The sequence below is a fragment of the Toxotes jaculatrix genome, chromosome 4, assembly GCF_017976425.1.
Source record: "Toxotes jaculatrix isolate fToxJac2 chromosome 4, fToxJac2.pri, whole genome shotgun sequence".
Lineage (NCBI taxonomy): Eukaryota > Metazoa > Chordata > Actinopteri > Toxotidae > Toxotes > Toxotes jaculatrix.
In genome coordinates, this window is record NC_054397.1 from 22407142 (window position 1) to 22551320 (window position 144179).

General features: G+C 38.4%; 3 protein-coding genes across 8 annotated transcripts in view; 2 read left to right on the forward strand and 1 right to left on the reverse strand.

The window, feature by feature from the left end:
* rgs12b (regulator of G protein signaling 12b) overlaps positions 1-12661 on the forward strand; it is a 42749-nt gene extending 30088 nt beyond the window's left edge. For 2 of the 6 annotated variants that reach the window (XM_041035666.1, XM_041035667.1), the window contains exons 7-19: positions 3765-3934; positions 4598-4690; positions 4848-4991; positions 6236-6418; positions 6592-6742; positions 7032-7126; positions 7393-7605; positions 8110-8183; positions 8298-8424; positions 8534-8630; positions 8751-8821; positions 9866-10037; positions 10405-12661. In XM_041035666.1, the coding sequence (XP_040891600.1) occupies positions 3765-3934; positions 4598-4690; positions 4848-4991; positions 6236-6418; positions 6592-6742; positions 7032-7126; positions 7393-7605; positions 8110-8183; positions 8298-8424; positions 8534-8630; positions 8751-8821; positions 9866-10037; positions 10405-11012 (2198 nt within the window). In that variant the 3' untranslated portion in view covers positions 11013-12661. The remainder of the gene's footprint in view (positions 1-3764; positions 3935-4597; positions 4691-4847; positions 4992-6235; positions 6419-6591; positions 6743-7031; positions 7127-7392; positions 7606-8109; positions 8184-8297; positions 8425-8533; positions 8631-8750; positions 8822-9865; positions 10038-10404) is intronic. The other 4 variants (XM_041035669.1, XM_041035668.1, XM_041035670.1 and 1 more) reach the window with 4 other exon arrangements.
* Positions 12662-18727: 6066 nt separating this feature from the next.
* On the forward strand, positions 18728-77411 carry LOC121180648 (protein Dok-7-like). The gene is made up of 13 exons (XM_041036239.1): positions 18728-18798; positions 18917-18962; positions 19833-19921; positions 20613-20763; positions 23789-23989; positions 31999-32118; positions 36227-36337; positions 36924-37828; positions 73957-74028; positions 74303-74345; positions 75160-75312; positions 75488-75700; positions 76665-77411. The coding sequence occupies exons 1-13, from the start codon at positions 18745-18747 to the stop codon at positions 76799-76801; spliced, it is 2295 nt and encodes a 764-aa protein (XP_040892173.1). The 5' UTR covers positions 18728-18744; the 3' UTR covers positions 76802-77411.
* Positions 77412-78201: 790 nt separating this feature from the next.
* lrpap1 (low density lipoprotein receptor-related protein associated protein 1) lies at positions 78202-88296 on the reverse strand. The gene is made up of 8 exons (XM_041036240.1): positions 88001-88296; positions 86830-86974; positions 84235-84365; positions 83652-83772; positions 82157-82312; positions 81145-81227; positions 79937-80113; positions 78202-78929 (listed from the first exon to the last, which is right to left on the reverse strand). The coding sequence occupies exons 1-8, from the start codon at positions 88160-88162 to the stop codon at positions 78861-78863; spliced, it is 1044 nt and encodes a 347-aa protein (XP_040892174.1). The 5' UTR covers positions 88163-88296; the 3' UTR covers positions 78202-78860.
* Positions 88297-144179: the final 55883 nt, after the last annotated feature.

The following is a 144179-nucleotide window of genomic DNA, read 5'->3' on the forward strand; positions in this document are numbered from 1 at the left end:
CTGTGCTAAAAGCTGTCACTATGATTGTTGAATGCAGTAATTAGATTGTACGTGCAGGGTGATTTTTGAAGGCCCGTAGCTGTATGATATTAAATTTTGCATTGTATGTCATTGTGAACCCATCTCACAAATTATGATTTATTTTGATCAGTTGGAAAAGTTGAGACAAGAGTAGACTGACAGATATTCTTCCTTGTCCTTTACATCTGTCAATTTATATATATGTGTGTGTGTGTGTGTGTGTGTGTGTGTGTGTGTGTGTGTGTGTGTGTGTGTGTGTGTGTGTGTGTGTGTGTGTGTGTGTTGTAGCTGTATGGGGGCTGCAGGCCTCATTAGCCTCAGTAGTGGCCTTTCTTTAACAAGCTCCTCATCAATAAGGCAGTTTGTGTGTGTGTGTGTGTGCATGTATGTATGTGTGTGTGTGTGTGGTGTGTGCGTGTGCGTACACGTGTGTGCTGTGGCGTTTTTAGTTCCCTCCTCCCTCGACTCTGAATTATTCATCATCTCGAGGCTTGTGTGTGCTTGTATCACTTACCTACCTGGAAGCTCATAGAGGTGTGTGTGTGTGTGTGTGTGAGTGTAAATATCCGTGCGGGTGCGCGTGCATGTTGTGACCTGACTCTCTCTGTGGTCTCTCAGGTTGTCAGCCAGGTTGCTCACCACCATCTCTTTCCTTTAGTCGCCATCTTTTTATTCCTCTTTTCCCTCCTTCTTTCTCTTCCTTCCCGTGATGTTATCAGCTGTGTGTGCGTGCGTATGTGCCCTGCCTTGGACTATGTGTTTGACCTGGTGTGTTTGAGGTTGTGAGGGGCCCTGATAGGGTGAGTATGGATGGAGGGGCTTGGATACCCCTCAGGATTCGCTACCTGCCTCGCTGGCACCACACAGGCTCCTACCAGCTCTACCCAGGTGAGGTGATATCTGGAGCCTTAAACGCTTGTTTTTCAAGTAAAGAAATTACTTGGGCAGGTTTTAGGCACAGAGGAGCATTAAACTAACATATTGACAGTTAAAAGAGGAAAACCTCCGATCACAAGATATAGATGGTTTATTAAATTAAATAGTTTTCTAACTACCAAGTGCTCGTTGGTGATCAGATGAGCTTAGCCTGTCTGTATGGGGATGTAATGGGGTAGGGCAGCTGATATGTTGTAACAATGTTGTTTGTGTGAATGGTGTGAAGATTAAGTATTGTGGTTTCTCCAGCGTACTGTACCATCCCCATTATGAGATAAAAGTGAATTGAATTTTGCCTTTTAAAAGAATTCAGTTAAGATCGAGGCAGTGAAGTTGTCAGTGGACCAAATTCTAAAATTTCTAGAAAAGGAAAGTAATTATTTTCCTTCGTGTTATACTTTTAATTGTCTGTTGTTATCAAAGTCACTGAGCAAAATGTACCTTTTGCGAAATGTTTTTAAATGTATTTGTGAAATGTATTTAGTGACCTGTGCAATTTCCCCATTGTGGGACTATTAAAGGTTTATCTTATCTTATCTTATCTTATCTTACTTAAAGTCCCTGGAAACATGGTTCAAATCTAAATGATTTCATTTACATTATATATTCGTGGCTAAATAGTTAAAATTTGGAACGATTCTGCTTTCAACACAGAACAAGTCTGAATAGATGCAGTCATGTTGACAGACAGGCAAGCACAAGACTACGATGTAAAGTGTGCCTACCAATCACAACAGGTAGGGAGTCACATTTAAAGGACCAGTGTGTAGGATTTAGTGGCATCTAGCGGCGAGGTTGCAGATTGCAACCAGCAGAATATCCCTCCCTCATCCTTCCATCCTTTTGGTAGGAGAATGTGCGATGTACATGTCAAAAATCAAAAGGCCTTCTCTAGCGCCAGTGTTTGGTTTGTCCGTTCAGGGCTCCTATAGAATCATGGCGGTGGAACATGGCGGGCTCCGTGACTATAATTCTAGCGATGTGAACTCCGGCTTCAGTTTTTGAAAATTATGTTTCATTCACAGTTGACTGGAATTTTTATTTAGAAGTGAAAAATGTGGGAATTAGAGAAGCAAAAACGCAATGATGTGATGCAACTCAATAATATGGAATGATGATGCCTGAGGTTCCTCTCTCATTGTCTTTGTATAATTGGTCTTTCTGTTATAGAGTGGTGCTCTGTTAAGGGTGTATGTTGTGATAGACTTCAACTCCTGTATCACTGAATGGGATGCATCGGTGCATGTTTGCTGCTCATTCACAGTGATAGATCATTAATGACTGAAGAGGAAGTTTTTAGGGGTTGTTTACAATACTGTTAGAAACTGAATGAGGGTGAATGAGCTGAATGATTTGGAAAAACTTTTGAAAAATATCCTCAGTGACAAAACTGTCATTGATACAATAAAAGGAAGAAAAATGTGCAAAAGCGGAAATCACACTGGAACCATTTTTAGCCAAGTTTCCAAGTTCTAAATCTCACAGGATTTTTAGCTGTGGGCAGGATACTGGTCTTTCAGTTTCAGCAGGATTTGCGTCTTCTCAGGCACCTGACCGGCGATGCCTTCCCTCTGGCTGTTCTTGTATTTGTTTTATCTCAACTTAGCAGCCCACTTTCAGTTCATCAGGCCTGAAGCTCCTTTATTCTGGTTATTCTCAGCTTTTCTGAGTGCCTCTGTCTTTCTGCCTCCTGATCTCCTTGCTTTGCAAGTCTGTCTGCACATTAGGAACATAGACGTAGTAAGGTCTAGTGGTGGGAAAAATAATTTGCTTCTTACATGCACTGGGACTTCCCTTAGAGCGAATGAGCATCTGTGCACAAATCTCCTTAATGGGAATGTTAGAATATTGCTTTATGAATACAACTTATTTCACTGAGTAAACACAATACAAAACAGCAACTGCACTTTTAAAGATGTTTGCAAATAGTTTGTTCGCACACTTGCTACAGTTCTGAACTGAAGAGAATAGCATGGAGCTGCAGGGATACTTCTGTTGTAATACATTATCTTTTTCAATGTTCTTCTTCAGTCTTCTTTATTGACTTACTCTGATATTGTTTCATGATATTTTGATCATGCCGCATTATTGTTTTACACAACTCTCTTGTCCAATACTAAACTATGTTTTACATGTGAGTTTTGTCTGATATAATGAATAACAGTGGAGTACAGGCCCATTGATCATTGATTATTTTGTGTGTGATTTTGCATATATGTACTATATTATGATAAACAGACTATTACGTAATAATGCACTTAGATTGTGACAAGAACAGGAAACAGCCAGGTAGACTAAATTATAACACCAATTTGACTTGACGACTGACTTGAAAATAGTTCAAACAAATGGGTCAAATCTGTGATATCAGTATTGTGGGGACTGTATGCGTGAAAGTGTGCAGCGTGGACGTTGTGTTGCAAAGCATAAGATAAAGATAAAGCAACAGAAAACTACAGCAGGGACCTGTGTGGGTCGCTGGACTGGCTGCTGCTCTTGGCTTATCATCAGCATGCTGCTAATAGTGCTGCCTTCAAGCAGAGCCACTGCAGACAGAGAGAAACAGTGGGGCAAACAGCATGAAAGCAGGGAGGCCGTTACAACTGATGTTAAGTGAAGTTAATTCTCTTTATTTTAACTATAATATAAATCTGTTTGAATGTGCACATACAGTTAAACTCAGTAAGGAAATCAAACATTGGAATGCGTCAATAGTGAAAATCATATTGTGAGACATTTCCCACCCTTCTGCAGTCACCCTACCACTGTACAGCTCTTTGATGTTGTGTGCGTGTGTGTGTAAACAGAACTGAACAGCGTGGAGCTGCAGGGCTGCAGCAGTGACAACAGTCTGAATAGTAATGCCAGCCTGCCCAGCGTCCAGAGCCACCGGCGCCACACTGAGAGGAGAGTGGCCAGCTGGGCTGTCTGCTTCGAGAGACTGCTACAAGACCCCGTGGGAGTCCGCTACTTCTCGGTACTATGACAGCACATGACCGGCGTTGGCCAGCACATGCTCACAACAGGCTCTGTATCCCTCCGACTATCAAAAACACTTAAATCAAACTTTTCCCACGTTGCACAGTTAAAGGTTAAATCTATCAAATCCAAGTCATGGAAAGTTTGTTTGTTTTGTGCCAGCTAGTGTTGGCCACATCCCGTACTGTCAAATGACAGAAATGTACCTTGCAGCACTGTAACAACAAACGAAAGCCTGTATTAGAAGATCATCTAGTATCTAGTATTTTCTGTGGAGACAAATTACAGACTAGTTAAAAGCCACATTTGAACTGTAGGCTGTGGTGACAAAGTTTGGTTTTCAGGCTGACCATTTGATAATCGAAAAATGTGGTTCATTCTCTTTTATGGTGTTATATCTATAGTAGTCAAAGAAATCTGCCTCATGAAAATAATTTTTCACAATTTAAAACAAAATACAATCTCAAAAGATGCTTGTGTGGTAAGCACGCGCCAACAGACCTAACTACTGACTGTATAATTTAGACTGATAAGAGTAAGACACGAATTGACGAACCTCAGTGTATTATTGTGAAGACACTTCTATCTTCTGACTTCATGTTTATATGAGTTTGTCTGTTTTTTCCTCCATGTTGATCCACTTTAATTTCTTGTGTTTCAGGAGTTCCTAAAGAAAGAGTTCAGTGAGGAGAACATCCTGTTTTGGCAGGCTTGTGAGTTCTTCAGCCACGTCCCTGAGAATGACAAGAAGCAGGTAGGAGACATACAAGACATTGTTTGATCATAGCGTTCATCCATTTACACCGATCTAGCTATAATGACGAACATTTTTATGTTCTCTTCGTTCTTCATCCCTTTTTTTTATTCCTGTCTTAACACCTTTTTTTAAAATCTCTTCCCACCTTCTCCAGCTCTCTCAGCATGCCAGGGAGATCTACAACAGCTTCCTGTCCAGTAAAGCCACAACACCTGTCAACATAGACAGTCAAGCTCAGCTCGCTGATGACATCCTCAACGCCCCCCGACCCGACATGTTCAAGGAGCAGCAGCTGCAGGTAGCATATACACCGAATACACACACCAACCCCAAACTCAAGGTAACCACTCACCGCTTCTGTCAAACAGGAAGCTTCTGCCAAACAGGAAGCTTCTGCCAAACAGGAAGCTTCTGCTCCAGAGGCTGTACTTAGATGACTCTGACCTCTGACCTTCCTCGGGAGGGGGGAAGTGAAAAGAGGCTTTCCCTGAAGGACCAATTTATTATTACTCATAAAACTGAATCAGAACAGACCCTTATTGAAAATGTACTCGTATTACAGCGCTGGGTGCTCATACAACATAAGGTCAACTATTCATCTTGGCCTGCTGTCTAGCATCATGGATGTGAATGGCTTCTTAGATGTGCATGTTGTGGAGGGGGGAAACTTGCTGAAAAGCTCTATTGATTTGAACAGCTGAGCTCAGATGTTCAAACTCTGATAAGAGTCACAAGGAAAGATATCCTCACCATCACCCTCTATATTTTTACACATCAAACATCCACACATATCCTCTCAAAGACGCACACACACACATCAAAGCCTGAGATGAGCTTTTCCAAAACACCTCTGGACTTGATCTGGTCAAGGTCTCGTGGCACCATTGACTTAAGGTTTTGGTTCAGACATACACGTGGACTCAAACATACACATATACATACACTTATATACATACACTCCGTGTCAGGTTTACACAAGAAATATCAAAATCCAGCAGTCAGTAGCACATTCATGCTCCCCAGAGGACAGACACATTTGATATTTTATGACCTTGGCCTTGTCCCTCAGCACCATCCTGTGGGTAAATGTTGGATTTTGAGGCTCAAAGACAAAATCATCAGTAGGTCTGTAGTCATCTGAGAATATATACTATTTTAAGGAGCTGCTAGTAGCATATTAGACTTTAATTTAAAATTTTTCTCCCACATGCTTTCAACATATGTAGGCACCTTGTTGTCATCAATTTTTTTCAGTCTTTCCTTCTGTTACTTTTTACTTTGGTTTCTTCTTTTTTAATTCTCTCTAATCCTCCTCTTTATTCCTTTCTTTTTTCCAGTTACTTCCTTTTTTTGTTGTCTGACTTTCCTTTCTTTAATCCTTTTACCACTGCCTGTTTTTCTATCCTCTCTGCCTGCCTTCATCCCCCTTTCATTTCTTGTGCTGCCCCTTTCTTCCCTCCTTTTTGGTGTGCTTGCGTGCATTCCCTCCTGTGTTTTCTGTTGTCCACTGATTACTTCTTTCTTCCCTTTTCACCCCTTTAGATCTTCAACCTGATGAAGTTTGACAGCTACACAAGGTTCCTCAAGTCTCTGCTGTACCAGGAGTGTATGTTGGCGGAGGTGGAGGGCAGGCCCCTGCCCGATCCTTACCACATCCCCAGCAGCCCCACCTCCAAACACAGCACCACCGGTTCCGACCGCTCCAACCTCTCCACACCCAAGAAGGTAACACAACACATATGGCCAACTATGGTTCATATTGCACATAACTTACACATAAAAGAAATTTGGGGTTTTCTGTGTATATGTGTGTGTGTGTGTGCACTCTAATAGGCTTGTATATGTCATGTGTTCCTGTCTTTGCTTCTATCATTTCTTTCATTTTGTTTGTGTTGTAGGAGGACAAAAAGAGCAAATCTGGTCGATCTTTAAATGAGGACAGCAGGGATGACTCAGGAGACCGGAGGAAAGGCATGTTCTTCTCCTGGTCCCGCAACAGGAGCTTCGGCAAAGGCCCCAAGAAGCGAGAGCTGGCCGACTTCAACTACAGTCAGTATTTTTTTTCCAGTTTATTATTTCCCTTGTGTTGAAAAGTTTAATTTAAAACAAAAAAATCTCCTACGTGAAAAATGAAAGATTTACAAAACTGCTGCTGGTTCAGTAGCACAGATCACCAATAAGTGATTCCTCATATAGCTGTGTTTTGTCCACAGAGGTAATCAATTGCAGTTTGTTAATTTTAAACATCTATTATATATGTACACATTTTGTTACAGCTTTAGAATTATTCTCGTCTGTCTTTCTTTTAGACACAACTGATGAGAGTATTGTCTTTCAGATTTCTCGGGCAGTAATGGTCGTCGTGAATCCCAGGGTTCACTGTCATCAGGAGCCAGTCTGGAGCTGGGGATGTCAGGGTCCGGAAGGAATGAGGTCAGTCTGAGAAGAGATGTCACCAGATAATCAGTTTAGACATTACAGTGAGGGGCACATAGTCATTCACGTCAGCATGGAGCAGCTTTATCTTCACCCTCTTCAGTTGATTTCCTTTAAAAATAAAAGAAGTGAGAAAACAGAAATATTGTCAGACTTGACTGTTTTTCTTCTGCTCAAATTCCATTCCCATTATCTGTCTCACTGTTGTTAACTGTCTTCTCCCTGTCCTACCTCCTCTCCCCCTCCCTGCTTTCTTCATTCAGGGTGATGTTTCTCGTGGTGCAGTATCAGTGTCAACAGAGCGCGGAGGGGGCAGCGCCCCCTTGAGGCAATGTAACATAAGTTTGCCGGACGGCTCATGTTGCTCTGTGCCCCTGAGGGCCGGAGTGTCCATCAGGGACCTGCTGCTGGGCCTCTGTGAAAAGCTCTGCATCAACCTGGCAGCTATAGACCTCTTCCTGGTTGGAGGAGAGAAGGTAAACATACTTAACTCAGCAAATTAAGCAAGCTCAATTAATGCTGGGTCGTTTTGCTAACCTCAAAAAAATCTATTAATAATGATTTTAAAGCTGCACTAATCATTATCTTTATATGAGCAAAGTTTCAAAAGACAATGTGAAAGAGTTATCTCTTCATGGAGTTCCCTTCAGTTCTATAGAGTGCTTTAGTGTCTTTCAGGTCATTGTTTTGGTTTTACATCCCACATCTTTACTGGTTTGGTTTGTAGCAGTAATAGTTTGACATCATCCATTTCAACTTTATACTTAAAAAATGAATAATGTAGCTTTAATAATTGATGATCACAACTACCGAGAAAGACGCATTCCATATTAGCGTCAGAGAGAAGTACTTGGCGCTGTTTTGTTTGCTTCTGTTCCATTTAACTCAAAGCCACCATGATACTGAGGGTCAGACATTTCAAACTTTAGGGTTGTGTGACATCTTTATTGATTAATTTGTTCTGCTTCTCTTTCGCTCAGCCACTTGTTTTGGACCAAGACTGTATGACATTGTGCTCTCGGGATCTCCGACTAGAAAAACGCACTCTCTTCAGGTACAGTAACACATGGTGTCTGTTTTAAGGCATCAAAATAAGCTTTCAGTGGACACTAGTGCTACTGCCACAGAGAACTACAGAAAACGTTAACTCTGTTTTCTTCTTCTCCAGACTCGATTTAGTCCCTATTAACCGGTCTGTAGGACTAAAAGCTAAACCCACCAAGCCAGTGACAGAAGTCCTCAGGCCTGTGGTGGCCAAATACGGCCTGCACCTCTCTGACTTAGTGGCACGCATTGTAAGTCAGTCCTCATCCTGGCTGCCTTTAGAAACACAGAAAGAAACAGACAGACAGTGAATGTGACAACCTCAAACTTCTATCATATATGTGTGTCTGTGTGATGCAGAGCGGCGAGTCAGAGCCTTTAGATCTAGGTCTTCCTATTTCCAACCTGGACGGGCTGCGAGTGGTGTTAGATATAGCCGAACACACTCCTGGAAAAGGTAAGGAACACACACGCAGTTTGGTGTCTCTCATTCAGAACATATTGAACATAGTGACTGTATTTTTTGTGATCTTTTTTGCACCAGAGTCTCTGGATCTGCTCTCTGTCTCTCATTCAGCAGACAAACAGAAAGTAGCTCCCTCTAAGAGTCACGTCCCGGCCTCTACAAGCAGAAACCAATCAACAACAGTAAGACATCCTCCAGCTTATTTCCCATTTTCTTCTTGCTCTGGAATGTTCCATAACCCACCAAATATCTCCACTTCCTGGATGACGATGTCACGCTACTAAGTGTCTCTCTCGCTGTCTTCAATCACCCATGTCTGTTTGCAATGTGTTAAAAACATGCGCAGGTGTACAGTGTGTGTCTGTGGCAATGTTCGGGCTGTGTGTGACTGTATTTATGTGCACTGTTGCTGTGGGGCTGAGAGCCTCGTCACACTCTTAAGGTTCCTAATGTTCCATCATCGTGGTCTGCCTGCGGCCGAATGCATCATCAACTTTGCTCTCTGGTTTGCTGGTTCTCTTTCTTCCATAACAAACCCACTGGCCGGGTGAAACAAACCCGGCCCCGCAGAGCATTAGCTGGTTGTCACAAACTCTGAAGACTCCCTCAATGGGTGTAGCTGGTGGTGGCAGTAGCCCTTCAGATTGCTGTCTGGGTTTTCTATTTATAATTGGGGTTTTACCTGATTCATGACCATCTGAAATGGTCATTTATTGATTTCATGGTTGATTCTAGAAGAATCTTTTTTTTTTTTTTAAAGGGCTTTGTTTCCCGCCCCAGGGGCAGTAGTGTGGCTTTTAGTTGTAGGTAGTTGGTCCCTCTGGTGTTGTGGTGTGTGTTTTTAGCTTACATGTTGGTGATGCTTAGTACACACAGTGTCGGACATTGTGGTTGTCTGAATGAAACATCCCACCTGTCTTCCCACATTTTACTAGAATTATTTCCAATCAATGTCATTGATTCTTACTTGTCATTGATCACACCAAGTCAATAATTTCAGTTTTAAAATGATTTTGATCCCATTTTATTGTCCCTCTCAAAAACAACCATCATCATTGAAATTGTGACCCCTACCCCCATCGAATTGTTCTTATTTTACAATTTGTCACCGTCCTCACCATCAGTAGCACCAGTCCCCATGTGTTGTCATTACTTGTGCCCATACTTGCACCACCATGACTCATCAGGGCTCTAATGCCCCGCTCCGCTCTCCTTGTGGCCCCCAGGGGGAGGACAGGCCGTCAGGGAAAGCCGGTTCAGCCCACCCCCATGGGGAAAACGGCAAGGCTGGGCACAGCCCTGACACAAGAGGCCAGGCCTTACCCAACCACTCTGTCTCTCTCCATAAGGCACCGGAGAAAAGAAAGCAGAAAAAGATTAATATAGACGAAGCTGAAGGTAAAGACTGAACAACCTCCCTCTCTCTCTTTTTTGTTTCTGTAGCTGTTGCTGTGATCACACTAACCCCTTTTGCCTGTCTGCAGTATTGCAGGAGCAGCATCAAATGCTTTCAAAGCTAGCACAGCTCACACTGAATGTAGCTTTGACTTGTCTAACTGATTAATACACACCCTCTGCTGCATGTTTCCTGAAGTACAATGGATGAGTTTGACTGTTTTTTAAGATGTCATTTTGGGTTGTTATTCATTTGTGTGTGTGTGTGTGTGTGTGCGCGCGCATGCATGTACGTGTGCATGTGTTTGTGTGTCTGTACACATGTTTCTGCCTTGTGTGTGTGTGTGTGTGTGTGTGTGTGTGTCTGCAGAGTTCTTCGACCTCATATCCAAAGCTCAGAGCAACCGAGCAGACGACCAGCGAGGCCTGCTAAACAAAAGCGACCTGCAGCTCCCAGACTTTCTGCGCCTGTCGCCAGTGGCAACCAACCAGGCTGCACCTCCTCCCTATGACCCTGAGCCCAGTTGCTCCACCCCTAATTCCCGTAACCCCAACAACGGCAGCTTCCCTAGCAGCGGTCGCCGGGGCAATAAGGCGAACAGCAACGACAGAGGAGGAGGAGGTGGCACCCACCTGCTCAACGCGAGCCATCAGTCCCAGAGCTTGGACTCTGCACTGGGCACTGAGAGTGGAGGGGGGAGGAAAGCCAGACCACCTCCTCCATTTCCTGGCACCATCTCCCCAATCCACCCGTCCCAGGGTGCTCAGCGTGGTCTCCTCCAGGACTCTGGCAGGGGAGAATCGGTCCAGATGCTGGAGGAGGACACCCTGTCTGACCTGACTCTAGTGGGAGAGGGGGACATTAACAGCCCCAGTCTCAACTACGTCACTCCCTCAGCCCTACCATGCAAACCCCAACCCCGACCCCAACAACAAGCACAGGACGGTCGGCCTAGCTCAGGTACTTCCCCCGTGTGAACCCTTGAAACTTCTGAACTTTCACTTCTTCCTTCACCTGACTGCAAGCGGGACTCAAGACCCACTAAAGTCAGTTTGAAGTTCCTCGTTAGCCACTCGTGGTCTGTGGCTGAATGGCCCACAATGCATCCAGATCTCCTCCTTTCCCTCATCCAGCTCAGTGCTAGAACATCTTTCAGTTTAACTCATCACTTTCTACTGTCTAACGCTAAGTACAGAAACCTTTCATCCTACATTTAAGTGTAAATATAAAGTAACTAATGTAAAAAAAAAAATACAATGCATACAATAGAAATGAGTGTTCATCTAGTTAAACAATGGATGTAGTGAGTTAATATAGTGATGTATGCACTACTTTCAGGCTAGCATCTACTGTAAGTCAATGACAGCCTTAAGGTAAAATAGATGAGGCACATAAAGAGAGGAAGTATGGATGCATTAGGTTTGGACAGAACTCGGCCTTGTAATTCCCCTGTGTGGTGTGTATCTGTGTGAACTTTTGAGCGGACTCGACTTGCTGTGGATTTTTCTTTGGAGACGTCAGCTCGAGGACGAGCTCAGGATGAATTGGTGTTGACCAGTGCCAAACCCCCCCTCCCTCGCACTGCCCCCTCCCCACCCCATCCCACTCCACCTCCCTTTCCAGTGTACAGAATCTAACAATGCACTTTAGCCAATTACAAACAAGACTTTACACATCTTTACACATTCTTAAAATCATTTTCTCCCAGCTTTTTTTTTTTTTTTTAATTACTTTTAACCTTTCAAAATGTCTGTGTCATGCTACAGGTGGGTTGAGCCACAGGTTCAGAAAATAATTGATGATATCTGCTAACAATCACTAGCTGTTCCACATCCACAGTGGTGTGGAGGTTACAGTACTGCACTTTTTAGTGGACCATGTGTTATTTTCAACTTATTACATGCTTTTGAGCACACTGCACACTGACGTGGCCTGACCCCATAAACACAAATATATTCTTCAGTACCATGAACATTCTCATTTGCTCAGCTGTCCTTTATAGTGTCAAACACAGTACATTCTGTTTCCACCGCTGCTCCCTCACCTCAGGCATTTCTCGTGTCACTCATGAAAACTAAGACTAAAGCTCTCTCTTCCTGAGTGACCAAATGATTCAGAAACTTCTGCACCGACTGTGTAGGAGCAGTTTTCTCTTTTTCATCTCCATTTTTCTTCTTTGCATTATATCACACAGCAGCATGCGTTTTTTTTTTCCCCTCTAACCACAGTTCAACAATTCAGCGGTGTTTTTAGCTGCCTGTCCCTGCGGGGTCTAAGCTGGAAAAAATGGACTAACAAGTCAAACTGTTTCTCTTTTTAAAGGTTTTACTGTTACTTTAACCTGTATTATATTCTCAAGAAAACATTAATTTATCCCACGTCCTTTTCATTTTTACTATCAGTTAAAAGTATTAATTTGTATATAGTCTACTTTGTGAAACCATGGTATTGCTGTAGCCATTGTTAAACTGCAATGCAGCCATGCTGTTTCTTCAGTTGTGTCACAATAGAAATCGGTTCTCCTCTGTTCAGTTGACTGTACTGTCTGTAAATAGATCAAATAAATGTTTTAGAGGTTGAACTCACGCTGTAGAGCCTCCTGTGAGTGGCCTCCTTTCTCTTCTTAGACTTTCAGTATTATTTGATATTTTCTATTCTCCTTACTTTCCACATTTGTCAGGAGTGCGTTCCACTTCTCTGCATGGAGTCGCTGAACTGGGATCAGTGTTTGTCAGCAGAGGTTGAAGGATAAAATATTTATTTGCAACACCGTGTCCTGTAAAACAGAGCACCACCGTGAGAATTACCAGTGGAAGGATTTAACTAAGCACATTTACTCAAGCACTGTACTAGCCTCTCATGTGTTACCATTACATTCGATTTACAAAGTTAAGCATCTGATTTAAAACAACACTGTTCTAAAGAAATTTCCAGAACCCAAAACAACTCTCAAACTTCTGTTTCATGATAACAAAGATTTTTTCACGCGTTTCACAAATTTGACATCTTTTCCCTAATCCAAGCTAACATGGTTGCAAGAATCTCCTCGTTAATAAATACAATATGAACCAACATCACTTTCCTGGTATACGTGCTGTACAATTTTTCTTTACAATATTTTATATTTCCACGCAATGTATTAAAATTTTGCTTGTGTTTACAAAAAGAGCAAAACCATTATGTCCTCTCTGGATACTGGGATTAGGAAGTACAGCTGCAGCTGGGACAGGGGGTTATAATTCTTCATCAAGAAATAGAATATTTTTCCATCCAAGTGGTTGGAGTCTTTCAGGATTCTGCATCAGTAAAAATAAAAAAAATTGTATAGAACAAATAACACTGACAGACCTCTTTCTGCTGCATAATAAGTATTTTTACATTTTTGTATTTCCACTTTGACTAAATTATCTGACTGCTTCTTCCACCACTGAGAATAGCTATCCAGGCTATTATTGACATTAGACCCAGTTTTCTTATTCTCAAATTTACCAACAGCCACCCAAGTTGACATGTTTTCTCAGTACCAGCTAAGAACGTGTGCTGGATTCTTCAGTTTACTTTTTCTTCTGTTTTTGACCTTTGCCCACCTCGCTCCATCTGTACAACCTCCCTCCTGTTTATCTTACTTGATATTCCTGTCCTCTCTCTGTTGCCTCTTCTTTGTGTGTGTGTGTGTGTGTGTGTGTGTGTGTGTGTGTGTGTGTGTGTGTGTGTGTGTGTGTGTGTGTGTGTGTGTGTGTGTGTGTGTGTGTGCATTCGTCTGCAGGACAGGGCTTTTGTTTTGGGGTACAAAGGCTTTTGGGGGACTGGGCTATTAGCTATGCATGGGTTCTCCTCTGCTCAACGCCTTATTAGGCAAGCTTTGTCATGCTGGGCTCTTTGGTATCCCACAAACAAAACTAGGTTCTGTTTCATCCTCATCCACACACACACACACACACACACACACACACACACATACAGATACTCATTTCCACTTAACACATACATGCTGGAACCACGTATAAACAGAGTGACTACATCTGTGTGTGTGTGTGTGTGTGTCTTTTGCATCACATGAGGATCTTATTCTGTAGCGGTTTTCATTATAATAATTCTCCAGTGTTGTTTGTTGTGTTTATGTTTCCTCTAGGACTGACATGTGACAACATCAGCAACTGATTGTATTTAACTGGTCCATAAAATGAAACAAAACATATCTGTAGAAAAAAAGAAACAGGGAAGAGAGAGGGAGGGAGGGGGGGGGTCGTTGCTTCTTCCACTTTCTCACTTACACACACAGACACACCAAAAACTGAAGTTCCTGTTTGAGTGTGATATATGAGTCTGTGGGATTTTTTTAAAGTGCTGGCCAGTAGACTGGCAGGGACAATGCTGGGAAATTAGATAGAAGAGGACAAAAAACAAGGGTCTGTGTCTGTGGAGACAATGGACACTCAAGTTATCTCCACAGTATTATTAATGTATCAGCTGAGGATCATTAAAGAGCTTTACTCATTGGGTTCAACATAGTTTTGTAAAATCTTCCTGATATCTTTTCAAAGAAAACCAGTCTCTGGGTGTGATTCTTGTCTTCATGTTCTAGGACCCAGTGAGTTGTCTAATGGTTGCTGTGATTGCCTGGGAAAACCTTGCTCACAGAAGCTGTTATACGAATACAGTTTTGGCTCTGTGTTTCAGTTCACTGGCTCTTGTTGGGACCATTGCCCATTTCCACCAGCCAACAAAATAATTGCCTCCTAGGGCATCAACACAATGCTTGTCATCTCAAATGGCTCCATCTGCTGGTGAGAAGAGAAAGTAAAATGGTGGACAGAGGCAGAGAGGGAGTGTGTGGCAAAAGAGAGGAAAAACACATTTCACTTGACTGTACTGTATTATGTCCAGAGATCTACTGGATAAAACTAACTGAAAGTACTCTAATTACTGATTTGAGTATTGAACTTTTTCATGTACTTATGTTTGCTTCAGTACGTTTAAAAAATCAGGAAGTAAGTGAAACACCAGTGTTGGTGTAGGGTGTGTAAAGCCTTTAAAGGAGAACTTCTTCAGGTCTTGGGGAGTACTCCAGTGGGAGCTGTGTGAAGTCTGATGACTTACCTCAAGTGATGTTACTTGAAAACTTATCAGAATGAAAAAAATCTGGGGGTGTGGAGTTAGAAAGAAGCGAGCGTACCAGACCTTTTTTTTCTTTAGTCCGCTCCCTTTCTCTGCTTGAGGCCAGAGGCTCAGCGGACATCCCTGTACTATACTGTAGAGCCAGTAACAGTGTATTCTTGTTCATTTAGATGAGTCTACAGCCATACCAGCAGCTACACTAGAGGTTGTACTTAGGTACAATGGTGCTGTAAGCTAAATGCTAATATCGGCATGCTCCCAATTCCAAAGTTAACAGGTTCACTATGTTAGTTTAGGGTGTTAGCCTGTTAACATTTGCTAATTAACACTAAATGTTAAATACACAGGTGTTTAGTCATATCTTAGCCTGATGGTGGAGATTCACAAAGAAATAAAAAATAAATTCTGTGAGACAATAACAGATTCAGCAGCAGGTTTAAAGTCACATAAATATCACATATCTGTGTGAACAAGACAGTGATCACAGATGAACAGAACAGTCTTTTTTTCCCTCTAAGCCAGTAGATGGCAGCAGTCTGCATCAAGATGGAGTCACAGTCTCTTTTCACACACAGACACACACACACTGAGCACCATCTAGCCCTCTTTCCCATGATGTCATAGCCAAGAGCCATGGGAATATCTGTCACATCCACTTAGTCTCCTGCTGCCTCCCAGCTCTGTGTGTGTGTGTGTGTCTGTGGTGTTAGGAACAGTTGGCTACAGGCTGGCCATGGCTGTCAGAGTGTGATATTTTACTGAATTTGACAGAATGTGAATTTTCTTCTTAATTTCTCACCTCTTCTTCACACACACAAAAACATTTGAGGGGATGAAGATATGTTCTGGTTGTAGTTCACAGTCTGTGTGTTTCTGACTGTCTCTCACCGCACCACAGATTTTTTACTTTTTTTGCTAAGAAGTGCAGAACATTTTGCTTCTGTTTTGTGTTTTCTGTGAGTGCTCCTCGCATGTCAATTGCTTGCAGTGCCGGTGAGTGTTTTTCTATTTCTTTTGTCTCCTCAGTCTGTCTCTTTTGTCGTCTGTGTTTTAAAAGCAGCCTCTTCATCCACAGGTAAAGACAGAGACAGATGGAGAGGGAGGGAAAGAGGAGGAGGAGGTTTCAAAATGCCCAGCAGAAGAACAACATCTTCCAACCCTGTCCCTCCCTCTCTTTCTCCTCCTCCTCCTCCTCCTCCTCCACCACGGCCTCCTCTTCACTCACGTCGCAAATCTAAGTCACCTTCATCCCGCTCCAAACACGTAACCCCAAAACGAGCCTTGGATTTGGATAACATTGGGGCCAACTCTGACTCAGAAGACACCAGGGAAACCCACAGAGGATCCCGAGACCTCCGGGGCTCTCAGGGCTCAGAGCTGGACAGGAAGTGGGAGGGCGTGGCCTTGGAGCTGCGTTACCGTGGCAGCAGGATGAGGTCGGCGGTGTACCAGACTTCAGACTTGCCCTCCATGGTCAAAGCCAAGAGACAGTTGGAGCAGAGCGAGGGCAAAGGGCAGATAGACCGGAGTAAATTGAAAGCAACGTTTGTTTGAGGAGCCAGAACCTTTAGCTGACTCACAGACCGTCTGGGCTGCTGATGTGATCTCTGTGACTCTGACCACACTGATGGTCTCTGCAGCAGCTGAAACCTTGTCTAGGTTTAAAGCTGAGGCAAAGGGCCCAGTGTCAACAACTGTGCAGCTGCTCCCAGACCCCCGACTGAGGGCTGCTATGTGAAGATGGCAGGCTGAGATTAATCAAATGCTGTGTCCCGATTTCATATAAAAAAAAAAATTAAATTAGCTTGACCAACTGCAACGTTAAAATACTCAATACATTTCAATTTGCACATAATGTAACAGAGTCATTTGAGTCACAGGATCTGTCTCCTTCAGCCGCTCGGTGTGTGTTTGTATTGGTAATGTGATGCTCATCAAAGTATGCAAACTAAGAAGTCCTTGGTTTTTAAATTATGCACAAACCGCAGTACACAAAGGAGCTGGAGGAGCAAAAAAAAAAAGTAAGCAAATTATGTTTGGTGATAAAACAGCTGCAAATACACCTCAGAGAACAAAACAAACAAACAAACAAACATAAACGATGAAATCTTTGAGGTCTATTTTTGTCCAGTTCGATTGACAGTGGCTTTTTAAAGTCACAGTTTGACATCTATCAGCTCAGGTTTTTCATCCTAAAATATGTTTATTTCTTGTTTGCTAACTGCAAAAACATTATCTACAACAGTTAGTATATAGTACGTATACAACAAATATTGAGTGTGGAACTGTGACACAGCATCACACTTCTCTGGCAGGAACCTGTCAAATGTCTCCATCACTACCTGTTGTCCCCATGAAGGAGAAAATGTGTAACACCTCTGGTTCCATATTTCAAATCAGTAATTTACCCCAGAAATTTTATTGCACTTCCATAAATTTGGGCGACATTGAACTGGAAAACTCAAAGTAGCAGGAGCTGAAATATTCTGACTTTCAGTCCTGAGTATATCTCAAGCTCCAGCTCCAACAAAACTTCTCAGATCCACAGAAGACATTATCCAACTGTGAACTGATCTTTGTGTGTAAAATCTGTGGACTGCCCCTTTAAAAAGGTTGAAATTAAAACTAAATAATGAAGACTGTCACAGTATTAAAGGTTGTTAAAGTTCTGCTTTTTTCATAAGCTATTTAATATGTCTATAAGAATTACAATTTAATGTCAATATTTAGAAAAGAGAAGCCTAAGAAACTCTCAGCTGTCATTTTTAAGACAACAGTGAAGCAAAAACTCTCTTTGTTTTTCCACCATGCACTTAATCCTACCAGCTAGTTAATGAAATTCACCTGTAATTCCAGGAAAACAGTTTACAGCCCTGAACTTAGAGAGGATTTGAAGGTAATACCACCCCCCAAAAAACCTCCAATTCTGAGTCAAGCCCTGGCCAATAGAGGCAGCAGGAGAATTTATTGTATATTAACACTCAACCTTGTTGCTGTGAGACCACAATCACTCAGAACCCAGTCAAAAAACAGCAGGACCGCTTCATTCCTCTTTCACCCTCAGGATTGGCTCATTCAGTGGACACATGGACGTATGAATATTCATGTTTATATAATAAAGTATTTTCTTGAATAACAATCTTGTATAATCATTTATGTATTGCTGCGGATTTGGAGCTAATTTGTGGAAATTTGGATTTCCACAGACAGAGCTGAGGCTCCGCTGATCGGCATTAAGGCAACATGAATCCCTGTCTAACACCCGGCTGAGCGCCAGCCTCATGAGTTAAGTGAAAGGTACGCGAGGTATGCTCTTTTAATCGAATTAGCTCCATTGTAAACATTAACTTGACGCGGGGTGACAACTGTACTAACTTGGCAGGGCCCCGCGGGGGGGAGGCTGGTGTCTCTCCCCGCCTCGGTGGTCTGATTGTCGGGCAGAGAGAGTTCTGTCTGCCGGCGGGGCCCCGGCAGTAAAAGGCTATTTTGAATAGTGACCCCCTTACACTCTCTATGGACAGGGGGAGGCGGCTAGACACACACACTTGCATGCACTCATGCACACACAGCTGCTCGGAACCATGACAGAAGATGACGGATACAGTTGTCGCAGAGGGACAAATCAAGTTTAGAGATGGGAAAAAGGTTAATTCCAGCAGTTTCTCCCTCTCATTTTACGCTTTGAAACGTGTTTCCGTACTCCCAGGCCAACCAGAGGAATATACTTTGTCATTTATTGTTTCTTAACTTAACTTCTCCACAGTGGAAGACTCGGTGGGTCGTGCTTCGTAAGCCCTCTCCGGTCGCAGGTATGTGGCAAACTATTTTTATAAACAGCTCTTAATTATTTCTTGTCTTTTTTTTTTAAAACATATTTTCACAGCGGCTCCCGGATCCGTTCATTCATCTGTGCCGCTCAGCTCTAATCTCATCTCATTTTCCGCAATTAAACTAATCAGAAGTTGTCAATTAAAGTATTGGCTGCGCGCCACGTGGACGCATAACGCAACACATCCGCGTCAACACGAGCGGACGTTATGCAACACATCTGCTGAACTGATCAATTAAATTTACAGAAGAGGCCAAAAAAAAATCACTTTTAAAGAGGTCAGACAAAACAGGAGTGTTACCTGTGCCCTTCAAATTAAGAGTCTGGATATTTAATCCTGAGGGGTTTTTTACTGCCGTTTGGATTTAAGGTTAGTTATTTGAAAGCCTTCCAACCAAAAATGTAAACTGTGACATTGCCATAGTCTAACAGAGGCTCGTCTTTCAAAGTTTGGCAAAGTAAAAAACCTGAATGTCATAAAGTCTGAACAGAGTTTCACTTGAGATGCTGTGAGGCTGTGAGGACAGACTCAGCATACGTAAACACATGGCTCAAGCTGTGGGCTTCTGCTGTGTCCTTGAAAAAACTGGCGAGAGTGGTGGGAATAATGTAGGCTACTCTACTGTGTGTATTTGTGGCTTGACTTTCATCATCAGCTGTGCCAGCGGATCAGTTCATTGTTTTAGGGTTTGTTATGACAGCTGTGCCATAAACACTGACAGGCACACAGTGGGATTACACAAAAGTGACACTGTTGTGTCTTCGCATTCTGCTGTTAATCACAAAACTGACTTTTAAGCCTGTCAGTTTTTAAAGCTCATCACTCATGTCTGTCCTGTGTCTGTCGCAGACTGTCTGTCTCTGCTAGTGTATAAGGAGAAGAAGAAGGGGAAGGAGAAGGGCAGGGGCCACAAGGAGAGGCTCAATGTAACACTGGAGGTACGTTCAGCCGCACCAGACCAAAGGCTCACTGCTTCTGATCTCAAGAGCAGGTGAACTGCACCGGTGGCAGGTTTTTTTTTTTACAGCTCTGTGGTGGTGTTGCATCACATGGCAAACCTCAAGCTTTCTGCCGCTGTCATGAGACGGCTGTCAAGTGTACAGGGGGTAGACCAAATACTGTGAATGCCACATGGGTAAGGACTTAAGGTGGGTCATATTAGGCTGAATACCAAGTAGCAAAATTTGTCAGCTAAAGTATAAAAGTAGGACTTGCAACCAGCACTTTGTTGTGCAAAGTGAAACGACGAAGACAGGTCTGAATGCAAGAGCGTTATTTAAAAAAAAACTGCAAGGGAACAAAAGAAAAAAATGCCGAAATATCAAAGAAGAAAATCTCCATAAACTGCATCAGACCAAACGAAATGGGGAGTCACAAGATCTGCTGAAACGTTAATGAGTCCAGCTTTCTTTGGACAGAGAGCTCACTCTGTGACATTCGAAACACCTTTGTGCTATTGTCTGTCAGTTTCATTTTGTCACTTCTTGTGGCTGGAAAAGTATCCACACCTGACATCAGAATTGAATTTGGTCAGATCCACCTGACCTCAATCAGCAGAGATGGAACTCTTTTGATCCAGGGGGACGAGATGGGTGTTTTTCTAAAATACAATTTTGTCTTTGCCTTCAGGGGATCTGTGGTGTAGAGCCAGGGCCCGGGTATGACGGGGTATCCTACACTCTCTCCATCCTCTGCCTGGCTCACACGCTGGTCCTGGGCTTCAACAGCCGAGACGCTCTGCTGGCCTGGGATGCCCGCGTACGCTACAGCCTGGGAGAAGGTCAGTGGTTTGGTCTTGTGTGGATGTTACAGAGCTAAGTAGTTGTTCCAGGATGTGATGTATGAAATATTAATGTGCTGAAGGGGAAAGCTGGTTCAATAAGCTGCAGTTCGATGGCACACATCAAAAATGTAATCTTAAAATTTAATTAAATTTAATTTGAATTTGATTATAATTTTATCAGATTAGTCTGTGTCTTTTTCATTATGCACCAAAAGAAGCAGGAATGATTGAATCGGATTTAATATTTGAAATATCGGCAAATCAATTCTTGAAAGGTCTGTAGTTGGAGCTTTTGAGTTCTCACCTGGCTTTGTTTACAACACTGAGCAGTTAAAAATGTGAATAGGATGGAGATTGTGATCGGACGCCTGTGAAGATTCTCAGGTCTCTTCAGGTCGTGGTTATCCAAGAAGAGTTGACTCTAAGGCATCTCGTTTAAGAGGCCTCTTCAGACTGGTGGGGAGTCTCAGATATTTAAACTCACGGAGCTGGCTTTGGCCTCATGTGGCTCCTTCTTCAAGATCTACAATCAAGCCCAGGTGCCCTCGACTCACTTCCTTGGTTCTAAGTGCAAAACGCAGCGTATTTCACTCAGTCGTACTGATCAACAAATTACTGCTCCTTCACCTGTGATTAGTGTATATGATTTTGCTATAGTGGAGTAAAAATATGATTACTTTGCCTGCATGGAAAATATTCTAAATACATTGTAATTTGATTGGCTCAAGTTATGACAGAATGTGAAGCAGCATGCGGCTCAGTCCACTATCACTTGTAAAGGTTAAGGATAAGCTAGTGGTGCTCACTTATTAGTTGGGATCAGAGACATGACAGGTGGAATTACACACCCAGATACAATCTGTCGTTCATCTGTTCCTTCTATGTCTTCTCGTTCTTTTCGGTGGAAACTGGTTAGCTGAGGGGAAAATGAGAAGGGTCTATAAGGTCCACACATGAGACGTGCCAAAGGAAACTAAATCCCATTTTATATGGTTGAACTCAGTTGCCCTTACACATGTTATGGGGTTTACTGAATATTATTCTGAGTGTAGTGTGTTGATTTCCAAGACTCTGAAGCAAGATATTTAAGAAATAATACAATCCAAGGGCCTTTTTAGTATAACATTTGGTTTCTGTTGCCCCACCCTCTGTTCCTTAGAGACCCGTCCTGCACAGTTTGGAAGACCAGTTTATGAAGTCCACCTATTTTCAGGGGCCTGTTACTCCAGTAACTTGTGTAGGAGATGATACAATCTTTCATACAAACTCCTCCACCCTCTCTCTTGATACAGTTCCAACCAAATAGCTCAAAGAAATATTAAACACAAGCATTTTATCTGTTGTCAAAAATGCTGACTTTCAATCATGAGTGTGCGGTGGTTCACTTAAAAATTTAAACTCAGACCCATCACAAATAACTTTTTACTTTTTTTAAAAACTTTGTCCCAACTTTTTAACAAGTCTTACCGAGAAATGTTCTCTCAGCCATCATGAATTTTAATATCATATTTAAATAACTTCAGTCTGATTTCTAACAGCACTTCACAGCCAGGCTGTGAGCTGCTGTGGATATTTTTTGTGCAGCCCTAGACAGTAACTGTCAGTACAAACATTTTTCTGAGCAGGTGATTTTTCCTCCTAATCCCAAAATATCACCTGCGGGATATTTTCGAGGCTCCATTTGATCCCTTAATCATATCATCCACAAACACATTCTGTTCCTTCCTCGCTATGTGAAAGTCGCACAATTTTATCTCCACTCACAAACTGCGGTTTGCTTGATATTAAGATATCATGTTGTTCAGTGTTTCCCAGTTTAATAACAATAACTCTTTTTTTTTTTTTTTTTGCTGACTGTTTAAAAGCAATCCACAGCACACTGGATATTTTATATTCCAATGCAAAACCCTCTGTTAAGGATCCAATTTCCAAGTTCCAGCTGAACTATTGAAACAAGAGTTTTGTAGTTATGGTTTCTGCAGCAGAAAATAGTTTTAAATGTGTCCTCTACTGCTGTTAGCTGACTGAGGAAAAGTCAATCTGTTTTATTTATTTCCATTTCTTTTTGTAGATTACTGCTCTTTACCCAACAAAAGTCTATTTCACGCCTGTCGTTTGTCTACAGTGCTACTGTTTGGCTTCTTTGCCCAAATGTAGAAATCGTTTCAATTTTCCCTCCTCACAAATTGCATATACTTTACATAGCTGTTAACATTTTTCAAAGCATACTTATTTCCTCCCTCCAAGGCAGTCTTTGATATTGGTTTTTCATTATATTTGATGAGATCTAACACTTGCTAGAGATCAGGAAACCATAACAATGCATGATGTAGCCCTTAGCAGCATATTTGACTGTTGAGCTCCCTGCGAGCCAAACTGCACCTAGAGCCCTTCAGTCTGCTCCACAGGCTGAAGTGAATCAAAGTTAGTTGATCCCATAAAGTTACTTTATAAGACCCATTTTTATGGAATTACTGACTATATAAATTCTCATATTCTTTCACTAATAATTCCTAATTCATGTTAATCTTGTTACTTACTTTTAGTTAAAAAATAAAGATGGTGATGATTATTGTTAACTTGGCCCCTCTTATGTGTTATGGGCACATACTGTATATTCATGTACATACACTACATATGACACTGTACAGTATATATACATTTATATATATGTACATGTATGAGAGGGTGAGACAGACCTTGGCACTGAATAACAGCCATCTGCTCTAACTAAGCGGTGACAAATTGCAGCCGGCAGAGCTTATAGAACTGCTTAATCATCATTACCACAGCCATCACTTACACTGTGCATGCATGTTCATGTGCCTCTGTGTGTCTGATGGTTTATTTTCATGTTCCACCTCATTTGTTGTGTGACTGATGTGCTAATGTTTTTATGATGAATGATACTTCAATTGTCTTAAAGTCATTAAGACTAAGTATGTGAAACACACACACTTCACACCTTTTCATCCCTCTCTCGCTCTCTCTCTCTCTCTGTCTCTGTCTGTCTCTCCCTCAGTCCACAGGTTCAGTGTCAATGTCGAACCGGGTACTAAGCTGGAAAGTGGCCCCGCCTACCTCCATCTGTGCAACAACCTATTGGTCCTCACCAGAGGTCTCCCTCCTGTCGTCATTGGCCACTGGAAGTTGTCAGCGTTGCGTCGATATGGTGCTGTGCCACATGGCTTTGTGTTCGAGGGGGGGACTCGCTGTGGATACTGTAAGTAACTGATGGACTTAGATTTTGTTTTGGTTGGTGGTGGTATAGATGTCTTGTTCTTTGGTCGACTGCCTGAAGCTAAATTATGTAAGATCACTTCCACCACAGCTTCGGCGGTTAACGTCATATTTTAATGTCAGTCTGTCAGAATCAAAGAGCTTCTTCATATGTTCTCAGTATTCAGCAGACAGGAAGAAATCAGGGAGGAAACAAACATGTTGCATTTTGCATAAGCAGTGGTACTCAAATCTCTCCAGCTTCCACTGTTGTTCTCTATACATGTGTTTACATTTACTGCTGTACTTGTTACTCAGTAAACAATCAGATTTTAGCTGCTTGTTTCCAGTATAAATAGAATTTTATACCTTAAAGGAAATCCTCAACTACTGGGAAAATAATTTTAAGATGGGGAAAAAAAGTCAATTTATTAGATGTTCCACAGCTTTTGATCATGGTACATGATCTTCATAAGCAGATGATGTTTGCCCATTTATCATGAAATTGTAGATCTTCAAATGCTCATTTTTTTCTAAGCACTTTAAGGACTTCTAGTTCCCCTTGTTGGCTTAAAAGCTGCAGGTTCAAAACTCAACTTAGAAGCAGCAGTTGAAAAGTTAATCTCTCTGCTCCAGTTGCTATTCTGGTGCTTTCAGTCACATATTACATGATCTTCAAGAATCATGATGGAAGATGTGATACGATCAAAAGCTCCAGAATAGTAAATAAATGGACTTGTAGTGAGGACTGTCTGTTCTTGTATTAAGACACGCTCTGGACTTTCCAAATGCCCTTCTCACCTCCCTCAATGAAAATGCCAGAATCCACATTGAACAGATGTAGAACCCTGTCTCTGCAACCCAGAAGGCTCAGATGTTTGTCACAACAAAATTAACAAGAGACACAAACTCTCTTTACGACCTTTTTGGGGGCATCTTGGCTGTGATTCGCAAAGAAAGGAACAGATAAGATAAAGTGCTCGGGAAACATTGACCAATGTTTTACTCAATGGACTGAAATTTAATCCATGAAGGAGAATGGAAGGTGAGTGTGGTAGAGCCTGTACAATTACAGCCGCAACTGACCACAAAGCCAGCAGAGGCTGCATCATCAGCCAACTTCCGTCTGCTTTCAAGAACTACTCAGCCTTAAAATCTGCTCTATGTGCTGGAGTGAGGCCATCAGCTGATCAGCCCTGCTACCAGCCGCTTCCCTCATTGCTTGGCCACCACTGTGTCCCAGGGAGTGTCCCCTTGTTGGGGAGCTGCGAGTGAAGTCAGCACCAAACTACTTTGGAGGGAGGCCAGCTTCGAGACGACCCTGCAAAATTAGGCTAAACTTTACTTCTGCTGTCTGTGATAAGAGTGCTTTGAATCCTTAATTTTAAGACCTAGAGAAGTAAATTGTGCCCCGGTGTGCCCCACACTTCATTTCACTATTATGTTCATTTTAAATGCTTCATTTATTCAGTTGCTTATAGACATTTAGCCATAAGTAAATCCTCATTTATCACCAGGTCATGGTCCTGTGTATTCCTTCAGAGCAAAGATAGAGATGCCGGAATCGAGAGCTTAACTACTCCTCATTATAAGATTGATGTGTTTTATCTATTTTCCTTCAATAGGAGGTGGTGTCCCAGTTTTCAGTGAGAGCAAATTTAAACTCAGAGTGTAGTAGTTCAGCTGCATGATTGTTTCCTCAGCTGCTACTTCCAAATTGAACCTCTGTGTAAAGAAGATTTCACATCCTTTCATGTATTTCTGCCTCAGTTGTGTGTTGCTCAGATATTTATTCCTTTGTTTAAATCTTTTGTCTGTAGTTGAGTAAAATTCAGTTACAGCTGCATGGTTTGGACAGTGAGAGCTTGTGTGTGTCCACTGAGAAGTACTTTTCTCTTTGCAGACATGAATCTAAGTTGCTACATGTAGGATGTGTAATTCATTCAGATTTAGTTAGCCACGTTAGCTCTGCTTGTACTCTGTGTATATGCTGATGGATTGGCCAGCAGCCACTATATTCATGCCATGTGTAGCAATGCTGTCATTGGTGTTATGGAGTGAAATGGAGTTTGTTCTTACACACTTAGAGGGTGCTTGTAAGGAGGTGCTGCTTGAGTGTGCCATTCATTGCATACGAAGCAAGCAGGTTTGCACTGCCCAGTGGAGCCATGTGTTTTGTATATTCATATAAATACATAAGAGATTTTGAATGACATTCTTAGAAGTTATATTGTTGACCTTGTTGTTTGCTAGGACCATGTAAGAGAATTAAGGAATATAGTATATTCTGTATATACTAGTGATACTAGTTATATGTGGAAATTATATACACAATGCTAGTATATTATGTGGAATATGCTTACAGTGTTGTATATAATAGTTCACATGTAATTCATATTAATTTATGTCCTTTATTTTCTATGACTTTAAAAACACAAGAACAGACAACTATATTTCCTGTCTGAAAGTATTAACATGCACAGAGCATAAAGTTTGCAGTAAAGTTCAGTGAAGAAATCCGTCTCAAGAGCATCCTTACCAAGGTCCCACAGTGACTCCACTGACCAGCAACCAAGTTAGTGGTAGGTAAGCACAGATCACCCTGTCTGATTTAACTCTCTGATTGTATTTGTTCTTCCTCTTACAGAAAACACAAATACTGTATATTTATTAAGTTGTCTGGTTTGTACGTCATTGAAGATGGGACATTTAATAACCACACAGACAAAGAAAAAAGAAAAGAAAGAAAAGAAATTATTAGCTTAATTTGACTCATTTCATATGCGCATGTACATTAAAACTGAATCATGCCAGTTCTCTAGGAACTGTTCTAAGGAAACTGACTGACTGACTGATGTAGATCTGAAGATGCAGGTTAAAGGACTCAAAGGAATACATTCAATCATCAGAGACTGATGTTCAGTTTGAGAGTAACTGAGGGTGAACTGTAAAGTCTGACCAACTCAGACCTCATGGGTCCAGTAACTTCACCGCAGCAATCATCTAAATTCCACTTTTCCATGTGTCTCCCTTAGATCATTTTCATTTCTCTGTAACGCTCACAAGTTAATATATCTGCCATTTAACACTAACAGATAAAAATATGTGATTTATTGTAGGTGTTTGTAGAGTAACTTTAGCCAGGTAATAAATTATTTGATATGTATTAATCCATTCCCACTGCACGCCTGTATGTCTCTGTGTGTGTGTGTGTGTGTGTGTGTGTGTGTGTGTGTGTGTGTGTGTGTGTGTGTGTGTGTGTGTGTGTGTGTGTGTGTGTGTGTGTGTGTGTGTGTGTGGGGTTGCCAGGGTTTAGGTATCCTCTGAATGTGGACATGAATGTGAAGAATGAGAGGCAGTTTATGTTTTGGAGTGGGGAGGTGTGTGTGTGTGTGTGTGGCAGACATATGGACTGCAAGAAAAGTGTTTAACAGGACTGTAAAGCGAGAACAGTTCTTTGCATATTTTGTTTTAGAGATGTTCCAGTGTTAGTAGAATGTTTTGGAGCTCTGATATGCTCTGATGTGACATCTGTCTGAGTGTGTGTGTGTGTGTGCGTGCGTGCGTGCGTGCGTGCGCGTGTGTGTGTGTGTGTGTGTGTGTGTGTGTGTGTGTGTGTGTGTGTGTGTGTGTGTGTGTGCGCATGCGCACGCACACAAGCAGATTCATGGCTCTGACAGGAATAACCATGAGATCCAGAGGCTCTGATTTCAGTGTTCTGATGAGCAACATCTATAAATACCAGCCTCTCCCTGTAGTGGTCACTCAGCCAATCAAAAAGTGCCTGATGGCGACCCCTGCCAATCATGGTCTTCTCCCTCATCTCATGTACATATTACCCAGCAGCCACAGGGGCAGCAGAGAGAGGCCTTCTTGGCATGGCTGCTGAAACAGAGAGTGACAGAAAGAGAGAGATGTGAGAGTCAAATCGACAAGTGACATTCCTTGCATGAGTGGAGGGTGAAGCAGAGGGTTAGTTTACATTTTTACATGTTTATTTGTATTTGGTGAATACATGTGACACATGACAACACTCAGCAGTAATGTTTTGGAGTGTTGTCTGGTTTCACCCATGGCAGACTGGATTTTTGGGCATTTACAAACCAACTTCTGTGCTTATTTGTTTCAGACATTACCAAAAATCACTGCAAATACTTCATACTGTTTATCATTACACTTCCAATCACACACAGGCTCCTTATTCATTATTCACAGGCTCTGATTTTCTTTTTCTGTTTTTCATGAGGACAGCACCCTGTCGTCTCAATCACCAGCCCGTTGTGGTGCTGTTTGCTGGTAGCACTGCTGCTACAGAAACCAACAACAAAAACACTTCCACAGTGAAATTCAGTCAAGCATTTAAACTTTTCCTCAGTATTTTTGCTTCTAGTCCTGTCAGTCTTTTTGTAAAGGGCCATTTTTTCTCAGCTAACATTTTCATATAGCCTAGCAGAAATTTTCAGGACCCTGTATTGTGTGTGCTGGCTCTTTGTCTGGGACACGTGAACTCAGCAAATGATGCTCTTAGTTCCACCAGCGTTTTTCCTGCTATGACAAAAAATGCTTGTTGTGAGGGGAAGAAAAAGGTTTGTTTTGGCAAGAGACGCTGCTGATTAAATGCACTAATTCAAGGCTGTCGTGGCCTTCGGTGGTCAGCTGAGCGCCTGCATATGTCTGTAATGACGACTGGGTTTGTTCAAGCAGTTTCTAAAGTTCCAGCCTCAATACAATTTTATCGTTAGCCGCCTTCATTTAGCTCATCAAAAACAGCACAAAATGGACACTAATTCTCCAGTATAATACTTTAAATCCCCATTAGGACTTCAACAATGTTAATTTTTGTTATCAGTTAATAAAAGAAAATGTCATAAAAATGCTCATCACAATTTCCTAGAGCCCAAGTTGACAGATAACTTGCTTTCTTTGACCAACAGACATCAAAAACCCGGACGCTCATCAGTAAAAATCATAAAAAATTGTTGCTAATTGGTTTATCAGTAATCAATTCAGCTCAAATTATTTGTCTTTTATTCAGATGAACATGTGATTGTGAATCTCTGTCTGAGAAGGGTCAGATAAGATAAAGATCAGAATACATACACATACAGATCTGTTGGTTTTACAGAGTACAAGCAGTTTAATAACACTTGTGTGTTAACTTGAAAAGTAGAAAGTGACGGAGCGTGTGTACAGCAGACTATCAGGCCATGATCAGTGCAAAGATGTGCAAATGGTGCAGAATAATTATAACTGTAGTACTTTGAACCAATGTCTTATAAAATAAATCCTTCACTCTCTCAGCTCCCCTAATTTCCCTTGAGGACTTTTTGCTCGAGCAAATCAGTAAGCTGGCCCCTCGGTCATCTAATGCTGCTGTATAAAAATATTTTACCCTTGACTGCTGCAGTGCTCTCTGCTGCAGCTGCACTTTGAGAGTCAGCTGTGCCTCGGACAATACGCTTTCTGGCTGCAGAGTTGAAGATGTACACCACAGTGACATGGCAAGCCTTTTTACTGCCATGGATACACTCAAAAACACACACACACCGACACATACACCCTGACAGATAACCAACTGGTCCTTATGGGATAGTGGGCAGTAATCAGATGAGCTGGAGCCAACGTGGATGTCTGCTGGACGTGTGCCTTTGGTTGTGCAGTCACACACACACACACACACTCTACAGCAGTGTGAGTCAGTATAGAGCGATATTAGTACTTCAGCTTCCATTCGATGTGATAATGAGGCCACCGTGTTCTGTAATCGATGATGTTTGGAGCAGAGCCTGCGTCTTAGCTGGACGGATATTTTCTGGCTTATCAGGTCCACACGTGTTCTCGTTGACCCTGTAGCACACAAACACATGCACAAGCAAACACACACGTACACAGTGCACACATGCAGACAGTAATAAATGATCCTCTGCAGAGTTTGGATGGCTGTCAAGCCTTGTGATCTAGATAAAAGCAATTTAAAACTGGCATGCTATGTCAGCAATCTTTCCACGTCCCACCGTGGGCATAAAAACACACGCTTACACACCTCATATCATAGAACAGTACTGTGCTGATGCACATGTGAGGATGTTTTTATGGTATGCTTTTTATTTCATCACTACATGTTATGTTGTGCAGCATTTTATTCATCTAGATGGCAGTTTCCTGTGTTAACTAATAAGGTGAGCATTGGTCCCAAGCAGTCAGAAAGCAGAAAGAAAGCAGAAAGAAAAGCTGCTTCTTTGTATATTCAGTACATCGCTGCTTCAATGGTTATGATAAGAAAATAAGATCTGTCTCTTTCTTTTCAGCTGAACCCTTCATATTTGTGAGAAATAAATAAGGACCAGGTCCAACAAGGCCCCATTGATGTTCACAACAAAAATAAATAAATAAATAAAGCGAGTATGATTGCCAAAAGGTGCTGTGTGAGAAAATCGAGAAATACAGCCCATTTCATTCCAACAGAACCTAATATTTTAGGTTTTTTTTTTTAACGCTAAATATGTCTGTTTTGTTATGGTAATGATGCCATTGCTCCATAAAATCTTAAAAAATGTTCCGGCATTGTTTGTGAAGTGAAAAAGCCTCCCAGGGCCTCTGATCATGTTTGTTCACAGCAGATAAAAAGGAAAGTGGAAAGGGCATCGGCCCTGATTTCACTTCTCTGCATTCTAACAGAAATGTTGGCAAACTGAACGCGAGCATTTCTTAGCAAAGCGTAGGATTTATGAAGGAGTTATACCTGACAATGCGTGTAATGTAAACAAACAGCTTTGATCATTCATCTCAAAGTGATGCTCAAAGTCATATCCTGTAGACTTCAAACACGCTATAAATCAATGTTTTGTGTTAATAATAGATCGAGTGACTGTATAGTGTGGAAGGGGTGTGATGAACCCACAGAGAATTATCAACTCTACTGAACTGTTTTAGCATCTTTCAGCCTGTTGTTTTGGTTTTCTGGTTTTAGTTCACTTTCCCGGTTCTCATAGCCAGCTGGAGAACATTCCAGTACATTTAATGCTCAGTGATGATTCAAGCCAGAAACTCAATTATTAGGCAGAAAGAGCTAAATAATGATCTGAAAGTACATTTTTGGATGGATGGACATGTCATAAAAGTAAGAAAAGCAAGTAAAATGTTAAGTAAGTAGTAAAGTTTGGTAAATAAAATGTTAACAGTTCCAGTTTGATACCTGGAACAGATCTAAAATTCACTGACATTTACCAAAGCATCATGTGTTTTTGTGTTGACCTCTGGAAATTGTCCTTAAAATACAAACATATTGACTTTTAAATGCCTGGCACATTTTCAGTACTCAAGTATAACAATCAGCTCTTTTTTTTTTTTTTAAAAAAGCAACAACAAAACTTTGCTTACTGACATCACTCAAGATTGACCCATATGCTATTATTCCAAGAAATATTTTCAATATTTCAGTTTCCTGCTCCACCTCCTCAGCTGTTTTGCTCTTTTATTAGCAGCAAACTCTGTTCCATAAGAACAAAGACTTTTTTTTTCTTTTTTCTTTTTCAGCCAAACCCCTGAGTAAGGGCTTGCTTTGTGGCTGTCTTTTCAATATCTTCATGATGTGAGATTTTGATGTTTCATGATTTTTTCCTTTTCTTTTTTGCTTGTCTTGCGTTTTCACTGACTCCTACCTCCGTGTGGGCTCGACAGCAGAGAGGGAGATGAATTGATAGACATTTTATGTAACCTTTAGAAGAAAAGGTTGTTGCTGGCTGAAAGAGCAGCCTTGCCTTTATAGTGGCCTTCTGAACCTCACCAAATATTGTTTGGCCTTACTCAAAAAATTGCTTTTACTCTATAGTTCACCATTCACTACAGAGTTTTCATATCTCTACCATCTGACATTATTGTTTACTTAGTTTTAATTCTAATTCTAACTGATCCATGCTATTTTTTCATTTCTAAATTTATCTCAACTTTCATTTTCATCTCATCATCTTTTCTGAGTCATCCATCATTTGTCTCTCCTCATCTGTCTTCCAGGGGCTGGTGTTTTCTTCCTGTCCTGTTCAGAGGGAGAGCAGATCAGTTTCCTGTTTGACTGCATTGTCAGGGGCATCAACCCTAGCAGGGCCCCACATGGCCTGCAACCTTCCCTGCCAGGTGAACACACACATACTTGCATAAACACACACATACATTTAACTGATTCATCAACAACTTCAATTAAAAATGACCAAAAACTACATGGAGAAATGTACAGTGTTTGTTGGAAATTTTACCCTGGATGTAAGTACCATGTTTGGAAAAAGACACATGTTGTTCTGAGCTAAAATGATCAGTTCTGTTGGTATGTGACTCTGTGACTTCCATTATAAAGGTTTACTGCCTGTTTAGTGTGCATGTTTAGCATCTGTGTCAGGTGCCATGCTAACGGAAACAGCACATGCTTGAAGTCCCAGGGGTCACCGTTAGGGTTAAGGGATCGTGCCTTTGTGTGTGACTCGTGTACTATTGTAACGCACTGCTAATTTCACAGGCATTTCTGAGAGTGCAAATGTATAGACAGAGGGATTAGTGACAGTTGGAAAGTTGTACAGGACACATGCCAAGGATGTGACACCTCTATAATACCTTTGAACGGGCACAGAGACGAGCACACTCTACTATAGGAATGTCCTCATACTGCGTTATGCTATTTGGTTTTGGACATGTTGTGCGCTTAAATAAAATTGGTAAAGATAAAGATGGATGCCAACATGGAAAAAACATCTACAACTTCCTCCAGCTTTTACATTTTTAAAAATACTCCAACAGCTGACTGTATGAAGAGACATTCACTACACCATTTCAGCCATTAGTTACTGCCACTGCTGAACTGCACTTAGCTTTTTCAGAATCGGTTATCATTTAAAGGTACAATAGTGTCTGACTCTTTTTGACCTGGATCTAGTTTTTCCATCCATTTCCATCATACTGATAGATTTCGACTTCCCTGTCAACTCAAGTTTCTGTAACATTATTTATTTCTTGCTTGTCAGGGACTTCTGTGCTGCAGTAGGTCTCCAAATCATCTTAAAAGCTTGTTTTCTTCCACTGGCATGTGGTGACTTTTCAGATAGGCAAGCAGAGCCAAAGAACTAATTACCTCTAACCCCAAAAAACAGTCTGCTGTTCAGCTGTTTACTACACCAGCAAGAAAAATGGACCAGTCTGAAACCTAAAACCTTTTCATGTCAGTAGAAGTAGCAAATCTCTCTTAAATTCAGGGCCTGTCCTGTCTCATGATTTTATGCTGCCTGTCTTTCTTGTGTTGAAAGACTCTCTCCTGCCTCTTGCTGCTCTCTGCCTGGACATCCTCACCTTCCTGCACTCCTTTCTTGCTGAATAAGGATTAGGATTATTCCTCTGAACTGACAGTAAACATATCTTAACATATCTTATCTAAAACAATCACTTCTGTGGTGATGTTCAAAATTTTTACCATTGACTGACAATGACATACTCGAGTGACAAAGTCCTGTATTTATGAATAAATCCTGTATTTACCTGCCTCAATATGCTGTTTCAAACTTCTCAAACTCACTTCAGATTTTGCACAGAGAACCCGACACTGTGATTAACAGAGAGGAAAAGACATTAATATGATAAATAAAAAGCAGTCAGACAGTTTATACTGACTTGAGTTGATGAATTACAGTGTAATTTTCTTGTTTACTAGCCTGTGTTGCCTCTTAAATCTTAGCAAGAAAAGACGGTTGAAGTAATTTTCTAATGCACAAGTACAGTTTCCATGTGCATCTGGGCAGGAATTTGAGTCAAGGGCTGCTTGACTATCTGTAGCTAGCCAAAGATCGTAGGATTATCCACAATGAGCGATCATCCAAAAAATGTCACCCCCGCCCCCCCTTCTTGACAAGCTCCAGCCTCTGTCAATCGAACACAGCTACAAAAATGACAGAAATTATAAATGCAACGATCAACCTAGTTTCCAGAGACAAGACCCTACTGTGGCCACAAGAGGCAGTAAAATACAAGATGAATGCAAACAGGCAATATCACATTCTTTATGGGACAGTACACTCTCCTGAGATGTAAGGAGAGATGTCACTTCCACTTAAGCGATATCTCCTAAGTTTTTTAGCTTTAACCATTTTTTGCTTTAACTGATTAACCACCGCTTGCCTTGCTTAGCCTGACAGCACGCCACTGTTTTCTTCAACACATTTGATGGTTTGCTCGTTACCTCTAACTCTCTGTGTGTGTAGGTGTGGAACAGAACTAGATTTAGCCCTGAACTTAACAGTGTCCTGTTGAATTTAAATCCATTTGTGCCTTTGTTGGCACATTGCTGTTTCTTAGTGCATTAAAGCCTTGATCAGAGAAATAGTAATAGAGGAACCATTGGCAGGAATGTGTATTGCGTCACTCGTGTGCCTTCTTGTGCATCAAGGACGCAAATGAGTGATGTGATGTGATAAATAAATATCTCCATAACAGCTCCATAGCGCTAATAGAGGTCAAAAACTCCACGCCTTAATTAGAAATTTGCCCTGTGGGGTTTTTGTATAAACAAATGAAGTTTCTGTTTACAGTCAGTATTTCTCACCAAAACACATTATGTGTATTCTTGACATACAACAAACACACTGAAAACATTTTCTTCCACATAAAACATCTATAAAGCAAATTTCTTTTTTAACCTGTATTGTTCACATCCATGTTTACATGTAGTGCTCTTCTTGTCCCCCACCTTTTGCTGATGCATGTCAAACCAAAGACAGGAACGTGCATGTGCCTTTCCGTCTTTGTGTTAATGCACAAGACAGACAAAACAGGTGCCAACTCATAGAAATGTTGCTCTGTAGCACCACAAATTGTCAAAAACTCCATGAGTACCATTACGCACTCCATCTCAACCATCTTATATTACAATGCTGTGTATGTATTTATATAGTAGTAACAATAGTCTAACAATATATATATAACAAAAACACATATACATGGTATATGTCTTGTACATGTTGCAGTCAGCATTATATAAAAGTTAAACTTCAACCTCCCTGCCACATTTATTCTACTGACAGCCAACTTGCGTCAGTCTGCTCTGGGGCCCACTGTAACCCTACGACATTCAGCGCTGTGAAGCAGCTATAATTAGTGTAGACCAGCAACGTTAGCAAATGTTAGCTGACACCTCACATAGCGTAGTGAAGAAACTTGGCTTCTGCACATTAGCATTAGCTGCTGCAATCCCGAGGCAGAGATCCAAGGGTTAGGTTGTTGACACCTATACACACAAACACCCTGACCTAGTGCATCATGTGCACACTGGCAAATACCCATGCCTCCCCTCTTACACTCACCCGCCTCCAAAGTATGTATATATAGCAGGCATTAAGTGTGTAATTGGCAGGATTTTACACTAAATTGATGTTCCAACAAACAGTCAAGGCGCCTATAACCCCCTGTGGGAGATGTTAGATTTACAAGCTGGAGTAACAGTTGGAGGCACACGCTCACACGCGGCAGACATCTTAAAGAGAAGGTTGATGCATACACTAGCATTCTTACAACTCATGGTTTGTTATTTACATTTGTACTAAGATGTTTATTTCTAAAAGACATTTTGAAATATGTTAAATAAATATTTTCCTTCAGTAAAAATGTAAAATGTGAATGACCTTGAAATTTCTATTCAGGTTTTCATCTATATAGATGCCATCAGAACTGCAGTGGATTTATTTATAGTTCAAGAATCATTTCATCTACAGTCAAACTTACATTTTTATTTACAAAGATTATTGTTGTGCTATATGTTTTTATGCTACATGTGTCATCATGGATATTTAATTAATTGTTTAGTTTGTATATATATATATATATATATATATATATATAGACACACACACATATACATACTAAACAATTATATTATATATATATTTGGTCAAGTTGTTCTTTTCTCACAGCTGATCTGCAGCATTACATAGCCTCTAAGATAAACAATGTTTTATCTCTTATGGGGATGTTAGAATTTGCTATTGTCGTGGTAAAAGTTACTGTATTGTGTTCAGTAGGGAAATACAGGTCATTGTAATCATCTTCACCATAGATACAAAATACAAACATTTATTAAACCCATCCCGAGGGGAAAGCATCATGTGGGATGATGATACAAAATGGTGAAACTGTGTTGTAATTTCTCTGATAGTGTAATTGTCTTACTGTACTGTGCTCTGTGTGTGTTTGTGCATGTGTCTTTGTACAGCAGATCCCAACGCTGACCCAGCTTCAGCAGAGGAGCGAATCAGTCAGGAGGCATCAGAGCTGGAGAAAAGACTCAGCATGTTGTCTCACTGCAGCTTAGCGAGCAGCACAGGTACGTACCTGTACTTCACCTCAGGGTACGAATGAGTAACCATGTAACTCACCCTGTAATGTATCAGAGCAACAGTATGCCTCATCAACACCTAAGGGACTGAGGGCCCTCAGGTGTTGATACACTTTACAATAAATCATGAATTTCTTACTCATCACAAAACCCTGTGTCTGTTCACACAAAGGCTTATTCACAGGTCTATATTTGTGAAGACGTTCTTGTCTCATTCTCATAATTGTGTGAGTATGTTAGTCAGAATTGTGAAGCTCCGTGTAATCAGAGATCCCATGACTCATTTTTGTGGACAACCTCTAAAGCTCAGAAAGTGCTTGGGAACAAAAAACTTAATAATTTCTCTCCACACTGCATCCAAACGCCTGTAGAGGATCTGAACTGTAGTAAATGGGAACACTTAATTGAAAACTGATTTCACAGGGTCATAAAATTAGTAATTAAATGTTCTGTGTACAGCAGCTTAACTTTCAGTTTGGTGTATAAGGATGAATGCATTTCAATGTGTGGGTGTGTGTCTCATAAAATGATAAATCACCTCATCAGGATCTCATAACTTTCTTTCCCTCTTCAGCCTCCACTTACAACTGCAGCACATCTGTTGCCGTGGACGACCACAGCAGCATCTCCAGCTCCTCCTCCAGCCAATCAGACACAAGCTATGGAAGCAGACTTCCATTCTGGGTGGAGCCGTTAGCTAGACCGCATCTCTCCAACGAGACAACGTCAAGCACCTCCACGCTGAAGGCTTTGACCAGTTCAGATGATCGACTTTACGCTGCTGTGATGGGAGGCTCCGGGACTCGTCCGTCCTCGACCCACCTCCATCCTCGTGGTCTCCATGACAGTGGGCGCCAGAGCTCCTTAGACAGTGGCATTGGGATAGCGACGGGCAGTCAGTCGTCTTACTCAGGGAGCTGCTCCTCATGTACGGGGAGTCTGGACACAGCCAGCCAGGGAGGAGGGGAGGAGTTTGGCTCTGTGGCTAGCCTACCTGCTCCTCCTCCTTCTTCACCTCCTTCTGCTCCTCCCCCCTCTTCTCCCCTTCCTCTTCCTCCTCCTCCTCCTCCTCTTTCTTTTCAGTCCACACTCACCTCAGAGTACAGTTCTGCTACCTCCTCCTGCTCTACGAGATGTAGCTCATGTGCATCTCGTAGGCACAGTGAGGAGTACCAGATCCCCAGCCTGCTCAGACTGCGCTATGATACCCCCAGGAGTCTCCTCCAGACCCTGTCCCTGAGGGACACCTCAGCCCAGGGAGCCCCACCTGAGCTGTGCAGGGACAGCAGGAGCAGTGGGGATGAAAGGGGTAGTCAGGGGTTGAGTAGCAGTCCCAGTGGACCAAGGGCTCAGCGCCAGTCTGTGATGCAACGCTCGCACTCCTGGGGCAGTGAGAGGGTGCCCTCTGTGGACACTGAGGGGAAGTCCACACCCAGACCCCTTCAGACACCCTCAGGCCTGATTTGTAAAGAAACACAGGTACCAACAGTCTCACATTATTAGCTAAGCAGAATGTAGCACATCAGAGAATTGCTAGATGCATCTTGTGAGTCGTCTGTGAACCTGTAGCCTCTGTTCAGAAATTGGATCACATCAGTTACAGACATATTACACAGCCTTTATTAATACAAGATAAAATAAGCTTCTTGAATCATTTTAATAATTCCAGAGTCAGTTCACCCTGAGGAGATTTGGTTAATTACATTTTAATATATTAGAATCCAGGAAAATGTAAACAGAGTTTCCTCTTTGATTATGATTTATGAATAAGATTATGTAATTGAAACTCAGAACTATAGAGAAATTTTCCGAGTTCAAGTTCTCTTTAGGGATTTTGTTTCCATGCTAACGTTTGCATTAAGTAATGAAATGAAACGTCTGAAATGTTTGCAAATCATCATGTTAATCACTTTCTCCAGCTCTTGGGTTTGCTCCCGCAGATACTAATTTCTCTTTAATGTGTCTGCTTGCATTTATTAAGCCCACTGTGGCATTTCTTTTATTCTTGCGCTAATAAATGGTATCTTATGTAACTATCCCTGGTGCTGATGAGCTAGGAAGAGCTCCTCGGTAGAATTGCGGTTTGGATCTTGAGGAATGAGGAAGGAGGCAGTGTTTGTCACTGAAGTTACTGAGTTGGCATCTGCTGTCACAGATAGTTTGCTATATTAGGATCGAGGGAGCTCAGTGAGACCTTCTGTAAATTCTAGTATCATGGAGCGAGACCTCTGTGTCTCTGTGCTTTGACTAATCAGTAAGAATCAAGATACGTCTCATATATTTTTGCAGTAAAGGATTTGGGAGTTACTCATAGGTACCTGTGGTACTAAAATACTTCATTACATATACAAGACCTATGTTCAAAATCCTACTATAAGTACTGTCAGCAAAATGTACATAAAGTACATTTTAGAAGTAAAAAGTAGAAAAATGGTCCCTGTGTCGGACATTTTTAGGGCCACAGCCCTATTGTAACTGAAGGGATTATCATTATTCTCCTCTTTTATTTTTCTTCTGCTGCTTTGTCGGCTTATTTGACCCCATGAATGTGCTCAAAAAGTCACCAAACTTTGCCCAAAATTGTCCCCCGACGAAAATTCTTGTTTGACACTAGCCCCCGTGAGGCCTACAGACATGAAATTTGGTGCACAGATAGATCTCTTCAATACAAGAAAAAAAGTCTCTTGGAGGAAAATTCTACGATGTACAGGAAGTTCGCCATTTTGGAATGCCGCCATTTGGCGTTTTGGACTGGCCGTACTTTAACAAACTTGTCCAACGGGATTGGTCTGATCGGGCTGAAATTTTGTCTGTTGAATCTTAAGGCATTAAGCACAAAAAGTTATCAAAAGTTTTGGTGTGGGTAACATGGTCTACCCGTGGTGCCGCCACAAACTTGACCCTTTGCCAACACAGAGGAAATGGATGTATTTGTGCCTGTATCTCCCACATTCTTCATCCAATGTTGAACAAACTTTACAGCCAGGATGGCCTTCAAACTCTCAACTGATTTATATGCTTATTTAATGATACACTCATAGCACCCCCTGCTGGGAGGGGCCCATGTTTTTTCTGTTGCTGTATACTGCTGTGCTTCCCTGGGAGAAGAGCAGGAGAGAGGAGAGGACATAATCTGATACATCTGAAATGTTTTGTAATGGTTCAGAAAACATTGATGAGTAAAAGATATAAAAAGTTTTCATCAAAATTACACGGTGTGGGTAGGGCAGCACCACAAAGTTGACCCTTCACCAAAACACAGGAAATTGATGTATTAGCAGGTATTTCTTCTGCATACTTAATCTACTTAAATACTTAACATTTTGTGGCCATACTAAAGTATGACTTTTTTTGGCCGATTTTGACGACTTACTATACTATGACCATTTTTATGACATTTTGAGGCCAAAAAATTTTTTGACTTTTTTTGGCCGATTTTGACGCCTTACTATACTATGACCATTTTTATGACATTTTGAGGCCCCAAAAAATGTGACTTTTTTTGTCCGATTTTGACGCCTTACTATACTATGACCATTTTTATGACATTTTGAGGCCAAAAAAAAATGTGACTTTTTTTGTCCGATTTTGACGCCTTACTATACTATGACCATTTTTATGACATTTTGAGGCCAAAAAAAATGTGACTTTTTTTGTCCGATTTTGACGTCTTACTATACTATGACCATTTTTATGACATTTTGAGGCCGTTTTGAAAAATGACTTTTTTTGTCCGATTTTGACGTCTTACTATACTATGACCATTTTTATGACATTTTGAGGCCGTTTTGAAAAATGACTTTTTTTGGCCGATTTTGACGCCTTACTATACTATGACCATTTTTATGACATTTTGAGGCCAAAAAAAATTTTGACTTTTTTTGTCCGATTTTGACGCCTTACTATACTATGACCATTTTTATGACATTTTGAGGCCAAAAAAAAATTGACTTTTTTTGTCCGATTTTGACGCCTTACTATACTATGACCATTTTTATGACATTTTGAGGCCGTTCTGAAAAATGATTTTTTTTGTCCGATTTTGACGCCTTACTGTACTATGACCATTTTTTCATGACATTTTGAGGCCAAAAAAAAATGTGACTTTTTTTAGCCGATTTTGACGCCTTACTATACTATGACCATTTTTATGACATTTTGAGGCCAAAAAAAAATTGACTTTTTTTGTCCGATTTTGACGCCTTACTATACTATGACCATTTTTATGACATTTTGAAGCCGTTCTGAAAAATGATTTTTTTTGGCCGATTTTGACGCCTTACTGTACTATGACCATTTTTTCATGACATTTTGAGGCCAAAAAAAAATGTGACTTTTTTTAGCCGATTTTGACGCCTTACTATACTATGACCATTTTTATGACATTTTGAGGCCGTTCTGAAAAATGATTTTTCTTGGTCGATTTTGACGCCTTACTATACTATGACCATTTTTATGACATTTTGAGGCCGTTCTGAAAAATGATTTTTTTTGTCCGATTTTGACGCCTTACTATACTATGACCATTTTTATGACATTTTGAGGCCGTTCTGAAAAATGATTTTTTTTGGCCGATTTTGACGCCTTACTATACTATGACCATTTTTATGACATTTTGAGGCCAAAAAAAAAGGACTTTTTTTGTCCGATTTTGACGCCTTACTATACTATGACCATTTTAATGACATTTTGAGGCCGTTCTGAAAAATGATTTTTTTTTGTCCGATTTTGACGCCTTACTATACTATGACCATTTTTATGACATTTTGAGGCCGTTCTGAAAAATGATTTTTTTTGGCCGATTTTGACGCCTTACTATACTATGACCATTTTTATGACATTTTGAGGCCGTTCTGAAATGTGATTTTTTTTGTCCGATTTTGACGCCTTACTATACTATGACCATTTTTATGACATTTTGAGGTCAAAAAAAATTTTGACTTTTTTTGGCCGAAAAAAACGCCTTACTATACTATGACCATTTTTATGACATTTTTAGTCCAAAAAAAAATTTGACTTTTTTTTTCCGATTTTGACGCCTTACTATACTATGACCATTTTTATGACATTTTGAGTCCAAAAAAAATTTGACTTTTTTTGTCCGATTTTGACGCCTTACTATACTATGACCATTTTTATGACATTTTGAGGCCGTTTTGAAAAATGACTTTTTTTGGCCGATTTTGACGCCTTACTATACTATGACCATTTTTATGACATTTTGAGGCCAAAAAAAAATGTGACTTTTTTTGGCCGATTTTGACGCCTTACTATACTATGACGTTTTTTATGACATTTTGAGGTCAAAAAAATTTTTGACTTTTTTTGGCCGAAAAAAACGCCTTACTATACTATGACGTTTTTTATGACATTTTGAGGTCAAAAAAATTTTTGACTTTTTTTGGCCGATTTTGACGCCTTACTATACTATGACCATTTTTATGACATTTTGAGGCCAAAAAAAATGTGACTTTTTTTGTCCGATTTTGACGCCTTACTATACTATGACCATTTTTATGACATTTTGAGGCCAAAAAAAAATTTGACTTTTTTTGTCCGATTTTGAGGCCTTACTATACTATGACCATTTTTATGACATTTTGAGGCCAAAAAAAAATTGACTTTTTTTGTCCGATTTTGACGCCTTACTATACTATGACCATTTTTATGACATTTTGAGGGCGTTCTGAAAAATGATTTTTTTTTGTCCGATTTTGACGCCTTACTATACTATGACCATTTTTATGACATTTTGAGGCCAAAAAAAATTTTGACTTTTTTTGGTAGATTTTGACGCCTTACTATACTATGACGTTTTTTATGACATTTTGAGGTCAAAAAAAAATTTGACTTTTTTTGTCTGATTTTGAGGCCTTACTATACTATGACCATTTTTATGACATTTTGAGGCCAAAAAAAAATGGACTTTTTTTGTCCGATTTTGACGCCTTACTATACTATGACCATTTTTATGACATTTTGAGGCTGTTCTGAAAAATGATTTTTTTTGGCCGATTTTGACGCCTTACTATACTATGACCATTTTTATGACATTTTGAGGTCAAAAAAATTTTTGACTTTTTTTGGCCGAAAAAAACGCCTTACTATACTATGACGTTTTTTATGACATTTTGAGGTCAAAAAAATTTTTGACTTTTTTTGGCCGATTTTGACGCCTTACTATACTATGACCATTTTTATGACATTTTGAGGGCGTTCTGAAAAATGATTTTTTTTGTCCGATTTTGACGCCTTACTATACTATGACCATTTTTATGACATTTTGAGGCCAAAAAAAATTTTGACTTTTTTTGGTCGATTTTGACGCCTTACTATACTATGACGTTTTTTATGACATTTTGAGGTCAAAAAAAAATTTGACTTTTTTTGTCTGATTTTGAGGCCTTACTATACTATGACCATTTTTATGACATTTTGAGGCCAAAAAAAAATGGACTTTTTTTGTCCGATTTTGACGCCTTACTATACTATGACCATTTTTATGACATTTTGAGGCTGTTCTGAAAAATGATTTTTTTTGGCCGATTTTGACGCCTTACTATACTATGACCATTTTTATGACATTTTGAGGTCAAAAAAAATTTTGACTTTTTTTGGCCGAAAAAAACGCCTTACTATACTATGACCATTTTTATGACATTTTTAGTCCAAAAAAAAATGTGACTTTTTTTGTCCGATTTTGACGCCTTACTATACTATGACCATTTTTATGACATTTTGAGGCCAAAAAAAAATGTGACTTTTTTTGGCCAATTTTGACGCCTTACTATACTATGACGTTTTTTATGACATTTTGAGGTCAAAAAAATTTTTGACTTTTTTTGGCCGAAAAAAACGCCTTACTATACTATGACGTTTTTTATGACATTTTGAGGTCAAAAAAAATTTTGACTTTTTTTGTCCGATTTTGACGCCTTACTATACTATGACGTTTTTTATGACATTTTGAGGTCAAAAATTTTTTTGACTTTTTTTGGCCGATTTTGACGCCTTACTATACTATGACCATTTTTATGACATTTTGAGGCCAAAAAAAAATGTGACTTTTTTTGGCCGATTTTGACGCCTTACTATACTATGACCATTTTTATGACATTTTGAGGCCCAAAAAAAATGTGACTTTTTTTGTCCGATTTTGACGCCTTACTATACTATGACCATTTTTATGACATTTTGAGGCCGTTCTGAAAAATGATTTTTTTTGTCCGATTTTGACGCCTTACTATACTATGACCATTTTTTTGACATTTTGAGGCCGTTCTGAAAAATGACTTTTTTTTTCCGATTTTGACGCCTTACTATACTATGACCATTTTTATGACATTTTGAGGCCATTCTGAAAAATGATTTTTTTTTTTCCGATTTTGACGCCTTACTATACTATGACCATTTTTATGACATTTTGAGGCCAAAAAAAATGTGACTTTTTTTGTTCCATTTTGACGCCTTACTATACTATGACCATTTTTATGACATTTTGAGGTCAAAAAAATTTTTGACTTTTTTTGTCCGATTTTGACGCCTTACTATACTATGACCATTTTTATGACATTTTTAGTCCAAAAAAATGTGACTTTTTTTGTCCGATTTTGACGCCTTACTATACTATGACCATTTTTATGACATTTTGAGGCCGTTCTGAAAAATGATTTTTTTTGTCCGATTTTGACGCCTTACTATACTATGACCATTTTTATGACATTTTGAGGCCAAAAAAAAATGTGACTTTTTTTGGCCGATTTTGACGCCTTACTATACTATGACCATTTTTATGACATTTTGAGGCCCAAAAAAAATGTGACTTTTTTTGTCCGATTTTGACGCCTTACTATACTATGACCATTTTTATGACATTTTGAGGCCGTTCTGAAAAATGATTTTTTTTGTCCGATTTTGACGCCTTACTATACTATGACCATTTTTTTGACATTTTGAGGCCGTTCTGAAAAATGACTTTTTTTGTCCGATTTTGACGCCTTACTATACTATGACCATTTTTATGACATTTTGAGGCCATTCTGAAAAATGATTTTTTTTTTTCCGATTTTGACGCCTTACTATACTATGACCATTTTTATGACATTTTGAGGCCAAAAAAAATGTGACTTTTTTTGTTCCATTTTGACGCCTTACTATACTATGACCATTTTTATGACATTTTGAGGTCAAAAAAATTTTTGACTTTTTTTGGCCGATTTTGACGCCTTACTATACTATGACCATTTTTATGACATTTTGAGGTCAAAAAATTTTTTGACTTTTTTTGGCCGATTTTGACGCCTTACTATACTATGACCATTTTTATGACATTTTGAGGCCAAAAAAAAACGTGACTTTTTTTGGCCGATTTTGACGCCTTACTATACTATGACCATTTTTATGACATTTTGAGGCCAAAAAAAAATGTGACTTTTTTTGTCCGATTTTGACGCCTTACTATACTATGACCATTTTTATGACATTTTGAGGCCAAAAAAAAATTTGACTTTTTTTGGCCGATTTTGACGCCTTACTATACTATGACCATTTTTATGACATTTTGAGGCCAAAAAAAAACGTGACTTTTTTTGTCCGATTTTGACGCCTTACTATACTATGACCATTTTTATGACATTTTGAGGCCCAAAAAAAATGTGACTGTTTTTGTCCGATTTTGACGCCTTACTATACTATGACCATTTTTATGACATTTTGAGGCCGTTCTGAAAAATGATTTTTTTTGTCCGATTTTGACGCCATACTATACTATGACCATTTTTTTGACATTTTGAGGCCGTTCTGAAAAATGATTTTTTTTGGCCGATTTTGACGCCTTACTATACTATGACCATTTTTATGACATTTTGAGGCCAAAAAAAAATGTGACTTTTTTTGTCCGATTTTGACGCCTTACTATACTATGACGTTTTTTATGACATTTTGAGGTCAAAAAAATTTTTGACTTTTTTTGGCCGACAAAAACGCCTTACTATACTATGACGTTTTGTATGACATTTTGAGGTCAAAAAATTTTTTGACTTTTTTTGGCCGAAAAAAAAATTTGACTTTTTTTGTCAGATTTTGACGCCTTACTATACTATGACCATTTTTATGACATTTTGAGACCAAAAAAAAATGTGACTTTTTTTGGCCGATTTTGACGCCTTACTATACTATGACCATTTTTATGACATTTTGAGGCCAAAAAAAAATGTGACTTTTTTTGTCCGATTTTGACGCCTTACTATACTATGACCATTTTTATGACATTTTGAGGCCCAAAAAAAATGTGATTTTTTTTGGCCGATTTTGACGCCTTACTATACTATGACCATTTTTATGACATTTTGAGGCCAAAAAAAAATGGACTTTTTTTGTCCGATTTTGACGCCTTACTATACTATGACCATTTTTATGACATTTTGAGGCCGTTCTGAAAAATGATTTTTTTTGGCCGATTTTGACGCCTTACTATACTATGACCATTTTTATGACATTTTGAGGCCGTTCTGAAAAATGATTTTTTTTGTCCGATTTTGACGCCTTACTATACTATGACCATTTTTTTGACATTTTGAGGCCTAAAAAAACGTGACTTTTTTTGGCCGATTTTGACGCCTTACTATACTATGACCATTTTTATGACATTTTGAGGCCGTTCTAAAAAATGATTTTCTTTGGCCGATTTTGACGCCTTACTATACTATGACCATTTCTATGACATTTTGAGGCCAAAAAAAAATGTGACTTTTTTTGGCCGATTTTGACGCCTTACTATACTATGACCATTTTTATGACATTTTGAGGCCAAAAAAAATGTGACTTTTTTTGTCCGATTTTGACGCCTTACTATACTATGACCATTTTTATGACATTTTGAGGCCGTTCTAAAAAATGATTTTTTTTGTCCGATTTTGACGCCTTACTATACTATGACCATTTTTATGACATTTTGAGGCCGTTCTAAAAAATGATTTTCTTTGGCCGATTTTGACGCCTTACTATACCATGACCATTTTTATGACATTTTGAGGCCAAAAAAAATGTGACTTTTTTTGTTCCATTTTGACGCCTTACTATACTATGACCATTTTTATGACATTTTGAGGTCAAAAAAATTTTTGACTTTTTTTGTCCGATTTTGACGCCTTACTATACTATGACCATTTTTATGACATTTTTAGTCCAAAAAAAATGTGACTTTTTTTGTCCGATTTTGACGCCTTACTATACTATGACCATTTTTATGACATTTTGAGGCCGTTCTGAAAAATGATTTTTTTTGTCCGATTTTGACGCCTTACTATACTATGACCATTTTTATGACATTTTGAGGCCAAAAAAAAATGTGACTTTTTTTGGCCGATTTTGACGCCTTACTATACTATGACCATTTTTATGACATTTTGAGGCCCAAAAAAAATGTGACTTTTTTTGTCCGATTTTGACGCCTTACTATACTATGACCATTTTTATGACATTTTGAGGCCGTTCTGAAAAATGATTTTTTTTGTCCGATTTTGACGCCTTACTATACTATGACCATTTTTTTGACATTTTGAGGCCGTTCTGAAAAATGATTTTTTTTGGCCGATTTTGACGCCTTACTATACTATGACCATTTTTATGACATTTTGAGGCCAAAAAAAAATGTGACTTTTTTTGTCCGATTTTGACGCCTTACTATACTATGAGGTTTTTTATGACATTTTGAGGTCAAAAAAATTTTTGACTTTTTTTGTCCGATTTTGACGCCTTACTATACTATGACCATTTTTATGACATTTTGAGGCCAAAAAAAAATGTGACTTTTTTTGGCCGATTTTGACGCCTTACTATACTATGACCATTTTTATGACATTTTGAGGCCCAAAAAAAATGTGACTTTTTTTGTCCGATTTTGACGCCTTACTATACTATGACCATTTTTATGACATTTTGAGGCCGTTCTGAAAAATGATTTTTTTTGTCCGATTTTGACGCCTTACTATACTATGACCATTTTTTTGACATTTTGAGGCCGTTCTGAAAAATGACTTTTTTTGTCCGATTTTGACGCCTTACTATACTATGACCATTTTTATGACATTTTGAGGCCATTCTGAAAAATGATTTTTTTTTTTCCGATTTTGACGCCTTACTATACTATGACCATTTTTATGACATTTTGAGGCCAAAAAAAATGTGACTTTTTTTGTTCCATTTTGACGCCTTACTATACTATGACCATTTTTATGACATTTTGAGGTCAAAAAAATTTTTGACTTTTTTTGTCCGATTTTGACGCCTTACTATACTATGACCATTTTTATGACATTTTTAGTCCAAAAAAATTTGACTTTTTTTGTCAGATTTTGACGCCTTACTATACTATGACCATTTTTATGACATTTTGAGACCAAAAAAAAATGTGACTTTTTTTGTCCGATTTTGACGCCTTACTATACTATGACCATTTTTATGACATTTTGAGGCCGTTCTGAAAAATGATTTTTTTTGGCCGATTTTGACGCCTTACTATACTATGACCATTTTTATGACATTTTGAGGTCAAAAAAATTTTTGACTTTTTTTGGCCGAAAAAAACGCCTTACTATACTATGACCATTTTTATGACATTTTTAGTCCAAAAAAAAATTTGACTTTTTTTGTCCGATTTTGACGCCTTACTATACTATGACCATTTTTATGACATTTTGAGTCCAAAAAAAATTTGACTTTTTTTGTCCGATTTTGACGCCTTACTATACTATGACCATTTTTATGACATTTTGAGGCCGTTTTGAAAAATGACTTTTTTTGGCCGATTTTGACGCCTTACTATACTATGACCATTTTTATGACATTTTGAGGCCAAAAAAAAATGTGACTTTTTTTGGCCGATTTTGACGCCTTACTATACTATGACGTTTTTTATGACATTTTGAGGTCAAAAAAATTTTTGACTTTTTTTGGCCGAAAAAAACGCCTTACTATACTATGACGTTTTTTATGACATTTTGAGGTCAAAAAAATTTTTGACTTTTTTTGGCCGATTTTGACGCCTTACTATACTATGACCATTTTTATGACATTTTGAGGCCAAAAAAAATGTGACTTTTTTTGTCCGATTTTGACGCCTTACTATACTATGACCATTTTTATGACATTTTGAGGCCAAAAAAAAATTTGACTTTTTTTGTCCGATTTTGAGGCCTTACTATACTATGACCATTTTTATGACATTTTGAGGCCAAAAAAAAATTGACTTTTTTTGTCCGATTTTGACGCCTTACTATACTATGACCATTTTTATGACATTTTGAGGGCGTTCTGAAAAATGATTTTTTTTGTCCGATTTTGACGCCTTACTATACTATGACCATTTTTATGACATTTTGAGGCCAAAAAAAATTTTGACTTTTTTTGGTCGATTTTGACGCCTTACTATACTATGACGTTTTTTATGACATTTTGAGGTCAAAAAAAAATTTGACTTTTTTTGTCTGATTTTGAGGCCTTACTATACTATGACCATTTTTATGACATTTTGAGGCCAAAAAAAAATGGACTTTTTTTGTCCGATTTTGACGCCTTACTATACTATGACCATTTTTATGACATTTTGAGGCTGTTCTGAAAAATGATTTTTTTTGGCCGATTTTGACGCCTTACTATACTATGACCATTTTTATGACATTTTGAGGTCAAAAAAAATTTTGACTTTTTTTGGCCGAAAAAAAACGCCTTACTATACTATGACCATTTTTATGACATTTTTAGTCCAAAAAAAAAAGTGACTTTTTTTGTCCGATTTTGACGCCTTACTATACTATGACCATTTTTATGACATTTTGAGGCCGTTTTGAAAAATGACTTTTTTTGTCCGATTTTGACGCCTTACTATACTATGACCATTTTTATGACATTTTGAGGCCAAAAAAAAATGTGACTTTTTTTGGCCGATTTTGACGCCTTACTATACTATGACGTTTTTTATGACATTTTGAGGTCAAAAAAATTTTTGACTTTTTTTGGCCGAAAAAAACGCCTTACTATACTATGACGTTTTTTATGACATTTTGAGGTCAAAAAAAATTTTGACTTTTTTTGGCCGACAAAAACGCCTTACTATACTATGACGTTTTTTATGACATTTTGAGGTCAAAAAATTTTTTGACTTTTTTTGGCCGATTTTGACGCCTTACTATACTATGACCATTTTTATGACATTTTGAGGTCAAAAAATTTTTTGACTTTTTTTGGCCGATTTTGACGCCTTACTATACTATGACCATTTTTATGACATTTTGAGGCCAAAAAAAAAACGTGACTTTTTTTGGCCGATTTTGACGCCTTACTATACTATGACCATTTTTATGACATTTTGAGGCCAAAAAAAAATGTGACTTTTTTTGTCCGATTTTGACGCCTTACTATACTATGACCATTTTTATGACATTTTGAGGCCAAAAAAAAACGTGACTTTTTTTGTCCGATTTTGACGCCTTACTATACTATGACCATTTTTATGACATTTTGAGGCCCAAAAAAAATGTGACTTTTTTTGTCCGATTTTGACGCCTTACTATACTATGACCATTTTTATGACATTTTGAGGCCGTTCTGAAAAATGATTTTTTTTGTCCGATTTTGACGCCTTACTATACTATGACCATTTTTTTGACATTTTGAGGCCGTTCTGAAAAATGATTTTTTTTGGCCGATTTTGACGCCTTACTATACTATGACCATTTTTATGACATTTTGAGGCCAAAAAAAAATGTGACTTTTTTTGTCCGATTTTGACGCCTTACTATACTATGACGTTTTTTATGACATTTTGAGGTCAAAAAAATTTTTGACTTTTTTTGGCCGACAAAAACGCCTTACTATACTATGACGTTTTGTATGACATTTTGAGGTCAAAAAATTTTTTGACTTTTTTTGGCCGAAAAAAAAATTTGACTTTTTTTGTCAGATTTTGACGCCTTACTATACTATGACCATTTTTATGACATTTTGAGACCAAAAAAAAATGTGACTTTTTTTGGCCGATTTTGACGCCTTACTATACTATGACCATTTTTATGACATTTTGAGGCCAAAAAAAAATGTGACTTTTTTTGTCCGATTTTGACGCCTTACTATACTATGACCATTTTTATGACATTTTGAGGCCCAAAAAAAATGTGATTTTTTTTGGCCGATTTTGACGCCTTACTATACTATGACCATTTTTATGACATTTTGAGGCCAAAAAAAAATGGACTTTTTTTGTCCGATTTTGACGCCTTACTATACTATGACCATTTTTATGACATTTTGAGGCCGTTCTGAAAAATGATTTTTTTTGGCCGATTTTGACGCCTTACTATACTATGACCATTTTTATGACATTTTGAGGCCGTTCTGAAAAATGATTTTTTTTGTCCGATTTTGACGCCTTACTATACTATGACCATTTTTTTGACATTTTGAGGCCTAAAAAAACGTGACTTTTTTTGGCCGATTTTGACGCCTTACTATACTATGACCATTTTTATGACATTTTGAGGCCGTTCTAAAAAATGATTTTCTTTGGCCGATTTTGACGCCTTACTATACTATGACCATTTCTATGACATTTTGAGGCCAAAAAAAAATGTGACTTTTTTTGGCCGATTTTGACGCCTTACTATACTATGACCATTTTTATGACATTTTGAGGCCAAAAAAAATGTGACTTTTTTTGTCCGATTTTGACGCCTTACTATACTATGACCATTTTTATGACATTTTGAGGCCGTTCTAAAAAATGATTTTTTTTGTCCGATTTTGACGCCTTACTATACTATGACCATTTTTATGACATTTTGAGGCCGTTCTAAAAAATGATTTTCTTTGGCCGATTTTGACGCCTTACTATACCATGACCATTTTTATGACATTTTTAGGCCAAAAAAAATTTTGACTTTTTTTGTCAGATTTTGACGCCTTACTATACTATGACCATTTTTATGACATTTTGAGACCAAAAAAAAATGTGACTTTTTTTGGCCGATTTTGACGCCTTACTATACTATGACCATTTTTATGACATTTTGAGGCCGTTCTGAAAAATGATTTTTTTTGTCCGATTTTGACGCCTTACTATACTATGATCATTTTTATGACATTTTGAGGCCGTTCTGAAAAATGATTTTTTTTGTCCGATTTTGACGCCTTACTATACTATGACCATTTTTATGACATTTTGAGGCCGTTCTGAAAAATGATTTTTTTTGGCCGATTTTGACGCCTTACTATACTATGACCATTTTTATGACATTTTGAGGCCAAAAAAAAATGTGACTTTTTTTGGCCGATTTTGACGCCTTACTATACTATGACGTTTTTTATGACATTTTGAGGTCAAAAAAATTTTTGACTTTTTTTGGCCGACAAAAACGCCTTACTATACTATGACGTTTTTTATGACATTTTGAGGTCAAAAAAAAATGTGACTTTTTTTGTCCGATTTTGACGCCTTACTATACTATGACCATTTTTATGACATTTTGAGGCCAAAAAAAAAATGTGACTTTTTTTGTCCGATTTTGACGCCTTACTATACTATGACCATTTTTATGACATTTTGAGGCCGTTCTGAAAAATGATTTTTTTTGGCCGATTTTGACGCCTTACTGTACTATGACCATTTTTTCATGACATTTTGAGGCCAAAAAAAAATGTGACTTTTTTTAGCCGATTTTGACGCCTTACTATACTATGACCATTTTTATGACATTTTGAAGCCGTTCTGAAAAATGATTTTTCTTGGCCGATTTTGACGCCTTACTATACTATGACCATTTTTATGACATTTTGAGGCCGTTCTGAAAAATGATTTTTTTTGTCCGATTTTGACGCCTTACTATACTATGACCATTTTTATGACATTTTGAGGCCGTTCTGAAAAATGATTTTTTTTGGCCGATTTTGACGCCTTACTATACTATGACCATTTTTATGACATTTTGAGGCCAAAAAAAAATGTGACTTTTTTTGTCCGATTTTGACGCCTTACTATACTCTGACGTTTTTTATTACATTTTGAGGTCAAAAAAAATTTTGACTTTTTTTGGCCGAAAAAAACGCCTTACTATACTATGACCATTTTTATGACATTTTTAGGCCAAAAAAAAATTTGACTTTTTTTGGCCGAAAAAAACGCCTTACTATACTATGACCATTTTTATGACATTTTGAGACCAAAAAAAAATGTGACTTTTTTTGGCCGATTTTGACGCCTTACTATACTATGACCATTTTTATGACATTTTGAGGCCGTTCTGAAAAATGATTTTTTTTGTCCGATTTTGACGCCTTACTATACTATGACCATTTTTATGACATTTTGAGGCCGTTCTGAAAAATGATTTTTTTTGGCCGATTTTGACGCCTTACTGTACTATGACCATTTTTTCATGACATTTTGAGGCCAAAAAAAAATGTGACTTTTTTTAGCCGATTTTGACGCCTTACTATACTATGACCATTTTTATGACATTTTGAGGCCGTTCTGAAAAATGATTTTTCTTGGCCGATTTTGACGCCTTACTATACTATGATCATTTTTATGACATTTTGAGGCCGTTCTGAAAAATGATTTTTTTTGGCCAATTTTGACGCCTTACTATACTATGACCATTTTTATGACATTTTGAGGCTGTTCTAAAAAATGATTTTCTTTGGCCGATTTTGACGCCTTACTATACTATGACCATTTTTATGACATTTTGAGGCCAAAAAAAAATGTGACTTTTTTTGGCCGATTTTGACGCCTTACTATACTATGACCACTTTTATGACATTTTGAGGCCGTTCTGAAAAATGATTTTTTTTGGCCGATTTTGACGCCTTACTATACTATGACCATTTTTATGACATTTTGAGGCCTAAAAAAACGTGACTTTTTTTGGCCGATTTTGACACCTTACTATACTATGACCATTTTTATGACATTTTGAGGCCAAAAAAAAATTTGACTTTTTTTGGCCGAAAAAAACGCCTTACTATACTATGACCATTTTTATGACATTTTGAGACCAAAAAAAAATGTGACTTTTTTTGGCCGATTTTGACGCCTTACTATACTCTGACGTTTTTTATGACATTTTGAGGTCAAAAAAAATTTTGACTTTTTTTGGCCGAAAAAAACGCCTTACTATACTATGACCATTTTTATGACATTTTTAGGCCAAAAAAAAATTTGACTTTTTTTGTCAGATTTTGACACCTTACTATACTATGACCATTTTTATGACATTTTGAGACCAAAAAGAAATGTGACTTTTTTTGGCCGATTTTGACGCCTTACTATACTATGACCATTTTTATGACATTTTGAGGCCGTTCTGAAAAATGATTTTTTTTGTCAGATTTTGACGCCTTACTATACTATGACCATTTTTATGACATTTTGAGGCCGTTCTGAAAAATGATTTTTTTTGGCCGATTTTGACGCCTTACTGTACTATGACCATTTTTTCATGACATTTTGAGGCCAAAAAAAAATGTGACTTTTTTTAGCCGATTTTGACGCCTTACTATACTATGACCATTTTTATGACATTTTGAGGCCGTTCTGAAAAATGATTTTTCTTGGCCGATTTTGACGCCTTACTATACTATGACCATTTTTATGACATTTTGAGGCCGTTCTGAAAAATGATTTTATTTGGCCGATTTTGACGCCTTACTATACTATGACCATTTTTATGACATTTTGAGGCCAAAAAAAAATGTGACTTTTTTTGGCCGATTTTGACGCCTTACTATACTATGACCACTTTTATGACATTTTGAGGCCGTTCTGAAAAATGATTTTTTTTGTCCGATTTTGACGCCTTACTATACTATGACCATTTTTATGACATTTTGAGGCCTAAAAAAACGTGACTTTTTTTGGCCGATTTTGACACCTTACTATACTATGACCATTTTTATGACATTTTGAGGCCAAAAAAAAATTTGACTTTTTTTGGCCGATTTTGACACCTTACTATACTATGACCATTTTTATGACATTTTGAGGCCAAAAAAAATGTGACTTTTTTTGTCCGATTTTGACGCCTTACTATACTATGACCATTTTTATGACATTTTGAGGCCGTTCTAAAAAATGATTTTTTTTGTCCGATTTTGACGCCTTACTATACTATGACCATTTTTATGACATTTTGAGGCCAAAAAAAAATGTGACTTTTTTTGGCCGATTTTGACGCCTTACTATACTATGACCATTTTTATGACATTTTGAGGCCAAAAAAAAATGTGACTTTTTTTGTTCCATTTTGACGCCTTACTATACTATGACGTTTTTTATGACATTTTGAGGTCAAAAAAATTTTTGACTTTTTTTGTCCGATTTTGACGCCTTACTATACTATGACCATTTTTATGACATTTTTAGTCCAAAAAAAAATTTGACTTTTTTTGTCCGATTTTGACGCCTTACTATACTATGACCATTTTTATGACATTTTGAGGCCGTTCTGAAAAATGATTTTTTTTGGCCGATTTTGACGCCTTACTATACTATGACCATTTTTATGACATTTTGAGGCCGTTCTGAAAAATGATTTTTTTTGGCCGATTTTGACGCCTTACTATACTATGACCATTTTTATGACATTTTGAGGCCGTTCTGAAAAATGATTTTTTTTGGCCGATTTTGACGCCTTACTATACTATGACCATTTTTATGACATTTTGAGGCCAAAAAAAAATGTGACTTTTTTTGGCCGATTTTGACGCCTTACTATACTATGACCACTTTTATGACATTTTGAGGCCGTTCTGAAAAATGATTTTTTTTGGCCGATTTTGACGCCTTACTATACTATGACCATTTTTATGACATTTTGAGGCCTAAAAAAACGTGACTTTTTTTGGCCGATTTTGACACCTTACTATACTATGACCATTTTTATGACATTTTGAGGCCAAAAAAAAATTTGACTTTTTTTGGCCGATTTTGACACCTTACTATACTATGACCATTTTTATGACATTTTGAGGCCAAAAAAAATGTGACTTTTTTTGTCCGATTTTGACGCCTTACTATACTATGACCATTTTTATGACATTTTGAGGCCGTTCTAAAAAATGATTTTTTTTGTCCGATTTTGACGCCTTACTATACTATGACCATTTTTATGACATTTTGAGGCCAAAAAGAAATGTGACTTTTTTTGGCCGATTTTGACGCCTTACTATACTATGACCATTTTTATGACATTTTGAGGCCAAAAAAAAATGTGACTTTTTTTGTTCCATTTTGACGCCTTACTATACTATGACGTTTTTTATGACATTTTGAGGTCAAAAAAATTTTTGACTTTTTTTGTCCGATTTTGACGCCTTACTATACTATGACCATTTTTATGACATTTTTAGTCCAAAAAAAAATTTGACTTTTTTTGTCAGATTTTGACGCCTTACTATACTATGACCATTTTTATGACATTTTGAGACCAAAAAAAAATGTGACTTTTTTTGTCCGATTTTGACGCCTTACTATACTATGACCATTTTTATGACATTTTGAGGCCGTTCTGAAAAATGATTTTTTTTGTCCGATTTTGACGCCTTACTATACTATGACCATTTTTATGACATTTTGAGGCCGTTCTGAAAAATGATTTTTTTTGGCCGATTTTGACGCCTTACTATACTATGACCATTTTTATGACATTTTGAGGCCAAAAAAAAATGTGACTTTTTTTGGCCGATTTTGACGCCTTACTATACTATGACCATTTTTATGACATTTTGAGGCCAAAAAAAAATTTGACTTTTTTTGTCCGATTTTGACGCCTTACTATACTATGACGTTTTTTATGACATTTTGAGGTCAAAAAAAATTTTGACTTTTTTTGGCCGAAAAAAACGCCTTACTATACTATGATGTTTTTTATGACATTTTGATGTCAAAAAAAATTTTGACTTTTTTTGGCCGACAAAAACGCCTTACTATACTATGACGTTTTTTATGACATTTTTAGTCCAAAAAAAAATTTGACTTTTTTTGTCCGATTTTGACGCCTTACTATACTATGACCATTTTTATGACATTTTGAGGCCAAAAAAAAAATGGACTTTTTTTGTCCGATTTTGACGCCTTACTATACTATGACCATTTTTATGACATTTTGAGGCTGTTCTGAAAAATGATTTTTTTTGGCCGATTTTGACGCCTTACTATACTATGACCATTTTTATGACATTTTGAGGTCAAAAAAAATTTTGACTTTTTTTGGCCGAAAAAAACGCCTTACTATACTATGACCATTTTTATGACATTTTTAGTCCAAAAAAAAATGTGACTTTTTTTGTCCGATTTTGACGCCTTACTATACTATGACCATTTTTATGACATTTTGAGGCCGTTCTGAAAAATGATTTTTTTTGTCCGATTTTGACGCCTTACTATACTATGACCATTTTTATGACATTTTTAGTCCAAAAAAAAATTTGACTTTTTTTGTCAGATTTTGACGCCTTACTATACTATGACCATTTTTATGACATTTTGAGACCAAAAAAAAATGTGACTTTTTTTGTCCGATTTTGACGCCTTACTATACTATGACCATTTTTATGACATTTTGAGGCCGTTCTGAAAAATGATTTTTTTTGTCCGATTTTGACGCCTTACTATACTATGACCATTTTTATGACATTTTGAGGCCGTTCTGAAAAATGATTTTTTTTGGCCGATTTTGACGCCTTACTATACTATGACCATTTTTATGACATTTTGAGGCCAAAAAAAAATGTGACTTTTTTTGGCCGATTTTGACGCCTTACTATACTATGACCATTTTTATGACATTTTGAGGCCAAAAAAAAATTTGACTTTTTTTGTCCGATTTTGACGCCTTACTATACTATGACGTTTTTTATGACATTTTGAGGTCAAAAAAAATTTTGACTTTTTTTGGCCGAAAAAAACGCCTTACTATACTATGATGTTTTTTATGACATTTTGATGTCAAAAAAAATTTTGACTTTTTTTGGCCGACAAAAACGCCTTACTATACTATGACGTTTTTTATGACATTTTTAGTCCAAAAAAAAATTTGACTTTTTTTGTCCGATTTTGACGCCTTACTATACTATGACCATTTTTATGACATTTTGAGGCCAAAAAAAAAATGGACTTTTTTTGTCCGATTTTGACGCCTTACTATACTATGACCATTTTTATGACATTTTGAGGCTGTTCTGAAAAATGATTTTTTTTGGCCGATTTTGACGCCTTACTATACTATGACCATTTTTATGACATTTTGAGGTCAAAAAAAATTTTGACTTTTTTTGGCCGAAAAAAACGCCTTACTATACTATGACCATTTTTATGACATTTTTAGTCCAAAAAAAAATGTGACTTTTTTTGTCCGATTTTGACGCCTTACTATACTATGACATTTTTTATGACATTTTGAGGTCAAAAAAATTTTTGACTTTTTTTGGCCGAAAAAAACGCCTTACTATACTATGACGTTTTTTATGACATTTTGAGGTCAAAAAAAATTTTGACTTTTTTTGGCCGACAAAAACGCCTTACTATACTATGACGTTTTTTATGACATTTTGAGGTCAAAAAAAAATGTGACTTTTTTTGTCCGATTTTGACGCCTTACTATACTATGACCATTTTTATGACATTTTGAGGCCAAAAAAAAAATGTGACTTTTTTTGTCCGATTTTGACGCCTTACTATACTATGACCATTTTTATGACATTTTGAGGCCGTTCTGAAAAATGATTTTTTTTGTCCGATTTTGATGCCTTACTATACTATGACCATTTTTATGACATTTTGAGGCCGTTCTGAAAAATGATTTTTTTTGGCCGATTTTGACGCCTTACTGTACTATGACCATTTTTTCATGACATTTTGAGGCCAAAAAAAAATGTGACTTTTTTTAGCCGATTTTGACGCCTTACTATACTATGACCATTTTTATGACATTTTGAAGCCGTTCTGAAAAATGATTTTTCTTGGCCGATTTTGACGCCTTACTATACTATGACCATTTTTATGACATTTTGAGGCCGTTCTGAAAAATGATTTTTTTTGTCCGATTTTGACGCCTTACTATACTATGACCATTTTTATGACATTTTGAGGCCGTTCTGAAAAATGATTTTTTTTGGCCGATTTTGACGCCTTACTATACTATGACCATTTTTATGACATTTTGAGGCCAAAAAAAAATGTGACTTTTTTTGTCCGATTTTGACGCCTTACTATACTCTGACGTTTTTTATTACATTTTGAGGTCAAAAAAAATTTTGACTTTTTTTGGCCGAAAAAAACGCCTTACTATACTATGACCATTTTTATGACATTTTTAGGCCAAAAAAAAATTTGACTTTTTTTGTCAGATTTTGACGCCTTACTATACTATGACCATTTTTATGACATTTTGAGACCAAAAAAAAATGTGACTTTTTTTGGCCGATTTTGACGCCTTACTATACTATGACCATTTTTATGACATTTTGAGGCCGTTCTGAAAAATGATTTTTTTTGTCCGATTTTGACGCCTTACTATACTATGACCATTTTTATGACATTTTGAGGCCGTTCTGAAAAATGATTTTTTTTGGCCGATTTTGACGCCTTACTATACTATGACCATTTTTATGACATTTTGAGGCCAAAAAAAATGTGACTTTTTTTGGCCGATTTTGACGCCTTACTATACTATGACCATTTTTATGACATTTTGAGGCCGTTCTAGAAAATGATTTTTTTTGGCCGATTTTGACGCCTTACTATACTATGACCATTTTTATGACATTTTGAGGCCAAAAAAAAATGTGACTTTTTTTGTCCGATTTTGACGCCTTACTATACTATGACCATTTTTATGACATTTTGAGGCCAAAAAAAAATGTGACCTTTTTTGTCCGATTTTGACGCCTTACTATACTATGACGTTTTTTATTACATTTTGAGGTCAAAAAAAATTTTGACTTTTTTTGGCCGAAAAAAACGCCTTACTATACTATGACCATTTTTATGACATTTTGAGACCCAAAAAAAATGTGACTTTTTTTGGCCGATTTTGACGCCTTACTATACTATGACCATTTTTATGACATTTTGAGGCCAAAAAAAAAATGGACTTTTTTTGTCCGATTTTGACGCCTTACTATACTATGACCATTTTTATGACATTTTGAGACCCAAAAAAAATGTGACTTTTTTTGGCCGATTTTGACGCCTTACTATACTATGACCATTTTTACGACATTTTGAGGCCAAAAAAAAAATGGACTTTTTTTGTCCGATTTTGACGCCTTACTATACTATGACCATTTTTATGACATTTTGAGGGCGTTCTGAAAAATGATTTTTTTTGTCCGATTTTGACGCCTTACTATACTATGACCATTTTTATGACATTTTGAGGCCGTTCTGAAAAATGATTTTCTTTGGCCGATTTTGACGCCTTACTATACTATGACCATTTTTATGACATTTTGAGGCCAAAAAAAAATGTGACTTTTTTTGGCCGATTTTGACGCCTTACTATACTATGACCACTTTTATGACATTTTGAGGCCGTTCTGAAAAATGATTTTTTTTGTCCGATTTTGACGCCTTACTATACTATGACCATTTTTTTGACATTTTGAGGCCTAAAAAAACGTGACTTTTTTTGGCCGATTTTGACGCCTTACTATACTATGACCATTTTTATGACATTTTGAGGCCAAAAAAAAATTTGACTTTTTTTGGCCGATTTTGACACCTTACTATACTATGACCATTTTTATGACATTTTGAGGCCAAAAAAAAATGTGACTTTTTTTGGCCGATTTTGACGCCTTACTATACTATGACCATTTTTATGACATTTTGAGGCCAAAAAAAAATGTGACTTTTTTTGTTCCATTTTGACGCCTTACTATACTATGACGTTTTTTATGACATTTTGAGGTCAAAAAAATTTTTGACTTTTTTTGTCCGATTTTGACGCCTTACTATACTATGACCATTTTTATGACATTTTTAGTCCAAAAAAAAATTTGACTTTTTTTGTCAGATTTTGACGCCTTACTATACTATGACCATTTTTATGACATTTTGAGACCAAAAAAAAATGTGACTTTTTTTGTCCGATTTTGACGCCTTACTATACTATGACCATTTTTATGACATTTTGAGGCCGTTCTGAAAAATGATTTTTTTTGGCCGATTTTGACGCCTTACTATACTATGACCATTTTTATGACATTTTGAGGCCGTTCTGAAAAATGATTTTTTTTGGCCGATTTTGACGCCTTACTATACTATGACCATTTTTATGACATTTTGAGGCCGTTCTGAAAAATGATTTTTTTTGGCCGATTTTGACGCCTTACTATACTATGACCATTTTTATGACATTTTGAGGCCAAAAAAAAATGTGACTTTTTTTGGCCGATTTTGACGCCTTACTATACTATGACCATTTTTATGACATTTTGAGGCCGTTCTGAAAAATGATTTTTTTTTTCCGATTTTGACGCCTTACTATACTATGACCATTTTTATGACATTTTGAGGCCAAAAAAAAATGTGACTTTTTTTGTTCCATTTTGATGCCTTACTATACTATGACCATTTTTATGACATTTTTAGTCCTAAAAAAAATTTGACTTTTTTTGTCAGATTTTGACGCCTTACTATACTATGACCATTTTTATGACATTTTGAGGCCGTTCTAAAAAAAGATTTTCTTTGGCCGATTTTGACGCCTTACTATACTATGACCATTTTTATGACATTTTGAGGCCAAAAAAAAATGTGACTTTTTTTGTCCGATTTTGACGCCTTACTATACTATGACGTTTTTTATGACATTTTGAGGTCAAAAAAATTTTTGACTTTTTTTGGCCGAAAAAAACGCCTTACTATACTATGACCATTTTTATGACATTTTTAGGCCAAAAAAAAATTTGACTTTTTTTTTCAGATTTTGACGCCTTACTATACTATGACCATTTTTATGACATTTTGACACCAAAAAAAATGTGACTTTTTTTGGCCGATTTTGACGCCTTACTATACTATGACCATTTTTATGACATTTTGAGGCCCAAAAAAAATGTGACTTTTTTTGGCCGATTTTGACGCCTTACTATACTATGACCATTTTTATGACATTTTGAGGCCAAAAAAAAATGTGACTTTTTTTGTTCCATTTTGACGCCTTACTATACTATGACGTTTTTTATGACATTTTGAGGTCAAAAAATTTTTTGACTTTTTTTGTCCGATTTTGACGCCTTACTATACTATGACCATTTTTATGACATTTTTAGTCCAAAAAAAATTTGACTTTTTTTGTCAGATTTTGACGCCTTACTATACTATGACCATTTTTATGACATTTTGAGACCAAAAAAAAATGTGACTTTTTTTGTCCGATTTTGACGCCTTACTATACTATGACCATTTTTATGACCTTTTGAGGCCGTTCTGAAAAATGATTTTTTTTGGCCGATTTTGACGCCTTACTATACTATGACCATTTTTATGACATTTTGAGGCCGTTCTGAAAAATGATTTTTTTTGGCCGATTTTGACGCCTTACTATACTATGACCATTTTTATGACATTTTGAGGCCGTTCTGAAAAATGATTTTTTTTGGCCGATTTTGACGCCTTACTATACTATGACCATTTTTATGACATTTTGAGGCCAAAAAAAAATGTGACTTTTTTTGGCCGATTTTGACGCCTTACTATACTATGACGTTTTTTATGACATTTTGAGGTCAAAAAAATTTTTGACTTTTTTTGGCCGAAAAAAACGCCTTACTATACTATGATGTTTTTTATGACATTTTGATGTCAAAAAAAATTTTGACTTTTTTTGGCCGACAAAAACGCCTTACTATACTATGACGTTTTTTATGACATTTTTAGTCCAAAAAAAAATTTGACTTTTTTTGTCCGATTTTGACGCCTTACTATACTATGACCATTTTTATGACATTTTGAGGCCAAAAAAAAATTTGACTTTTTTTGTCCGATTTTGACGCCTTACTATACTATGACCATTTTTATGACATTTTGAGGCCGTTCTAAAAAATGATTTTCTTTGGCCGATTTTGACGCCTTACTATACTATGACCATTTTTATGACATTTTGAGGCCAAAAAAAAATGTGACTTTTTTTGGCCGATTTTGACGCCTTACTATACTATGACCATTTTTATGACATTTTGAGGCCAAAAAAAAATTTGTCTTTTTTTGGCCGATTTTGACGCTTTACTATACTATGACCATTTTTATGACATTTTGAGGCCAAAAAAAAATTTGACTTTTTTTGTCCGATTTTGACGCCTTACTATACTATGACCATTTTTATGACATTTTGAGGCCAAAAAAAAATGTGACTTTTTTTGGCCGATTTTGACGCCTTACTATACTATGACGTTTTTTATGACATTTTGAGGTCAAAAAAATTTTTTACTTTTTTTGGCCGAAAAAAACGCCTTACTATACTATGACGTTTTTTATGACATTTTGAGGTCAAAAAAAATTTTGACTTTTTTTGGCCGACAAAAACGCCTTACTATACTATGACGTTTTTTATGACATTTTGAGGTCAAAAAATTTTTTGACTTTTTTTGTCCGATTTTGACGCCTTACTATACTATGACCATTTTTATGACATTTTGAGGCCAAAAAAAAATGTGACTTTTTTTGTCCGATTTTGACGCCTTACTATACTATGACCATTTTTATGACATTTTGAGGCCAAAAAAAAATGTGACTTTTTTTGTCCGATTTTGACGCCTTACTATACTATGACCATTTTTATGACATTTTGAGGCCGTTCTAAAAAATGATTTTCTTTGGCCGATTTTGACGCCTTACTATACTATGACCATTTTTATGACATTTTGAGGCCAAAAAAAAATGTGACTTTTTTTGGCCGATTTTGACGCCTTACTATACTATGACCATTTTTATGACATTTTGAGGCCAAAAAAAAACGTGACTTTTTTTGTCCGATTTTGACGCCTTACTATACTATGACGTTTTTTATGACATTTTGAGGTCAAAAAAAATTTTGACTTTTTTTGGCCGAAAAAAACGCCTTACTATACTATGATGTTTTTTATGACATTTTGATGTCAAAAAAAATTTTGACTTTTTTTGGCCGACAAAAACGCCTTACTATACTATGACGTTTTTTATGACATTTTTAGTCCAAAAAAAAATTTGACTTTTTTTGTCAGATTTTGACGCCTTACTATACTATGACCATTTTTATGACATTTTGAGGCCAAAAAAAAATGTGACTTTTTTTGTCCGATTTTGACGCCTTACTATACTATGACCATTTTTATGACATTTTGAGGCCAAAAAAAAATTTGACTTTTTTTGTCCGATTTTGAGGCCTTACTATACTATGACCATTTTTATGACATTTTGAGGCCAAAAAAAAATTGACTTTTTTTGTCCGATTTTGACGCCTTACTATACTATGACCATTTTTATGACATTTTGAGGGCGTTCTGAAAAATGATTTTTTTTGGCCGATTTTGACGCCTTACTATACTATGACCATTTTTATGACATTTTGAGGCCAAAAAAAATTTTGACTTTTTTTGGTCGATTTTGACGCCTTACTATACTATGACGTTTTTTATGACATTTTGAGGTCAAAAAAAATTTTGACTTTTTTTGGCCGAAAAAAACGCCTTACTATACTATGACCATTTTTATGACATTTTGAGACCAAAAAAAAATGTGACTTTTTTTGTCCGATTTTGACGCCTTACTATACTATGACCATTTTTATGACATTTTGAGGCCGTTCTGAAAAATGATTTTTTTTTGTCCGATTTTGACGCCTTACTATACTATGACCATTTTTATGACATTTTGAGGCCCAAAAAAAATGTGACTTTTTTTGGCCGATTTTGACGCCTTAATATACTATGACCATTTTTATGACATTTTGAGGCCAAAAAAAAATGTGACTTTTTTTGTCCGATTTTGACGCCTTACTATACTATGACCATTTTTATGACATTTTGAGGCCAAAAAAAAATGTGACTTTTTTGTCCGATTCTGACGCCTTACTATACTATGACCATTTTTATGACATTTTGAGGCCTAAAAAAAGGTGACTTTTTTTGGCCGATTTTGACACCTTACTATACTATGACCATTTTTATGACATTTTGAGGCCAAAAAAAAATTTGACTTTTTTTGTCCGATTTTGAGGCCTTACTATACTATGACCATTTTTATGACATTTTGAGGCCGTTCTGAAAAATGATTTTTCTTGGCCGATTTTGACGCCTTACTATACTATGACCATTTTTATGACATTTTGAGGCCAAAAAATTTTTTGACTTTTTTTGGTCGATTTTGACGCCTTACTATACTATGACCATTTTTATGACATTTTGAGGCCAAAAAAAAATGTGACTTTTTTTGTCCGATTTTGACGCCTTACTATACTATGACCATTTTTATGACATTTTGAGGCCGTTCTGAAAAATTATTTTTTTTGGCCGATTTTGACGCCTTACTATACTATGACCATTTTTATGACATTTTGAGGCCAAAAAAAAATGTGACTTTTTTTGGCCGATTTTGACGCCTTACTATACTATGACGTTTTTTATGACATTTTGAGGTCAAAAAAAATTTTGACTTTTTTTGGCCGACAAAAACGCCTTACTATACTATGACGTTTTTTATGACATTTTGAGGTCAAAAATTTTTTTGACTTTTTTTGTCCGATTTTGACGCCTTACTATACTATGACCATTTTTATGACATTTTGAGGCCAAAAAAAAAATTGACTTTTTTTGTCCGATTTTGACGCCTTACTATACTATGACCATTTTTATGACATTTTGAGGCCGTTCTAAAAAATGATTTTCTTTGGCCGATTTTGACGCCTTACTATACTATGACCATTTTTATGACATTTTGAGGCCAAAAAAAAATGTGACTTTTTTTGGCCGATTTTGACGCCTTACTATACTATGACCATTTTTATGACATTTTGAGGCCAAAAAAAAATGTGACTTTTTTTGTCCGATTTTGACGCCTTACTATACTATGACGTTTTTTATGACATTTTGAGGTCAAAAAAAATTTTGACTTTTTTTGGCCGAAAAAAACGCCTTACTATACTATGATGTTTTTTATGACATTTTGATGTCAAAAAAAATTTTGACTTTTTTTGGCCGACAAAAACGCCTTACTATACTATGACGTTTTTTATGACATTTTGAGTCCAAAAAAAAATTTGACTTTTTTTGTCAGATTTTGACGCCTTACTATACTATGACCATTTTTATGACATTTTGAGGCCAAAAAAAAATGTGACTTTTTTTGTCCGATTTTGACGCCTTACTATACTATGACCATTTTTATGACATTTTGAGGCCAAAAAAAAATTTGACTTTTTTTGTCCGATTTTGAGGCCTTACTATACTATGACCATTTTTATGACATTTTGAGGCCAAAAAAAAATTGACTTTTTTTGTCCGATTTTGACGCCTTACTATACTATGACCATTTTTATGACATTTTGAGGGCGTTCTGAAAAATGATTTTTTTTGGCCGATTTTGACGCCTTACTATACTATGACCATTTTTATGACATTTTGAGGCCAAAAAAAATTTTGACTTTTTTTGGTCGATTTTGACGCCTTACTATACTATGACGTTTTTTATGACATTTTGAGGTCAAAAAAAATTTTGACTTTTTTTGGCCGAAAAAAACGCCTTACTATACTATGACCATTTTTATGACATTTTGAGACCAAAAAAAAATGTGACTTTTTTTGTCCGATTTTGACGCCTTACTATACTATGACCATTTTTATGACATTTTGAGGCCGTTCTGAAAAATGATTTTTTTTTGTCCGATTTTGACGCCTTACTATACTATGACCATTTTTATGACATTTTGAGGCCCAAAAAAAATGTGACTTTTTTTGGCCGATTTTGACGCCTTACTATACTATGACCATTTTTATGACATTTTGAGGCCAAAAAAAAATGTGACTTTTTTTGTCCGATTTTGACGCCTTACTATACTATGACCATTTTTATGACATTTTGAGGCCAAAAAAAAATGTGACTTTTTTGTCCGATTCTGACGCCTTACTATACTATGACCATTTTTATGACATTTTGAGGCCTAAAAAAAGGTGACTTTTTTTGGCCGATTTTGACACCTTACTATACTATGACCATTTTTATGACATTTTGAGGCCAAAAAAAAATGTGACTTTTTTTGTCCGATTTTGACGCCTTACTATACTATGACCATTTTTATGACATTTTGAGGCCAAAAAAAAATGTGACTTTTTTTGTCCGATTTTGACGCCTTACTATACTATGACCATTTTTATGACATTTTGAGGCCGTTCTGAAAAATTATTTTTTTTGGCCGATTTTGACGCCTTACTATACTATGACCATTTTTATGACATTTTGAGGCCAAAAAAAATTTTGACTTTTTTTGTCCGATTTTGACGCCTTACTATACTATGACCATTTTTATGACATTTTGAGGCCGTTCTGAAAAATGATTTTTTTTGTCCGACTTTGACGCCTTACTATACTATGACCATTTCTATGACATTTTGAGGCCAAAAAAAAATGTGACTTTTTTTAGCCGATTTTGACGCCGTAATATACTATGACCATTTTTATGACATTTTGAGGCCGTTCTGAAAAATTATTTTTTTTGTCCGATTTTGACGCCTTACTATACTATGACCATTTTTTTGACATTTTGAGGCCGTTCTGAAAAATGATTTTTTTTGGCCGATTTTGACGCCTTACTATACTATGACCATTTTTATGACATTTTGAGGCCAAAAAAAGTTTTGACTTTTTTTGGTCGATTTTGACGCCTTACTATATTATGACCATTTTTATGACATTTTGAGGCCAAAAAAAAATTTGACTTTTTTTGTCCGATTTTGACGCCTTACTATACTATGACCATTTTTATGACATTTTGAGGCCAAAAAATTTTTTGACTTTTTTTGGTCGATTTTGACGCCTTACTATACTATGACCATTTTTTTGACATTTTGAGGCCAAAAAAAACGTGACTTTTTTTGTCCGATTTTGACGCCTTACTATAGTATGACCATTTTTATGACATTTTGAGGCCAAAAAAAATGTGACTTTTTTTAGCCGATTTTGACGCCGTAATATACTATGACCATTTTTATGACATTTTGAGGCCGTTCTGAAAAATTATTTTTTTTGTCCGATTTTGACGCCTTACTATACTATGACCATTTTTTTGACATTTTGAGGCCGTTCTGAAAAATGATTTTTTTTGTCCGATTTTGACGCCTTACTATACTATGACCATTTTTATGACATTTTGAGGCCGTTCTGAAAAATGATTTTTTTTGTCCGATTTTGACGCCTTACTATACTATGACCATTTCTATGACATTTTGAGGCCAAAAAAAAATGTGACTTTTTTTAGCCGATTTTGACGCCGTAATATACTATGACCATTTTTATGACATTTTGAGGCCGTTCTGAAAAATTATTTTTTTTGTCCGATTTTGACGCCTTACTATACTATGACCATTTTTTTGACATTTTGAGGCCGTTCTGAAAAATGATTTTTTTTGGCCGATTTTGACGCCTTACTATACTATGACCATTTTTATGACATTTTGAGGCCAAAAAAAGTTTTGACTTTTTTTGGTCGATTTTGACGCCTTACTATATTATGACCATTTTTATGACATTTTGAGGCCAAAAAAAAATTTGACTTTTTTTGTCCGATTTTGACGCCTTACTATACTGTGACCATTTTTATGACATTTTGAGGGCGTTCTGAAAAATGATTTTTCTTGGCTGATTTTGACGCCTTACTATACTATGACCATTTTTATGACATTTTGAGGCCAAAAAATTTTTTGACTTTTTTTGGTGGATTTTGACGCCTTACTATACTATGACCATTTTTATGACATTTTGAGGCCAAAAAAAAATGTGACTTTTTTTGTCCGATTTTGACGCCTTACTATACTATGACCATTTTTATGACATTTTGAGGCCGTTCTGAAAAATGATTTTTTTTGGCCGATTTTGACGCCTTACTATACTATGACCATTTTTTTGACATTTTGAGGCCAAAAAAAATGTGACTTTTTTTGTCCGATTTTGACGCCTTACTATAGTATGACCATTTTTATGACATTTTGAGGCCAAAAAAAAATGTGACTTTTTTTAGCCGATTTTGACGCCGTAATATACTATGACCATTTTTATGACATTTTGAGGCCGTTCTGAAAAATTATTTTTTTTGTCCGATTTTGACGCCTTACTATACTATGACCATTTTTTTGACATTTTGAGGCCGTTCTTAAAAATGATTTTTTTTGTCCGATTTTGACGCCTTACTATACTATGACCATTTTTATGACATTTTGAGGCTGTTTTGAAAAATGACTTTTTTTGGCCGATTTTGACGCCTTACTATACTATGACCATTTTTATGACATTTTGAGGCCGTTCTGAAAAATGATTTTTTTTGTCCGATTTTGACGCCTTACTATACTATGACCATTTTTATGACATTTTGAGGCCAAAAAAAATTTTGACTTTTTTTGTCCGATTTTGACGCCTTACTATACTATGACCATTTTTATGACATTTTGAGGCCGTTTTGAAAAATGACTTTTTTTGGCCGATTTTGACGCCTTACTATACTATGACCATTTTTATGACATTTTGAGGCCGTTCTGAAAAATGATTTTTTTTGTCCGATTTTGACGCCTTACTATACTATGACCATTTTTATGACATTTTGAGGCCAAAAAAAATTTTGACTTTTTTTGTCCGATTTTGACGCCTTACTATACTATGACCATTTTTATGACATTTTGAGGCCAAAAAAACATTTGACTTTTTTTGGCCGATTTTGACGCATTACTATACTATGACCATTTTTATGACATTTTGAGGCAAAAAAAAAACGTGACTTTTTTTGTCCGATTTTGACGCTTTACTATACTATGACCATTTTTATGACATTTTGAGGCCAAAAAAAAATGGACTTTTTTTGGCCGATTTTGACGCCTTACTATACTATGACCATTTTTATGACATTTTGAGGCCAAAAAAACATTTGACTTTTTTTGGCCGATTTTGATGCATTGCTATACTATGACCATTTTTATGACATTTTGAGGCCAAAAAAAAAAGGACTTTTTTTGTCCGATTTTGACGCCTTACTATACTATGACCGTTTTTATGACATTTTGAGGCCAAAAAAAATTTGACTTTTTTTGGCCGATTTTGACGGCTTACTATACTATGACTATTTTTATGACATTTTGAGACCAAAAAAAAATGTGACTTTTTTTGGCCGATTTTGACGTCTTACTATACTATGACCATTTTTATGACATTTTGAGGCCGTTTTGAAAAATGACTTTTTTTGGCCGATTTTGACGCCTTACTATACTATGACCATTTTTATGACAATTTGAGGCCAAAAAAAAATTTGACTTTTTTTGTCCGATTTTGACGCCTTACTATACTATGACCATTTTTATGACATTTTGAGGCCGTTCTGAAAAATGATTTTTTTTTTCCGATTTTGACGCCTTACTATACTATGAACATTTTTATGACATTTTGAGGCGAAAAAAAAAAGTGACTTTTTTCGTCCGATTTTGACGCCTTACTATACTATGACCATTTTTATGACATTTTGAGGCCGTTCTGAAAAATGATTTTTTTTGGCCGATTTTGTGCCTTACTATACTATGACCATTTTTATGACATTTTGAGGCCAAAAAAAAAAATGGACTTTTTTTGGCTGATTTTGATGCCTTACTTTACTATGACCATTTTTATGACATTTTGAGGCCAAAAAAAAATGTGACTTTTTTTGGCCAATTTTGACGCCTTACTATACTATGACCATTTTTATGACAATTTGAGGCCAAAAAAAAATTTGACTTTTTTTGGCCGATTTTGACGCCTTACTATACTATGAGGTATTTTATGACATTTTGAGGCCTTTCTAAATTATGACTGTTTTTGGCCGATTTTGACGCCTTACTATACTATGAGGTATTTTATGACATTTTGAGGCCTTTCTAAATTATGACTTTTTTTGGCCGATTTTGACGCCTTACTATACTATGACCATTTTTATGACATTTTGAGGCCAAAAAAAAATGTGACTTTTTTGTCCGATTTTGACGCCTTACTATACTATGACCATTTTTATGACAATTTGAGGCCAAAAAAAAATTTGACTTTTTTTGTCCGATTTTGACGCCTTACTATACTATGACCATTTTTATGACATTTTGACATTATTTATTTTTCTCCAGCCGGTTTCTCGGCTAATTTGACCCCCTGAACGCGTACAAAAACCAAACTTTGCCCCAAATTTTCCCCCGATGAAAGTTCTTGTTTGACACTTTACGTACAACCGAGTGCGGCCAAACGGTTCTGTAGCACCCCCTAGAGTGTGAAAATATTCCAAGTAAGACCCATGGACTTGAAATTCGGTACACAGATACATCACGCCCATACGAGAAAAAAAGTCTTTTTGAGGAAAGTTCTACGATGTACAGGAAGTCCGTCATTTTGGAAAAATGCCACCATTCTGCATTTCGCACAGCTTGTACTTTAACAAACTCGTCCTAGGAGAATGGTCCGATCATGCTGAAAATTGCTCTGTTTGCTCTTAAGGCCTTCATGACTAAAAGTTGTGAAAAGCTTTGGTCTGGGTTTCTCAATCTGGCTGTAGCGAAATTGACCCTTCGCCAACACACAGGAAATAGATATATTTGTGCCTGTATCTCCCACATATTTCATCCAATGTGGATCAAATTTTACAGTCATGTTGATCATGTAATTCAGAAGAGATTGATGTACTGACATCATGATACAGAAATAGCGCCAACTATAGGGAATAGGAAATATTTAGGAAATATTTGTATTTTTCATGTAGTTGAAATGTCTACACAAATTCTAAACAACACTAAATGCTACGTAATTTACAAATAACACACTGTCCATTAAACCAAATTACATGTTTGCTCTGCACAGATAATCAGGATGACCTTCACACTCTCAACTCATTTATATGCTCATATGATGATACACTCATAGCGCCCCCTGCTGGGAGGGAGCCATGTCTTTGCTGTTGCTGTGTACTGCTGTGCTTCTCTGGGGAGAAGAGCAGGAGAGAAGAGAGGACATAGGAGGACTCTTGTGTGTGGCTGCGCTGGCTGCGACTCCCGCGGCTCACAAGGGGTGCGAGGGTCCGTCCATTGCTGCTTGCAGCTTTAATTATATATTACATTGTTAGAGTAACTCTGGTGGTGTGATTAATAAAAGAGGAAATACAAAAAGCTGACAGATAAATACAGCTTGTGTTTTTCTCTGTATTGTAGTTAAGTAGACATATAAAATAGCATTAAATGGAAATAATGTACAGTACATTATACTTAAGAACTAAAACACTTAGCTACTTTCCACCACTTGACAAAATGTGATGTCAAAGTTTATAATGACATAATATAGAGCCCTCTCTCAATAAATGCAGTTCATAACTGTAGTTCATAACTGTAGTTGCCAAAGTCCACATACAAAGGAATCTCCACAGAAAAGTTTAGAGGTTAAAAATACCGAAGCAGCTGAGAATTTAAAATAATGGAAATACCGATCTCAGTGTCCATACCCACTATATGAAGTATAGGCACAATAACAGGAATGCCTTCCAACATAACAGCCCTGCAGATGTTCTTTTGGGGAAGCTTGCAGTGTTTGTTTTTTGTTGAAAGAGATGTGAATTCACCTTGGTGGTAATTTCAGAAGCCATAAGTTGTAAATTGTACAAAAGAGCTCAGTCTTGACTTACAGCAGTCTCAGTGAGGGTCTGCTTTTCCAATGGAGTTCTCTTGTGTTTGGCCTTTGTAGTCATTTTCACTCTGCCCTCGCCGTATTATATAATTTTGAAGTGTTTGCAACTGATGCACCAGCAGTTCAAGCAGCAATTATCTGGCCTCTTCACATACGCACTGCTACCTTGCGATTTGCTGTTCAGCCTAATGACTCACTTGGGTGGCTGCCTTTGTAATTGTGATTTACAATAGTCAATGCCTTAAAGGCTCCTGTAGAAGCTGAAAATGCTGCAAAATGCTGAGCATGACTTAACCAAGAGCAGATAGGTAGGAAGAAGTTTAATAATTTTCCTATAAAACATACTGTGATTCAAACTCTGCATCACCAGTATCATTGATCATTACCAACACACCACAGTACTTTAAAAACAAATCCTTTTCTTAACATTTGTTAACTTACTCATGTTAGCCCATACACCAGCTCATACTGTACCACGGTGTGTTATGGTGGCTGCCTTCCTGCAGTCACAGCCTGTCTCCTCAGTCTCTTCCATATGGGCAGTTTAGTCTCCAGTCCAAGTGATTTTGGACGTCTTTGGTCTGAAAACCACAGGCCATGGAAACATGGTGACAAGATTCAAACACCAGGCCAGACCACCAAGTGATGGTGAATCAAAGCCAGGTCCTTTTCACTGTGAAGCAACAGAGCCACCATCTGAGCCACAGAACCGCTAATTTAGGAAAACAACAACTGTAAAAAATTAGGTGTGGGTTTCCATCAAAAACCCGTCAAGAGCAGGTGTTGTTTTCCCTTTGATACTTTAGTCTAAAACCTCCAAAGCTCTCAGAGGAGACTTCCCCACATTGTGTCTAATTAATTTTCTGATGGGTTGTGAAAAGCACTTCCCCCTTGTAGCGAGCAGAGTATCATCAGAGCAGGAGAGGAGGCAGCATGTCTTGTGATTTCTGACAGCTTGTGTAGGAGTGTGTGTGTGTGTTCATTACACAGCACGTGTATTCTGGCAAGAGAGAGTGAGAGAGAGAGAGAGAGAGAGAGAGAGAGAGAGAGAGAGAGAGAGAGAGCAAAAGGGGACAGAGAAAGTTAATGAGTAGTGATGAAACTGACAGAAACCCTCGGAGAGGAGAATCCTGTTGTATGAAACACAAATGAGTTTTCTTTATTCATCATTCCTCAACGGTGAAGTATCAGCAATTCAGTATGGCAAAAACTACATACCCCTCATGTCGGGTAATGAGACAATGCCTGATTCCACGAGTTGTATTATGTCTGTTGAAACAAACCCTATTACAGATAATATCCCTGAAGCTCCGGCTTGCTGCGTTAGCTGCTGTGGGCAGGAGGAAGCGGTAAATTGGGACACACTGTCAGAGATTTCTCATGTCTGAACCAGCCACCCCTTTGTCTCCTGTCTGCCACCTCTAAAGATGTCAACTCTGTCCTCTCGGCTCTATATCAGCCTCCTTTCCTCACCTCATGCCCTCTCTTGCCACCCACCTCCTCCTTTCTCCTTATCAATCCTTCTCTAAAAAGCGTCTCTGCCCACAGCTGCTTAAAACGTCTCTATCACATTTTTTATCAGTTTGAAAAGTTGCAGTTTTCTATTTTGACAGTAACATTGTCGAATACTGCAGTGAAAAGCAATTAACCCTACCTTGACGATAACCTCTCTTGTCTCCCCACCTAGTGCAATCATAGTTTAGACAACTACATTACACCAGACCAGTGGCGCTCAGCGAAGAATAGATGCTTGACGCAGGTGAGATTTTATCTGCCTATTTTAGCTCATGTCGGGAAGGAGCCATAAAAAAAGCAATTGCATGTCTAAAGAAATACTACGTAACACTTGAAAGAAGAAATAGCACTCTCTCCCTCTTACAGATGAAAAGCTGAATTCATAAGAAATGAATACATGAATAACCAAGCTTATTTTTTTAACTGATACAGAGGAAGAGAAAAAGCTGTATAAATTTTAACCAAATTCAAGAGTGTTTCAAGATAAAATCTTTGAAATAATGCCATTTATTTTCTAGGTTGCCAATTCATCAGGCCTTTCACCATCTGCAGATACACAAGGTAAGTTTGTGAATGGAACATTGTGGTTGTGTCTTACTCAGTGTTGGAAAGTAATGAAGTAATATTTCCATTTTTTGCCACTTCATACTTGTACACTTCTGCATTCCAGTGGAAATTATTGTACTTTTTACTCCACTGCATTTATTTGACAGCTTTAGTTACTTTAACATTAAACCTTTACATGCGGTATAAAATATGTTGCATTGTTATGGATTAAAAGATCACAGTATAAAAGGGAGTTAAAATGATGTGAGCTGTTTACGTGTTCATGTACAAGTCATAATCAAATAAAAACAGACATTCAGCTGCAATAAGAAGTAGTTTATTTTTTAGATTTAAAGTACATTTAGCTGATGATGGAGATCCACTGCTATGTAACTCACATGACAACAAGGTTGTTCCAGAAAATGACAATGGCACTATTCCATTCTCAAGTTTTCAGATTTACTTGGATAGATAGATGTACTTTATTGATCCCCTAAGGGAAATTGTTAAAGTATATCTATCTTAAAAACCATTACCAGGTTCATGTGTATGCCCGACTGATATGTTATACCTGTAGTTGTGGTTTCCTGACACCTAACTGCTCCTGATGATGGGTTTTAAGTAAAACATTTTTTGGAATAACCTTTCTCTTATTTGTTGAAAGTATTTACATACTGTACTTTTACCTATGTGAAATTTTTAATGGAGATCTTTCTAATAACGCAGCATTTACACATTGTTGTATCACTACTCTAAAGTCCTGTTCAATGTGAATTAAAGTGAGACAGAGTCTGTGTCAAAAACTAATGTGCTAAAACGCTGTTCTCAGATCCTCCTCTCTATGTGAGGGAGGAACATGATGACAGTGTGGATGTTGGGAAGAAGTTGGCAGGTCTGAAGAAGTCGTTGCCCTCTCTGCCACCTCCTGCCCCTCCACCTCTGCCTATCGCACTGAGCATGTATAGACCAACATCAACCTGTGGTAAGCAAATTACATCATTTCTGATTAATTCATTGATTCAATGACTAATGTTTTTCAGGTAGTTTTTTCTTTAGTTAATGGTAGCTTTCTGATGATATATTGACTCTTCATCATAGTGGCCCTGGATCATCTGAGCAGCCATTTTAACATCTCTCCCTTTGGATTTTTCCTTCAGGTATGATCCAGCCTCCTCTGTCTGTGCCCCTGGACACTGGGCTCCATTGTGACAGCAGTATTAATTATGTCAACATCCCCATTAGCCCCCTGCCGGCTAAAACTAACAGAGAGCTCCTGTACACGGAGCTGGACCTGCAGGAGCCCGGCTCAGCTCCAGTCTCCAGTCCACAGAGTGCTGTCAGAGGTAACACTTTGCAGCTCCTCAGACCCAGTAAGAACACAGAGCCATAAATGGCCATTTTGAATCTATATCTGTCTTTTGTAGCACTGCTTCCTTCTCTCTGTCCTCTGTGATAATGGCTTTGCATCAGCTTTTGCATCCCATGTCTCTGCCACTCACAGGCCCGATGAATTTTTAGCATATACAACATTATATGTAGTAGAGGTATATGACACATGTATGCATTTATAGATTCCTTAGGGGTATTAAACGGCTTGGGAAAACTGCAATATGGAAAAAAAAAGGTTTTCTGATGCTTTGCTTACATCTGTTTAGCATCTGTCTGTCTTTCTTATTCACTTTAAGACTTCAGGCAGGTGGTTGGTAACTATTCTACCAGATTCTTACAAATATAAAATGCTCCAATCCTTCCCTACCCAAATGGACATTTGAATACAAATGTGTATTTGGTTTGTTTGAGAGCAACCTGCGACTGCTGCTTATTCTCCTGCAACCAAGTACTACTATTACTATAGATCAGTACACTTAATGAATGGGGAGAGAAAATTTATTCATGAAAAACAGACATGAATTTCAATTCTATTGCTACTTAGGAGCCTAATTTATGTGGCATAATCACACATTTGTAGATGGTGAAAATGAGGCAGTTTAACACTGTGACAGAAAGCATTTACAATAGTTTAAAAATATTACAATTCTCAGGGGTGAATGTGCAAATTTAACATAACATCTGAACTTGAAGAAATTTCATGGATTTTTAAAATCACAGATGAAATGAATTCTTAAGAGCTATATCAACAGCACTATCAATTAGGAAAATGTCCTTTAGAAAATGGTGTAGATTTGAGTTACTGCAGGGTCAAAGTAACCGAACGTTACATTACATAGCATGTTTTTCATGTTGTATGTGACAATGTTAATTAACATGTGTCATGCTGTAGAAACATAAATGTTTTCTGTTATCTCCCCCTTTTACCACTGATTTTCCAACCAGAAGAGGGCTCCATCAGGTACGCCCACCTCGACATCACTGCTATGGAAACGGCTCAGAGAGTGGGGGCGGAGCATGTTCAGGGCAGGGAGGACAGACTGACTCAGCTGGAGAACAGACGACGAGGGCCACCAATCTGACTCTGCAACGCCCAGCTCTGTGACACTTTAAAATAGTTTTCATCGCTGATTCTCTCGATCTCTTTGAATAAGCTATAATGCTCAGATGCAGTTGATCATCTCACTTAAAAACACACACACACACTCAGTTGTGCCAGTGTACAGAAATTCCCACAAACAATCCATTCCACTAAAAAGAAGAAAATAGGAAAATGTCTGGGAAGTCTCTTATGCAGCTGCCATCATGGATGCGTTTTGTTTATATGGTGTAATTATTTGTATACTTAGACATGAATTTGTGTTGGGTTTTTCTACCCTAGGAATGTTTCTTTTTGTGGGCTGCATGGCACTTAAGTACGCTGAGGCAACTGTTGATGGAGGAACCATTTTGTTATGTGCCTCCTAAGATTCTCTCAGGATGACTGGAATAAAATGGTCTAAATTATGAGGGAATGGCACCAAAAGCTAATGCTCACCACTGACATTACAAATGGGAGACACAGATTAACAGCAGCTGTTGTAGTTTGTTGTAATGTGTTTGAACTTCTGGCTACGTTTACCTTCTTCAGACTGTTTGGGTGTGGCTGTGTTTGTTGTTACCTCTCTTGCTAAGAGTTATCAACTGCCATTTTTTTTTTTAAAATTCAGGTTATTTATCACAGGTTTAGAGCATAGTCTGATCACATAATGAGATCAAGGCCTTCTCATCGCACTGACACCTTACAGTCGACTGCTAAGAGTCCCAGCTTGCTTGGCAATCATTCCACATAAGCGCTTAAAAGCATTCGATTGAAATAAGCAGCTTAGAGTTATATCTCGGGTGTATATTACATTAATTCAGGCCCATGTGGCCCAAGCAGGACATGACAGAGTAATCAGGCGGCCAGTAACATTATTCATCACAGTAATCAATGTCTCTGCTTCTGGTCTTTGAGAGGGCAAGACTTGATGAATGGAAAACCACAGTGTGTGCTCCAATTTCTCACCTCCCTTTTGATATCATCAGGACAAATTGTCCAATATTTGACAGTAATTTATTTTTATGGCGGCAGTTCCCCACCGGCGTCTCTGAGGAGGAGATGAGGAGGAAGAAACAACATAAGGCATAAACATTTTTTACTGAGAACAGCCTGTTAATGTCACTACAGGGACGGCTTTTGTCTACAGGACGTGTAAATAGTAACTGCTTTAATTTATGCCAAGACAATATGAATTATATGAAACTATATTTTTAAAATATCACTCTTTGTATGTTGTTGGCACCTGTATCTTAATATTAAAGATTGCTGTTACAATTTCATGTTTCAAGGTTTCAGTGCTTCTTACCTGAAGTATTCTTCATTTTATATTGATCTGACAATAGCAGTAACATTACAATATTTCAGCAGACCATGGTATGAATCACTACAGTAGTAACAGCGTATGTGATGTAGCATTTATTACTTGCACACCTAATGACAGACAGGCGTAGACAAATTGTCTGGCCACCAATGTGCCAATACTCCTACAGGATGAAGTACTCGCGGAGCTGGTTTGGCTGTTCCCCAGGACCTGAACCATCATCGCTCAGCAGCTGAACTACATCATCTGGTTCGGACTGACTCAGCTGCTGCTGTCCATCCCTCAACAGCCACCTCCACAAAATTTGGCTTTCTTGGCCACATTTTCAGTTTCTGTACTACAACCAGACATTTCTTCCACACTTGCCTGTCACTGGTTGAACCTATAAATGTTGCCACAGAGTACCAGACTGGTATGTAAACTATTTAATTGATATTTTATCTTTACCGTGACTGACAATCTGACCTAGTAGTTCCCACAGTAAGTCCAGCTGATTTATAAGAAATCTCTCATATGCATAGTATGTACAAACAACGCACAATTCATTCATTCAGCGATTTGTAAAATCAACAACTAACAACGCTAGAAAAGTAGAAAACTTTCCGTGGAAAAACACTGATTCTTTTTACAGTAGATGAAAGGGAGTGGGGGGAATGTAGCGTACGCTGTGTGTAGTTTTAGAGGGAATTGTTTCAGTTCATCCAACCTTCACTGATGTGATGACCATGATCGGAGCCTCTCAGAGCTCATTGTGCTGGAGTCCCTCACCAGAGATCTTGTTGGACAATTCCTGCATGTGTTTCTTCATCTGAAACCAAGACAAAGAATCAACAGTCAGTGTCAACACTGTCTCTCTGTTTTGTCCAACATATCTTTTTATGTCAATACAAATCAGAACACATACAAACACGTGCCAGGTCTAACCTGGCAACATTAAGTGACCTGTGTGAGTGTACCATGGGCATGTGGGAGCTTTAACACAATATGCCACTACATTTAATGTCTACAACAACAGAGTAAATAGTTTATATTAAGATTATTGATCATTGAACTGATGCTAATAATCCTGGTGCAGCTTGTTAGCTACTGTATCATATTTTTTATTGTAAATTTTTCCTTCAGACTCAGACCCTCTTTAAATAATGCTAGCTGGCTTGATTGTCCTATCACTGAATACTACTACTACCACTACTACTGTATACAGTAAGACAAATCTTAAATAATACTAATAATTAATAATATCTGAACTAAGAGCATATATGTTAACACCTGTTGGTACATTTTGACACAAAGATGACTGATATTTGTGCTAATATTTATTTGGCATCAACCACTGGTCACACACACAAACAAAAATGTGATAAAACCTGGAACATTTATTAATCACAAACAGACTCTCCATCTGCAACACAAATCCTGCTTTAGAATTTATCTAATCTAATTAACATACATGCCTGTTTTCGAATTAACAGCATGCTTTTTTCTGATGATATTTAATATACAGAATCTAAAACAATGTTTGATCGAAGCTTTTCCTTTTGGAGCTCCTCCACATTATCCAACAGCTTTTGGTTTATTACCATGAACTGTTGAGTTGTAACTCCACAATGAGAGTCTTACCCTTCTACGACAGGAACAATATGAGGTGCTGTTAACCTTTGTCTCCAATTTCTCCATTTTCTCAGCCCTATAGCAGTGTTTCATTCCCTTCCCATTTTGCCACATTAGTTTCGACAGCTGGTGAGCAGTCAGCCATTGGTCCATAGCTGTGTTTTATGCCAAAATGTGGAGCTAACAGACAGCTTCCCTCCTTACCTTATAGCCCATCTCCCTGGTCTTCTCCGCCAGTGTGTTGTACTTTTCCTGGTTCCTCTTGATGTGCTCTTTGTCTCCTAAAGCCTCCACGTGTCTCAGCTTCTGGTGGGACAGCTCCAGCTGCTCCTGGTAATGGCTGTGCTTTTCCACCTTGGTCTCGAAGTGATGCAGCTCCTCCTAAGGAAAGGAGGGCAGCGATTGCAGAGGGGTGCAAGTTCAGTTCACCTTCAATTACATGCACAGCTGCACAGGGGAGCTGATATGCATTTCAAGTAGAGACAAGAGTGGAAATGTCACGTGGAAAATACTATCTGAACGTTTCCCTGCCATACATCTGATTTTGGAGCCAGATGTTTTTAAAAAACTGAAGTTTAAATTGAGTTGTTCACTGCGTTCAGCCGCTCATGGGACAAAAGGGTGAAAGAAGCACAGTGAGAGACAGAGGAGTGGAATACTTGTGCATTTCAAACGTGTAATGCATAAAATGTGATCATAATAGGGTGCACTCTTTGCTTTATGGCTCACCATACACAGGTAGTGCTCAGCTACAAGTACACTACAAAAGTCAATACTGCTGTTACCAAAAGAGCACTTGATTAAAAAGTTTCTAAGAGTTGTATTCTGAGATTTAGACTCAGCAGTCTGATAAAACAAAGAGTGCTATCGAGAAACAAATCAGTAAGTCCCTTTCCCCCCAGTGCCACTCTAGGTGCCAGTGCTGGGCTGGTTCTGGTGCCAGTTAAGAGTTGGTTCAACTTGTGCACCTTCTAAGGACCAGTCTGCTTTTCCACAGGCTAGAGAGCGACCATAGAGCCACGTCATTACGTCACTAAACACGTCTGTATACGTCTTCGCTTCCCTAGCAACACTAATGCCAAGCACTCTGTTGTCTCTTTCCAAAATCCAAATATTCTGATGTTGATTTTGAACATTTCCAAAATTTTAAAAATGGCGGTCACAAAGTTTTAGTTGGCCACAATAATTCTGCCCGTAGCCCCTGATGTAAACAGGTTCTTGGTACTAGACCAGCAAAGTGTTGGTGCTGCTCTAAAACCAGTTTTCCTGGCTGAGAGCCGCTGAAAAATGAAGAACTGGTTCGAGACTTGGCAACGGCTCCGGACCAGCTCTCGAATTGTCTTGGTGGAAAAGGGGAAAGTGAGAGCAGGAGTGTCCAAAAAACTGTCATAAGAGATTAATTAAAGAGCTACCTTGAGAGAGTCCAGCTCATCTTTGGTGAGGTTGGCCCTCTTGGCAGCCTCCCACAGTTCAATCACACGAGGCTCCCGAAACTCTACAGAGGAAGAACAGGCAGGGATAAAGATGAAGAGATAAACGGTCCAAGGAGACAGTTTGGAGCCTCACCAATACTCGCATACTCAAGAGGGAGGGACCTTTGAAGAGGAGCAGCCACAGCAGATGTTTTTTAAGATACAATCACAGCAACAAACCACCCTGGTTGCTTAATCATTTGGTATACACATACAATATAAAAGAGAAGAAAACTGCTTGCATTCACATCTCAGCTTCAGTTGCTGCCACTCCCCGAGCATTACAAAACTGCATGAATAACAAAACCAGATGAATTAAACAGGCAGAAGGAGACTGAGACTGTTTTGTGCAAGAGGAGACGGGGAGTGAGGGAAGGATGAGAACAAGTGGCTGAGCGAGAAACAACCTGGAGGGAAGTGAGTAAAGAGGAAGTAAAGGAGTCAGTATGAATCAGCAGGAGAAACAACGGCCTCATCTAAACTCCCCAACAGACTCCCACAGAAACCTGCACAACTGAGACCTCACATACCCCCAAAAAAAACCTGCAGTACACTCGACAAAAAGCAGCCGAATTAGATAAAAGACTATAAACTACAAGAAAAATTAAATCATGAGAGCAATGGATGCTTTCTCCAAGTTAGATAGCACAAGGACAAGCTGGTTTACATAAATGCATAGCTGCTGCACTATGGGCTGCTTTATGTAACCCTGTTTGAAACAAATCTTTTTCCACATTCTTTCCATTTCAGAGACATTCAATTTGAAACTAAAAGCACAAAACACTTGTGTTAAGCCATTAGTGTATCAACGCTCACCAACCGTGATACAGCAGAGCGTGTTATTACGAGTCCAAATCCCAGTGATTGAGCTGATGAGAAAAATGCAGAGTGAAACTCAGATGCTGAAACAGACACACACTGTGTGTGTGTGTGTGTGTTTTCTCTCCCTCACCGCTGTCTTCAGAGAAGCCCTCGTGGCTGAGCTTACGGAGGCGCTCGAAGCCCTGGTTGAGGTCTCTCATTTTCTGCTTCAGCTCTGTGTGCTTCTGGTGCAGCACATGCTCTTTGGCGTCGCCCTCCAGGGGAGAAATCACATTCTTGTGGACTTCTGTTAAGACAAACAGACGGAGGGAAAGTTGTGGGTGAGAGGAGGTGACAGGTCAGGTTAGGAGTTCAAAGCCCATGGGGTTGAGTGGGTGTTATAGATGGGAGGATGAACGAGACAGAGAAGAACAGATGAAATTTTAGCAATAAAGGAGAGAAAGAAAAACAGAATTCAATAAGGAGCGTTTAGTAGCAGCCATAAAATACACCGTGAGAATTTTACAACATTTCACAGGGGCTGACTTTTTCTCCATATATCACATTTATTTTTCCATAAGAACATTGAGCAGCCTGTGAGTCTAATCTTATTGGTTAAGTCTCCGACATCAGTGTGGTTATGAGATTCCTGCCTGTCTCACCCTTGAAAAAGGCGGGGAGGTAAAAAGCGAACAAAGGCTGACTGGACAGTGCCACACTGACTCAATGATAACGCTTGACATTTGGATCAAAAGGAAAAAAACAAACCTGAGACGAAATGGAGAGTGGGGAACCTAGATAGGCAGTGGATGGAGGTGGTGGTGCTGCGGAGGTGCACGGAGGCTCCCCTCCAGGCAACATGTGATTGGCTCAATTTTTAAACACATCAGACAAGCAGAAAAACACCCCTGGCTTGTTCGGCAGAAACACAGCACGGAGAGCTAACGGAAAAGTTCTGGCACAAAACAGCTGCAAAGTGTCAGTCAAGTCCGAAAGAGACGTGCCTGTCCTCCCCCCGTCTATCTCAAACATAGTGGGGCCTGTCAGTTGGGATTAAAACTCACAGCTTCATGTGATGTGACAAGCACTGATAGAGCACAGAGCAGTGGGTGGAAACATGTGAGGTCTGATACCTGCCACCTATGTACACGACCACTGGCCTGAACAAACAGACAGGAAGCATTTCCAGACTTGGTGCTTAGCTTTGGATGACCGCCCTGCAGTATGTATTTTTTGCATAAATGTGCTTTGGAAACTACTTTATGTAAATGTTACATTATTCTGTATGAGTTTAGGAGCAAAGCTGAACCATAATTATACAAAAACACACAGAGGTGAAAGAAGCTAGTAAGAGCTGAGAGGACAGAAAATATGTAATTCAAAGTGCCGTAAGAGATTTCAAACAACAAGGACACAGCAGCAGAGAGGAGAACAGAGCTTAAAGGCTCATCAAAGTCAAAGTCTCTGGAACTTGTATATAATACAAATAATACAAATAGGTGTGTCACAGAATTTGTGTGTGATTTTAGCTTGAATATGTATTTGAAATTGGCTTCAGAAAAATATATTAATTAATAAGACTAAGCAGAGGTGGTGTGACACCTCTGCTTGGCAGGAGAACAAAGGGAGTGACTGAAGCAGCTCACCCTCAGTCCTGCTGACGGTATCCATGAGGATATTATACTCGTGGATCTTGTCTTTGTGGTGCTGGAACTCCTTCTTAAGGCTCAGCAGCTCCTCATCAGAGAATTTTCCTGAGCTCTTAGCCTGGTGGGGAAGAGTCATCGGAGGCAGAAGGAGTTAGTCTCAAAAGCAGTAAAGTAAAAAGTAACACAGCCGTCAAAGCACAAGCTTATGAAAATAATTTACGCTAAAAGTTATTATTTTGTGCTTAAAAACAAAAAATAATGTGTTACTGTGTTCCATATAAGAGCTGCATTTAGACACTACTGGGGCTGCTGAATGAAAGCCTTGTAACTGTAACCTCAAAAGCTTTTAACCCCCTGATTCATTCTGTTTACCTTTTAATTTGATTATAGGAGATTCTTATTTTATTTCATTATTTTTTAGTTGATTTGAGGTTCATGTCTTTATTCTATTTAATCACATTTACATTTAATCGCACTTAATGATATTTAATCACATTTAATGAAGCTGTGTAGACGAGGGCATGAAATCAAGGCGTCGTTCCCAAAATATATTCCTTTGCACACAAATTCAAACACGCACCTTGTTCCAGAGTTTGTCCAGCCTGGGATCATCAAACATGTCTCCCTCCTTGGTGTCGTGGTCCTTCAGGTAGTTGCTCTCCAGTGGTCGTGTGTCCCTTTTACCATCCATCCCATACTTGGCCAGGATCACTGCATAACATAACACAACATGCCTTTTACTAGCACTGCCATAAATGATGCTGACATAAGGCTGTAAGGAGTAACAGCTGAGGTTGTCATGAGAAGAAGCTGTGTGTGTGTGTGTGTATATATATATATATGCACACACACACACACTGTATATATACATTTAAACAAGGCTCTAAAACATTTCACATCAAAAATTACCTAGAGGCACACAACCCTTGAAAGCAACTCATTAATTCCAAATCACCACATAGAAGAGAACAGCAAAGAGTAGAATCTCTAATGAATCAGCTGCTGAAAATAAACTGAGCAGGCCACCATACACGCTTTAGAGTTGACAGCTGATGAGAGCTTATCAAAACAGACTAGCTTCACTTTCTTCTTGACGTTAGAGATGCACAGTAGGAGATATAGGCGTGCATTTTGTCACACATTGTGAGAAACGTCATATTTAGAGATGAGAGTGAGAGGGGAGGAAAAAGCTCATTCACCCTCCCACTCACTCACTGAACAGAACACCTTACACAACCCACTACTTGGCAGTGTGCCTACAGGGTAAAAGAAGGTAAAAGAAGACAAAAGATTAAAAACAATATTCTAAATGGATCCAAAAACTGCCAGAACACATATTTTCCAGGAAAGATAACTGATTAGTAGTAGTAGTTGGCATTTCCGTACCTAATTTGTTAGATATCTGTCATTTTTGTGCAAAAAATACTGAACAGCACAATATACTATCAGTCTAGTCCCAACATTTTACACTGCTACAGCCCAACATAAAGTTGGACTTTGCTCTGAAGAGGCTCTACCCTCTTTACTCTGCTCCAGTAAACTGTTATTGCAGCAGCTGATTCAGCATCATCTCTACACTGTAGTAACCCATCAGAGTCACTTATCAACCACTTATAATTCATTAGGAGAGAGTCCACATGCAGGTGTCTAGTTTAAAAGCCTCATAAACAGGGTGCAAGAAGTTGATGACAATGTCTGTGTTAATGCTGGGCTTGTACATATTTTACACTTTATGGTTTCAGTGGAGGCTCTTGGCCCATTGATCTGCAATGAGTGCAAACAGTAAAACAAGCTTAGGTTCCCAGATTGTCCAATGTACAACAGGCAAGGTGTTGATTTGTGTCTTGGCATTTCAAACTGAGAATACTGAAACACTGAAAGAAAAAACTGGGAGAGAGAAAAAATCTTTTTGAGCCAATTTAGAAAGATGGCAAGAAGGAGAAAGGCGTGATCCAGAGGGGAGAGGGGAACTTGAGGTCCTTCTTAAAGATTTATATTTAGTCTACAAAAGAGCAGAAAGTGACTCTGCTCCTCTGCCCGGAGTTGGAAGGTCACTCCACCACTGGGGAGTTCAGAGGGAGAGGAGTCCAGGGCTGGTGGACTGCTGCCCGGGCTGCCAGAGGGAGGGAAGTCCACTGGCTGTTAGCAGCAGAATGCTAAACAGACTGGTGTACTGTTTATGGCTGGGTCTTTGCCAGCAGATTCTGAGGAGAAGATCCCTTCACACACTCATACATCAGCTACAGGGTTTAATCTAGGATTTGATTGCCTGAGTGTGCCTGTCCTGACCTTTTACAATCTGAGGAAACTGCTGGGACAGTAGCTATGTCTGAATTGTTAATACATTCTTCACAGGTCAAGAGCACACTTGTGAAAAAATATATTGAATTTGAAATTGATGCTTCCACTCTCATTCCCCATATAAATGTGCCCTGAAAAAGGTAATATACCCCATTTCATTGGTATCGCTACTTTAAAAATGACAATGTTCTAATAAAAGCTATATTTCATAAGCGTTGTGGTAATGGGCGTCAGCAGGGCAGTGTGTGTGTGTGTGCAGCGCTCTGCTTCCACCCCCAGCAGGCATCATTGTTGTGCCAACCGCCATGATAACCCAGGATCGTATCGGTACTGAAAGTCATAACTTTGGTATCCAGTGGCAACACTGTTGACATCATCATCATCATGAAGGTGCAAAGCATTATGGCATGTTTAAATCCTCTAATCACAAGGTCCACAATGAAATATTTCTTTGCTGGTGTTTCATCTATATTTATACCTTTCATATGCTTGCTAAATATAATGCAATATGCATGCATATGGATACAGCTACAATGTTCATTTCAAATGGGGATTCTGTAAACACGCTTTAGCAACATCCCTTGACAGGGATGAGCAATTACAGTTCTTTGGGGATTTTGTTGGTAGAACATTTGTTATTCTACCAGCCAAGTGACAGAGTTTATTACATAAGCTCTCTTATCCAGAACAATGTGTTCCTCTGTGTCAGCGGCGTTAATTATTTGTCAAAATCATAAGAATTTCAGCACAGAGTGGCATCGCCAAGATTGGTGACTGAACATTCATGGCACAGTGACTCGAAAGTGAATTTAGTTTGAAGTGGAGAAAACAATCCAACTTATTCCTGACTGCACCCGCAAGCACGGACTCTCACCATTGAAGTTACGTCGGAGCTGGGCCTCTTTCTCCCCATTTTCATCCAGCCCCTCCACCTTCATCTTTTTCCACTGCATCTCATCTTTTTCCTGGATCTTCAGGTCACTGTGCAGCTCAGCCTGCCGCACTGGGGACAACTGCATCTATCAAAACCAGAACACGAGTCTACTTAATAAAAGTAAGACAGAAGGAGGGAGAAGGTTTGAGGACAGGGAAGGGTAAGGAGTGAGAAGAAAACAGGCTGAAACTGTAAAGTTAATTATTCTGTAGGTCGTTTGATCAATGTAAATGGAAAAACTCAGCTCCTAGAGAAGCTTTTGCTCAAGCAGAGCTGGACACATACTACACAGATTAAAGCTCAATTCTAATCTTTCTCTGACCTTGATGACAGACTTCAAGATCACATTCTGCTCTGGTCTGAAAACAGGGCAGGTCACTGTGGACAGTCTGCTCTGACTGAAGACTCAACTACTTCAGCAACTCTTATGAAGTAAAAATAGCAGAGGATATTATTTTTAGTGAATAAAGCACGGCATACAGGAGAAGAGTTGTTTGACTTGCTACTCATTTATTGTTCACTTTTCCAGTTAGATATATACTTTACAGTATTCTGACTTTGGTGTCTTTCTACCTAATAGTGGACATATTTCAACCAGAGAGATATCCACAATTATTGTCTTTTGCTGGAGACCACTGAGGTCTACAGGGGCAACTGGGTAGTTGCTCAAAGGTCCTCTGCTGCGGTTATTTTAAAATAGAAGAATTATACTCATTCTTTACCCCCATGTCCATCTGTACTCCCATCAATCCTCTGGTAATATGCTTGATTATCCAGCTTCTTGGATGCAAACTATTCAACCTAAGCTCATTAAACAAAGACTACCTGCACAGCTGATAAATACACTATGTTTACTGGACACCAGAGTTTATGGATGTGTAGTGATGCACACTTGCTTATCGGCTTGAACCCAGTATATGAGCGTTAACACTACATCTTAATTAAGGTGAATACATTGTTCTCAATGTAATGATAAAAAGCCATCTATGTGGATTCAGCTGTGTTTGATGGGCCTTAACGACCGTTACGTGTCTCAGTGTATTTGAGTCACTATGCACAGTTGGTACAGCCGAGTTTCATGTGAACAGACCTCTCATTTTTACATACGCACCCTTTTAGCCTTCTCCCACACCTGGTTCAGCTTGGCTATCCTGAACTCCACCGTTTGCCCATCACTGCCGCTCGGCTTGGGCTCGTTCACTTCCCGAGAGTATTTCCCAGCCATTACACCCACACCGAGACACAGGGCAACGACTAAACACTGCAGTTTCATTTTAGAAATATCTCTACAAAAACAACAACAGAAGAAAAGGCGCCGAAAAACTGTAGCTAGGCTAACCCGCCCCCCACCAAAATTAGCAGGACAGCACTTCAACTGTTTCTGTTATTGTGGCTCGCTACAGTACCACAAGTCATGTGCTCAAAAGGGGAAGGCACTTCCTTAAGACGCGCATTATGGGATTTGTAGTTTTCTATCCCAGCGCTTTCATTTCAAGTAAAGGGGAAACGCTCTTCATTAAACTACAGTTCTCGAAATGCATCTCTGCTTCGTCACCAAGCAACGAGGGCTGCTAAGACTGAGCAAATAGAAATGCTCCACGCGTTTACGTGACTGGATGCTGCTCACATCCACACGTACCACATGATGATGGTGATGGGCTGTGGTCTGCAGGAGAAGTTTAAAGGGGCTTCCTGATCAGAGTCTGTTTAGTTAGTTTTGAAACTACAAGCGAAGAGGTAAAGCACGCTCAAAAACAGACTTAGTCCCTCTGTAAAAGTCCTATGACAGAGGTGTCCAAACTGTTCCACAAAGGGCAATGTGACTGCAGGTTTTTGTTCCAACCAATCAAGAGCACACAGTTTGACCAATCAGCTGTCTGAAGACTGAGATCAGTTGATTAAATGAGTCAAGTCTGGTGTGCTGCTGCTTGGTTGGAACAAAAACCTGCAGCCACACTGCCCTTTGTGGGGCAGTTTGGACACCTCTGGCCTATGGGGTTGTTTTTTCTTTCTGCAGATCTGAAGAGAACTTGGTTAATCCCCTACACGTATTTCTATCAAGGTTAAAGAAGTTCACTTTGAGATTCTTCACAAATGTTCTTGTATTTTGTTTAAAAGAGAGAGAAGCTGTCATCCATCTTTTTGAAGGAGAAAAGCTTTTTGAGTGATTCAAAACATTTACTTTTGATGTAGTTGATGGTATCTTATTTTTTTTTCAGATTGTTATGTAATATGCTATTGTTATGCTAATTAAATATTAATTGAATTAGAAATAAGTTTTCTTGCAAAAATGATTTATTCATAAGCGAAAAAATACCTTAAAGCTGCACTGATGGTTGAAATTTAAAATACATTAAAAATAAAGTTTTGATGATTATTTTTTGTATTTAAATCCCAAACCCGCACACATATATTATAATAAATAAATAATATTTCATTGTTATATTATTTTTATAATATTTTTTCATACCTTCTGCATGCGTTTTTGTACAAATTTTTATTAAAGTAGATCTCTGATGTCTGTATTGTTGTTTGTTTCCTCTATTATTGTGCAATTTATGCTCATTTAAGACAAAAAAAGAAAAAAATATATTGGCTGTCCGTCATCAGTAATAGAGCATTGTTATAATAATTCCTCATTCCAACCCTTTCAGACTGTTTATTGATTTGATATTTATGGTTTTCATGTTTCTAGATATTAATAGGTTTCACCATTTACCTTGCTGTTGTAAGGATGTCTGAACATTTGTGATGTGTAAAAATGTTCTCCAGTAATTGAGTTTAAAGGAGATGCAGTGAAATCAAATCACAACCCTCAATAAATACTGTATATGGCAGATATACATATACATGTTGATAATGTAATACTTAATAATTAATAATTCATGAAAGTACACACACACACACACACACAAACACAAACACACACACACACCTTTCTAAATGAACAATTGATATTTTTCATTACATATTCATGCCAGCCAAGCTAAATGGATTTAGAGAGAGACAGAATGAGAGCAAGCTTTTTATTATTGATCTACTGAACTGGTCGCTTTGAAAAAAAAATTGTTTATACAGCATTCATGCCAACACACCACAATAACTGAACTAAATTCAGTTAAACTATATTAAACTGGGAGAAAGAGATGGGAAAAGGAAGAGAGACGGACAGTCAGACAGAAAGACATCGTTTTGTACTTGCTCGCCCTGATAATATTGTTTCAGAACTTTAATGTCAATAAATCTCATTCAGCTGAAAGTGAATTGTATTGAATTGAAGAGAGGGAGAGAAAGACGGAGTAAATGAATAATGGACTTGTGGGTGGGAGCCAAGCAACAATTCATAACCGCTCAACAAAAGACACAAACAAATCGCATCGTTTTTCAGAGTAGTTTTAAATCTGCAATCCACCATTTATCACAAAAAAATGGAAAAAAAGGCTCTGACTTTAAATTACATTGTTTAAAAACAAGCAAATTTAATCATCTGTAGATAAATTCATTTTAATTTAATGGCATTTGGTGACACAGTAGACCAAATAATAATAAATCAGGTATTTTTATATTCAATAAATGTAGCATTGTATTATTTTACCAGGCTGTTCTATCTATAGTTATTTTACCTGTAGAAGTTATTTGTTTGCACAGAAATGGGAGACTTAAGATAAATTAGCTGCATAATCTCTGTCACCTGGTTATTACTGACTTATACACTGTAACTCCAACACTGACAGATGAACAGATATTGTTGGGGTTGGCAGCTGTGTTTATGGGGACATTTTCTTTGGTCAAACAACTTTCCTTACAAACAACTTTCCTTAGAGACTGAGTACAGCCTTGTATACTCTTTCCTGACAAAGATTAATTTGTTCAGTCATCTAGATCTCCAGGCTTGTGGAGATACAGTGCTTACCAGCTGGCCACGAGACGTCCTTGGAGGAAGGGGGGCACACTGTTCAAAGGACTGAGATGAGATATAGATGCCTGGCTGCTTCCTTCACTGATGTTTCTTCAGGGGTCACTGAGCTCAGACATTTGTGACTTATGAAATATGCTGGAGTTCATGCACCAGCAAGTTGTGAGCATTGATGAAGCATCACTTTATATAACAGTGGCTTTACTTTGAAGTTTTGGTCATCTAGTGGGACTTAGAATGCATATTGCAATAGAGCACACTTGCAGTATTGGATCAGTGTACTGAAGCAACATGTACGAGAGCAGGGGTTAAGAGACTATGTGTCTTCATTGAACAGCATTGTTTAACATAGTGCATGGAAAGTTTGATTACAGTGGAAGGTTTATTACAGAAAAGAGTTCTTAAATACCTGGTTTGTGCAAATATTAAAAATCAGCTCGGTAAATGAATACCAGTGGTAAGTACATTTACTCATGTAAGATCAACACCACCTTGTCAAAGGCTCTGAGATGCTCTCAGTATCCCATCACAGCATCTCAGCTTCTGGCACACCTGCAGCATCAGTGCACACATGCATGCACACTTAGGGGATGATGGGCAATGTTAAGATGTTTAAGTGACTTTCCCGACAAATAAAGAAATAAAAACTACATTAATGACATTTATGAGAGATTGTTTAAAACAAGGGTGGCCTGTAAAAACTCTTTTCTTTCTTTTTCTTCCTTTTTTGTTGTGTACAATTAATATATAAAGAAAAGACACTTTCTAATAATTACAGTGACATTTTAATATGCATCACTGGTCCATGTCATCAGATGAAAAATAAATTGGAATTTACACTTCAGTAAGTGTTCTAATTTGGCTGTATCAGCACAAAACTTTGCATGAAGTTGTGTTCAATGTGCAACACGTTATTTTGTAGCTGTTGTGTTGTGATTGAGAAACAGGCCCTTTAACAATCGATCAAAGTGATGTCTTTCTGTTATCTTAGACAGAAATGTGCTGTAGTCTTATTAAAGATACCCTTGTGCAGCCCTGGATTACTTGACATGTTTATAGATAAAAAATCAATTGGGTTAAATTGTACTATCATAGATCACAAATGGATCAAATAGTGAGTGAGTGTTAGATGTTGGTTTGGTTGTGATAAGGTGAGTGATATTGCACAAATATGTGTCTGCAGGCAGGTCTCTGGAGAGGGAAGTCAAGAAAGAGAGAGATGTTAGGCCAGGGGGAGACTGTGGAACAGCAAACAGCTCACAGTACCATGATTCTTACATAAACCATGTTTGATGACGGCATCATTTTGACTCCCTTTGGCCTCCATTATGTGGCAAGAAAGATATTACCTGCGGTGGGGTGTGAGAACAGTGCGATACAGAAGAGAGACAGAGTGAAAGAAAGCCAGAAAGTGAGAAAGAAGAAAGAAGAGGAAGGAAAAAAGAATTTAAGAAAAGAAAGAAAGAAAGCGATTGAGATAGCAGGTGTTTAATCAGCAGGTTGTGTTGTCCTGTGGGTGTTAGGGAGAGTCATAATGAAATAAAACATATATTCAATCACTGACCACGAACAAACAGTCATTATGACCAAATGACTGCAATAAACAGGCTTCGATCATCTTATTACTTGTGCTAATTTAACTGCAGGGAACAACAGGAGCAGACATCACATTAACTGAGAGTCTAGCTGGGCTGGAATTGGCTATTCACTTGTAGAACTTTCAGTATGTCAAAATCTTCTAACGGCTATTTCATGGTGCTTTCCACAGTGCTGGGAATAGTTTCAGTTGGTTATAAAATATAACAGTTTGCCTACATTTTGCAGTAGCTTGGTACTGGAGCAGAAAATGTTTTTAAAAATGTAATGACTGCTCAAACATATTTTCATCTGCCATCTGTCAATCCACCCATTAGCTATAACGCCCATCTTTTCAAGGGTTCTGGGGGGGCAAACCCACCTGACACTGAGTGAAAGATACACCCTCGAGGATAGGCTGCCAGTGAATCACAGGGCCATTCAAGCTCACATTCCCACCTGTGGGTAATTTCGGAGTTGCCAGTTAACCCAACCTGTGTGTATTTCCACTGTGGGACCAAGTAGGAGCCCCAGAGGACACCCACACACGCATGGGGAGAACATGCAAACTCCACACAGAAGGGTCCAGCCAACCCAGAACCTTGTTGCTGTGAGATATCAGTGCTAACCACTGCACCACTGTGCTGCCCCAACCCCGTTTATGTTTAATCATATTTTCCCTTTTAATTGTCACCCTGCACAAACTAGATGAGCCCCCTGACTTCTGAGTTAACACATGAGCTTAATGTTCTTTCCAAGTTTTGTAAAAAATGCTAATTTGATTTGGGACCAGACTGCAGACCAAAAATGTGAGTAAGAGGGACATTAAAAACAAAAGCAACAGAAATTCAGTGTGTATCATTTGTAAGAGATGCAAATAAAAAACCTGCTGCATATGGCTAAGTTGGTTTGTTTCCAAAGTGTGATACTCATCTGGCAAAGTTCACTGAGTATTGTATAAACTTAATCTCAGTTACTGTTACAAGAAATAATAAGTGATGGTTTTTGCAGGTATATGGTGCCACATCACATGATGCTGTAGATGCAGATTTGTCATATAATTTTCAAAGTCAGCTTGTGCTTGTGCCTCTGCCCCGCCTCTTCCATCTGATTCTCTCTGTACCAGTTCAACCTGACTGCCACATCCTGGGTAACTGTGCCAGATATCCAGGTAGCGGACTGCGCTCATCCTTTGAGCAGGACTCATGTTCGACATGTTGTTGGACTGACCCTCCCTGCTTTGTCAGCACAGCTCAGCAAGAGCCAGAGTCCTTCTGGGAGGCAGCTGCTGCTGATTTGATGGAATGCCAGGGACCAGAACACATCTCTATTTTGGAGATCCTATACACCTGTAATATTTTTATATTTTGTGCCATAACTATTGTACATCTTCACTTTTGTTTTTCACATATTTGTCACTGTGCCATCCATCACCTTTTGCTTCTCTTACTGACCCATTACAAATTGTATGCGAGAAGTGCATGAGGAACATTGAGTGATTAAAATGTCTGTGCTAATTTTAGAGCATGGCTGAAAAATAGAAGAGCATCTATTTTTGCATACTTGCAGCAAAGAGTTGAAGGTTCTCTCGTCCTCATTTAGAGCATTACAAAATGATCAGTTTCCAGCATTTTTCAGTGGGGACTTTCAACATCTGATATCTTTGAAGCAGTTTCCAGCTTGAACATGACAATGTGAAATTGAAGTATTTTAGGTATCATTTTGAAGAGCTAAAAATTGACATATTCTGTCAAGGAAGAACGTTATATAAAAACCTGCACTGGCCAGTTTCATAGCATTAACAGACAGCATACATAAGATGTATAGGCTTTGTTCAGCAATAGAAATGTGCTTTTTTTTTAAACAACCACTGGTAGTAATGCTGCTATAAGTAAGTTGGGGACTCATTTTCAGCTATAAGATTTCTATTTTAAAACTTACTGGTATGGAAAGGCAATACATTTTTAATAGGAAATGGATATGGCTGATGTGTCTCCTAATAGCATGTGCAATATCATGTGCAGTGCTGCCAGTAATATGTCCTTGTGCCTTACAGTCAGCTTCACTGAAGTTGAAAGGAATCAGTCTATTCACTCACACTGACAGACAAATTTATTGTAGCTGTACTTCAGTTAGAAAAAATTCTCAGACAGGTTTGGATTCACACTCCTACCTTTTAATTGTTTTATTATGACACAATCTTCCCTCCCGCTTATCACTTAAATTCCAGTGATTTTATATAATTACTCCATTAAATCCTGTGTGCTCACAAATTACGTTACTGGGGACTGTAATTTTTAAAAATAACTTTTTCCTTTCTTCAAGGGCTCATTGGTTTCGATTCATTTTAATACACTATCAAAATCAACACACAGAGAGTGTGAGTACGAGACATTTGTCCTTGTAATTGATCAAACATGTAACTAAGTTGAATGAATGTATAACTCCAGTGTGGAAATCAGTCCCAGTTTAAAAGCCTGTTTTACAACTGAAATCATGATGAACATGACTTATGACTGCAGACTGCATTTATAATGCAATTTTTGACTTTTAAAGTGAAAGTATCACCTGGACATGTAATTTTGAAAGTTTAGGGAATTCTTCAGAGGTCCATTATCCCAGGGATTTGTTGCTTTTAATTAATGAGAGGCAGCTGACCCAGAGCTCACTGTGTTCCTAGTCCTAACTGTGCTTAAGCTGGTAAGTTCCAACCAATGTACCCTTTGTAAACAATATCTTTAACCGTTTTAAAACTACAGAGTGCAGCATATACATGCACCTTGGAGATAAATGTCTGGAATACCAAATGTTGCTTGTTTAGCATCTGTGAATATAAATGTCACTCTTTTAAATAAGGAAACAGCGAAATGTTGACTCTCAGACTTATAGGAAATATTGATTGTTATTCCCCTATGCAATACAATTATGGAGTATTGGAATATAATGTGAACTAATCATAGAAATGAGAGCAATAAAGAAAATGGAAGGAAAGTCTACTGTTTCACAAATTAAGACTTTATGGAATAGGCTCAAACAGATAATGTGCTGATCATGTTTTTCACAAATGGATTATGTGACCATAATACATCACGTGTAATGTAAAAACTTTTGTTGGTGGTTAAGTTAAAGTAATAACAGAAGTAATGGTAGAGTAAGATTTAAGCAATAAAAACAGCAGATGTACAATAATAGCGTATAAAATCATTTAGTAAAGGTCATGGGAAAGTCATAGTCAAGGTAAACAAGCAAACCATTTGATGTGAAATGGACATGGATGGCTAACATCTTCGAGGTCAACCAGGCCTTATTCATTGTGTTATTTAAATGTCAAAGTGTGGCCTGCCTCTAGTCATGTCTCCTCCTCTTGATGACTATGTGGTGGGAAACCGTATTTTGTTCACTGTCTTACTTACTGAGCAACACATTATTGACCTTTCCAGGTATCATTGTAATTTCACTGCGTTTTGTGAGAGCATGTTGTGTCAAGTTACCCTCTTTATTGTATCCACTGTTAAGGGAACAGTTAGAAATCTGGAGCTTTCACGTGTCTGTTATTTTGACTTCAGTCATACCTGTCACCTGAAACTGCCAAGCTATGCATGTTCTTAAAAACAAACCTCTATCATTCGAGCTGCACCTTTCCAACAATTTAGCAAATGTAAACATAAGCTAATATACTAAAACCAGTCAAATCACCCATCACCAGAGAAATACTTATATGAGTAGTTAATCAGTAAAGGCCACAATAATTGATTTGGTTGAGCACTCGTGTGCAGTGGAGCCAATGCTGAAGGGGTAATTATAAATTAGTAGATTTTTTTGATTTTTAAGCTGTTAAGGTGAACTAGTTAGCAAACAACTGGTTACTTACATATCCAGCAGACACTGAGAAAAATTAGCATTCATTCAGAGATGTGTCCACTTTATGAATGTAGGACTAATATTCACTTTTCTTTTCGCCTCTGGTTTGGTCTGTTCCAACTGTTGAAGGAAATATCAGGCTTTTTAGCTGCAAAATGTTCTGCTATGTTCATCAGGTAGTTTCTGCAACAGGAAACAAATTAACTAAATGTTAATAATGTAACTAAATGTACAAAAATATAAATAAAGGAATAAAAAAATAAAAGGTACAGGCCTGAAAACCAAAACAGTGAATGCTAAAACACTCTGAAGAGCTGAGAGAAACTGCAGAGCTGGGTGATAACTCTCTGTAGGTTTGTCACTATGAATGAGTCCTTTCACATCAAGTAGTCATGTGATGCGTTGTTAACATAAAAATGTTGCTCAGAGACACTTTAAGACATTTGACTTATATCTTACCATTAATATACTAATAAAAACCAGATGAAATGCAATGTAAAAATCTAAACTCCTGTTTAGGATTTACAAGAGCTGTAAATATTCCACTTTTTACCTCTGTTATATCCTGACCAGTGCAATACATTCAATCCCACTGGAAAAAGATTGCAAGTACATAACTTTATTGATATTGTTATTGCTTTTATGTTTTGTACGTAGATTTACTGAAATACTTATGGGATATCGGGGGAATTTCTTCTGAGTGAAACATCTCCTGTATGTGTGTGTGAATGTGTGTGTGTGTGTGTGTGTGTGTGTGTGTGTGTGTGTGTGTGTGTGTGTCTGTGTCTGTGTCTGTGTCTGTGTGTGTGTGAGAGAGAGAGAGAGAGTGGTGGTGGTGGTAGATTCAATATTCATTAAATGTTCTCAGTCTGCTGACCTTTTCCTTCCTCCCTCCCTGAGTCCATGCTTCATTTGATTCAATAAGAGACTTTAATTTTCAAAGCAAACCTTCACTTACAGATTTATTCCCTGGAGGTATTGCTTTGTGTACAGAGAGGAAAGGAAAGACGAGGGACAATATAGATCAGCTGGGAGGAGACGGATGACAGCTGAATGGGGGAAAAAAGACAAAAGGGGTGGCCAAATAACCTGTTCTTTGCAGCAGGACTCTTAAACCTGTAATTTTCGAGAGTGGGAGAAGGAAAAATACCAATAATTTGTGCTCTGACATTATTCTTGACTCTGTGCAGGTGTACCGATTTATTTTTTCAGCTCCATTGAAGCAGATACGTGTAGTAGAACTGGAAAGGAAAGCAGCAAAGGTGTAGAGAAGATCTTCAAATACCTGGAATATGGAGGAGAGGTTATGATATAGTCGTTTGGCTGAGACAGAGATTGACTGTCAGATAATGAACTCGCCTGAGATTGTAAAATAAAACAGTAACAACAGCTGTCAGACTGGAGTTCACTGGCAAGAATGATTTGCATACTTTGTTGACAAGTTTGACAAGTTTATGTCAAACCAGATGTTTCCAGGGCTTGTCCATGTATCAGTATGAGACTTGAGTTCACTCATGTCTGAGACAGTTTGTCATGAAATGCCTCAAAATGAAAACTCTAATCTAACGGAGGCAAACAGACGCTATTGTGGTGGGAGACCTTTCTGAAATGACAAAGACAATTTTAAGATCGTTTAGAAGATGTGAATTTTGATCCAGAAGTGTAAGTATTTTTTTTAAGGCAAAAAGATAAAATTAGCCTTTGTGTTGTGTGTGTGTGTGTGTGTGTGTGTAACGAAAGGCCGAGATACGAGCTGACCAGAGCCAAATGTCTCCACTGCTGTGGGTAAAGGGCTGTATTCAGAGCTGACACAACAGAGGAAGCAGGAACAGACAAACCCAGCGTGACCGTTCCTCCAAAAGAGCATCTTTGTCCAGAGAAATCTATTTCTCAAAGGCCAGCTGAGGCCTGGAGCTGGCTCCATGGACCCAACAGTGAAAATCTGGTTTCTCTTGTTACCTCGCAGACCCTGCTGTTTTGTTGACCTGAAACCAGCATGGATGTACGTGGACAGCAAGGATTTGCTTCGCTTGATCAGTGTCTTCCTGCTGTAGACAGGCTGTTGTGGGGAATACAGATTTAACAATCACACACAAAAGGTATTTAACTTTTATGGTTTACTTAGGGTGCTATCATGAACACTGACTTAATTAAATGAAATCCAAAATAGCTGTAAGTCAACAGTGTGACAAATAGCCTGCTATTTTTGTGTATGCAAATATGGAAAAAAAGTAAAATGCTGAACACTGAATACTACACACAGATGTACAGATGTACAGACACTGAATAGTGATTGGTAAAAAAGCAGCAGGACAGGGTCAGACGCCCTCCTGCACAGTCAAGATCGGCATCAGCCTCAGTCACTGCATAGTTCCACACCCACACCTCCAATCCGCCCAACACCTCACAGAATGAAGGGCTGCATTAGATTAGACAGGTGCTATTGAATTGTGTACTCCCCCTGGACTTTCACTTTGAGATTACATGATGGAGATTTGTAAGGTTTCTGCTCTCACGCTGTTGTAGCTGTGAAGTTTCTAAAGCTCCTTTCATCAAAGATGTTACTGTCGTAAATGTACATTCAAATCATTCATGGTGATTCATGGCTAATCACAATTTTGTCAAACTAATCTTTTGAGGATAGGTATTCCAGCACAAGGTAATAAAAATACTGATTTTTTCAACATGATTTTTAATTTAAAAAATTGAGATTTACCTGGAACTGTTTTTCTAATTTGAATAATTCATATTGTAGCCCTGAGGTCACAAATTGCATAATTGCCCTGCAATATCTTTTGCATCAGAACTATAGTTGGTTAAATGTCCACTTTTATAAACTACTTAAGGAGTGCTTTGCAAAATTACATAAATTAGCCAAAAAGGCCAAGCCAAGTATGAATGTAATAATAATGAATGATGATGAATGAATAATGGAACAAGCTCCTCTTCAGCCTGTGTTCAAGTGCTCAGGGTGCCTGTGAGATGTTTTTCTAATGACACATTAAGCAAACAGAAGCCATGTAGAATATAAAAATATTGATTCAGTGTGAACTAGTGATAGGAATTTAAATCACCTGAATCTGAACTGGTGTTTTGTTAGAAAAATAAACAGGCTTCTGGAAAAAATGCATGTTTGAATCCCCTGTTGTGATCTGATCCCAGCATGGCGCCACCTGCACATACATTTTTCTGACAGTAAAAGCTTCAGGTATCATGATAAACCACGGATCTCATGTACAGAGGCATTAGACTCTATTTACCCAAATAATGCATGTGAATGAACGCAGCCTCAACATACACCTGCCCCTGGAATTCAAAAGGCTGAGAATAAAGAATGAAAACCCCTGGGTCCTGGTGAGCTGCCAGGTGCCAGATAAACAAAGAACTGAAGCTGTAAAGGGTCTCTCAGGGGAGAACCAAAGAATGTGGGATCCAAGGAGGGCTTGGAATTGGGAAAAAAATGAAAAGAACAAGGTTTATATTACCACACAAAACATACTGCATATATGATACAGCTGCATTCAGTAGGAGATTTGAGGAGGGATGAGGGGGGATGCCATCCCCCTTGTTAGGGTTAGTGTTATACTCTCCACATCCACAAGCATTCAAGGGTCTGCTAGGTCTGAGTGACTTAAATTTCGTCATCAGAGGGTGTATGTGGGGCTCTGTGCGGACTTGAGTGTACCCACCAATTTGTTTTGCCCGTTCAGACAAGTCCACGAAGCCACTACGCTACAAAAGCACCAGTTGTGCACGGTCTGCATCAAGCAGACTCCAAGTGGATGAGAAAGTAGCATAATAAGAACAACTATGTGTCCCTTTTGCCCACAGTTCCCATGTACATAATACAGACAGTCGTGTCCACAATTGAGATTTTTCTGAGGTGTAAATAATAAAAATTGTGAGATAATTGTGTAGTGAATGATCTTGTTGTTACTACAAAACCTTTACTCAACCCAGCTGTTCTTTGATCATGTCAACAAACTGGACAGGCAGCTGAATCCATTTGACTGGTGGACTGCTTGTTTGAACAGTTCCTGTATGGTCTACGTAAAACAGTGGTCATCCATCATGATGCTGGCTAGTTAGATTTTAACTAGCTAGCTTCCATTAATTCCATCCATGTCAGACTGATTCAACAAAAAGTGAGATGCTTTGCTGTCAAATCATTTTGAATAAAGGGCTGAATTTTAAAGAGAACAGAGGGAAAAGACTCAGACAGACTGCTTGACAGACACTGATGCGTCCCTCCTGTTAAAAAAATAATAAATCAAGTGGGAACAGTACATTTAAAACCAGTTTCTGGATAGATAAAGAAGTGGTCGACCATTCTCTTTTCTGTTTCTACATTAATCACAAATTGGTGTTGAGTTGTAATCTCAATGTGAAGATAAATGTCCCTGAGTAACACACCGACAAAGACAGCAAAGGCAAAGTTGAAAGAGAAAGAAAAAGCGAGACAGAGTGTTGCCTTTTTGAAAGGAGTCCAATCTATTTTTATGGAGCAGACAAGCTTCAGTCTGAAAACAGATCTTAATGAAAAACCTTTTCACACGACCTCACACAATTCAGTTTTGAACTTGAGCTCAGACTATTCATCTACCTGATTCATCTCTTCTTAACTGTGCTGGTATGCATGCTGCCATTCGATAACAGCTGCGCTTTCAAAAGCTCACACTATTCAATTTCCCAATTTATATTTTGTAGATGTCATCCAGTAAACATCAGATGTAATTTCAGTGTGTGTTATGTGTTCGTGTGTGTGAGAGAGTTCTCATAAAAGTTTGTGGGAGATGTCAAAGAGTGAGTGGACCACAGTTGGAGTGAGGAGAACCTGATATCTTTAATTCATAAGGAGCAGTGCCATCACTGAACATAATGTTTCAAAGAGACAGAGACTGAGAGAGACAAACAACTAGAGCAAAGGGGAAAAAAGCATGGGAGAAAATGAAAACAGCTCAGCAGTAGGTGACCTTGCTCAAAGAGAGGACAGGTAGACCTGTCATGTGGTGTATAAGGGTTTTTACTCCATGGTGCAGTCATGTCTGTGCAATATATAAAGTTTTTTTTCTTTTCATCAGAGTCGATGGCTTCATGGCGTAAAGCAGCACTGATTTTACAAGTGAAGATCAGCTTAATCATCATAATGAGTTGTAGTCTGCCTGTGAAAACAGCTGTATCACACTTTATCAAGTCAGAGAAGATAAACCCTACCCTGTTATTAGCATTGTCTCTGTGAGTATATAACACACTGATGTTAGCATCTGGCTCATGTACTACTGTGCCTAAGTTAAAGTCTCACACAAGCACTAGCATCTTTCACAGTGAGGATACTTATCATGTAAAATGCACAATGAAATTTAACATACCAACTTAGTGCACTCGACACAGATTGAGTAAATGTTAAACTGCTGAAGTGTTTTAAAAACTATAAAATTTCACAACCGGGCTCCTCTTTATCTGACGCTAAAGACTTGGGCCGCACAGTGGTCTCTCTCTCATCTGATAACGTTACTGGGGGGGTCTGCCTCATCTGTAATGTACTCTTCCTGTCAATCACTGTCTTTACAATCAGATATAAGCCTGGTTCATCCTCATCAACCTCGCTGTTGACTGAGATCTTCCTGACTGGTTCTGTGTGGCTGTAACATTTCAGAAAAAGTTATATTAAAATGCCGGCTAATATATCTATTTTTACTGACAGTAGTAGTCTGCAGCTTTATTTGTAAAATATTCTTTAGGTCTATTTATGACTGGTTTGTGGTAGTCAAATTTCCTCTGTATATTTTAACTAGCCTATTTTGTACCATATTACAAAGACAAATTATGTGAAAACCTAATACCTAGTAAAAATATTTCTTATTCTGATTCTGAGAAAAATCAGAACAGGATATACAGACTAACTTCATATGGCTAACTTATATAAAATGGTATAGTTTAGTATTTTCATTTGTTTTAAGCTCTTATCACAATGCGGACGCGGGGCAGGGCCTTGCAGGACTATGGGGGTAAACTTTACAGCCCAGGAGCTGCTTACTAAATTGCCAGGGTGCACCTTTAGGTTTCATGGGAACACATGAAAAAAGACTGTAAATTTTTATTTCAAGAGCATATAACAGAATTTGACCATCCTGTCCAAAACGTCTGGTAGTTTTGATTGATCGCAAACAGCCTGAAATATGTGTCGGTGTTGCCATCTATATGTTTCCTGTGGTGCAATAGGGGACATCAAGACAATATTCCACCCACAGCCTGTGTCTGTAGCCATTTGCATTCTTTCTTGTTAAATCTCTGTGAATGTACATGCTGAGTATAACACTGCACTGTGACACCGATGTTCTGTAACGTAGCAGTGTGTTGGCCCTGAAGCTATGAACAGCCTTCTGCAAATGACATAAAAGCACACAGCTGGCTTCTGACGCATTCCATAGGCAAACAGATATGCTCCACAGTAAAAGCAGACAAATAAATCCCTGAGGTGAAAACGTCCTATTTGTTCCCCTATAATGTCTCATTATTATACAATGAGTAAATCAGTCTGGACATTTTGTGTCCTCTGTTTTTTTGATTAAATGATGACAACTGCTTCTGCAAACATCCACCGTGAAGCAAAACATTAATGTGCCATCAAGTCACAAATAGACATTTATGTTTCCATCTATATTTACAACAATTGGCAGACACTCAATGTTCAGTGCTGCTCTGCATTTATGAATAATACGTCATCAAATCAGCTGTGTACAGATGTCAGGCAAGTAACAATTACTGCATGAAGTACAGCACAACCAGGACATCCAAACACACAACAATGAACTAAAAATGCTCTCTTTTGAGACATATGTAAAAACTTATACACTGAAAACTAAAAACCGTAACTTGTCAACAAACAATGATCACTAACGTAGCATCAGGCATGTGGTGTACTGGCAGAAACAACAAACTATTGAATAATACTGTAACACAAAAAAAAAAAACAGTATCCAAAGGCTGTTTCTGTTTTAAGTCCAAAGTTACGAATGATCAAAAAATTCAAAGCAAATGAAGGTAATATTGCCACTGCTGTCATCCACCAGAGTGGTTCAAGTATCTTTAAAAACCTTCACACTCTTGCAGACCTAGTCATAAACAACACATTTTTTTTGCTTTAATTGAATGAAAATGCACATTTTATAAATTCTGCCTTACGCTTGCTCATTACTGTATTTGATCTGCAGACAGCAGGGTCATGTTGACCTGATATGGTTTTAAAACTCAAATATTATCTAGTAATATTTCAGAGGAAAAGTGGAAAATAGAATTCAACAAATCATTTTACATTTGAAGGTTAGTTTAGACTTAGTTTAAGACTTAGGCAAAATTTAAGTAAGTTAAGTACATAAGTATAAAAACTCTTTGGCCATGATGGCATCATTGGCATTGAAACTTTGTGATTCTTAGACTATTAGCAATTGTTTTAGATTTATAAGCTGTAATATTGACAGCATTGATAAAAATGTGTGCAGTTGTCCAGTGCAGCTTACATTGTTATGCATGGAATTTTTCACTATCCAGTAACTAGGACATAGAAACTGCTCTGCTTTTGATGCGGTGCTCTGTTGGTTAAAGGGTTGCTTCAGCCACTTGGGGTGTTTCTGATTTCTGTAAATTAACGTGACCTGATTGTAGAGGGAGAGTGTGAGCTATGAAGGAAGAAGGTATACTAAAGGCAGTGTGTGTTTGTGTGTGTGTATGTGCGCAGTGCAGCCAATAACAGAAGGCAAACAGTTGGACTTTGGGGAGAAGGTACAGTATATCAGTTCCCAGTTCCCCTGCATCTGCGACTGTGAGTTTATGTTTGCATGTATAATCCACAGGCACATGAACACACACATGGATCTCCCTGGCTCCACCTTGGATCTCACATGGAGTTGTGCTATTAGGAAAGCTCTGCTTCTGTTTCCCTATTCGAATATCTATTTATGCAAATAAGTTGCAGATTTTCACAAAAAAAAAAAAATGTTTTATTGCTTCTCTCAGAGTATAGAACATAAGGTTTATAGATTGTGCTTACAGTTAAAGCAAGCATGCTTTTGGTTTAAAATCAAGGTGGGTATATAAACTTTAAAGGAAGAAAAAATAAGTTTTCATCTCTTACATATTACAAAATCGCTTTGTGACTGACCAAGAAACATATTTCATCCCACACTATCACATGCAAGGTGACTGTGTAATAAACAGACAGAGAAAGGGAGAAGGAAAAGTGAAGGACAGGATAAAACAGACTGGGCATATGCACTTGCCTGCACTGACGTGAGACAGTGTGAGAGGTATGAGGTTATTTCATATTTAGATTAACTGAATTTTTCACGGAGGCTCGAGCACCTTTAAATCTGCCATTTGGTGTTCTGTTCATTAATATGAGACAGTCTGCTATTCTGTAAGGAAGGGAGAATATTCTGTCAAAGGTCAGAGCACAAAACTGTCTGTGTAACAGATTGAGGAAGTAAACAAGGAAGTATCTAAGTGAATGAATAATACCATCTTTAGAGCTTTACTTTTTCTTCCCCTTCTGTTTTATGACTTATAAGGCTGATGTATATCTACAGTATGTTATGCATTGTTCATTCTAACATCCTCTAGTTGTCTATCTCGATAAGTGTATACTATAAACAAAGGTCCATGACATGATTCATGTATAACCACTGCACCTAATGACTGTACCTGCTGCCTAAAGTGATTCAGATTCTCTCTCAGTGATCAAACTAAAGCAGATAAAAAGAGAGCTCATTAACATCTTATCAAGGCTAAATAATATAACAGAATCAAATGGCAGCTCGCATTGCAAAACAACCATGCCAGATTAATACACACACAATAACACCCGTGAGAAATTCATTAAGTGCTGGGCCACGCTTTGATTAAGCGGTTTAATGCTCACAGGAGGAAATAATTGGAAATAATTAATAATTATGGTAATTAAGGCAGGGAGTCTTCACAATACGTGGTTCAGCTTTGTCTACTATGTGAATTGACTCAGGGTCTTCAGGGCTTGGCTCGGTCTTGGAGGTGGGTCGACTGGATGAGGAGCTTGGTGGATTTTCAACCAAAAATAAATAAATCGCTAAAAAAATGTGAACACAATTTAATTTCTGCATTTCTACACATCTTATTATCTATAGCGAAAAACACAGTCAGTTGCTAAAATTACAATTTGTTTCATTGCTAGATACCTGATCATTTATGATACTGTTATATTTCCATCTTCATTACATCAGAATTTTACTTCTCCAGGCTGCTTGTTGGTGAGTGTGTACTGCGGTCGCTAAGATGTGTTTATGTGGCTGTTTTTTTTATACTTTTATTTTCATCTCCGTTTGGAACCGGTGTCCTAACAGGGGTTGAATCAACCAATCAGCTTGATTTGCTCCACATGACGCGTTGTTCAGATTTAGGAGGTGTGCATGTCAGCTTCTCCACGAGCCACTGTTACCTACTGTTACATCTCTACAGACCCACGCAGAGCCCCTCTCTGCATGGGTCTGTAGAGATGTATATATTTGGAGAAGCACAATTCCACCATCAGCCTGCACATGGCTGCAACAAGCTCAGCCAATCCAAGGGTTAGGACAGCTTGTATTCATCTGCTGTTCATAAAGTTTATTGTTATAAGTGCTCTGTGACAACTGAAGGAAACTCAGAGTGTTCGTATCTGGAGGACACTGTTTCGAGAGACATTAATGAGTGAATCAACTTGAAACTGTAAGTGGGATAGGTGGGGGTCTTTCCCTTGTTAAATTATGCCCTTGTGAATAAACCTTAGACTACAAAGTCCACCAGTTTAGCTGGTAGGACTCATGATAGACATTTTAAGACAAAAAGTATTCAAATTGATACAGCAGAAGAGATTTTCATGCATGCTTTTCCTTTGTCAGAATCTGCTGCCTATATTTCCAACAATGCAACTTGATAACTGACAGAGAATCAGATCCATTGTATTAGTAGCAACTAATGTAGCCTCGAGCTCCTAGCCTCAAGCAGAGATGAGATTTGGCCTACAGATGTCTAGTAAGCACACTTCTTTCTAACTCCACATCCCCAGGTTTTTTTCTTTTTCAAACTTTTAGTCTTCATACTAACCCCATGCTGACTCAATTGACATTACTCGAGGCAGTTTATTAGACTTTCTGCTGCTCAGTCTGGAGCCGCAAAAGGCTTTATACATCTTTTCTCACATGTGCAGTAAGCCATCCACACAAGAAAGCGGGATGCACCACAGCTCTCCCAATTTACATGATTTCTTGGAACAGAATGTACGGCTTGATAGCGCCACAGCCTTTGATGATTCCTTAAAAATTCGCTGGACTTGAGCAAGATGAAGAAGATGACCGTGGGTGGGAGGAGACAGCCTGTGTGTAAAAGCAAAGGGTTTAGAGGATTGAAATAATTATGATTCTCCAATAACATTCATGTAATGTTAATGATACAGTTATTATGTTATAATTTTCGTGACTCAGCAGTTCAAGTCTTAATGGGTGTCTCTGCCATTTATTAGTATGCATATTTCTTGTTTTACACCAGGAAACTGACAGTGCTCTGCACCTTGTGGGATTCAGGGCATGTAAAGAGATGAAGCACACATATTGGCTTCTGTCACAATCTGTGCTTTATATTAAAAAGGTGGACATACCATGATTTACATATTTATTACCTCTTGCTCCACATATCCCTTTGCATAATGTAATTATAGAGCTGGGATTTGAGGATTAATATGGAAAAAAATGTGTGAAGCTTAACGTCTGAATCTGGCCCTATGGTTTGTGTGCATGCTTGCATGTGTGTGTATCTGCAGCATGGTGCCATGTACTCCCACTGGCCATCTGTGCCTGCTGTTCACTTTCTCTGGTCCATACAGGTAGAACATGGCGACCAAATCAACTTGCCAACTCAACAACCTGGCTAAGTTGTGCGCAGAAACACACATGCTCACAAAAACATGTTTTTGGTGAGCATTTAAGTTAGATCTGTTAGAAAACGCTGTTTTCTGGATGAACTTTAATGACCTGACTATATTTCAGTGTCCTCAAAAAGCCACTTCACAATTCCCACTTTGCTCACTGCGGTCTGTTAAGGCTCAGTTGTTATTTGCTTGAGGCAGGTGTCATGACAGGTAGGTTGAAGAGTAGATGACAGCTGCTCTCCTCCCTGGGACATTAAGATGAACGTATTCTCCACCTGTCAGTATAAATGCACCACTCACTGGGCTGTCCCTCATCTTTTTAAACATGATGGTGAATTAGGAATGGTATATTTTTATGCACCAAAAACAATCCCTGAAAACAGTTTCAGAGTCAGTTGTCATTTTGTATCTCACCTTGTTTAAATCTGAAATAAATCATGTTTTAGTACCACCTTCTGATAAACCACCCTTTATAAAGGGTTAGGACAGGTTGTGGAAAATCCTCCACCAAATGGACACTTTGCTTGTCTTTGTTGCTAGCCAGGTTTTACAGCATTAGCATGTTTAAGCTCATTGTTTTGGGTTTCTGGTTTAGTTTCATTGTTCTCTTGCTGTTGTTCAGCTGCAGCAGGCAGCTGGTTTAGGTGAAAAACCTCTAAATACCAAATTTATGCTGCTTGCTCAGCACCCAAGGGCAAACAGAGACTTAGTTAGTGACTAGCTGCTAAACAGTGGAACATTTGCTGCTAAAGAGCCAGATATTTCCCTTAGCAGCTGGTGGAGCCAAAAATAGAGGCAAAAGGAGACTGAATATAGGACTTAAGTGTGTCATGTTCTGCATTGTATCTGGACCAAAAGCCATCTCCAAACAGTTTATTAACATTTACAACTACAGACTTAATGCAGTCTGCAGCTGCAAAGGATTGTAATTGTGGGTAACTGATCAACTGAGAATGACTTAATATTTAGACCTGATGTACTTGATGAAAAACAAGTGACCACATATGGTGAGTATAATGAGTCACTAACATTTATAGCAACACACATGCTGAAAGCTATGCTACGAGAGCAGTAAGAGTAAACCAAAACGGTAAATTGGAGCCTGGAAAACCAAAACAATGAAGTTGAAGTAGTCATGTGATCCATTGTTAATATAAAAATACTGATTACGGACACTTTGAAAGCTCTGACCACACTGTCAACCGGCTGCCCTCAGACTGGCTCAGTCAATTATCACTGGGTGTTTTCTGGATTAAAATGTCATTTTGAAATCTGGTTTAGAATAGCTTTGGAATTGACACACATTTACATGTGTTTTAATATTAAGTGTATCTCAGAGTGCCTGTCTTTCATTTCTCAGATCTGACTTCTCTTCCTGGTCTCTACTGAACCTAACTTGTGCTGAGTTCACAGAAAGTATATGCTGATCCACTACAGTTGTGGTTTGTGTGTGTGCATGTGTGAGAGGTGGATGAATGGATCTCTGACACTGAGATCAAGGAGCGTGAAAACAGAAATAACTGCAAAATTGGATGAATTTCTGAGATGGATGGAGAGATGGAGTAATGGAGGAATATATTCAGAACGAGAGAAGAGAATAAGAAGCAAGAGAAACAGAGGAGCATGGATGGCAGCAGGAGACATTTGTGATTGCTGCACCTCCCCTGTTCTAACCAAATTTCTCTGTTGTTACAGACTTTCTCATTCAATTCCCTTGGCTGTAGATGATGCAAAATTAATTTAACGCTTTTCATTCTCAGCTCATTTACAGCAATCAGCCCTGCCTTGTTCTGTCAACTCTCTTCTGAATTCAACAGTAATTCATTATGTATGCACATTTGTGCGTCTGTGTGTATATTCCCCGTGAGACATCTTGCATTCAAGTCACACTCCTTTACTGCCTTTTGTCCTTTGTCATTTCATGTAAAGCCTGCAATATCCTTTGTGGGTACGTGCAAGTGTGAGTCTGGAAATAAATTTGCTAGTGCAGAATTTAAAACGACTCCACTGTGTATTGTACATTGCATGTTCCTATCCTCACTATTCCCTGGCCAGATGATGTAATCATATGCATCAGAGACTTGCGATGAAAGCAATTAAACAGAGTCAGATATTAATATCAATAATACTGGACTTCAAATAAACACATTGGAAAAATAATCTATCAAACCCAATTTTAGAACTGCATTTATTTTGAAACTGCCTTTTTTTTTAGATGGTTAAACAGTCAAATCATACCAGAGACTGGTGTAAATCTTTTTTCCTCTATTATAACATAATAATCATAGCTAGTCAGAGAAAAGTAATGCAGAGGAGTTGTCCCTCTGTGGGTTCCTCATTACACATGCCTATAATTTTATTTTCTTTATTTCCCACATGACCCAATTTTATCAGCACCCGCGAACTGCATGAGCTTCATATGGTGAAAACAAAAAAGAGAAATGGTTTGCAGGCTGATCTTTTCAAAAATTCCATGCTGTAAAATATTCATCCTTAAACACCGGGTTATTCTGGAGTGCCAATCTTGCTTTGAATGTACCCGCAAAAGGAAGAGGAAGAGGAGGAGGAAGCTGAGAAGGAAATGGAGGAAGGAGAGCTTTGATTGAGTGAAAAGGTCAATGTGTGCAACTCTGCTCAGAAATAGAGAGTTACTGATGGGTTAGTAAGTATTCACCATACACTGAGACTCACTGAAAAACTCTGACGCACATGGGGCACTGTATAAAAGGATTTGTGGCCATTTACAGTCGATTAGAGGCAGAGGGGATTTATCTCTCTGCTGCCTATTCTTAAAACACCAGAGTTTGTCAAATGTGTTTTTCCTGTATTGTGTTGGGGAGCCCATTAATGTGGACTGGAGGTTGGAGGGTGAAGCAATGTGTTGGGCAGGTGTGACCAACCCAACCACACAGTGTGATTAAAATGTACATTACAGCCAAAGGATGGTGATTATTTGACAGTACAAGCTACAATAATTGCTGGCTGTCACTTTTCCAAAAGATCACAGGTAACACTGTCACAGATAACATGTAATTTGTTTATATTAATTCAAACATAACCCACATATCCTATCCCAGAATGCATTGTAGAATGAATATTGTTTCATTCATACTTGCTAAAGAGTAACCAGTCAATGTTACTGTAAGGCAGCATTTCACAACTTCAGCAGTTAACTTTAACTTTTTTTTAGTCTATGGATAATGAACTTGATTTTAAGATTTAAATGATTGTTATTATAATGTTTACCGCGACATACGGTTTAAATAACAAGTGCCTTTTCAATGGTTAAAGTACAGTAACATCACAAAAAGTCATGACCCCTCTGTAAAGCCACAACGTGATCATTCAATCATGGTAAATTTAGGGAAGTACAGAGCAAAACGATAGGGGTTTCAGGGTGACTGTGTGGCTGCAGAGATTTGTTATGCAGTGTGAAGTTGTCAGTGTGTAAATGTCAAGGAAGAGGCTGAAGAATCTGACAAGGAAATTATCTTAAAAGACTAAGAAAACTTATCACACCACTGAAGTAAGCAGAAATGAATTTTACACTGCATTAAAAAGAAGCCATGTATTGAGAAATGCATGAAATTACTTTAAAAATAAAAGGTAAAAGTGAAGTGTTCTTAACTTATTCAAAGGGAGGTCTGAGAAGCAAATTTTACACATTCCACATGCAAGCTACAGAATGTAAAAGAGATCTAAGGCCCAGAAATTTACCAAAACGGTAAATAATGTTTTCTGCTGCAGGGAAGAGTTTTATTTGGCAGTCTTATAGGTGTGATTAAAGCCCATCATAAAAACAAAATTTGCAAGCAATTGCATCATCTGTCAACAGTGTTTCAGCCGAGTTTAAGAGCATCCAGGAGTTTTGTTTCTAAAATTAATTATTGTTAATATTAAAGTAGAAGATCAGAGGGAAATGGCCTGAAACTTACACCAAAGCAGCTGTATTAGCTTGTGTTAGAATTCCAACAATTTTACTTTTCCATGCATGATAGCTAATGTGTTGTGGCTCCTCAAGGATCATGCCAAAGTGTTCTGGTTGAGTAAAAAACAAAACTCACCAATAATACTGCAGTGAACTTTTTTTTCACCAAAAAGTAAGAACTTAACAATAGAAGGCAGAGATTGGATGATATGATCTTCCAATGTTCATGAACTTGACATAACAATACCAATACCAATACCAATAGTCAACACATCTCCCATCTCACATCTCTCTTGGTAGGAGAGGGGAGGCAAACATTCTGTGAGTTTCCCAATAGTTTTCTGTCTATTGAAAGGTACATTGGTGGCATTTTTGCAGACTTGTTGCCAAGGAAACAAAATGTGAAGTTCCTCAAGCAGAAATGCAAGTAAGGTCTGTGATTTCTTGGGAAAGTTAATTTGTTCCTTGATTGAGAACTTGGAGTCAAACAAAGTATTTTTGGTTGCACCATTTAAATGCATGACATGTAAATGTAAGAGGATTATTAAAAAAAAGAGCTTGGTGGAGATCAGCTGGTAAGATTTTTAACATGTTGAAGGGGATTTTAATCATTTCATCACTCACGACAGATTAAATATTTTAGAATAAACCACAAAACATAAAATAGATCTGAATACAGCACACATAAGATGTCACGCTTTGCTGATAACAAGATACTAAAGGAGATACTAAAAACTGAAGATTAACAGGCTGACAGTTAGAGGGATGGATAATCAGGCAGGTGAACTGACAGACAGGCAAGAACAGACAACATGTTTCTACATGCAGGTAGCTGGTATACAGGGGAAAACAAGGTTGTAAGTGGGCGGGGAAGCACAAGTGAATGCAAATGTGGAATAAGTGAGCAGGTGGACGAGACAAGAAAAATGTCCGGGGACATCTGGTGAATGGATTCAGAATGGCAGGTCTAGGGAAATGAAGAAGATAACATAGCTTGGAGCAGGGACTGGAGATATCACAGGAGCTGAGCAACATTTTCAGAAATACTCTCATTGCTTTCTTGCTGATAGTTATTTGAGAAGACTTTAATGTCTATATGATAAATATGATGCTCCACGCAGACGCCAGAAAGACACAGTAGCTTCCTGCAACTGAAACTGTGGCATAAGGTTCCTCCCCAGTGGCTATTCCCTTAACCAGAACAGTCAGTTTTAAACATGGGTGGGTGTGTCCCTCAGAGAAGCACAACATCTGTTTTACATCTGCTCCCTCATTGTGTCAACTATTAGACATTTTTAAATGTCTAATTTTTCATGATATCATGCCATAATTCACAGTCATACCCTCTGATGGCCATGTCATTTTTTGTGAACTCTTTATCTCCCCAAAACATCTTGCTCACCTGAAAACTGCACACATACATCACTGTCTGTTTCTGTTACACACACATTCACACAACTCACACAAACATGAATATACACACACAGACGAACACACATTCAGTATACCATTTCTGCTCCATCCTCAGGGCACACCATTTGTCTTGTTCACTACACCTTCAAGTATAATCATGAATAGAGCAATCTTGTGTGTTTCTCTGCATGGGGATCCTAGAGAGGCCGTGTGTGTGTGTGTGTGTGTGCATGTGCACTTGCATTAAGGTTTGTGTGTGGTGTTTGCCTTGGTAATGCATTATTCCTGTCTAAACTCTGGCCTTGGGACATACAGTGCAGTGCAGCGTTTAAGCTTAAATAAGCTTTAAATAAGAGAGATACTTGTCTTGGCTGGATTCTCACCTCAGCAGGAATTAACATTTACAGTGCAGCTCCTCCAACACACGTCCAATTAACACTCAAGCAAGTGTCAACTGCTGACATCTTCATCACGTTTCTAGTGTGTGTGATAACAGACAGCCAGAATGTCAAGTGAAAGCTGACTGTTTATTTAGAAATCCTGTTCAATCTTGAAAGAGACGAAACCTCTGAAAATCCCCAGTCATTTCATTTTGCAGACAAACCTGTACCATGCAAAAACTCAAGGTCCCTCTCTTAATTATCATAATTCTTAATTATTTCCAATGATTTCCTCCTGTGACCATTTAACAGTTTAATCAAAGCATGGCCCTGTAAATTAACTTCATGAATTACTCTGGGGTGAGATCTGGTGAGCTCATTTGACATGGTTGTTTTGCACTGGGAGCAGCCATTTGATGGGAGGAGGCTTTACGAATGTAACAGGCAAAAGAAGCAAAGGCACCTAACCAGAGGAGTGAAGACAGGACCGGAGGTGAGCAGAGGAGGAGGAGGAAATTAAAAGAAAAGGAGTGGACAAAGGAATAAGTCATGACAGTTTCATAAGAGTGAGAGGAGCTGGAGGTCCTTGCCCTTGAAGTGCTCTTTACCTTTTCTCCCTGGAGGTTTGAGTCGGTGTACTGTAGGTTGGAAGGCTGGGGAACATCGGTTGTGACTGAAAAGGGCACTGGTTCAATTCCCTCGAGGAATTAAACTTTAATGCTTTATTAATAAATGCTAAAGGGAGGCTGAGAGCACTGAAGCAGCCGTGCTAGGAGCACTGCTTTGTGTTTTCCAGTGAATATATACAGTTTCTATGAGGACATATAGTCGAGATAGATATGGAACTCAGTGGAGTTTTCATTTGCTTTTTAGGTTTGTGGATGTATACAAATGTCAAACAAACTACAATTAGTGTTTTTTGTATGGGGTTAGGGTTAGGGTTAAGTGTTGCATTTGAATATAATTCAACTGAAATTATTTTCATATACTGATGGCTAAATTGCTTTTGCGCAAAAGACTATATAGTCTTATAGACTATATAGTCTAAATATATAGAGAAAACATTATTGGTGTAAGATTTTTCTTTTGCAGGTTGCTGCAGCCTAAATAGAAGAAAAGCAAACGAGCCTCTGCAATTTGGCAAGACATTTTTCCAATTTGGGTGTCTCGCAGCAAGAGGAGCACAGGTATAATTAATAATGCTAATGATGGCCGCAAGGTTGCAATTCATTTTGATGTTAAAGCTTGCTCCAGCACCTTGGTAGTGCACATGCTGGCTCACTGATATGGATTACTTGGACACTTAAATGGAACAGAGCCATGGTTAATGTTATTCATAACACCTTCCCCGCTGTGACAAGTCAAAATGTCTGCTCTGAAAAAGGCCTGTTGAAATGGGAGATGTGTTAGTGTGTCACTATGTTACATTTCAGAGTAAAAGTAATGGATTATGTTGATACTGCTTGTCTGCACTACTGTTCTTCGCGAGTCAGTGTAAGATACGTGTACACGTGTATGTGAGGAAGCCCAGTTTCCTCAGCACTGTAGACTTGGCAGATTTGTTTTGTCACTCACAGCATGTGAGGGGGTTGTTTCATGTGAAAATGCAACATCAATACTGTATGTCAGGCAGACTCAGTCAGCATATTGCTGCACAACCTGTGGACGGATGTACAGTGATTGAGCTGTGGTATTTATACAGCATGTTAGCCAGTGATGAGAGACATTTATCTATAAAATGCTCATTGAAAACAGTGCTGTGTGCTTCCAAAAGATTTTATTTCCGAGAGTTTGATTTCAGGATTTAGAGATCACAAGCATCTCGTTCATGACTCATGTTAGCTAAACCTAGTGAAGGAAGACTTGTTTATAGCTGGCATGTTACCTGATTTTTGATATGATGTTTCATAGCTGCTAAAACAACATTTTTTTCAGGTAAAAAATTTGCTTCTCAAGTAGAGTTTATGACCTTTCATAGTTCATGAACCTTTCACCAAGTCAGACTTCAGATATGTTTATTTAATGCCAGTTCAACTACAGTTCACATCTTATTTCATATTCAAAAGGTAGTAAAGTGGAAAAAATAAGGTAGACCTTAAAGGGGACATCACTGTGTGATGAATAAAATTATAACTCCGTTGTTCATATACCTAAACAGCATCTAAGCTGTTTTCTATCTGTTGAATTTATGTCTGGAAACAAGCAAAAATAGACCAGACTGATAAATCAGCCAGACCCATGTGTCTGACATTAGCTCATCACAGATGTATGATATCAGTGTATGTATTGACTGATAAACAAATACTGACATTTTTTTATTTAAACTTTCTCTCTTAAAAAAAATTGAACAGTACAAGATGTTTGCAAAATTGAGTGAGCTGGTCTTCAAGGCCATTTACACTAGCCTCTCATCAGTCTGCATTAGTGACTGCCCACCCCTAAAAACAGTCAACCTCAGTGAATTGAGTGGGTGAGAGAGAGAGACAGAGGGAGGGAGTGTGGGAGGGAGACAAAGAGAGACAGATTGTACAGCTGAGGGAGGCCACAGCAGAGAGAATAAGAGAAGATGACAAACAAAAAGAAATGGAAAAAAAAAACAGAGGTTTCCAAAGACTAATATCATACAACTTAATGAGTAAGTGACAGTGACAGCTCCATACTTCTCATTCTGCTCTCATCACAGTACACAGCTGCCTTAAATTAACCCTTTGGCAAAAAAAAAAAAAAAAAAATACAATTATGAATAAGTTGCTTTCCATCTTAAAGGTTGCAGAAATTCCCATTTATTTTCACATAATACAATCTGTATTATATGTGAAAATAATTATAAATACAATTAATGCATTCTAATGCCCAAACGTGTGAATTGCCTTTGCCTGCACTTGTAGGTAAATGTGCTCTGACTCTGTGTTTCTGAGCATGTCAGGGTTTAATTAAATGTAAAGAAATTTAATGCTGAACGCTACGGGCATGCATACATTATCAAAAGCACACAAAATACATGTGTGATCTGATGCATGAAACACACACAATCTAATACATGAACACACACACACACACAGCCATCCCATCTCGTCGTAGTGCTAGCTGTTTTCTTATCTCTCACCATCCCTCTTGTTTCTTTAGACATTTAGGTTCTCCTGTGGGCAACTTTAACTCGTCTATGTTGCTGTTTTCTTATTGTTTACACTGACGCTCGTTATTGCTGCTTTTGTCAAACAGACAAGGGGAACGCTGCCACATCTGCCTCCCTGTTGTTGACTTGGTAGTTTGCAGTGATGTTGTCTCATTCTGTTAAGCTGTTGTCTTGGAGCGGAGAGCACTCTCATAGTAATGACCCACTGAACCGAGACTCAAACAAAACTTATTGTTTATTTTTCTTCTTTGGGCTGTTAAGTACTGGCATTCTCTCACATATCAGTAATGATAGTAACGCAGTTCTTCAAATGTTTTCTTATGTGTTCATACAGTTTGTCATTAAAAAGCCATTAAGGCTGCAATAGACTGGAGACTGGGATGTTTCTCTCCATGCTGATAGGCTGAGAGGATACAGCGGCTTAAGACTCTGGAGAAATCTGAGCTAAATCAGCTCCTGACATAACAAATCCCAGTTTAACCCCTGCTGGCAGCAATATGTGAAACAGATCAGTCCTTATAAACCATGTGTGTGTTACGCAGAAAAAGGGAGAGAAAAAGCTGTGTGCCGTCCATTAGGATTTCAGTAGTATCTTTGAAAATACGGGAACATTAAATATATATTTAATATCTAATATGTATTAACATTTAATATCTTATTTTGTTTATAAATTTACAGTTACTTTATATACCAGAAGTCACTTAGAATATGTACCTTTACTTACTGAGAGTCCCTCCTCCCTGCTCAAAACAAACAAACAAACTAACTAAACAACTGGCTATGAAAGTCCCACTATTCCTCTAATATTTCTCATACATGAGCTTTAATCCTTGGGATATGAACAACATATTTGGATTTTCAATTACATTTTGAAAGTTTAAACTGGTCATCTACAAAACAATGCAACTATGATGGTCCATTCTCGTGCGTGCACAGGCAGTTTATCCTGTGAGTCCCGCTGCTTAAAATAGCTGCAAATTTCCTTTCGTGTGGTCCAGGCCCATGAATCACACATACACAAAGATGCCTTGAATATCTAAATCTGCAAAACTGCCAGCTGGCATGACCAAATGTGAAGTGACAGACAGACATTTGGAGGCACTGAAGAAGTATGTATGGGATGTTGTGTGCTGTAGCATTAAATGTTGAGGTTGCTGCATCTTAACTCCCTGAGTTTTCATTATTGATTATTTGTGGAATAAATTATAGGCATAAATCATTAATCATTAATTAATTAATTATTGAAAACAATTGGAAAAAATTACTGTATAGTTTATACTTTCATTAGGCTTGTATAATATGAATATTTGCTTGGCACAGTGTCACCTATGACTAACTGTAGTGTAGGTTTTTGCCAGGTTAGTGGTGAGAGTGAAAGCTTTCTGCCAAACTTCACCCATCTTATCATATGAATTATGTTCTTCATCTTGTGCATCAGAATCAGCAACTTTGTTTATGCATCAAAGCCTAACAGTTTGACTCAGGCATTTGCTGAGTCAGCTCTGTGGGAGGAAAAAAAAGTTGTATGGTTGCCGTATGGAACACAACCAAATACCATACTGGCAGATCCATTTACCTGTAGCCTTAGTCAACTTTGGGGAAAAAAGCAAAATGAAACAGTTTGCATAAAATTAGAACTGGCTAAAAAATATCTTGGAATAAACAAAGAAACAAATAGAAGTGAATTCATTGCCATATGGTTTAGGAATCACTGCCTAAAACACAGAGTTTCGTATTATAATAACCACCATCTGGCTAAACAGTGCAGTTGTGTTTGGCTGAGTTATGGTAGAATTGCAAACTCTAGACACTAAATTTGGTGGCTCAGAGTCTCTGATGATTCCAGATGGCTTTAAAGCAACCTGACAAAAACAATAGCAGGAGTATTTGGAACCACGATGAACAGCTGCAGTGTGTTGTTTAAAGGAAACAGTCTGTTAGCTTGTTTGGTGACAGCAGGCACAGAGTTGCGTGTACAACATCCTCAGGGCTCTGGTGCTAAACTCTGTGTTCATGTCTCCAAACAGTGTGGGTGCATGCTATAATGGTAAAGGGCCGTGACCATGGGGGTGTGTGGAGAACACTCACACTGCACATTATTAATCAGCAGCTCCATATTTTGCCTTTATTAATATATAGTCCAATTTTGGGAAAAGTTAACTTTGTGGCGTGTGTTCTGGACTCAACATTAGCTCCTAATAATGTTGTGCAGCAGCTAACCCCCCCCTTGATTGCAGGCCTTAAAGCCTGATTATGGTTATGCAGCATGGTGTGTAAAACTTATTTTATGTTTTTTCTTTTCTATCTAGTTACATAACCCATACACAAGAGACAATAATGCACAATAGCACTACAGGCAGTATGCTTTGTTGACATTTATAGCTGCTGAGTTTGCATTTTACACTCTTCAAGATAATCATTAGATGCTTTCACAGCGTTTCACTGACTCTCCCAGAGTCATTTTGCCATTTTTGTAACATTTAGATGAGAAGCAAAAAATATTTACAATGGCAAACCTCCTCTGACAGTAAGCTTTGTTACTGGCTCTGTATTTGCTCCGCATTTCCAAATCAGCAACAAATTTGACCATACATTGCTGACCTTGCTGACCACAGGCAATGAATCACTATGTCAAACTAAATGGAGAGTGATACACAACCTGTCTATTAAAACACACTTTGATGCTCAAGTTGTCAAAGTCTAATGCTGCTGGTGTTAGTCAGCAGCCTACAATGGCAGTAAGTTGTACTGTCAGCAAAATCATGCTTTGAACTGCTGTCCATCTGATCTCAGGTGGCCTCGTGCACAGAGCTGGTTTCATTAAAACAGCCCTGGGTGATCACAGAGAGTCATTACTGGGACAGTTGAGGGAGACCACAGGCTAAAAGCTGGGTCAGGTGCAGCCATTAGGTCAACCAAACACAACAACCAAACCTTTTCAACACACTGTAATAGCAACATCAGTATGAGCAACATCACACCATGCTGGGATATTGGAGACATATCTATATATCTATAGATATACATCTCTATATATCTGTTTATCTCTCTCTATACATAACCTTCATCCACAACATTAAAACCAATGACTGGTATTATGCTGTGGCTCATTGCTGTATGCTAACTGGAAGTCTACTACCTAACCATTTCGAGGTCTGCTGATATTCTTATTTGAATAATAGCTATTGACCCTTTTTATTCCAGGTGGCAGGCACACAAAGTTTGGAGTGCATCTGAATTTGTTTTAAAGTTTTATGACTTTTTATAAGAGTCCACGGCCATATTCCCTTTTGGCCACTTGGTGTGAAAAATGTGTTCGTTCCCTCATCAGTGTTTTCCACAACGTTTTGTGCTGTGTGTGTATTGCCATTAAAAGACAAACTAAACAAAAGGGGAGGCAGAGGAAAAAATAGGCTCTAACCCTGGTCAACTCTGCAAATGGACGTAATTATGACTCAGTAAACTGGCTTTGCACTAAGAAAAAAACTGAAGTTGAAGCAAAATGGTTGGTGTTTGTACTTGATTATTAAACTATTCAAGAACAATAAAAACTCAAAGAAATGTAAATTAATTTTTGTCCATCAACTAATTGATTATTCAACTTATCATTTCAGCAATAACTGACGTTTATACTCTCAGACTACACCCCTACAGACACGCTGTGCTTGATATTTTAGCTTCTGTTCTCTCTCTCGCTTGTTTCTCCCTGCTCCCTCTGACCAGCGTGAACTCTGTGAGCTGTGCTTACCGTGGGGAAATTCTGCTGCGTTAGCGAACAACACACAGATTCAACGAAATGCTTCTTCTGAATCCCCTCCAAGCTCATTTACACTGAGTACACTGGCAGTATAGGCACACACACAGATATAAACGCACAGCGAGAAACCCTGATGGCAGGTGATCCCTCACAGTAGAGGAGAGGGTGTTTTTCCCTTGAATAGTGAGATCCATCACTGACTGGAGAGTGAAGGAACTGTCAGTAAAAAGGAGGGCTGAGAATAGATGCATGTTTGGGAAGTCGGTGTAGAGGTAATTAAGGGAGCTTAGGCAGGGCAGTGAGGTTGATAGAGTTCAGAGCTCAAAATTATTTTTGCTCACAACATTGAACAGTACTCTTTCCAGAGCTGGTGATTGGGTGATTCAGTGTAATTGCTCTTCATGGCTTTGGTTTTGTGTCTGCTTCCACAGTGTCAGCACAATCTTAAATCACCTAAAAGTCTTTTCTGTTAAGTTATTGGCCCATTGCTTATCTGGGTTCACAAAGGCACTGCTTCAACTGCAGTGCTATCAGCACTGTGAACTAATTAAGAGTAAAATCAAAGAGTTTTCACTCAATGTGCGTGTCTGTGTGTTCTTTGTTCTTTTCTTTTCCAAACACAGACAGAATCTGTACATGCATTTCAGGGACGGACCTCATACATACCAGCATACACCCCACTGTGTCAGATGCACTACCTTTACAGAGATACTTATCCACTTACAATGAATAGTTAAAGAGGAGTGTGTGTTTGAATTAGCTTGATCGATACTGCAGCCATTAGTTATACTGGCAGCCTCTCGGGCTTGAGGAGCACCTATGTGGAAAGGGCTTCTCCCTGAATCCCAAGAATCAATGAGCTCTGTTACACTGGGCCATTATGCAGCCAATTACACATACACATAACCTACAGTGTATACAGTCGCTCATTTTGTGTGCACAGTGTGGTGTGGAGAGGAGGTCAGCAAACGTCTGCTCTGCTGATTTCCCATCCTCCACAATTGCTACACGCATTGCTTGAATATGAGTGTGTGTCGCGCTGAGCAATTGTTGAATGCTCTGAATCCACTTATGAAAAACTGATTCACACACACCATTGTATTCATCAGACGAAATGTCAGTGTCATTTTCAGGCGCCAGCATTACTGTACTGTTACTGAAAGCAGTCACCCTCTTGTACCCTGTCAGCGCTTGAAAGTTAAATGATAAAAATAATTAATATTCTTCACAGCCTGTAGTGGTGATACAAATCTGAGTCAAGCATGGAGCTCATTTCTAGCTCACACACGCACACAAGAGTACTATCATCATTTTGTGATGTAAGTGCAATTAAATCATAATACTCATAAATGCTCATCAATACTCTCCCCTTTACAGTCTCTTCTGTTGAAATGCTGCCTTACTAACAATGGCCTTGATCTATCAACCTCTGTTGTCTTCTCACAAAGGAACCGAATGGATGGAAGTTCATACATAAACTAAATGAGTCCAGACCACTTCTCCTGAGGGGAGTTTTGCACTTGTAGCATCAGGACATGGAAAGTTACGGCAACCAAAAGATGATTCTGTGTGCCCAATCACAGCTGGGTGTGGTCAAGTGTGGACTGTTGTAGTTGTGACCACACCAACATGTAGTTAAAGGTGAAACAGACTTTTCAACCCATAGAGTCTAATGCACACCTGCCTCTGGTTTGTATGTTGATCTGAATTTCTATTGTAATTTCATGACATCTGGATTCGCTGTTTTTCCACTAGCTTCTATAACTCATCCCACATACCAATAAGTAAGCAAACAATAATTGCTCTGAGCCATCAAATTTAGTGTCTCTTATCCATGATAGCTACCCATGCTTTATTCTGATGTTATTCCCTCTTTTTAGCTGTAATCCCAGCAATCAAACAATGCTACAGCTCTTTGGTCCTCCCAGTCTTCTCTCCCATCACCACACCACTCGACTGGCCTCACACTGTCAAGCTGCAGACATTTAACCCCCAATGCTCTCAGGCTTGTCAGATGTGGTGGTTGTTCAGGGCTGATAAAACCAGAAACTAGACAGAACAATGCTATTACATAACTCTTGAAAGATTTACCACCTCTGTCTAGACACGTGGAGTGAAATGCACGGCATACCGTTGAGCAGGGTCATGTTATTTTCAGTGGTTTTCATTATTCTAAATGTCAGTGTGATTCTGTTGTGGTTCAACTTCAGCTACAACAGGGAATTAATCAACCGATAGAAAAGGCCTTCAAACGTGCAAACTGCTGCGGATAACAAATATTGGTCAGAATAAAACATTTATCTTTAGTCAGACATGCTGGCATTATTGCTATGATTGAACTGTTTTCTCTCCGTGTTTATTTTGACTATTCATTTGTCCTTCCAAAGTGTCTACTTTGAATTATTTATGAAAGACACAAAGGACAAAGTCTGTAAATGCTTGTTTGTTTAGAAGTTATGCAGAAGTTTCTCTTCTCTGTTTAAGGGGTAGAAAATGTCAAGGCCTCGCTAGGACTCGTTATGAAAAATGTTAGAATTCACAATTCAACTTTAGATACGCTGCATCTATATAAAATGGTCTGCATGAGTTTGGCACACACCAAACACACCACGACACAAATTTCATAACAACAACCTTTTCACCCAAGACCTCTCCTTAGTCCCACTTCAGAGACTGAATGAGAAAGACAGAACATACCTTGAAACATTACTTGTCTTTCAAAATTCCCATCCTTGTGAAATATTACTGAAAAAATAGCAGTTATGCAAATGTATTAACAATTTTACTGTCAATACTAATCTAGTTACTAAGCTCCTCAAGACAGCGTCACTTAAAATGACATAAAAATCAGTACTGACTGGCTCGTCAGACTCGTCACCTGAGCCGGGATAATGATATAATTTATATTTACTGGAGAGAATTGGAGTAGATTGATCACATCACTCACTTCATCATTTGCAGAAGAACTACTCTCCAAAATGACCTGGTTTATGAAATTGTTATCAATCTGTCTGTCCATCTCTCTCTCTTTCACGTACACACTCATACATGCAACTGTCACAGGAGAATGACACAACAGTCTTTGTCTCACAGAGGAGATGGTATGTTTTAGGTAGGTCAGAGGTCAGTGTGGAGGAACAAGAGGAGACAAAGAATGATTTAACCAAGCTCCCACTCTGAATTATAAACAGTCACCGTGACCTGGGAGGGAGGGAAGTCAAAGGAAATAACAAAACAGACACGTCAGACAATTCACCAAGAGTCATGAAGAGGAACCGTCTGTAAACTTAAGGCCATATTTGTTTGACCTTTTGTGTCTTGTTTTATAGGTGTTCTCTGCTTAGAGAAATGCATGTTATTTAGTTCAGTTCAGCTGAGGAGAAGCTTGGGAGCAATCAGTGAGAAGGAGCATGCAAATAAAAATCCCTCTTATTTCAGCATCTCTACATTTTGACTTGTTTTGGGGGTATTCTAATGTCAGACAAATTCTATCGCTGATCCATGTTTTTCATAACCCTTCTTCTCTTGCAGCAAATTTAGACAGTTTTAGTCAGTGGCTGCAGAATGAGCTGCTGCCTTAGTAAGTCAGACACTACTCACGAGCAAGTGCTATGAGTATCTAAACATAGGCATAAAAAAGTTTAATAATAGTGTGGTCATTGCAATTGGATCTTGTACTGATAGATATTCTGGCGGAAAACAGGTGAACATTTTACTGATATGTTAAGTATCAACCCATTTGTGACTTAACATAAATTAACAACATATCCTTATTATGAGTGACCCCCTTCCCCTATCCTTTAAAAGCTAAGGGTTGACTGAATTTATACAGTTTGACATCTGAGATAAAACTTGAGAGACTTGAGACGCAGATAATCCACGGATCAAATCTAGATCCAGAAAACTGATTTATTTCTCACTGGAGAAATTAACATTTTATCCATTGGAGAATTAACTTGCTAAGTGGTTTCTCAGAGTGATCCATTAAAGCCAAAATCCAGTGACACATCTGGAGCAACGGCAGTGCAATACCTTATTGATCTGTCAACAGGTCATGAAGAACCAACAGGGTCAGAGGAGGATAGCGAGATCGAAAGGACCAAGTGGGAGAGGATGAGGATAAAAGAAATTCTGTAATTGGTTTGCAATCAGAGATACCGCATGACTCTGAGTATCTACAAATAAAAGAAAGGAGGAGGAGGAATGGAGAGAATAATAAGGGGATAGTGAGTGCAGAGATAGAGAAATAGTCGAGGGGGAGCAGCAGAAGGAGTGGCTGAACTAAGGCTGAGATTAAAAAGTGATGGCAGTCATGATGGAGGACAGGAGATGTGTGGAGATCAGGAGAGGTGTGAGCTGAGGAGAGAGGAGAGACAGAGGAAGGGGGAAAGGGTGAGAGGGGGGTGAGAAGGGGTGAGAAGGGGTGAGGGGGGTGGGAGGTGGGGGAGCACTTTTGCAGCACAATCTCATTTGTTATGCTTCACAAGGCGCCTTGGCTTCTAGCAGAGCGAGAACTCACAGAAAGTTTTCCACACCCTTATTTCCAGCGTCAGTGTGAATTTAGAAAACTCAGAAGCCCCAGCAGTAGCCACAGCTTGCAGCAGCACATTGTACCGTGCTGACAGTTTGACTTGTGGGTTTTTGAAAGCTGACTCTGACGCTGATAGGGCTGGCAGAAGACTCAATATCATCATTTACTGCTGCTCATTACAATCAGATCAATAATAAGAAAACATATCTGGTAGATAGAATACTCAGGCATGAAAAAATAATGAGGTTAATTTTAGTAAAACATCAATTTCTTAAATATGTAAAAACAAATACATGAAAATGATTGGATTTTTTTTCTGGTAGAGCTCTAAAATAATTTGATTCAGTGAGACAGTCATGTGACTGTGTGATTTTGCACATTTGGGCACCTCTAGATCATAATATAGAGCTAATACACTGATAACTATCACAATAAAATTCAGTTCCTTAAGTATTTTCTTCTCATTTTTGGCAGGTGAAGGTTAAAGTTAACAGAAAAAGAAAGAAACAAAAAGGAGAGACCAAACATAAATAAATAATAAATACTTAATTTTCAAAGGCACGTTTCTCTTCCAGTTGCAGGATAAGGTAATCAGTAGTAATTAGTTGAAAAAAAATCTCATTTATTAATTCTTACATTTCAGATCCTCATTTTCTTAAAAATAACTCCAGACTCCATGAACTTCATAGGCAATTTAGCTGCATGTTTCTGAATCCTCAAATAAGTCAATTTTTTTCTTGTAGGCATTTCATGTACTACTAAACATAAAATCTATTATTTGTGGATGGTAACTCTGAATGGCTACCTTTTTCCATTGCTCTTTTGTTGTTGCTGATAAACCCTGTAGCAGTTTTATATCCTTTTTGTATCTCAGCTCATTGTTTGGCCCAAATACAGGGTATGAAACCTGAGTAGTAACATCTATGGTGCATATCTGTGCACAGGGTTTGCCAGTTATTTTACAAAGTCAATCTTGGACAGTCCCAAAACACATGCATAGATTTGCATTAGAGCCATGCTGGCTGCAGCAGTGTGATGCTGATCCCTGATAACCTTTGTTCAAAAACTAGATAACATATCCCCACTTGTATCTGAAAATTGAATTGGCTGTTGTACATAAGGGAAATATACAAATCTGTCCTCAGGCCTCTCATGACCACTCCATGACCTCCTTTCCTTCTCTTTAATATACATGTTATTGCTTTCGTAGAGCCAAACACGTTTAACATCTACAAAAAGTCTTGGGAAATGATCTTAAACTCTGCGCTGAATTTCAGGAGACCTGATTCTGTTGCCAGTGAATCCTCATTCAGATTGAAAAAACATTGCACTAAAACATATCAAAACAAACCTTTATCCATGTTAATCGCTGTAACAACCACCTGAACAATTCAACTGAATCATGAACCTCAATCTTTTGCCATATTTTCATCATCTGATATACACAAGGGTCATCTTTGGCTACTATCCTCTTAACACTCAATTCATTGGTCATTGCATTTAAAATTTCCTCCCATCCGCATTGTTTTAAAATAGGGAACATGATTCCATCAATGCATATCATCATCTGCTGAAAGCGAGATCAAATCAAATCAAATCATGATTTACTTGTGATGATTTTGAAAGTTCTTGTGTCCTAAGTATGCTATTGTCTCTTATTATATATATTATATATTATACCTCCTGGGGTATTAAAATTTAAACGGATTACTGGAGTCCTGTGTATATTTGGTTTATAACCCAACAGTGCCCCATACATTTCCAATAGGACCATCATTTGTGGAGATTACTGTGAGGGTTGTCCCAGATATCATCTGCAAACAACAAGCAGTTTCTGTTCTACCCCAGTGACTTCAATATCTTTCATAGTGTTGTGTCATGTTATTATTTGACTTAAAGCCTCAATAAGCAGTGCTAAGAGAAGAGGCAAGATTGGGCGGCCCCTGCCTCTCTCCTCTCTCTAAGATAAATGAACATAACCGTTTCTCATTAATGGTGATTGTTGTGAGGGCTTATTTTACAGTGCATGGATTTGTCTAATAAAAGTGTGACAAAAACCAGATTTTCTTTGCAGCTTTTACAGAAAAAAGCATCTAACTAAATCAATAAGGCCTTTTCTGCATCTAATCCCAACAGCTTTTCTTCCATTTACACAGATGAGTCTCATGTGGGGTTCTCCTCATGTTGCCCTGGGTTTGTCTTTGTTGAATGAAGCGTGTTTGATCTAGGGATGAAGGTAGTAGCGTTAGGCATTTATTCCTTGTAGAAAACATGACCTAACAAAATGAATCTCAACAACCGCCTCTGCCGTTTTGACATTGCTACCCTGCTGAGATCAGAGCTAAATGCTATGGCAGAGTGTTCCTTTTACAGATTGGCACTTAATAGCAGGGTGATTAAAAGTTCTTATGTAGCTGTGGTATGGGAGGCACCTCTAGTGTGTTAGAGGGTAAAAAGTTTGTCAGCTTCACTGGAATATACCCAGTGATTGATCCTGGGTCTGAGGTACATCAACAAATCCTGTTATCTCACCATAATTACAGTGTCTTCTGTGTTGTAATGATGGAAAGGAGAACCAAAAAGGCAAAAAATTAGAACCATCTGTTACAATACCATGCTGGTTCTAAAAGCTAAAAGGGAAAGTAATATATTCTGTGGAGGAGACAACACATTATTCAGTGGGTCACATCTTAGACAAACAGTCAAACAGTGAGTTAATTTGGGATGGATTAAAAACATATACACACGTTAAGGTTAAGATCTCATGGTAAAACTTCTCACTGTCAGGTTAAGCTTAGCAGCTGGTGACTCCATGTGTATCTGAGCAGACACATAACAGTCCACACAGAGGTTTTATCAATGATACAAACTGATGAATTGGCAACAACCATGAAAACTGCATTAAAATAAATGAGGGCACTAGTAGCACAGGACAGAGCAATAGAAGCGAAGTGATAGGTATACAAAACTTTTCTTGTAGATCTTTTCAGTGTCACACACAGACGCACTTACACACAGACTTAGATGGTACCTGTTTGTAGCAGTCATGTCAGTTAATCAATAGTCTGTAACTGAAGGAGTGTAGGCAGGATTGATGAGATTGGCAGGTAGAGAGGACAGTGGAAAGCACTAATGAGGCAGAGAACATCATTGATCCATTGCTTGAGACTCATTTCATGACATACAGTGGCAAGAAAGAGCATCTACATTTATGTATAAATCTGTCTGTCTTCTTCATCTAAGTTACAGTAATGAACAAACAATCTATGCTGATGAGAATGGGAAAATATTGTTATCCCCTCGTGGAAGTTACTCTGTTACAACTGCACAATACACTGTTAGGAAAGAGGAAGTAAATAAGTCAAAAAGTAAAAAACTACTATAAAACAGTAATGATGATAAATACCCAGGAAGTGAACTGAAAAAAAAAAATGTAAAAAGTAATGTGTGAGGTGGAATCGTCAGGCTTCTTTAATACTTGAATACAGCAGGTCCAGGGTCCTGTGACCTCTGGTAGTGCAGTCCACAAAATGAGTGAAAGTGTGGAGAGCCTGTCCAGTTGAAGTCCCTGCAGATCATGAAGAAAGCAGTGCAGAGTCTGGAGTGTCGCGGTAACATAGTAGATGACGTCATACATGGTTGCCTGGTTAGCAGACGGGTGGTGGGGGGGAGTGTAAACAACAACCAAGATGGCATGTGACAACCTCTTCTGGGAATTTAGTATGAACGTCGCCCCATGGCTAACAGTTCAATGTCTGGGTTCCACTCACTTCACAGAAGTACCTTCGATTCCAGACCAGACCAAAGACCAGAACTCTCTTTACTAGCATGTTTGTCCACCATTAGACAAACTGTCTATAATTGGAGACAATTTAGTTCTGTGGCTACTCTCCTCAGAAGTGGGAGTCCAGCCATGATGTCTTCAAAGTCACAAGGCAGAATGATCAGTGAGGCTAAAAAGAAGCCCAGAGTAACAGCTGAAGGTTTAAAGGAATCATTGGTTGACAGCTGGTAAACATCTCTGTCCATGAGTCTACCATACACATAGTATGGCGCATGGCTGCATAGAGCATGTGGCCAAGGACATGGACACCACAGAGGAAACTGTTGCTCTCCAAAAAGAACATCACTGTGCACCTGAAGCTTGCCAAAGAGCATCTTGGCACTCCACAACACTACTGGGAAAATGTGTGCTCTGAGCTGATGAAACTAAGGGTGAATAGCTTGGAAAGAACACGCAGCACAATGTATGGTGTGAAGGGGGCACTGCATACCAACATGAGCACATAAGGTTGTGCGGGTTTGCTCTGCAGCTACTTGAAGAACTTATTTAAAGTTATTTTTGCCAAAGAAGATTTCACCATTTATTAAATCCAAGCATGAACTTTTTCCGCCAGCGTTGTGAATATTTAATGGGTGTGTTCAATAAAGACATGAAAGGTTATAACTGTTTGTTATTAGCTTAAACACATTGTGTTCAGCCAAGACTTTATATCACATTTTATGATTATAAATTAATGGAGAAAACCAGGTCAGTCCAAAGGGTTCACGTCCTTTTTTGCCACTGTATGTATAACTGTACATCCTTATTACATTATGTACTATACTGTGTTGTTCCCTACAACTGTACCATACTGTGTAAGATTAAAAGTTGGTTGTGAGTAAAACCAGCTCTAGTTCCATATATTTTTGTTTGTTTTTATCCATTTACATTCCCTGGTTCAATTACATGTTAGCAAGTGTGACCACAGTCTGTTGACAGGAGTTGGTCTGTCAATAAGGATGTCTTACAGCAATAACACAGAGGGGCATCTTATAATGTCATTGTGGCAACGGCAGTGTTGTGCTGTACCCATAAATACAGTACAGAAACCCTGGAGATCGATCCTTGAGGGACTGCCGCTGTCTCCAGCATTTCAGGGTTCAGGGATTCCTATTTCCATGGTTACCACAAAAGCTGACATAGCAGCCAGTTATTATGATGGCATCTGAGCATGGCTGAATGTGCCTCTTAAACTAGCAGTCATGGGTCTTGGAGTAATAAAAACTTTTTCATATAAACCCATACAATACACAATTCCTGAGGTATAATATAACATATCCTGTGCTAATAAAGACAACCATGAATAATGCTTCTTATAGTTCTGTGGGTTATGTAGTTAGTTTTACCTACGTATCAGTTTTTTCAGCACTGTTAATTAGAGGTCATCACTCTAATCCAGAGAAGGGGAGACACAGAGCTATGGCTTTGCCTGTTTATTGTTGCCTAGTTATTTTTTATTAGTCACCTGGAAACTAAATAGCTTTACTGCTCTGAAAATGCCATGGTTAGAGAACTTTTCAAAGACAATACATTTACATATTCAAAACCACAGATGTTCCCTTTGAATGGAACATGTGTAGGCTCTTGTGTTAGGGTTGGTTTTAATTTATGAGAAAGATGTATTAGAGGTTATTCGTAGACTAAATGTTGCTGGGCTTGTTAGTTCATATCTGTCTGTCTACAGTGTGTCTGTCTGAGTTAAGCAGATTAACCTGCAGGAGTTTCTGTTATGTATTCATGCTGTGTTTTCAGCTGACACAATTGAAATAAATTTGTAATGAGTTGAGAGGAATGGAAAGTGTTTCCTAATATCTTAGATACAGACCAGACACAGACTCATCTGTCAAGCTGCAAAATAATTTTTTTTTTACAAATCCATCAGATGGTGAAGGCTATCCAGTGGCTGGAGATGTGTCAGTCTGAATCAATTAGCAGACTGAGAACACCCTCCTTATACCCACATCACTAACATGGCTAAAAACAACTGCAGCTGTAACCTTTACCTGTAGGAGCCCATGTCAATATGTCTACACCGCTGCTTTTACTTTTCTGTAGGTGGTGCAGGATGGCATGTGTCCAACTTGTGTGATAATAACAGAGTAGCTCCTGCTGTTCCCAGAGTGTGTAGCTTTGCTAAATGTGAACGAGTAGGTTTGTGAGTATGAGAGTGAGACACAAACCAGTTCCATGAGGTGTTTCACACAAAGAAAATGAAAAATAAAAATTCAATGTTGCCCTAGCTTCTAAACGCTACCTTCTGTGCCCTGAACTTATTGTGCACCACTGTAGCTCATGCATCTGTGGCAAGCTTATTTTGTCACAGATGCACACACATAACAGTATTTTCCACTGAAAGGGTCTGTGCACCATTAAAACGGTATAACATATTTTCCTAACCACTTGAAAAAAATGCCTAGCACACTGCACACACAGGCCAACCAGTGAACTAAACACATGCTATTAAGGACACATTGACACTGTAAGCTTTCAAACACAATCCCTCATATTGAAGTATGTGATTCAACAGAGCTGGGCGTTGCAGGATGAATGTAGTGTAGTTTGAGGCTTCTGACTGTTTCATGCTTCATTCAGAAATGAATGCAACAGACTGGGTGCTACACACCAAAGAAGATTTGAAACAACTCAGTTTAGAAATCACTGAACATACTCCTCTCTGAATAAGGACTCTGGCCAAAAGCAGTGTTGTTCTCTGTGTGTGTGCGCGCGTGTGTGTTTACTTTGTTATCTGATTGGCAAGCAAGAAGGAATTAAGATTAATCAGGTATTAAGGAAACTATGTTGAGAGCATTTTGCGTCTGAAGAGGTACATGATAAAGAATGGGTGTTGAATGTGTGTGTTCTCTATGTTACAGTGTCTGTTGGGCCAGGGGAGAAGTACAAAGTGAAACTAAGGATTTAAATAGGGAAAATAAACAAGAGCTTGCTGATGCAACTGTGCTGAAATTTACTTCACTAAAATTCAACTTGGATTCTTATTTATTAGTTCATTCCCCTATCATTTTTAATCAGATAGAAAAGAAAAAAGTGGGGTGGTTGTAGGGGGTATGAACTTTTTGGGTTTCTGAAGTGTGGCATGCCACAAAAAAAACCAAACTCTGTCATAAAGAGACAGAGACAGAGACAGAGAGCAGAGTCCAGTCTGCCTGGTCTGATGAAACAGTAAGCAGAGGCTCGCTCTCCTTATCTCTCAATTGCTTTGTTCATGGAAACAAATCTGTTATATTACATTTCTCTCTCTCTCTCTCTCTCTCTCTCTCTCTCTCTCTCTCTCACACACACACACACACACACACACACACACACACACACACACACACACACACACACACACACACACACACACACACAATTGTACTTCTATCTTTGTGAGGACACTCATTGACAAAATGCATTCCCTAGCCCCTTATTCTAACCTTAACCATCTCTCCCAAAATATCTCGACTCAATCTGGTCGAAGTACACACACACCCACCCCCCGCCCCCACCCACACATACACACACATAGCGAAACAGGTAATATAATTTCTGACTGCCGTATCCTCTACACACAGACTGCCATTAACTCAGGAGAAATGGTGGGATCCCTCATGTGTATGTGTCAGCATGTTGCAGACATATAAGCGTATGCATTTCTGTGCAAACGGTTGGCTTTTTTTTAGACAGCACCTCAGTATGATATCAGTACTATGCTATCGTGTTGATAATCAACATGAGTGCATGCACATATAAATGTAGAGTTGTTATCTTCCATGGCTATGCTCGAAATCACACCCTATTTATGCGGTGCACTACATTTACCGTCTGCTCGGCCCTGCCAGCTGTCAATCAAATGTGGACGCTGACAAGAAGCAGTACCAGTTTATTTAATGTGTTTTCTTGAGGTCTAAAAAGAAGTAGGTGCCTCGGTCTTTTACAGATAGCCATTACTGTTCTTCACATTTGTCCCTGAATTGAATTTTCTACCTCCAGGAACCAGCAAAGACGGCAACGCGATGCAAATCTTGGCTCAAGACATCTTTTCATAAAACTATAGCTTATGTCACTGACAGTCTCCATAGTCTCTCAACTACATAATTATCTGTGTGTATAAGAAACCGTTATTCTCTTGTATAACTATGGACAAAAGGCTTTTTAGCATGCATATCATCTGTCTGTTCAAATACATGAGCTGTCATTCCATCTTGTGTTGTCAGCAGTGTTAAGATAAAAGACAAGTATGACAAGTGATGCTGTTCTAGCCCTTTCTTCTTTCTCATCTCATGTCAACAGTTTAACATGTTGAAAGGCAGGAGCTGTGCTTTGAGTTGACAAGGTCTGGGTTTACTGTGCGTTTAAATGAAAGCTTTCATCTGATGCACAATATGACACGCACTGAGAAACAAATCAGAAGAGCGCAGAGTCCCTCCCATGAGTATGATTAGCGTGTACATGCTGCAGAGAAACAAGGAACAAAAAGAGAGACAGACAGGTGAACGACTGGACATGCACGCAAGTGGGAGGGTTCTCCTTTCAGGCAGTATGGTCTGACGGGGTTTGCCCTGATGGCAACTGCCAGTCAGTCGCTCTCAGCTCTTTATTAGGTTAGAGCTATCACAGAGGACCAGGTGGCCAACAGGCTGCAGGCAGTCCACTTCTGGGAAAAACACACATACACACGCACACAAACACACTTTGCACGCACACCCAGATTTGCAAATACAGATGCATGCACACATCCACACAAAGGAATAAAAACTAGTTGGTGCACACAAACACAAACACAGTCACTGACTCTAGTGCACGTTTGAAAAAAAGGGGCAATTTACAGCCAGATCTTGCACAAGTCACCTTCTGTACACATCAGAGTATATCTGAGACACAGGAGGGGATGAAAATGAGGAAGGACCAGCATCAATTTAGCTGAATGACGACAACCCTGCCGAATTATTCTCCTGTCTCCCATACAGCTTCGCTTGATTAAACTAATATGCCACCAAGGCGGTCTTACTTTCCTTGTAATCAAACACACTCTCTGTCTGTGTGTGTCTCATTCGCTCATGTTATTTTGGCCATTTCTGTCCATCTGTCTCAATGTCGTCTTCCAATTTTTATATGCTACTCCCTTATGTCTCCTCTCACTTCTTTCCCTTGGTGGCACACGCATGTCCCTCGCCTCTTGTCTCTTCTGCAGTCCCCTGTATGCTTCTCTCTCTTAATGTATTTAATAACCAACAGTATTAACCACTGCAATTATGTTAATACAACTCCCTAATTAAATCTCTTTGCTAACCAGGATCCTGTTAGCTGTTTTCTGCTAATTTAAGATTCATCTTTCATTTGTTAAATGTTTAAAACTGTGAGATGTTGCTGTGGGACAACACACATACTGACATGCATCTCCACAGTAAATACATGTGTATAATAGAGGACATATACAAACACACACATCCACATATGCCAATTGTACATTCATGCGTGTACTCATGAATGAAAGCAAGGTCTCTCACTGCCTCTGTCACCCTCAAAATACAAACAAGCAAAAAAAAAAAAAGATTACATCTTGAGTTTTTTTGTAATTTTTTATAATTTGGAGCTATTGAGAACATGAAAACCACTGAGAGGAGCTCTATAAATGATTTAAAACAAAGTAGACATGACTGAAATGTCTAAAAGTCCTGAATGTGTCTCCTGGGAGATGTGTTGTACAACCAAACAGAATATCTTGTTTCCTGTTTAACCTTGCTCTTCTCAACTCTGTGATTCTCATCTTGCTTTGATTCTATTGCTGTCTTTTATTTCCTTCCATACTGCATTTGTCTTTTGCTTCAACTCTTTCCTCTTCAGTGAGGTGAATTAATAGCTGAACTGAGCAACAAAATACTTATTTCCAGTGAAACCTTTGGCCTCAGTGGGAGAGTATGAAGATAAGAGCAGAGGGAAAAGGACAACTGCGAAGGTGAAATATAGATAGAGGGAAAAAATATAGGAAATATAGGAATTATGGAAACATTATTTGCTTCTGGACACATCAGTGGTTATGTTTCTGGCATTATCAGGACTTTCAACATCATATAACCTTCACCAGGTGACCTGCTTCGTATCCAGATTGCTAAGTCAGTCTTCCATGGTGCTCTTCTCTTGAGCATTTTGAAAGCTCTCTACCACTTCACTGCTGCTGCTGATGCCCATCAAGATGAAGGCTTGTCAGACAGACATCAGGCAGCAAAACCCCTGAATCCAACCACTAATGGAAAGCTCCTTGCTGTAAAGCCATTTTTTCCATGTTCAATAACCAGCCCCTTGTACTTGGCCGGTTTCCTTTCAAAGGCATCATCCATGTGATTCTCCCAAGGGACTGTCAGCACCTGCAGAATAGCAGAGGTACAGGAAGCAATTCTAATCCAATGTGCTTTTGGTCAAATATGGTGACTATCTCTTCACAGTCCACTAGGTGTACAGAAAAAAAATCGGGTGTTCCTACACAGCTTTGACTCTGTAAATGGGAAACAAACAAAGTGGCTTGGACTAAGTCACACAACACTGTTTCAGCAAATCAGCGACAGAGGCATTCATGCTCGTGCAGTGGACAAGGGAAAGAAGAAGAGTGGAGATGGGGGAAAGAGGCAGTAGTAGTGAGAGACAGTAAATCTGGCACATGTTAATGTGCTGAACTCCTCAACATAATCACATTTTAAGAAGAGATGGCAGAGAAACAGTGAAATAGGAGGTTGGAAGAACAAAAACTGAAAAAGCAGTTTCATGATCAGGCAAGGACGAAGGGCTGTGTTAACAATGGTGAGGCTTTCCAACAGAGGAGAGACCTCTAGCATGAAGAAAGATGTGGAAATTGCTCTTGTCAAGAGTGTCATCAGAGTGTCATTCAGCTTACTTTCTAGATTACCAAGATATGGTGGTGTTAGCTAGTAACAGGAGAGTTATGAGTATCACTGTCTGGAGCTGTGCTGCATATGGGAAACAGTCTTTTCTTCTCTGCATGTTAGCTTTGCAACAACAATTAAAGGGACAGCTTGCTAACCCACAACAAAGAGTATCCACTTCCATGCTGTGTAGGACACTCTGGATCCCTTTCTGTTTTGGTCAGCTAGCCCAGATGTGTGTGCCATTGCCTTGGTAATGTGCTGTGTCTTTTTCTTTTCCAGAATCATTTACTCTTCCTGCAAACCCAGAAAACAATGCCTGTGTGCAACATGCTGAGGGAATTTCAGTTGTTTCTTCAGATCTTCCAGTAGGTTTTTGATGCTCCCTTGCTCTCACAGAGGTGATAGTGTGTTTTAAGACCATGTCTTCATCATAACCTGAGCAGATGGCTTTCAACAGTGACCTTCAAGCTTTAATCATGTCTCCATTTGTAATGTCTCTCTGCAGTGCTGTGGAGCAAGTAATCATTATCTTACGATATCTGATCTGACCTCTGGAATGTGACTGGATGCTCATAAGCAATTAGGCTCAGGGGAGTTAATGAACAAACATGGTTTGGCCTAGGTAAAGGGAAGCCATGCTGTGTGGGGTCTGCATCTACTAATGCAGATGTAATGCTCCTGTTATTAAACCACGTCCAGGTGAGATGGATGTTTGAGACGCTTTCTGGCCAAATGTTGACAAGGTGTAAATGCATCTGTCTCTCCAAGAAGCATGTGTAATCTTTGCTCCTCCCAAGTGTAACTAGGCATGCTGTGGAAATAGCCTCTACACGGTCTGTCACCTGTGATAACAGAGTTGAAATTACACAGACATTAGCTGTCGCTCTCCCTGTCTCATTAAAGCAAGAGAAAAAAACTCACAATTTCAAATACCAACATACAGAAGGTACGAGCAGCATGAGATCCTTTAAAGATGATACAACTTTTGTATTGCTTGTAGTTCATAAATGATTTCTGATTTATCCAGGTTTCATGTTATGGAGGGCTGTGAAAGTAGCTGGCAGCTGCTAGCTAAGATGTTGTTGTTGTAACTAAAATGCTATGCTAAGTTATTCTTCTTTGATTCTTCTTATTTTGGATACAACACACTTAGCGGATAAGTGTCAATGCACAATGCTAGATGTCCTGTGACTACTATTGTTGTTGATTTTGTATTCACATCATATATTTGATATAATTACCACTAATCAGTGATAATTAACTCTGACTTTGACCTTGTGCAGCAGCAATGTCAACTATATGCTATATAAGTACAGTGATGCCAGGAGATCTTGAACCAGGGGTGGTGCTTAATCAGAAAGATGAGAAGTAGGGACATGCAGGGTGGACTGAAGTGGCTGCTCGCCAACTGACTGGCAGTCTCTATTTGTCTGTGCTGACATTGTCTAACTCTCCTCTTTTCTCCATCTTTCTCTGCACTCTCCTCCTCTTCTCCCTCCCAGAAGATGTGGGACATGGGACAAGTTGTAGTGAGTCACTGTCAGGATAGCACCCAGAGGTCAAACAGCATTTGGAGAGAATACACAGCTTTACTGTCTTTCTTGGTTGGCACTGCTACTGCCAGGCTGATATAAGGGACTGGTTAGAGCTCACAGTAAGTGTGTGGTCAAGCTGACCTTTGTGCACTAACTAGAATAGACTGTAGCAGCCAGGGCTGTAATTTTAAATGGTAGGGAGTGAGGGGAGGATGGAGAGAGAAAGAGGGGAGAGAGATGTCTTGTTGAATTAATGCCAAGAGGAAAGAGAAGAGTTGAGCTAAAGAAATGTGGAGTGCAGAGAACTTGTAAACAGAAGGATGAAGAGGGATTCGTGGATAAGAACTGACCCGTAAAGGATTTCACAGAACAGAGATCCTGTAAAGCCCAATGAGAGCTTCAGCCCCGTGTGTATTTCATGGATGCACAATAAACAGATCCCAGGGAAAACACACTGTAGATGGCTGATTTTGAATCACGTCACCACAGAGGCACACCAAATGATGCACCTACCACTATTCTACTGTTTCTTTTTTTCATGAACATTGTATACTGATGTCAGTCATCCCACAGTTTCCCCGTTACTCACTGTGGTCTGGCATAGTCATTGATGAATAATCCGGAGACAGGAGTAGGCTGGCAGGCTGTTATTAAATTGTTAATTAAATTGTTAATTTTCTTAAGCATTATGGCTGCCACTTACTAAGAAGACATCATTAATAAAGGGTTTACATTAATAGCTTCATTTGGACTGTCAGGTTGTGAAACATCTCTTTGACTGTTTGATCCCCAGCTTCAAAATCCATTCATTAATAACATAAGTTTTCTAAACACTTCATTAATAATTTATTAGCATTTATAACTGCATCATTACTGAATAGAAAGAAGAAACTCTAGCCAAAGCAATTTTTCATGCTCCTGCTTATAGGCTTTTTCAACATTAATAGAGCCAGTAATTACAACTTCTTGGGGTTCCTTATTATAAGGTACTACTGTTTTATTCATTATATTTTAACTTTCTAGCACACAACTTGATTTTCTATAAAAATAAATCATTACTCTGTGATTAGCGGTTATCAGTAACAGCAGTAGACAGGAAGTGTAGGGCATGAGGGGTCTCAGTTTCGCAGTTTGCAGGGTAAGATCCAGTTAACTATTACATACTACATACATGATTACATAACCAGACATCTGCATTGGGTCAAATGGAGGGAAAATCTTTTTCACACCATCACAGAGACAGTTTAATTCATAGAGCTCGTGCCTCTGGCTTTGCTGGGCGCTCCAACAAACAAAAATGTCAGTCCCAAGCGGGAGGCCAGTGAGGGAGAATGTTGTCACTGCAGAAACAACTTCTTCCGAAAAATATTTCACACTTCAAAGACATTTCTCAAATATATGCATTAGCAAAACTGTCCAATCCTCCAAATGGGTTGTATAAATGTGTTTACATAACAGAATATGTGATTGTATTAAGATCAAACACAGCAGAGAAATATATGCAGAAGCTGCGACTACAATTAGGAATCACACAGCCTCTATCTGACGGGGAGTGCGGGGTCTAATTCTCTTGTGAGCTGTGACATTTTGTTTCTGCAGAAAATAAAATACATCAACAACAGAATGCTCCACAAAAGGATTAAGTGTCCATCACAGACTCAACATCTCATAACTCTGATGCCTGCTGGCTAAAGTGAGGAGTTTTTGCCAGAGGAAACCCTTAAAATTCTTCAACTATCTTATACATGTATAGCCCGAAGAGCTTGCATCATACACAGATTGGTGTATAGTAGACACTGTTATTTACATGCAAACTCCAGCTGATCCCCCTTGGTGAGAGCTAACCTTGAGGCAGTTCCCTTGACAGGCATATCTGCATTCATTGCACGCAGTCCCTTTCTACTGCATTTCATCGCATAGCCAAAACTGTTTTTATGTGTATTTTGACCAGTCAGTGGTCTGTTTTTGTGGTAACAGAAAGCTTTCACACAGGCAGTATTCAAAATGGCCTGTGCGATTTAAAACACACTTTTAAGATGGTGTCTGTGTGTTTGTGTGTGTGTGTGTGTGCCTGTCTTTCTCTTTCTCACCCTTATCAAACATGACTGCACATATGCACACACAAACCTCCGCTGTAAGATTTCTTCTTTCAGCTCCATATGGAAGATAATCCATAGAAAGGATAATGTAATTTAATGATATCAGACCGTGGAAGGATAAAGTCTTTGTGGACGTACTGAAGTTTCAACAATAAAGCTTCCAACAGTAGGTTCCTGTGGCTTTCACCTTACATAGTAACTGTGTCACAGAGCTGTCACAGAGATACTGAGGAAAGAAATGAATCTCTATGGTCTTTGCATCAGGCCATTTAAAAGGAGGGGTGATTTAAATGAACCTGGATAGAGTCATGGCTGCACTGCTTCACAATAAGAATTGAGAATTCACTCAATTCACTCAACTCAGTTAATATGGTACAGTGTATATACCTGTGAGCTATACTAACAAGGGCATGCATATGTACATGTACATGTGTGTGAACCACACACACACACGCATTGTGTATTTGTCTGTACCAGAACCAAGGCTATTATTTCAGCAGTCTAAATGCAGTTATTCATTTAAAGTGTGGCCAAGTAAGAATTCAGCTCAGCCTTTCCATTCAGTTTAAATTGAATGCATCTATTGTTTGCCTGCATTCCACACTGACATACTCCAACTTAAGTAAAATAAGTGAAATAAATAGAATGGTCAAGATACCTGCACAACAACAGCTTTCTGATTTATTGGAAAGAACGAAAGACCAAAAAAAAAAAAAACTAAATAGAAAACAAATGCAGTGCAGTGCTTTGGATGTCTAAATTTGTCACAAATACCAGGAGATGGCTCTGCATTGATCTCTATTGCTAAGAAGAAGTTCCTGAGGTGATTTTTAAAGCTGCTCTAATCAAATATTTTAATGTAACAATGGATCAAATGATGAAGTGCAATGTGAAAGTGGTCCTAACAGTAACGAACCCACAGAGAATTAAAAAAAAAAAAATTAGCCTCTTTTAACATTTTTTTTTATCTGGCTTTACTGACTATTGGAATTCATTCTCACTGCTTTGATCAACCTTGTTTCCAAGTGCAGTAGGCAGCTGTTTCCATTCAAAAGGATCTAAATTCAACAGTACGCCACTTGTCCACCACCAAATGGCAGACAGACAAAGTTAGCAATTAGCTGGTGAACATATACTGCTTTGACCCGTGCACTGCAACCCTGAACTTATCTAGACATTATCTGGAGGTGTATGTGGGAAATTGTCAGGATCAATTGACCCGAACATTAAACAGACTTTACTCAACCAGCTCCCTGACACAAAGTCTGTGTAATGTCCAACTGAGCCCATAGAGCAGGTTATTGTCCAGAGAATCCACAGTGAGCAAATGATGACATTTCTACCCTGCCTCCTACACGCTCTACCCAGGTACTACCTGTCACCTAAAGCAAACACAGTATTTCCAGTAAGCGACAACAATTCTCACATGGACAATCTCCTGTTGTGTGCTACACGTGTGAAAGGGCAACTCTGGACAATGTCCAGACCTCTCCTTCTCCAAATGAGAGAACGTCTAGAGAGCCAGATATTTTCATCAGGAGTAGGTGTCGAGTGAATACTGGACTTACATTCATCAAGCAGGAACAAAAATGACTCAAAATGTTGCTCATATTGCCTGGGGTCTGCTGGATGTGCAAATAAGACAGTTTGCTCACCATGTCAGTTTCATAAGGCAGGTCAATGTTATGTTTACAGCTAGTTTTGCTGCCCGAAAGTGGCCCAAAAAATAAATGAAAGCAGGTTTACTGACAGTGAATGCAAGCTGTTGTCTTGAATTTAGGACTATTGCCATGGAAAAAATGCTTGAATGTACATAGTCATGTGACACAGATGAAAATGCCTGGATGATTAGTGTAGTGAGAGAAGTTTCAAGTTTCTTTAGATTCTGTATTTTTTTTTCTTAAAACATTCTTCAATTTATTGTTCACAACTCAGTTTCAGAATCTTTCAGTCAGAGTGATTTGGCATGAGCCCCGTGAGGAGCCTTCACTAACTTGAGAGAATTCCCTCCTGCACAGTTCTTCCTGTGTGCTTTCACAGATACTCTCATGTCATTAAGAAATGAGTTTTCTAAAAATCACATTTGCATCTATTCAATAAAAATAATAAATGCACTGTTCTAAAAATTCAGCAAAGTAAAAATCTTAAAATGATCAATCTTCTGTGTGTTCTAGCAGAAAATGGTTTCGTCTTCTTTGTTTGTCATTTCTGCATATTAGTTAAGTGTAATTTAGACAGTCATCCCTTAGGAAATACACATTTTGGCTTTGGCTTGTACTGTCTCTTATGGCTTTGATCACACAAACTGTAGAAAATTGAGTGACTCCGTGTTAAAAAACTTGCTGGCTTCATGTTATATCTTCAAAGGTTTGGTTGATGTGACAAGACTGTTGCATGAAACGCTTCCAACTGCAACCAAACTTTAATTAAAATGTAAGCATTCTGTTCCTAAATTCCTTAAACGTGAAGAAACTGCTTCCCACTGATCGCACGTTATCTAATTTTCAAACCTGGACTGGCATCAGTGAGAAAATGAGGCTGTTTATCTTTACTTAATTTTACAGACACTTTACAGGTGTTCTTTCTCATAACAGAGATGAGCATGAAGAAGAATCACAATAATGTCACACTTCTGCAGCGGCAATCAAGGCTGTAATTATAATCTATCTTTGCTTGTGCTCGGAGAAGTGTGGGCAGTCTACCTCCTATAGACTCTGAGTAGCTTCAGTGCAACAGTAACAAAAGGAAAGTAGAGAAAGAATTGTAACTGAAAAATAACCAGAGCTGGATCATGTTAGTGTGCACCCTCTCTGACTACACACACTGGTCCATTATCAAGATCTATCTGTTGTCCCAGAGTTAACTGAATGGTCTACAATCATTTGAGCCCCTCTTATAATAAAGAATAAGATGGCCAAGGACAAGTCTGTCATGACCATAGATCAGTGCTGAGTGGGGTGTGAAAAATATGACTCCAGCTTTCAACACTGACACTAAGAGAATTTTTCTGTCTTCAGATTTTCTCTGATTTATTCTTTCTTTTTGCTTTTTCTGTGTTCACTCACCTTTGAATGCAAAGTGTCAAACAGTTCCTGCTTGTTTGCATCAGACAAGATACAGGGTGAAGGTGAAAAAGTCTACGTGTTGTTTGTCATTAAGTATTTTCAAAATAAGAGATCCTAATAATACTGTGATAGATGTAGTCATGTTATCTCCAACAATGTGTGATCTCCTGTCATAATACCAATCAGCAGTGGGACTCATGTTTCTGTATGGCAATAACAGAAAGTAGTGTTTTCCTTATATGTAGCATGTTAACGTAACTATATTGTACATCTGTCACACAGTGACAAACATGATAAATAGTATGTTGAAATGATAAGATAAATCCTAGCACAGCAGAAAAGCCCCAGCGTGTCATCAGTTTCTCCTCGCCACTGTATCCTTTCCAGCAACACGCTGCATCAGCTCAAAAAGAGCAGGTGGACAAACCCCAGAGAGGAAGCTATGCAAGGTAAAACAGCTGGTGATGAGATGTCACACCAGCACATCCTGTTAATTACAAAGATGTAAAACCACATTTGGACTCACTCCTCATTGTTTTTAAACATTTCTGGAGAGACATCATTAAAGCCACTGTTACTAAGTGTCCTTGTCTATGTTTTTCTTCTTATGCAAATAACAACTCTTTCAGAAAATACTGGGCGTAGGCAGATTAAATCATAACAGTCAAACTATGATTCCAAAACAAATTCAAGGCCATGTCTTTATTACCATAATCAAACATGAAAATGCTAATTCAGGAGGAGTCCTTGTGGAGTGTGTTTGTGGCTGTGCGTGGCTGTTGCCAGTAAACATCTGGGTTTCATTACAAGCTCATACTGTTACTAAGCCTCTGTTTCCTCCTCTAACCTGTGTTCTTGTCTGATTTCAATATACTGCTTAGAAACCTGATGAATTGCTGCAGAAAGCTAATCTTCATTTACATATTCATGGAAAACCCCATTCTCTTCGTTAATATCTCACTTCGTGCTTTTGGACAGAATTAAGGACCTGGCTTAGAGGGTTGCAAACACAAAGTATCTTGAATTGCATTTTTAATTGCAATTATGAATCTTTAAGAAACAAAAAACAATATTATATATAATCAATATGAGGTGGTTGTGTATTACATAAAATAGTGTACAATATCACATACTGGTGTCTGTATATGTAACATACTGTAAATAATACAAATGACAGTCCGTGAGTGAATGAAAGTTTACAGCCAATCATAAAGAGCTGAAATGTTTATAACGTTTGTTTTCGAATTGGTTGTTAAAACACTTTCTTTCTATGTTGACTCATTTCCCATTTGACAATTTTCCGTTTTGTCTTTCTGTGCCCAAACATGCCAAGAGCACATACAGTATCACAGATTCTTTTATCTCAACAACTTTTGGTTCTCTCTCCCACGTGGAGCCCTATTAATAACAGCAGAATGAGCTGTCGGCCTCATAAAGAACAACCTGTTCTCGTTCTCGTGGGCGGACAAATATGCACAATGACATTCTACTGAAGTTATCTGTGTCCAGGAGAAAATCTGCTCTGAAGGTTTGCTGCTAGTTTAAAAACAGATCAGCTCAGAGCAGAGAGCTCTTTGTATCCAGGGACTTTGTGAGCGTATTTGCAGTTCTGAAAATTTAACCTATGAACTTGTAATTATAATGCATAATAACATTCAGCCTTAGCCTTCCTCCTCCTCCATCTTTTTGCTGTTGTATTTGTGCAAATTGTAGTGGGAGGCTGCGCTTATTCAATGCATTCTGTTGCCATAATCACCAACTCTTTCAAGTTTTAATTTGATGACAAATTAAAGTCAGTATGAGAAGCGGAGGGCGACATGAACACAAAATTTACTGCCAAAGTAAGAACAAGATTTCTGTATTTTTGTTTTTTCTGAGCTCCCCTCTCTAGGTCAATGTAGGCAGGGCTGAGGTGGAAAAAGATAATGCCACGTACTTCTTAGTAATATCCGAATCAAAATCTAGTCTATAACAGTATTTTGTAAACCATGTATGTATGTTAGTCAGGCCACTGTCCATAAAATCCGATTCAAACACACCCACATATTCCTGATGAAGCTGGTCAGCTGAGCTGAGCTGAGCTGTGTTAAACTCCTAACTAAAGAATTCCTAAGAATATCTTTAAATGTGAGTTGCTATTTTAATCATGACTATTTAATACTTATATATAATGAAAGGTGAAAGGTGTTTGGCCTCAGAACATGTTCCTTGGGACAGATTCTCCAAGTCGCTGCCTTGCTACGAAGGAATATCATTCTTCCAAAAGATATTCCTTCAAACACACATTGGTCCAAAATCTCTTACAGATGCTCAGCTGAGTGACTGTAAAGTCCAAAGTTTAAAATTCACATCATTTTCATGTATCACCAGACAAGAATGTTCTGACGATGCAACTACAGTAGAGGTAAGGTTAGGGAAAGATGGTGGTTACGGCAAATAAATGATGTTTATGAT

Excerpts from the sequence above, each read along its gene's own strand:
- LOC121180648 (XM_041036239.1), top strand. The coding sequence starts at position 18,745 with ATGACGGATACAGTTGTCGCAGAGGGACAAATCAAGTTTAGAGATGGG. Across the intron at positions 18,963-19,832 it reads TAAGCCCTCTCCGGTCGCAG|ACTGTCTGTCTCTGCTAGTG; the intron begins GTATGTGGCAAA and ends TGTCTGTCGCAG. Across the intron at positions 75,313-75,487 it reads TAGACCAACATCAACCTGTG|GTATGATCCAGCCTCCTCTG; the intron begins GTAAGCAAATTA and ends TTTTTCCTTCAG.
- lrpap1 (XM_041036240.1), bottom strand. The coding sequence starts at position 88,162 with ATGAAACTGCAGTGTTTAGTCGTTGCCCTGTGTCTCGGTGTGGGTGTA. Across the intron at positions 84,366-86,829 it reads GCTCCGACGTAACTTCAATG|TGATCCTGGCCAAGTATGGG; the intron begins GTGAGAGTCCGT and ends TATGTTATGCAG. Across the intron at positions 81,228-82,156 it reads GGGCTTCTCTGAAGACAGCG|AGTTTCGGGAGCCTCGTGTG; the intron begins GTGAGGGAGAGA and ends CTTCCTCTGTAG.